Raw genomic sequence first — 116,063 nt, 5'->3', positions numbered from 1 at the left:
TGGATGAAACCACATCCTTTAAGTGACTGGGACTTTCTCAAGCAGCTTAACCTGGTGGAAAACCTTTGAAATCAGGCCTTGGGGTGAAAGCACACCAGTGTGTGCCTCCAGACAGGAGAGTAGAAGCCCAAAAGGGGGCAAAAGAGAGAGGAGGAAAAGGTGATTACGAGAAAAGATAATGAAGGAAGAAGAAAACATTGGAAAAGAATGCTATCATTAATACACTTAAGGGTTAAACATTACATCCACAAAAACTAACAGGATGCCACTTAAGAATACTTTTTTCCAAGAATTAAAACCAAGTCATAAACTTAAAAAAAAAATTATGGTAGACACTGAGAGATGAAGTTGAGGAAAATTTCCGAAGCAGAGTAACAAGATCCAGGTGGAAAAAGAGGAGACAGTTAAATGAGAGGCCTGGTCCTAGAGGCCCATTATGCAAAAAACCTAGATCCAGGAAGAGGTTCAAGTTTTGAAAAAGATGTTATGGACTGAATGTGTGTGCCCCCCAAATCTGTGTATAGACATCCTAACCCTCAAGGTGATGGTATTAGGAGGTGGGCCTTTGGTGGTGGTTGAATCCTCATGAATGGGATTAGTGCACTCATAAAAAGGACCCCAGAAAGCACTCTGTGAGAATACAGTGAGGAAGCAGCATTTGGAAACTGGAAACAGAGCCCTGGACAGATACTGAATCTGCTGGCATCTAGATCTTGGACTTAAGCTTCCAGAACTTTGAAAAATGAATGTTTGTTGTTTTAAGCCACTCATTTATGGAATTTTGGTATAGCAGCCCAAGCTGCCTAAATGGGTGGAGGACACACTGAAAATTTCAAGAACTTTTCCAAAAACGAGGAGTATGCTACTGAGTGCCCAGCCCAATGGATGAAAAAGCGCCCGAACAAATGCAGGTCATTGTGAAACTTTCCAATATGAAAACAAGAAGTCCCGACAGCTTCTAGGATGTGTCAGGAGGAGGGGAGAGCATTTCCTAGATAGGAACAAGAGCAGAATAACACTGGATTTCTCAACAACACTGAAAATTAGAAGACAGAGCATGATGCCTTCAGGGTCTAAGGGAAAATGATTTCCCAGCCCAGATTCTAGGTCCAGCCAAACTACCAATTGAATGTCATTTCAGATGCACAAACCCTCAGGTTTACCTCCCATGAATGATTTGTAAGAAACTCCTGAGGGATGTTCTCCACTAAAGCAGGGCAGTCAAGAAAAGAAGCTGGGATTCTCCAAATAGTGATGAGACGAGATCCTAAGTGAAGACAACAGCTTGCAGCTGACTTAGAGCACAACCAGACCAGACTGGAGCGGGTCAGAAGCTCTGGAAACAAATTCTTCAAGAGGATGAAATTGGTAGACAACCTATGTGTTTGAATATACTTAGAGGAAGGACATTGACGTACCTGAGAGAAGCGTTCGGAAGAGTCAGCAAAATAATCATAGTACAGATGACACAATAAGGTAAAGTTCTGACTGACACGTACATAATTATGGTGCTAGTCTATATAATAAAAGCCTAAGCGACCGTTAAGGCAGAATGACCCATTACTGATGCGCACTGATCACCAGGGGGCAGACACTCAATGTAGGAGCTGCCCCCTGGTGCTCAGCTAGCTCAGCCAGAAACCGGCTCACGGCAGCAGTGGCGGCAGCGCTAAGGAGCAGCGAGCAGTGGTAAGGAGCAAGGGGTCCCGGATTGTGAGAGGGAGGTCTGAGCCGGCAGGCGGATATACCCTGAGGCGTCCCAGACTGCAAGAGGGCGCAGGCTGGGCTGAGGGACCCCCCCCCCCTCAGTGCACGAATTTCGTGCACCAGGCCTCTAGTGTGATTATATTGAGAGAGTGAAAAATAGCGTGTGTGAGAGAGTATGTAACTTTGTGGGGGGAGAAGATGAATTTTCTAAAATAAGAAATTGAAATAATAAACAGACGACTCGCTGGAGAGAAGAACCCTGATACCCAAGGACCGAAATTAGAGACTGCACAGAGACTGTCAACATTTAGAACATGTGCATGACTCCCTTTCATGGAATAGCCTACTGTTGTAATTTTAATCAATTAAACGGACTGGTCATTTGGAAACAAGGGAGATCAGTAATGGCTATAACAACAATCAGTGAGAAGCAGTATAACAGTATAACAATACACAGTCAAACCTTGTTTCTCAAATGTCTTCCAATCTCTTTCTGGGATCTTCCAGGGTTTTGTGCCCTCAACTGGTCTTTTTACCAGATTCTCCCTTTGTGATCACCATTTTGGCTCCTGTGCCTTCCTCAGAGTTTTGCTTCCTTTCTGGCTTGCACTGTGCATTCCTCAGCAGAGGAATTTTCCCCACATTGTTTACGCCACCGCCTCCCCTCTGTTAATCTGGAGGAGGGGATAGGTTGTTCCCTCTTGGCGGGGCGATGCTGCTGCTCCCTGGGGTTTCTGTGGAACTAGCTTCCTAGTTAATCCATCTTAGTTAGATGTTTGGCTCCCTTCTCTTTTGTTAATATTAACAAGCTGCCTTCTGTAACAATTACACTCTGCATGTAACTTTTCTAAAGATTTGAAATGTTTTTGAAAGAGAAAGAGAGATGAGCAGTGGTGTAGTTGCATTACTTAGAAGTAGATAGCCTAGCTTATTTAACATGTTTAAGGTTGCCTGTGGTAACAGGAAATTAGCCTGTGGGAGGGTGGGTAGGAGGAACTGATGATGCTTTTCATCACTGACTGAATGGTGATTTGACTGTTGAACTCTGACATGTACATCTTTGATTAAAAATAAAACTAAGTTTTAAAAAATCAGTACGTGTTAAGGGATTCATGGCTTCGTCCTTGATAGTGTAAAGTTCATTTAGCATCTTGGAGACAGAGACGGACTAAAAGGAATGAAATGCAGTAATTAAGCCATTCGGGGACCCTTCACTCTTAAGCCAAAAATCTCATCATAAACAAATTTGCAGAGGATGGGTTGGGAGAGAATAATTGATGATCGCAATTTTGAATTTTATAAAGGATGCCTCCTTTTTCCATAAAAAGATCGTTATTCATTCCCAACAAGCTGCGAGGACTCTGGCTTAGATGTCAACCACATAACCTTAAGAGACTGAGATAATACTCTTCCCCTATGTATTAGAGCCAACCTTTTGTTTCTATTTGGAAACCCTGACTGCCCTGAACAAATGCCAGTTTCCCCCAGATAATCTTTAGGAATGGTAAACTAGGATCCTTGGTAAACTCAAAATACTTAGCAGTGAATTCCTTGTTGTTCTGAGTTTTGTTTTGTTTTAATATAGGAAATGTACTAGAGTTCACTTTTTTCCTTCCCCAGACAAAACCATGAACGATTTAAAATCACTGTGCCTGTGCAACAGTTGGTTTTGGCTGGTAGCATCCATTTTTTTCCATTTCTATTAATGCCCAAGCCTTTCCCCCACTGAGTGTGACTTTGTGGGGAGGGTATCCTGGTGACTGCTCCAACTGTTAAAAAGACAGTCATGCTGTCCAATTCCATAGCCACTGGCTGCAGGTGACCACTGAGTACTCGATCTGCTGCCTCCTGCATGCCCCCTACTGGGGATTGAGCCTGCAATTGGACATGTGCCCTGACCCGGAATCGAACTGTGACCTCCTGGTTCATACGTCAATGCTCAACCACTGAGCCACACCGGCCAGGCCTGTTAACTTTTTATAGTTCAAGTATTTCCATTTGAAAATTCAGCTTCCAAATTAAGGTGTGTTATAAATGTAAACTATACTCTGGATTTGGAGGAAAAAGTATAAGATAACCTTATTGGTAATTTTTTATATTGGTTACATGTTGAAATGATACTTGAATATATTAGGTTAAATAAAATACGTTGTTAGAATTCCACACATTTCTTTTTACTTTTTAAATGTGGCACTAGAAAATTGTACATCACCCATGTGGCTTGCATTATATTTCTCTCCTCTCTTCCTACTCCAGAACAGGCCAGCGTGGACCTGTAACCTGAGTTTGCGCAACTAGATGCTCAGAGCCTGAGCAGACAAGCCAAGGACAGAACGGGTGGGCAGGTCAGAGGAAGGTGAGCCCCTGAAAGGGTCGCTCTCCCTCCGTGTGTCTGGGTGAGACTCTCTAGACTCCCTTAGCTTCCAACTCCACACCCACCTAACAGAGTCCCTTTGGCTCACATTAGCCCACCTCTTCCTGGTGTTTGCAGTCAAACAACCTGATTAGGATTTGGCAGGGAGTCTCCACCCTCAACCCTCGTTTCACCAGAATCCCTGGTACATCTTATTACCGCTGACGTCACACACCGGGGCTGGGACGGGGCAGCTGGGTCCATGCCAAGCTCCCTGAGGGTTCTGATGCTCAGCCAGGGTGGAGAAGTATGGCTTTAGGTTGTCTTGGCCAGTGAGTATAAATCACCACAATGAGGAAGAGATTATGATTTATAAAAAGAGAGAAATAAAAATATTGTGGCAGGATCATAAACCCTACGTGTTCTTTGGCTGCCTTGAATTAAGTGAGGACACTTCCCAGAATCCTGTTTACTTGGGAAATTGGAAAATTCTAGCCATCACCAAGAATGGTTTTGTTTTTCTTAGGTATCCTGACTTCCCTCAGTACCTAGAGCTGATTATAGCACCAGGAAAAATTTAAAAAGTAGATGTGGATTCCCCTGGATTGTTAAATACTCATTAAAGAGCTACTCATCTACTCATTTGCTCAAACTGCTGTGCACCCATGTCCTATCTCAGCCCCAGTTTTCCTCTAGCTACTTGTACCCCATTCTGGGTCTTGCTGCCCAACCTCTGTGATCAGGGGCTGGGGTTCTGGCTTTCTGCTTTGTTCTTTTGCAGACGAATAAATCAATGTTTTTTCCTCTCACCAATTGCAAATCAGGAGTCAGGAGAACATCCATGCTCATCATTCATTCACTCATACTTTTTTATTTATATACATATATATTTTTTTTAATTTTAAATAGTAATTTTACTTTATTATTTTTTTAAATCCTCATATTTTTACTATTGATTTTTTAGAGAGAGTGGAAGAGAGAGGGAAAAGACAAACATTGATGTGAGAGAAACACATTGATTGGCTGCCTCCTGCATGCGCCCCCACCAGGGCTTCAGTGAGAAGGACCCAGCAACCAAGGTATGCACCCCTGAGCAGAATTGAACCCGGCACCACCCGGTCTGAGCTACAGAGTGATAGAAAGATGGTTGCTACTCATGCTGTGGTTGCAGGTGCCCAGGAGAGGCCGAGCTGTGAACCGAAGCCGGCTGCTGCTAGTGCTGGACCTGGGGCCACTTAGCAAGAGGTACGTGGCAGACCCAGGCCAGACACTGCTTGTTCGGGCTTTGTGGGTCTTTGAGCCAAGACAGGTCATTTTTATGGAAAAGCCACTGGAGACGGCTTTGGTAGGCCCACAGGTTGCCATTCAGTCATCCCCTATTGAGTGCCTATTGGAGATCAGGTATGGTTCCAGGGACAGAGGAGACACTCCACTATGCAAAAAAAAGTGAGCAGTCTTCTCGAAATTTCAGGATAGATCTTTTTGTTGTGTTAATCCTCACCTGAGGATATTTTTCCCATTGATTCGCAGAGTGGAAGGGAGAGAGGGAGGCTGTGAGAGATACACATCGATTGGTTGCCTGCTGCATGCACCACGACCAGGGCCGGGGATTGAACCTCCAACCCAAGTATGTGCCCTTGACTGGGAATCAAACCCATGGCCCTTTGGTGGGCAGGCTGATGCTCCAACCACTGAACAGCACCGCCAAGGTAGGGTAGATCTTTTCTGATTGGTCTGAACCCCCTTTCTCCTTGGGGGAGGGATCACCAAGTGTCAGTAAAGTGTGAAGCTGGGCCAAGGCTACCTGGCTTGATTGAAACAGGGCATTTGTTCATGAATACATTTTCTTAAAAAAAGTTTTGTAAAGTGAAATATATTTAAGACCTTCACTAATTTAATTCCCTTCAGAAGCCTGGGTAAGAAGTAACTTCCCAGCAACTGTTGTAGCTTAATTAAAAAATGAAAAAAGTGGGTTTTTTTGCAAGCGTTACACAACCTATCCATCAAAGTACATAAATGCTGCTCTCGGACAGAATATGAGCAGGATTGTGACATGTGAATAGACCACAACTGAGGGAAGAGCTGGGTGATATGACCTTGGGAAGCCATTGTGAGAAACCCTAGGTCGTTGAGGAATCAGCTCCTCCAAGCATCAGCTGAACTTCCTACTGTGTGTTCTCCGAGGTTAACATGTGAATACCTCGACTCCCTGGACAAACCCTGCCACGCCTCCCGTGACACTGTGTGGAGCCTCGTGTAACTTCCCTGTCGGACGTTACCAGGCCCCTCCTCTCTGCTGCTGACCACACACAAATCTTGGAGGGCAAAGTGCTGACAGTGAGTTCTCTCCTTCCCTCATGGGTATCATAGAGTAACTTATTTTAAAACCATTTGGTTTCAAATGCAAGGCAAACCTCGCTGCACAGTGACACCTGGCAACAGCCGGAGGAGATCCTAGAAATCTCTAGGAGGCTCCTATGTTTACTGTCAGTCACCACAACTGAGGCAAAGGGTCGCTTGGCCTTATTTCATCCTTTGGAGACCGGAATTTTCCCTTCAAACCAACCCTTACTATTGTTCATAACATTTTACCTGAATGAATTAAAGGGAGGGGTTAAGATTTTACCCACTTAGTTAAGGAGACCTTTTAAAGCAGCGGTCGCCAACCTTTTGGACCTCACGGACCACCGGTTGGTGACCGCCGTTTTAAAGTACTTCATTGTGGTTCACAAATGTCAGTTGCTTCTGTATGGCCTCAGCGATTGTCACAATAAACCTTCGACATAATGGTCCTAAAGTTTAAAAGTTAATTCCAGTGTGTTCCAGAAAGAAAAATGATGTGCAGAGAGGTCAAGGGTCAAAGGCAAATGTTTCAGAAGCCCATGTGACACACAAGGAACCAGAACGCAGGTCTTGTTGCCAGACATCAATAAATTCATGTTACAGGTAAGCTTTCTAATAAAACAGTCTTACAGCTTTTAGAAGTACTTGCATTTGAAAATTTAAAAACTTGACAGTTACTATTCCAATGGCTTTCACACTAAAAAGATAAAACAGATAAAATTAATTTGAAAGTATTACTATGAGAAAAGTAAATGTTTTTATTATTGAGTCTTCAAAATTTGGTGTGTATTTTATACTTAGTCTAAATCCTCACCCAAGGACATTTTTTCCACTAAATTTTAGGGAGGGAGAGAGAGACACATAGATTGGTTGCCTCCTGCATGTGGGATCGAACCCAAGACCTTTCAGTCCCAGGGCATTAGCCACTGAGCAACACTGATCAGAGCCTATACTTAGTCTATTTCTTAATTCAAATGTAAATTTCACTAAATTTACATTAGAAAAACCCATTCACATACCAAGTTATTCCAAGCAATCTTGAAAGTTTTCTAGTAACTGAGTTAAGAATGGATTTGAATTTAAAAAAATAAAACACTTCCTCGGTCACCCTAGCTACAGTCCAAATGCTCCAGAGTCACATGTGGCCAATGGCTGCCATACTGAACAGAGCTGATTCAAGGGCCACCAGGAAGTCTGCTCTCAATAGGATGTCATTCAGAGCAGACTGTCTTTAATCTCATCTCAAAATTAAATAACTTTCTTATACCTTAAACTATTCACTATCCCATCAACATATTATTTATAATTACACTAGAGGCCCGGCGCACGAAATTTGTGCACAGGTAGGGTCTCTAGGCCTGGCCTGCAATCAGGGCCAATCCTTCCCAGCTGCCAGCAGCAGGCCCTGCCCCCCGCTGGTCACCCTGTGTGTGTGGGGTGACCAGGGGGGCGATTGGGGCCCCGCTCGCTCACACCAACCTTGGCCTGGCACTGCCCCCAATCCCCAGTTCCCCATTGGGTGATCAGAGCCTGCCAGTTGGGTGCAGCTCCTGTGTTGAGCATCTGCCCCCTGGTGGTCAGTGCACGTCATAGCGACCGGTTGTTCTGCCATCCAGTCTATTTGCATATTTCGCTTTTATATATATAGATTTTCTCATAATATGCCATGTTTTCTAGTAAAGTTTAAACTGCATTCAGATTTTATGTATAAATGCTTTGTTGAATATGAAGCTTATAGTTATATGAACTCTAAAATGACCCATTGGTCATGCATTTTTCTCCAGTGACTCCACAGTGTTAAACCAACCCCTAAATAGGTGTTAAAAAGGAGATCCCACCATGTTTTTTATGAAGTAATGATTAAATATTCCTTGAATATTTATTTAAGTGGAGCAGTTCTTGAAAATCAAAGAGTAAAAATATATTATGCTTATGCTTTAGCTCTCCAATTTATTTCATTATCTCTTCAACATTTAGTATTTAAACACTCAATTAGTAAACAGGTATTAGACTGAATAACCATTTTAGAATTTATTTAACTTAATTAATCTTGTGTGACCCTTGAATGATTAAACCCACTGATTAAAATAGATCCTCAAATCTTTACTAAAAATGAGTAATTACTCTGTGCTCAAACTGCTACAAAAACAGAATGTGATTCAAATTCTGGAGCCCAGGCAGTTGTTAGAGGTGAGATGAGAGGGTGTCGCCTCCTTACACCTTGGCCCTCAGGCTTCTGGCTTGGTCTGCAAGCTCCAATTTTGCGATTGCTGAGAGGTGGACTTCATCTGGTCCATCTGCTAAGCGCAAAGTTCTCGTGAGGACATACCTGGAAAAACAAAAAGAACAGGGATGGCAGGAGTTATCAGAGAGGAACATGATGCTTTCACACCAGTCATCTGATTTTAAGCCAAAACTATTAATTTCGGAAGTCTGGCCAAGGCCGTGATAAGAAAAAGAGCACAGTCCGAGGACTTCTGAAATGCCATTTTAAGTTCTTCCCTTGGGACATGGTCCAGTGCAGTGGGCTTAATCTTAGTCTCGGTTTGTTGCAGGTTATTAGAATTTGCTAGCACTGAGAGATCTCTTAGGTAAGTCACAAGCATAAGTATATAATACTGTATATTTAGTTCTCTCTTAAGGTCAAAACTTGATGGGGCACTGCTCCTGTGCGAGAGGTGGTGGCAGTGGAGGTGAGTATCCATTCCTTCCTGACTCCCAGCAACCAGAATCAATGGGAGTTGGTCACTGGCAGGTACTGCTTGCAAAGTGGACCGAGACCTCCCTGTGGAGGTGGTAAGCCATCCTAAGTCTATACCTAAGCCTGGCTCTGGGCTCCCTTTGGCCTTGTTGCTTGCCCCTCCTCTTTTTCCTGGTTCAGAATGAACCCCAGTGTAAAAGTTAACATAATTGAGTGAATTGGTCATCTATGATAATAAAAGCATAATATGCAAATCAACTGAATGGCTGTCCGGATGAAGCCAGGACTGCAGCTGCGGGATCGAGGCAGCCACAAGGGCCTACTCTTGCACGAATTTCGTGCATCGGGCCTCTAGTTGTAATCATAAGAGCAACTCTTTTTTGGTACTGAGCTCTATATTAAAGTACCAACATAAGGTTAGGGAGAGGTGGGGGAAATAAGAGATCAACTGAAGGAATTGTATGCATGCATATAAGAGTAACCAACGGATGCAAAACATTGGGGGGTGAGGGCATGTATGGGAGTGGGGTGGGGGTGGGGGGCAATGGTAAGATATGTACACATATAATACCTTAATAAAAATTTGAAAAAAAAAAGTACCAACGTACCCTAGTCAGTTTGGCACTGACCTCCCATGCAGTCTGTCTAGAACTAGTACTTTATTTAGCATTCAATTATACTTTAAAGTAAGTTAGTATCTTTATTTTCTTCTTAAACAATTAGTTTCAAGGCAGCTGTAGATTTTTAACTCCTAGCCTATCAAATGCAAATGGTTATGAAATAGCACCTACTCACATGTTAGCCAGAGGGTAATCCTGGGAAACACCTGCACCTCCACACACTTGGATGGCCCGGTCAATAATTTTGCAGACGGCCCGAGGGGCGGCCACTTTAATCATTGCAATCTACAAAAGCAAGATACAAAAAGAATGTCCTTTTCTTTGACAGTACACCATGTGGCAGAATTTGATATGATCAGTGAAATAACAAGGGAACTTTCCCACAGGCATTCACCACTAAAACAGGATCTTTGATGAAAGCCAACAGAGAAGTCCGCTGTACTGCAGCTCATGCCATATTTCAGTCAATACGACCTTCTGAAAAGAGGTGTCTCTTCCAAGTCACTATTTATTTATACCTTGCCTTGTTTCAGAAAGAATTTCAGGCAGCTGATAAATTACATTCATCACCTTAGGGATCATAAAATAAGTTCGAGAGTTTTCAATAATCTGTTTCTCTTAGCAACTTCATTGGCTTTTAGAAATAAGTGATCATGTTCTTATTTCATATAAGCCAGAAATATAAGAAGGAAGGGTCAAGATGTTTTATGAAACATATACACAGTGCTGTACATTTTATATCATTTTGGCCACACTTCACCAGAACCCTAGGCCTCAGGCAGAAAGGTTAGATACTGTGCCCAAGGCCACAAAGCTAGCAGAAAGGGAGATAGTGCACACAATTCCAAGCCAGTATAAAGTCTAGGGTTCCCTACTTCCTGTTGCTGTATGTAAAGAATGCTGAAGAACCCTAGTCAGTTTGGATGAATGATTGAGCAATGGCCCACAGACTGAAGGATCCCAGGTTGGATTCTGGTCACGGACATGTACATCGGTTGCATGCTCGATCCCCAGCCTTGGTCTAGATACATGCAGAAGGCAACCAACTGATGGGTCTCTTCTCACATTGGTATTTCTTCCCCTCCTACTCTTTCTAAAAGTTAATGGAAAAATATTCTTGGATGAGGATTAACAACAAAACAAAAGAACGCTGAAGATACATTGCATCCTGAAAATCCTTCCCTAAAGCAAGTGCCATACATCTATAATCTTTAAACCAAAATCACACGGAAGCTTCTGAATGCCATCAAGGCACCACACATCCTGCAGTGCCCAGTGGGAGGGAGAATCTAGAGCAGGCTTGACAGATGGCGGTTGGTACAAAGGGCCTCACCTGCTTTCTAGCGCCAATGTTGCCCAGAGTGTCAATGGTGTGGGCGGCTTTCAGGGTCAGCAAGCGAATCTCTTCAATGGCAATTCGGCTTTCAGCAATCCAGTGAGCCACAACCTCCTGCAGGGAAGCCAAGGGCAGCAAAAGGAGGAGATAAACTGGTATCTTATGTCACATGTAATACACCCTAGTAGTTTGGTGAAAACACTAGTCTAGTCCAAGGGCTGTTCCCAAGCCTTATTCTATATATTTTTCAGAATATATACAGTTTATTCATTTGATACAACTTCTTTATTAGTTGTAGAACCATACAGATGATCTATTTTACCTTTCACGATTTTGGCAGTTGTGGCTTTTGAGGAATTAGTCTAATTCATCTAAGTTGTTAAATTTATATGCTTTGGACACGTGCCTGACTGTGTGGGGCCCAAGGCCCAGATCTAGAGTGAAGGAGATTCCACTTTAGCCTTAGCTCCGGGGCCCTCTCCAGTCCAGCTTTTCCCAGGGAGCTCTGCATTGTGTGTTATAGAGAACCGACACAGACTGGGAAAATGGTACTTCCAGGAAAAGGGCATAGATGTACTTTACCCTGTTGCTCTTGCTAAGTACAACTAAAAACCTGGGGCATTATCTATAACAAACTTAAGAGGACTCTGAAAGGCCGAGAGAAGAAGGCAGACCTGCTAGGGACTTCAGACTAAAAGAACCACTTGGTGGTGACTTCCCTGGGTTTTCTTTTTTGCCTCATGTATCTCAGATTTGGGGCTGAAGAAGCCAGTAACTTAGAAATGCCAAGTAAATGGAAGGCAATTCCATGCTCATTGATTGGAAGAATGAATATTGTTAAAGCAATGTACAGATTCAATGCAATCCCTATCAAAATACTAATGACATTTTTCACAGAACTAGAACAAATAATCCTAGAATTTATAAGAACCACAAAAGACCCCGAATAGCCAAAGAATCTTGAGAAAGAAGAATAAAGTTGGAGGTATCATGCTACCTGATATCAAACTACACTACAAGGCCATAGTAATCAAAACAGCGAGATATTGGCATAAAAACAGACATATAGATTAATGGAACAGAATAGATAGCCCAGATATAAATCCATGCCTATATGGTCAAAGGCAAGAATATACAATGGGGTAAAGGCAGTCTCTTCAATAAATGGTGTTGGGAAAACTGGACAGATACAAGAAAATGAAATTAGACCACTCTCTTAAACTATATATAAAAATAAACAAGTGGATTAAAGACAAGTGTAAGTCCTGAAACCATAAAACCCCTAGAAAAAAACACAGGTAGTAAACTCTCTGATACTGATGTTAGCAATATTTTTTGGGTATGTCCCCTGGGGACAAAGACAAAGGCAAAAATAAACAAATGGGTCTACACCAAATTGCTGAAAGCTTTTGTACAACAAAACAAAAAAAGGCAACCTACTGAATGGGAGAAGATATTTGCAAATGATACAGCCCATAAGGGGTTAGTATCCAAACCATACAAAGAACTCATACAGCTCAACATAAAAAAACAATCCAATTATAAAAGGGGCAGAGGACCTGAATAGACACTTCTCCAAAGCGGGCATACAGATGGCCAATAGACATATGAAAAGATGCCCAACATAACTAATAAAGAAATGCAAACCAAAACCAAAATGAGATATCACCTTATGCCTGTCAGAATGGTTATCAATGAATCAACAAGTGTTGGCGAGGATGTGAGAAAAGAGACTTCTTGTGCACTGTAGGTTGGATTGCAAATTGGTGCAGCCACTATGGAAAACTATGGAGGTTTTTCAAATAATTAAAAATAAAATTGCCATGACCCAGCAATCCTACTTCTGGGTATTTATCTGAAGAAATCCAAAAAACGAATTAAGATATATGCACATCTATGTTCATTTTTTAAAAATTGTATTATTTACAATAGCCAAGTTATGAAAGCAATCTAAGTGTCCATCAGTAGATGAATGGATAAAGAAGATGCAGTGCATAAATGAAATGGAATATTAGCCATAAAATAAGAATGAAATCCTACCATTTGTGACAACATGATGGACCTAGAGGGAATTATGCTAAGTGAAATAAGTCAAACAGAAAGACAATTACCATATGATTTCACTTGTATGTGGAATCTAAAAAAAACAAGCAGAATAGAAAGACTCATACAGAGAATATTTTGATGATTGCCAAATGCGAGGAAGGTTGGAGTGGGTGGAAAAGGTGAAGGGATTAAAAAATATGAATTGGTAGTTATAAAATAGTCACAGGGATGTGAAGTACAGCATAGGGAATATAGTCAATAATTATGTATGGTGTCAGATGGGTATGAGATTTATCGAAATGATAACTAAGTTATATACTGTCTAATCACTGGGTTGTACACCTGAAACTAATACAATATTGTATGCGACCAGTAATTGAAAAATATAAATGATTTAAAGTAAAAAAGAAATAACACTTTAGATATATTAGGTTAAATAGAATTATTAAAATCAATTTCATCTATTTCTTTATACTTTAAAAAATTGGCAACTAGAAAATTTCACACTGCATTTGTGACACAATGTATTTCTATTAGATGGCTCTGCCCTAGAGGCTGAAACAAGGCTCTGAATTGACAACTTCAAATGAGCCACCAGTGGTGAGTATCCTTTTTGATGGTGTGAAACGGGATCCTAACTTCACAGACAGACCCCAGAGGCACTGACTGCCTAGCTTCAGCACAAAGGAGTGTGTGCAGCTGGGTCTCTACAGACCCTGGATTTGCTGAAAAGGATTCAGTGGGTAGAAACTGAGTGCTCTACGGAATTGCCAGATTAGTTATTAAGACAGAACTTTGATATAGAACTGCTAGCTTTAGCGCCTGGGATATTTAGAAGGCAGCTGGAAGGAGTCTCCAGATTCAGGGAAAAGGAATGTTACTTTCACAAATTAGAAAAAAAAAGGCTGGCCCGGATTGTTGTTGATGATATGCTTACACATCTCTTACTTCTGCCACATCATTTTCTTCGTGTCAAATGCAAGAAGTTCCCAGGAAGTCATACTTTGGAAAAGCCCAGGCTTGTTCTACTTGGTACATTAATTTTAAAGAGCAGCAGGGAAATTTCCCTTTAGTGCAGTATTGAAACATCTCTCATGAAAGCAGCCACTGAGCAGAGTGCTTTTGTGTATTCAAGATGCTGTCCCCCAACTTTTCTGTGTCCTCCCTTCACCCTGCTCCAGGGGATGATGCAATCCTGGAAGGGGGAAGCTAGGAAGTGATAGCCGATGCCTTGAGCAGCTCTGTTGCTACTACTCCAGCAGCAGTGTGGAGTTGCATCCATGGCCCCCAAATTCACACCTTCTTAGCTCCGAACCCTTGCCCTGGCCATGTACTAAAGGGGTTCCCCATGAATGATTCCTACGTGTGTGCCACAAAGCAGGCTGTATTTTTCCAAATGAACAATGCTATGACTAGACATAGATATGCTGAAAATATTTCACAAAAAGCAAACATAGCCTACAGAGAAATTTAAAGTGAAAAATATATTGCAATATTTCATAAGATGGTCACAAATTTACAAGGAAACCAATGTCCTAAAATATATTTGTCCAACAAACACAAGTAAAATTTTATCACAAGTTTGACCTAATATGAACATGTCAGCAATTGTAAGTATTAAATATTTAACGATAATTTTGTCTTCTTAAAAGTTAGAAGGGCTTTATGGGGATGATTTGGATATCCCACTTGCCTTAAAAAGTTATTCAGCCCTAGTTGGTTTGGCTCAGTGGACAGAGCATCGGCCTGCAGACTGAAGGGTCCCAGGTTCGATTCTGGTCTAGGGCACATGCCTGGGTTGTGGCTCAATCCCCAGTGCGGAGCGTGCAGGAGGCAGCCGATCAATGATTCTCTTTCATCGTTGATGTTTCTATCTCTCCCTCTCCCTTCTTCTCTGAAATCAATAAAAATATATACTTAAAAAAAAAGGTTTTCAAGGAGTCTGAAATGATACCTTCTCTCATGATAAATGTTCTCTAATTTGGATTGTGCTTTGTAAACAGCAGACTCAGTAGTATGTCATTTATAGAGAGAATTTTAAAAAAATCATGAATATCCCACTAACTATTGGTTCCATGTCTACTTACATTTCCCAGTGACAGGGAACTCACTTCCTCCTGAAGCATCCATTCCATTTTTAAATCTATCACACTGAATTTTAGGCTGTTTTCCTCTATCTTTACACTTACCTATACTAATTCTTCCAGAAAGCCAAAAGCAAAGCAGTCCTTCCTCCTATGACAGCCCTCACATGTCAGTATACTGTACCAGATTCTCTAGAGAACGAGAATCTGAGAAAGCTGAAGGAGTGTCCACACTCTCCGTGCCGAAGTGTTGAAGCACTTTAGGAGTTTTTTAATCTTGCACAAAGAGAAATCTCTCTCAGCAGACTATATTTAAATACAGACATAAATGTACTTTGGGGGAAAGAATCACCTTGTTTTATGTAGAGGAAATCTCTCTGTGACCAAATGCTGTTTTGGTTCAAGGTTAGTGTAGAGCATTGGGCTGTAACAAATTGAAATAGTAAATAATTATCCTTACATGTGAATGCAGTTTCTTCTTAAAGGCCACCCTTTCTGTTGCCCGCTCGCACATGATCTGCAGAGCTCGCTCCGCCAAACCTACAGTTCGCATACAGTGGTGGATTCTGCCAGGCCCAAGGCGGCCTTGGGCAATTTCAAATCCCCTTCCTTCACCTGTGAGAAAGAAACACGAAGAGGAAAGTAGCTGCAGCCTATTCATTGTGTTAGTTGCACAAATCCTGAGAAAATGATGAGCTGCCCTTAAATATAAATGACATTCTGGTAGGAAAAAAGTCAGTTCTGTAATTAGGTTCATTTTACATTTACAGAACTTTGGATTTCTCTGTTTTTAAATCACCATCATTAAACACTGTGATCAAATTTAAGAACTACCTCTTGAGTACCTACTATGCATAAGCTATTTATTAGTGCCACGATGTTATAAAGGAAGATTAGCCACTAGGAGTTTAGAGTCAAGAAGAGGAGACAAAGCTGGTAGGAATACGGGATATGGAGGACAAAGGCGGTGAAGGAGGAAGAGACTGTAACCTTGGCCTGGCAGGCCTGGCTCTTGCAGAGTGGATGGGGTGAGGAGCACTAAAGCCTTCCTGGAAGAGGAGCCATTGGCGATTCTCTGAAGGTGGGGTAGGATTCCAGTAAACAAGAGGGTGGAGTCATTCCAGGCACACAGTGTTCAAGGTTATTTATGTTTCTAACTTGTCTGTAAGAGTTGAATTCAGAGTACTGAGGTTTTCTTAAACAGAGGCCTGAAGATCATGTTTTAGGAAAAAGCGTGTGGCTCTAAATTCTATAATTGTTTATGTTTTCAATTGATGTGATACAAAACCACAATCAAACACTTTAATAAAACATTATTCCATGTAAGAAAATCCACAAAGTGGAATAATATTCCCTTGTAAATGGAGTAAGAGGGAGAGTATCTAAATTAAGGCAGACTTCATATCTTTTCCATATTTAGACCTGGAAATATTTTATTTTTTATTTTTTATTTTTTTTTAAATATATTTTATTGATATTTTACAGAGAGGAAGTGAGAGAGATAGAGAGCTAGAAACATCGATGAGAGAGAGACATCGATCAGCTGCCTCCTGCACACCCCCAACCGGGGATGTGCCCGCAACCAAGGTACATGCCCTTGACCGGAATCGAACCCGGGACCCTTCAGACCACAGCCCAACGCTCTATCCGCTGAGCCAAACCGGTTTCGGCTATTTTTTTTTTTTTTAAACATATTTTATTGATATTTCACAGAGAGGAAGGGAGAGAGACAGAGAGCCAGAAACATCGATGAGAGAGAAACATCGATCAGCTGCCTCCTGCACACCCCCCACTGGGGACGTGCCCGCAACCAAGGCACATGCCCCTGACCGGAATCGAACCCGGGACCCCTCAGACCGCAGGCCGACACTCTATCCACTGAGCCAAACCGGTTTCGGCTAGACCTGGAAATATTTTAATACACAGTACAGTAGAATCATTTTTGCAAACTTTTCTCACCTAGTATTAAATTGGTGGCAGGAACTCGCACTTGATTAAAATGGATCTCAAAATGTCCTCCATGCAAATGATCTATCAAATAGAAAATAAAATTTTAAAGAGCAAAATGAGTTAACAAAAAATAGTTCCATATAATTAATCTGAAGTATAATTACTTAGACAGTAGGATTTAAAAGCCTCATACGTCACAGACATTCCTAGGTAGATCTGAGCCCTGAGCCAGCCCCTAGCATCCCATACCCTAGAAAACTCATCAAATGTTCAAATTAGAAGAGTTTTTAAAAATAAATTTGACCCAGGGCTTTTGAACTCATTCTCTGAAGTTGTAGAACTATTAAAAGGGAAGATGGGCCTGGCCAGTATGCCTAGTGGTTGAACACTGACTTATGAGGTCACGGTTCCATTCCTGGTCAGGGCACATGCCTGGTTTGTGGACTCGATCCCTAATAGGGGGCATGCAGGCTGCAGCCAATCAATGATTCTCATCTTTGGTGTTTCTGTCTCTCCCTTCCTCCCTGAAATCAATAAAAATATCTATATTTTTAAAAGGGGGAAGATGGCTCCACAGCTCCAATCAGACTATTTTATTATTGCTGCTGCTTTGATTTTTTTTTTATATATGGGCTTCCGAAGAAGAAAATTTTGCTTGGGGAAAAAAAAAAGGTTCTAATAATTCAAAGATTGAAAATGAGCAATGTAATTTAAGTTTCTTGTCATTGTAGAAACCAAGGCCCAAAGAGCCTGCTCAGAGGGCCAGAGCTGGCTCAGCACTGGAGATGAAGCAGGCTGGGCCTTTAGGAATGTTTTCCCAGTGTAGGCTTGTTCACAATGTGTCACCTCTTGAAAATGCTGCATGTCACTGAGACTGGGAACACATTCACACTTGTCTTTACAGCACTGCTCCTCCTGCCCAGTTCTGGAGATAATCTCATGCTAACCACCCACACCCTTTTCCTGTCAGAGCGAGGTTAGTAATCAATCTTCTCCACACTGTTTCTTTTGGCCTTGGGCATAGGGAGTTAGAGAAATGCTGGTGGATTTCTCATACTGAGAATTCTAACATAGGCTCGGCAATGGAGGGTATTTGCAGCCAGTCGATATTATGAACCCATTGTGGGAGTCTTTCAGGCTGTTGGTCTGCAACCTAACTTCCTATACACAACTTGCTTTGGTGAACTTATTCATCCCCATCTCACCAACGCTTAATCTGTGGGTGCATTCTATAGCTGCATCCTACAGAGGGTGATCATGTCAGATGTTCTGTGAAACTTGAGCTTTTAAAAAATAAATATTTTTATTGATTTCAGAGAGGAAAGAGAGAGAAACATCAATGATGAGAATCATTGATTGGCTGCCTCCTGCATGCCCCCCCACCAGGGATCAAGCCCCACAACCTGGGCATGTGCCCCTGACTGGAATTAAACCCAGGACCCTTCAGTCCACAGGCTGATGCTCTGTTCACTGAGCCATACCAGCTAGAGCAAAACTTGAACATTTTCATTGCACAACAACAAAGAGAAAGCCAGTGTCACCACAGAACCGGAAATTCAATAAACTTTTTCATAGCATTATCAACTGCTGTATAATCACCAGGCTACCTAATGTACTTATTTACATGTTTGTAGTTAATCTTTGTCTCCTCCCTGAAGCATGTAAGCTCTATGAGAGATCACTCTCTTGTTTTCACTAATGTACACTAAGCACTAAGAACAGTTCAGCACTCAGATACTTGCTGAGTGAATGACCTGAGCAGCAAAGAAACGACGACATGAGCCTGATGTGGGTGGCAGGTAACGAAAGTATCCTTGCTGCCCGGCCAGCATGGCTCAGTGGTTGTGTCAATCTATGAACCAGGAGGTCACGGTTCTATTCCCAGTCAGGGCACATGCCCAGGTTGCGGCTCAATCCCCAGTGTGGGCGTGCAGGAGGCAGCTGGTCAATGATTCTCTTTCATCAATGATATTTCTATCCCTCTCTCCCTCTCCTTTCCTCTCTGAAATCAATGAAAGTACATATTAAAAAAAAAAAAAAAAAAAGGTATCCTTGCTTCTTAGAAATTCCACGCAAGGACAGAAGGAAAAGTTTTGCATTCAATTCAGTCAAAACTCATTACTTACTAACAGCTCTTATAGGATGATTGATTAAGAAAGCTAAAAATAAATTTTATTGTGGATTGCCTAGATTTAATTTTTCTAGGTATATTTTACATTGGTCCATTCTCCTGGATGACAGAAGACTGGCAGTCAGAGTTGTTCCTTGAATACGCCCTTTCCCAAAAGTAAACAAAATGCACCACCTCTCTCTTTTTATTTGTTGGCATTTATATTAAGGCAGTTGTTAGGGCCAAAAGATTTCTAAGAACACATGTCCTACATTAAAATGTGATCTATTCCCTTCAGTCTAACTACACACTCCAGTCTTCCAGCATAGCCATGTTGATGGAGCACTTACCCATGTAGCCAAAAACTGACAAAGGCCTTATGACTTCTACTCCAGGTGTGTTGAGAGGAACAAGGATCATGCTGTGTTGTCTGTATCTGATAAAAAAAAAAAAAAAAAAAGATGTTAGGAGAAGTCTGTGAAGTGGAAAAATAAAACAGATGTTAGGTGGAATTACAATTGTCATTTTTGTTGCTGCCATCATATAATCACTTAAGTAATGATGTCTAAAATGCGGTGTAAAAATAATATATCCAGCAGAGTCGGATGCAGGCTGGGATCTGGAACAATAGTAAAAGTTATTTAATTGAGGCTTCTCATTGCTCAACAATGGGAATTGATATACAGTGTTAAACATTTCAAGAGTTTGATCTAATTACTTACAGACAGTTCTGAAAAATTTTATGTCTTATAATCTGACCCAAAAAGCTTTGAGAAGTAGCAACACTTTTAATACAGGAATTGCCACAGTGAAGAATGTACAGCAACACTTCCTAAAATATGTCCTAAATATATCTTTAAGCAAAAAATAGTGAAATACAAATGTGTGACATTTAATATCATAATATATTTTATGTTATGATTTATGAGCCCAAATGGTGCGTTTTAAGTAAATTATATGGATAGAGAGGAAGACTGACTTGTATTCCTACATAGATTTCAATCACAATTGTTTTATTACCTTGTAGCTGTGGTATTTTTAGTTCTTCCCATAACAATTGCAATTTTGCACTTTGGATTCCCAGCTCCTAAAACCAAGGGGAAAATAAGCAGAATACATCATAAAAAGAATTTTTTAGTCTGACATTGTATTCTAAAAGTTCTAATTCTTCCAAGTTTATCCCTGGCAAAAAAAAACACACAACAAAACAAAAAACAAAAACAAAAACAAAAAAAACCCCCACAAACAACAACAACAAAACAAATAGGAAAAATCCTCGATTTTTTTTTTTTTTTAACAAAAGAATGCTTATGTACTAAACTGTACGTCAACTCAAGAAAAATGACTTGGAAAGGCCAAGAATGGACTCCATCAATGAAAACTGTGTACAGAAGTACCCGGAAGACAAAGAAGCCACGAAACAGCTGCAAGACTGCAGCCAGCCAGGAAGGCTGTGAAATCCTGTCAGTGCATTTCCTCCTGTTTAGATCTCTTGTTTTCTGACATATGGACAAGGAAGTGTGAAAGCTCCATATTTACTCCCCAACCAGTGGCTGAGAAAACAACCTCATTTCCCCAGCAAGAGAGTTAGAGGGGGAATCTACTTGAGTGAGGGTCTCAGCACCTGTCCCAGACTCCATCCTGGGCCCTAGCCATACTGTGGAGCAGCTGAAGAGGGTCTACTGGAAGCTCTCCACATATATGAGGCTCTGATTCCACCTTCGGTAAGCCTATGTTTGTATGTATGTATGTATGTAAGGGTTAGAAATTTGAAATGTAGCTTCTCTCATTTTAATGCAAATTTTTATTTTATTACAGTTCAGAGGTCTGGGGGCAATTCCCTGAAGGAACCTATTTTTCAAAAAAGTACATTTCATTTTCACCAGTTAGTTGAAGAACCTGGTCCCACAAGGAAACTACCATTTATCTGGCTTTCTAATTAAGGCCATAAACAACTGGGTCAGATTAAGTTAAACATGACTACAAATTATCATATTCTTTTTTTCTAACTTCTTATGAAATGTGGTTTCAAGAGATTTGAAATGATATAAAGATTCAATGAGAAATATTAGGAATGATGTCAAATGGTTGAATGACATAAAATCCCAGGAGTTTATAAGTTAAAAGGATAAACTCCATAGAACATATTAAAAGACAATGCAGGGATGTAGTCAGAAAGATCCAGGCTGTGGGAAATCTGAGACAATCCAGTTTCGTAAATCACAATAAAAGAGAGAAGGAGGCCCTGGCCAGTGTATTCAGTGGTTAGAGCATTGGCCCACACACCAGAGGGTTTCGGGTTTGATTTCTGGTCAGGGGCACGTAGCTGGGTTGCAAGTTCTTTCCCCGCCTCCTGCTCAGGATGTGTGCGGGAGGCCACCTGTCGATGTTCTCTCACAATGTTTCTCTCTCTCTTGCTCTCCTCCTCCAACCCTCCCACTCTCAATGGAAAGCAACGGAAAAAGTATCCTCTGGTGAGGATTAATAAACAAATAGGAAAAATCCTTGATTGATTAAAAAAAAAAAAAAGAGGGAGAAAGGGAGCTTACAGATTAAAAATGACTTTTAAAAACACATTAACCAACAATAATTTTTAGACCCTATTTGGATCCTAATTCAAATTAAAAATATTAATGATAATTATGAAACAACTAGAGGCCCAATGCACGAAATTCGTGCCAGGGGCTCAGCCCTCGCAGTCCCAGCTGCCTCGACTGGCCCTCATAGCCCCTCACAGCCTCGGCTGCCTTGACTGGCCCTTGCAGCCTCAGCCGCCCCTCTCAGTCCTGGCTTCGTCCGGAAGGTCGTTTGGTTGTTCGGTCTAATTAGCATATTAGCTCTTTATTATATAGGATTATACAGGATTAGAAATGTGAATACTTATTGGATATGCAATGATAATGAAGTAATTTTAGGTGTGTAAATGGTACTGTGGTTACATTTTTAAAAGAGCCCTTATTGAGAAACATACTAATATATCTGAAGGAAATTATGTGATGTCTGGGATTTATTTTAAAATAATATGGGGAGAGGAAGGAATGGGAGTAGGGACAAAGCAATACTGAATATGAATTGAAAATGGTTGAGTCTCAAAACTATTCAAAGAAATATTCCTAGGAGATGTAAATGTGTGGCAGAGATAAGGAGGAGAAATACAGGTTGTATATTGAAATGTCTGGGAAACTCACACACAGTGAGCGTGAAGAGTAAAGGCGGGTGGGCTGAGGAAAGAGATGCCTTGACTCCAGATTGAGAGGGGACTGCGAAGAGGACAGAGTGAAGAAACAGTGCTAGAAGAGAAGATGATCAGGCAAGAAACACTGAGGCAAGCAGCAGATAAAAAAAATTGAGTGAAGTTAAAGAGAATAAGTCTACTTTATTATTATTTTTATTTGTTTTGAATGGGTCTACTTTAAAACCTAGCACTTGCATTTGGAATTTTGAAATTCCATACAGTTGAATCTCTGGCTCTATAGAAAAACACACACAAATGAAATAGAATGCACAACTATAGCTCTTGTAGTATTTTCAGTCTATCGAGGAGATACTAATCAGAGAAAACTAGACAATGGAAACAATCAAGGATTTGCTAGAGTTCAGAATAGAAACTGAATTGATAGCCTTTCTAAAACCAACCTATAGAGAGTCAAGATGGCAGAAATATGTTTGTCTCCCATTGTGCCTAAGATCCCATTGATATAAATATGAGTACAATGAAGGTAAAATCATAATAGAAAAGGGATACAGAAGATGAGGGATAGGATTGGTGGTGGTGGTGGTCACCAACAGATGAGAGAGTTCAATAAATGTCTGGGAAGTAGGAGGCAAGTTGACCAATGAAATGGGCATTGAAGTCTAAGAGTCTATGATACAAGGAATTGCAAAGGGGGAGGTTCTGACTGAGAAGTGAGGCCACAAAAGGGAAATTAATCCAAGACTTGCAAGTGGCCAAATGTGTTGCAGACAGGTTATCTAACAGCCTAAGAAGAAAGTAGATAGTGTGTTACAAAAAACCTGTCACTCTGAGACTTGAAAGCTAGCTTCCCATCAGCTGAGTCTAAAGTGAGGCCCAGCCCTGTTCACCAAGTTTCCTTGCAGAATTCCTCCTCAGGAAGAGCTCAGTGTTAATAACAAAGAAAACCTCCACCAGCTACTCTTCCTTTTCTCTTAAGCATGAACAGAAAGACAAGGATTTGTAGTATGTGAAGAGAGAGCATTAAAGAGAATAACTGTCCAGAATAAACCAAATGGACCTTAGATGAACAAAATAAAACAACAGGGAGAACCTAAAACAAAACAAAATGGAGCTAACTCAAACAAAAACTTCTAGTTAATGTAATCCGAGAGATCCAAATGCATTGTAGCTACAAAACCAGGAAAGGATGCTACGTGACAGGAACAACCAGAGAGCAGGAAAATAAAATCTCTTAAGAGATTGAGCTATGATTGCTAAAACAAAGTTTCATAGAAGCATTAAAGATCAAATCAGGAAAATTTCCATAAGCAAAGGAAAAAAATCAGAGACTAAAAATAGGAGGGCAAAGATAGAGATACTTAGAGCAAAAACAAAGTCCAGCACCAGAATACAAGGGGTCCAATAAAGAGAAAATAGTCCAATAAAGAGAAAACTAAAGGGAAGAATTTATCAAAGAAGCTTGTAAAACTGAAAAAAAAAAAAAGATCTCAGATTAAAAGGACCACTGACTGGCAAAGAAGAATCTTCAGATATGTGCTCTGACCCTTCAGAGCTTCAAAAATAAAGGGAAAATCCTAAATGGTTTCAAAGAGAGAAAAACAAGTCGCCTACAAAGTAATGAGGATTAGACTTGCATTAGACTAAAGACTCTAAGAGAGAGGTCTCCAGAAAAGAATGAATTAGAGGTATAGTTAAAGCAAGCATGTCAAACTCTCGGCTTATGGGCCACACGCCTCATTTATTTGGCCTGTGTTAGCCTTTGAGTTTGACATGCTTGGCTTAGAGGTTTGTGCTTATGTGTAAGGGGGAGGAGATATGATAAAAGAAAATAATGCAGTGCAAGAAAAATGACAATGAGAAAACAAAAAATACTTTTTAAATATACAAGTGAACCATGATTCAAATATAAAACCAAATGCAATATGGCATGAACTTAAGTAATATAAAATGTAAGGAAAGCTATTCTAATTGACGTCAGTGCTCCTTAGAAGGGCCAAGGTGATATTACATTGCCTCAGAGAAGGATACGCAACCTATCAGACTACTTGGACCAGCACTGAAAAATACAGGGTGTCCCAAAACATGAACACACACTTTAACAGTTGATATTGCTCAACTGATGTTCCCTTCTTTTCAGCCAAACTAAACTTTGAACAAAGAAAATTCGTCCTAAAATGCTACTGGAAGTTTGAAAATGCAGTTAAATACAAACACTGCCTTTATAATTATGGTATCAAAAAATAATGTGTATACACTTTAACAGCTGATAACTCACCTAATTTTCACTTCCTTTCAGGTTTAACTGATTTGAAATAATGGGTGAAGCCAGACTAAGCTTTGAAAAGAGAAAATTTATCCACTAGACTCTTTTATGGGGATACATAAAAGTTAAAAGTTTACTGTACAAAACTGGCAATAGTTGATGAATCAAAGGCACACAAATACCAAACAAAATGATTCTTGATAGTTGTGATTGCATTGCTTTGCATTATCAGCAGTGCCTAGAACTGTCATCAATTTGAAAACAGGTATTGACAAAAAATTATTCATTTCTGTAGATTCTTTTAAATTGTGAAAATGAACTGTATGCTAATAAACACCGATTTTATAATCATTCAAAGTGTGTATATATTTTTGGGACACCCTATCTTAACATAGTCCTATAAGGTAAGTGCTATATGTTGGTTTCAAAGTTTAGAGTCATCCTGTGGTCAACTATGACTGTGGTTGCAAGAAAGAACATAAATGCTATTTCTCCTGATGATGTAAAAGTAGCAGCTGTGGCTGATACTAGGTACAATATGGAAGGAAGAGATAAAGGTAGAGAAAGGGGTCAGTGCACTTATAGCCTCATGTTATAGTGAAGCTTGAAGAGATGCTGTCCAATGAGGATGCAGAGGAAAGATTTATAGATCATTTAACATTTAAAAAGTAACAAAAAATTTGAAACAATAATATATATATTAGGAAAGGGCAGAGAGTTATAATACAAATGAGTGAAATTATCATGATTCACATTGGAGAGACAATGGATAGTATCTAAAATGAATAAACTGGGAGAGAGAGAAAAAAAATTTTTACTTAAAATTATAGCAGATGCCGAAACCGGTTTGGCTCAGTGGATAGAGCGTCGGCCTGCGGACTGAAGGGTCCCGGGTTCGATTCCGGTCAAGGGCATGTACCTTGGTTGCGGGCACATCCCCAGTGGGAAGTGTGCAGGAGGCAGCTGATCGATGTTTCTCTCTCATTGATGTTTCTAGCTCTCTATCCCTCTCCCTTCCTCTCTGTAAAATATCAATAAAATATATTTAAAAAAAAAAATAAAAAAATAAATAAAATTATAGCAGAAACCAGAGAACTAAAACCAGAAACTTTAGAAGAGTTTTCTCTGGGGTAGGCTATTGGGGTGATGAGGGATGGGAAGCATATGCTCTTAGCTAGATTCTGATTCGATACCACTTCTAATTTAATAATAATAATAATAATGTTTAAACTCTAGCCTACCATCTTGTAAACAAATCTGTAGGTCCCAATTAGGAGAAGGAGACAGAAACTTGCTGAGCAAACTGCAGTATGTTCTTTTTTCTCTTTCCTAATCTCCTCTTAATTAGAACATCTAACATGACCCTGGAGGACCCATTTCCTACACAGGGTGGGGCATTTCCCACTTCTTCCATGTGATAATACACAACTCCAGAAATCTTTCATGCACACTCTGCCTTATTAAACACTTCAACTGATTTTTTAAAACCCACTAAAAAGAACTTCCATCCAGGAAAGGGAACAAAGGGGAAGAAGGTAGCGTGCCTAAAACTGATGACTATTCACTCACGGGCTGGGAGTGGAATAAGGAAGCACCTTAGACTGATTTTGATCTTGAAGCCCATGACTGCTCCCCAGACTTGGCAGAACATGCAATCATATGTTCACACATGTAATTTAAATCATGACTAGGAAGTAAAGGAGAAGCCTTTTAATTAACTTAGGACATTTTTAAAAAACAATATTAAGTTGGCCATTAAATACCACACTGTAATCAGATTAGGACATAACGGTATGACTTGGGGTTCATTTTCATTAGAGATCTTTTCTTTCTCAATTTCTATATTGGTAATCAAGAACATTTTGGATAAATCTTTTAAGGTTTCATGGATCTTAATCTAGATAGCCAGAAGCTAAATCCTTCAGAAGTAAAATCTTCTAACTAACTCCCTTAAACCTTAGTCGAAAGCCCCATTTTCCTAATATTCAGAATATATGTAGTTTTCTCTAATATTTCCCAATAGCATTTCTTGCCTTGCTCTTTCTATCATAAAAAATTGTTGCTATAGCTTTGTGTAAGTGCCCAATAAATTTCAGATACCTGGTAAATTTTGAAGAAACTAAAAAATAAGGTAGCCTGGGCGGTGTGGCTCAGGGGTTAAGTGTTGACTAAGGAACCAAGAGGTGATTGGTTCAATTCCCAGTCAGGGCACATGCCTGGGTTGTGGGCTTGAACCCCAGTAGCAGGTAAGTAAGAGGCAGCTGATCAATGATGTTTCTCTCCCATTAATGTTTTTATCTCTCTATCCTTCTTCCTTTCTCTCTCTCTAAAAATCAATAAAAATGCCCTAGCTGGTTTGGCTCAATGGATAGAGCCTCAGCCTGCGGACCAAAGGTCCCGGGTTCAATTCCAGTCAAGGGCACATACCTCAGTTGCAGGCTTCTCCCAGGGCCCAGGCCCTGGTCAGGGCTCCTGCAGGAGGCAACCAATTGATGTGTTTCTCTCACATTGATGTTCCTCTCTGTCTTTCCCTCTTTCTTCTCTCCTTAAAAATCAATGGAAAAATATCCTCAGGTGAGGATTAACAGCAACAACAAAAATAATTAAAAATTAATAAAAAAAAAAAAAGAATTTGTGCACCGGGCCTCTAGTCCTATATAATAAAAGGGCAATATGCAAATCTACCGAACAGCGGAACAACTGGTTGCTATGACACTCACTGACCACCAGGGGGCTGACGCTCAATGCAGGAGCTGCCCCCTAGAGGTGAGTGCACTCCCACAGGGGGAGCACCGCTCAGCCAGAAGCCAGGCTGACGGCTGGCAAGTGCAGGGGCCTGCCTCCATGGTAGTGCTAAGGCTGTCCGACTAAGGGAGTGGGCCTAAGCTGTCAGTCGGACATCCCCCAAGGGCTCCCAGACTGCGAAAGGGTGCAGGCTGGGCTGAGGGACCCCCCACAAGTGCACGAATGTTGTGCACTGGGCCTCTAGTATATATATAAAAGGTAAACAACATACTCTGGCTGGCTTGCTCAGTGGTTAGAGCATTAGCCTGTGCACTAAAGGGTCGTGAGTTTGGTCCCCACTCAAGGGAACATAGTACTTGGGAATGTGTGGGAGGCAACCTATCGATATGTCTCTCTCACATCACGTTTCTCTCTCACTCCCTCCCACTCTAAAAAAATCAATGGAAAAAATTAATCTTGGGTGAGGATTAACAACCAAAGAGGTAAATAATTCTTTATTCTCCCTAATCTAAAACAATTAAGATTAAAAAAATAAAACGTCTGAATTGGCTCTTTTTTGGGGGTCATTAAGTAAGGAAGTAAGGATGAATGCATAGGCTGTAAATTTTGAAATATTTTTATTTAACCTTGATGTTTCATAAAACAGAAAAAAAAAACCCTCACAAATATATCATCTCATCTTAGCTACAAGCAGAATTTGGCAAGTATAGCAGCTAAAATGTCCTCCTTCTAAAGAGAGTTTTGCTCTTTTATATTATTTTAGTTAATGAACAGGATACCAGATGTCAAAAATGAAATATATTAGAGGAAATCTGAGTAGACCAGAAACATTTAAATATATCTGCTGTCATACACCTTCATTAATGAAAATAGATGGCATTGGTAAAATATTTTTGTTTTGAATCCAAACTCTGGTATTTCAAGACTGTTGAAGTGCCAGAATTAAGTCAGGCTGAAAAATGACATCTCCATGATATTTGCTGATGAATTTTAATTTCTTAGACTCTTACAAGCCACATGGTTATTAAACGAAGTCATTCCCTAACACAGTAGTCGGCAAACTCATTAGTCATCAGAGCGGCAAACCGCGGCTCGCGAGCCGCATGTGGCTCGCAAGCCGCAGTTTGCCGACCACTGCCCTAACACAATGAAAGATGACAAGTGGGGAAGAAACATGACCGCTGATTATGGATGTGGTCTGTAACAATAAAGAAAGTGCCCAGCTGGTGTGGCTTAGTGGTTGAGTGTTGACCTATGAACCAGGAGGTCATGGTTCAATTCTTAGGGCACATGCCCAGATTGCAGCTTGATCCCCAATGGGGATCTATGATGTTTCTCTCTCATTGATGTTTCTATCTCTCCATCCCTCTCCCTATCTCTAAAAATCAATAAAAACATTATTTTTTTAAGAGAAAGTGATTTAAACAGTTATATAATATCAAGCACAAGTAGCCATCTGCAAAGTCTCAAAGCTATTTCTTCTACTAACATTGAATTTCTAAGGTGAAATACTTAAACTTCATTTGGTCTTAGCTTTAAAACTAATAATCCAAATTGGAATAAAAAACCATTATGAATTAAGTACCATTTTACAATGAAATTCCCACTTGTTAAAAATAATGTTTATCATACAGTTTTTTGAAAAAGCAATCTTATGTGTTCTCTAAAAGTATGTGTGATTTTTAATGCGGGAAGCACTCTGAAATTCACTTACTATACATCTAGGAAGGTTTATATCTAATACGTATTTAATAAATGTTATGTGCTGCAGCTGCTGTTGCTGCTGTAGTTACAGAATACCATAGGATCAAAATCAATTCCAAATAGAGAATTTAAAAATTTTAAAAAAATTTTAATAAGCCCTAAGAAACTAGAAGAAAAAATAATTTTTAAAGAAATCTCTGGATGGAAAACAAATTTTAAACCTTAAAAATGATAAATGAAATCAAAGAAAAGGTAAATTGGCTTATCTATATAAATTATTATACATTAAAAAACAAAACCAAAATTAAAAAGCAAATAAAAAACCCACCAATTTTTGGGAAATATTTCACACATGGCTGGCAAGGGCATGGGAGAGAGGAGTTCTAAACTGTTAGAAGTCATTTAGAAAGAAGCAAAGTGGTAGTCAAGTAAAACATTCTCTTATCAAGGTTTTAGGGAAATAGACACTTCCATACATGATTGGTGAGAATACAAAGTAATACCATCTCTATAGAGTATAATTTGGCAATATCCATCAAAATTACAGATTCATTTAGTGTTTGATTCATCAATTAGAATTCTGGGTTTAGCCTATAGATACAGCTATTCCTGAACAAAATGACTGATGCATCAGATCATTCATTGCAGTAGTATTGTTTGCATATGCAAATAATTGGGCATAAATCAGTATCCATCAGTAGGAGACTATTTAAATATACTGTGGAATGTCCACATAATGGAACCCTTCCAAAAAGAATGAGGAAGCTTTCTATGCAATTAGCTTTCTAGGATTATTCTACAGTAGAATAGAAGAATGCTATCTTTTGTGTAAAAAGAAAAAAAGGATAGTTATGGAGTCACATTCTTCAATACTTCACAGTAAGATTAGATTAAGTTCAGTTTCTCACAATATCTATAAATATGCTCTCTGTAACATCATTTGTAAAAGCAAAATATTGGAAATATTCTAAAAGTCCTATAATAGTTGAAATGGTAAGGCAAATTATGGTAATACACAAGAAATAAGATGTATAAGAAACAGTATGATAAAAATAGAACTAAACTAAGACTGAAGATGTGGATCCAAAATTCCAGATCCATTGCTAAACTTGTAGGTTGTGGACAGCAAATTACTTAAACACTGATTCACTGATTCATTCATGTATTTAATAATTATTCAGTAAACTGGTATTATGAATAAGGCACACAGCTAAATGTTGAGGATATAGCAGGATACAAGATTGCTATGGGAGAATCTATACTAATAAAAGAGTAATATGCTAATTAGACTGGGAGACCTTCCAGAGACCTTCCGGACATCCTTCTGGACAAAGCTGGGGGCTTGGCTGGCCTGCAAACCGCTCCCAAACGGCCCCTCGCCCAGGCCAGCCAGGAACCTTCACCCTGATGGGGGCATGGCCAGTCTGCAAATGACCATCAGCCTCTCGCCCAGGCTGGCCACACCCCCCAGCAGGGACCCCCCCACCCTGATGGGGGTGTGGCCGACCTGCAAACTGCCCCAGGCCCCTCGCCCAGGCCAGTCCCGCCCCCCAAGGAGACCCTCTTCAGAGCAGACCAGCCGGCCCCCACCCGTGCACCAGGCCTCTATCTATACTAATAAAAGGGTAATATGCTAATTAGACTGGGAGACCTTCCAGACAAAGTCATGGTGGTGGGGCTGAGGTAGAGGCAGTTAGGGGTGATCAGGCCAGGAATGGAGGGCAGTTGGGGGTGATGAGGCCGGCGGGGGAGACAGTTGGGGGTGAGCAGGCCAGCGGGGGGGGGGCAGTTTGGGGCGAGCAGGTCGGCATGGGGGGGCAGTTGGGGGCGAGCAGGTCGGCATGGGAGGCAGTTGGAGGCAAGCAGGCCAGCGGCGGGGGGGGGGGGGGCAGTTGGGGGCGAGAAGGCTGGTGGGGGGGCAGTTGGGGGCAAGCAGGCTGGCAGGCAGAGTGGTTGGGGCAATCAGGCAGGCAGGCACATGAGCGGTTAGGAGCCAGCGGTCCTGGATTGCGAGAGGGATGTCCGACTGCCGGTTTAGGGGCAGTCAGACATCCCCCAAGAGGTCCTAGATTGGAGAGGGTGCAGGCCGGGCTGAGGGACACCTCCCCTCCCGTGCACAAATTTCGTGCACCAGGCCACTAGTATTTTAGTAAGTACTAACAATGCATGAATAGTATTATTGGAGTAGAGACTGTATATCTGAACTAACCTAGAAGGGTTAAGAAAGACTTCCTGGATTAAGTAATGTTAAGGTCAGACCTGAATCTGAATCCTAAATAGGAGTTAGGGAACTACAGTGAAGTGGGAGGAGTAGTCTAGATAAAAGTAATAGCAAAATCAAAAGCCCACAGATCAGTATTATATACACATGTCATCTAGATGGATTAAATACATTATGCAATTGCTAAATATGGAGGCTGCAATTATAGACTAGTCATTAAAGAAGTATAGCATTGACTTCCAGTCAAGATGGTGGAGTCGGTAAACACGGTGCTTGCCTGCTCCAACAACCACATCAAAATTACAGCTAAATTATAGAACCATCACTCTTGAGAACCAACTGAAGATTAGCTGAACAAAATTCGTATAGCTAATGATATAAGAAGCCAGGTCAAGACTGGTAGGAGGGGTGGGGACACAAAATGGGCTGTCCCACACCCACGTGTGGAGGTTAAGAATGAGGAACTGTATCTTGACAGCAGAGGTCACCCCTGAGGAGCCAGGGATCTGGACCCCACAGTGGGCTGGCAAACCTGGAGCACCAGTGCCAGGAAGAGGAGTCCCACAACACCTGGCTGTGAAAATCAGCAGGGACCTGAATGGAGGTGAGACCGAGGGCTGCTTTTGACCCTCTTAAAGGGCATGAGCACAGACTTACTCATAAACACTCGCCCTAAGCTCCAGCAAAGGGACACACAGGGAGGAAATGAATTGTCTAGCTTCAGGGTGAGGGCTGGAGGGGGAGCACTCTCTAAGACTGAGGTATAGGCAGGCACTGTTGTTCCTTTGTTGAGTCTTTCCTCAGTCAATAAACTGTAATAACTATGTCTAGTGTCTGGTGGATACTAGACTTATCAGGGGGATCACCTCTAAGTTATATAAATGTCTAACCACTATGCTGTACACCTGAAACTAATATAATATTGCATGTCAACTATAATTGAAAAAAATTTTAAATGAAGTACAGCAACCAGGGCAAGTAAAATGGGGTAATAATCAGAAGGAAAAGTAGGATTATTCATTAAATAAAAATATTGACTTACAATGTGCCAGACACTATCCCAGGCACTTGGGATATATCAGTACAGAAGCAAACAAAAGTAGCTGCTCTGATGGAGTTTATATTCTAATACAGGGCAAGGGGCAATAGACAACTGATACGGTACATTAGCACATGGAAAGTGGATTGGAGTATAGGCAGGGGTGCATTTTAAATAAGTAAGGGACTGCCGCAGTGAGAAGGTGGTGACTGGACAAAGACTTGAAGTAGGTGAGGGAAGAAGCACATTCCAGCAGATAGGAGAATTATAAATAGGAGAAGCCCTAGGTAGGACATGTGCCTGGTACATTCAAAAACAGCGAGCCTTAACCGGTTTGGCTCAGTGGATAGAGCGTCAGCCTGCGGCGTGAAAGGTCCCAGGTTCGATTCCGGTCAAGGGCATGTACCTTGGTTGCGGGCATGTCCCCAGTAGGGGGTGTGCAGGAGGCAGCTGATCGATGTTTCTCTCTCATCGATGTTTCTAACTCTCTATCCCTCTCCCTTCCTCTCTGTAAAAAATCAATAAAATATAATTAAAAAAAAATTCAAAAACAGCGAGGAATTTGGCGTGACAACAAGCAGGCAAAGGGGCGAGTCCTATGAAATAAGGTCAGAGAGGCAATGAGGGATGGAGGGGTTTTGTAGGCCACTCTAAGAATTTAGTGGAAGGTTGCTCATTTATTTCCTCCTGCCCCAATATATATCAGGTGAAGAATAAGAGTTAAGAGAGGGGAAAGACCAGATAGTCTAGAGAGAGCAGGGATAGGGATGACATTAAGAGCAGTGTCCTTCAGAAGGCAGCAAGAGACTGGAGTAAGGATCGGGTTGGTAAGTAGGAGAGGTGCCTTCTTTGGGAGGAGTGTGCTAGAGCCTGCTCAGGAGAGCTCATTCTGCCAGCCTCTTAAAAATTTTGCTTTCAGTGACTTCACACTGGTGGCTTAAAATTGGCCATTGTAGAAGCATTTGCACGGAAAAATGACAAACACCACCAATCCAGGCAATCTTTTTCCTAAAGTATTGGCTTAGCTGCCTGCAAATGACTCTTCCTCAAAGACTGGTGGATAACAAGGAGAAGAATCTGGCTGTACCCTCACATATGTACTGCGGTGAGGGGAAGAAAGATAAAGGCCCCAATGACCCAGACCCTCTTCTGTGAATTGAGTTGCTTGGAGAAAAAATGACATGGGTCTGAAATAACTTCTGCAGGTGGAGACTAAGCCTAGCCTTGCATGAATATGTAACAAACAAGAGAACTGTTACGTAAAAAATGTGAGGAGAGTCAACTTGGAATAAACCACAAAGGCTAAATCTGCATACATTTCTTTCTCTAATTTTCATTTGTTTGGAATCAGAAAAATAAACAACTGACTAAGACATAGGATGTGATGCCAGTCTTTGAAGAAAAAGGTTACAAGAAGGCAAGAGTTTAAGGTCATAGGGAAAGACATACTCCGGGATCAAGGATAGAGGAACAGTGAAGCAAAGAGGAGTCTCACAGCTTAAGTAAAATAGTAATGTGGCATAAAAATACTAACTCCTAGATATGCCTAATGATTACTTCTAATTTAGTCTTCAAAAAGATAATTTTCTGAGTGAAAAATAATTTTTATTTTCTTTCCTAGACAAGATACCTTTAGAGAGCATTTCTCTGATGTTACCCACAGTGCTCCTTAGCTGCCTGGACGCTCTTGAGTGAGTTCTTTTGACTTGGCAGTCAGCTCCTAAGCCACAGGCACTTTCTGGTTGCCTTCAGCTAAGTGGAAACTTTAAAAGGTCTGTAGTTGTTGAAACAAGATGAAATTCTTTCAGGTTTGTGTCGTAGTACACTTAAGAACTTGGATTTGGTTTCACAGGATGGTTATACATAAAATAAAGATCAAGTGCTCAGGAGGTTAAATTTCAGGAAAGCCCTCTTGGATGCAAGATAAAGGCGGGGTATAAAACGAAAACAAAAGTAGCCCCAGTTAGCGAGGTCATTTGATTTCACTCCACACTACCCTCAAGACTGCTTCTCTCTTTCTGCACACTGAAACAGGTTGGTTTTCTTTTCTCATTCTGACTTGGATATGATTTTTTTTGAAAGCTCAAAAATTTTGTATATTTACTTATGTAGAGGGAGTATTGATGCATAAAAGTCTAAACATTTATGTGCAAAAAAGAGCTATTTGAAAACTTATATTTTTAAAACTTAAACACTTGAATATAGCAAGAAGAAAATATGTTATTTTAATACCATTATTGCCTATGAAATTTTATTAATGAGAAACAGGTTTTGCTATACCATTATTTTTGCTTTGTTTTACAAACACTAATTTTTTTTGTTTCTGTAATAATTACACAGAGATATCTATATATGTTTCTATGCCATTGCCAGAGGATAGTTTCTGGAAATAATGTTCATTCCTACTCCTATTTATGCACATTTTTAATAAGATTAATTCTTACTTTAAAATAACCTTCCTTAATATCTTATATTATTTGGCCACCTTGTTCCTTATCATCAGGCTCAAGATTTCTGTGATAAAAGAGAAGGAAAGAACAAAGTGCACATTGTGTTAATAATTAATGAAAACTAGGGTAATCTTCCAGATTGGAACTTTTCAAATAACAGTAAGGATAAAAGTAGTCATTTTAAGTTGTTAAAAGTAGTTCTTTTATGTGATAGCTCTCCTCAGGGGGGCCTTCTTTACTTTGCTTTACTCATCCCAAAAAGGTAGCAAGTATAAGAACATTCTTTTGAAAATGTACCATAAGTTGTCACACTTTCTGAAAGTAAGGTTTTCATTCATGATTCTGTAAGAATATTTTGGATTCTTCCAAGGACAAAACTAACCAAAGGGAGACAGAGAGGGTAAGAAAAAAGCAAAACAAAACTCAGCACTCCAATAAAAACACTGAAAGACATTATTAAATACGTTTTAAAGCTTGTGAATTCTGCGTAAGCTTATCTTACTATTGCTGGGTATTAATAGCCAAAATAGTAAAGTAACGGTGGTGAGACAGGATAATAACAGCTTTATATCTGCTGGTAAAATATGTATTTGACGGATATTTACTGAGCAACTAGTGTGTGCCAGACACTCTATAAGGTATTAATTACAATCGTAGGGAACTTAGGACATAGAGGGAAAATGTAATTGGGAAGCACATCTTTTCCACAGGATGGGGTCAGTTTTTTGAGAGATTTGTCTATATAGCGTCTGGATCAGGAAAGTCTTCTGGGGAGGTAACATCCAAGTTAAATGAGCAGGAATTGGCCCTCCAAGGGGGAAGGGCAGGAAATACTACATGAGATAAAGGAGCAGAATGAGTACATGTGCTGCAGCATGGCGTGTGCCTGTGGATGAAAACTAGTCTTGGGGATATACTCCAATGTGGCTTCCATTAAAGGATTTCAAAGAATGATAGATTCAGGCTCATAAATGTTATCTCTTCTCTTCTTTAGTAGGAGAACAAAGTATATGCTAGATAAAAAAAAAAAAAAGTTTCCTCGCAAGCAACATTAAAATGAATATCCTGTATTCTTTTTTGCCATTTAGATTGCAGCCATGGCTTTGGAGCACAATGAATCGACAGATTACTATTATGAGGAAAGTGAAATAAATGGCACTCATGACTACAGTCAGTATGAAGTGGTCTGTGTAAAAGAAGAGGTCAGAAATTTTGCAAAAGTTTTCCTGCCTGCCTTCTTCACAATAGCTTTCATCATTGGAATTGCAGGCAACTCCACAGTAGTGGCGGTTTATGCCTATTACAAGAAGCAGAGGACCAAAACAGATGTGTACATACTGAACTTGGCAGTGGCAGATTTACTCCTCCTATTCACTCTGCCTTTTTGGGCAGTTAATGCAGTTCATGGGTGGGTTTTAGGGAAAATTATGTGCAAGGTCACTTCGGCCTTGTACACAGTCAACTTTGTCTCTGGAATGCAGTTTTTGGCTTGTATCAGCCTAGACAGATGTTGGGCAGTAACTAAAGCCCCAAGTCACTCAGGAGTGGGAAAACCATGCCGGCTCATCTGTTTCTGTGTCTGGATGGCTGCCATCTTGCTGAGCATACCTCAGCTGGTTTTTTATACTGTAAACCACAAGGCTAGGTGTGTTCCCATCTTTCCATACCACCTAAAAATATCACTGAAAGCATGGATTCAAATACTGGAAATCTGCATCGGATTTGTGATACCCTTTCTTATTATGGGAGTGTGCTACTTTATCACGGCAAGGACACTCATCAAGATGCCGAACATCAAAAAATCTCGACCCCTCAAAGTTCTGCTCGCAGTGGTTATAGTTTTCATTGCCACTCAGCTGCCTTATAACATTGTCAAGTTCTGCCAAGCCATAGACATCATCTACTCCCTGATCACCAACTGCGACATGAGCAAACGCATGGATGTTGCCATCCAGATCACAGAGAGCATAGCACTCTTTCACAGCTGCCTCAACCCCGTCCTGTACGTTTTCATGGGATCCTCTTTTAAAAACTACATCATGAAAGTGGCCAAGAAATATGGGACCTGGAGAAGACAAAGACAAAATGTGGAGGAGATTCCTTTCGATTCTGAAGTCCCTACAGAGCCAACCAGTACATTCAGCATTTAAATGTAAAACTGCTCTGTGTCTTGCTTCGATACACATGAGTGATGCTTTGCCCTCAGCTAAAACATCTGCATTATTCTGAAATTCAAATCTCAAGACACCGTGGTGGGAACTTATTACAAAGAAGAGGTTGGGGTGAAGAAGGGGGGAGGGGAGAAACCAAGAAGAGGAAACACAATAATCAATGCATAAAACAAGAAAATTAAAATGAACAATATTGGAAAACAGTAATAACAGGCATAAGTAATAAAAACATTTTGCTATGTTAGGCCATCTAAAACATTAATAAAGAGGCTTATATTAAGGGGCATTTGTAATTATTTTAAATCATATAAGAATGATTTCCCTGCGTAATTTTAATACTTGATTAACTATACAACAAAATATAATCTATCCTTCTTTTCCAGTTTCTTAATTTGTAAGTGATTTCGTAATAACCATCAACAACAACAAAAAATACTTAAAAAGCATTTCTGGCCCTTTTAATACATTCTTGGTAAGTTTCTAAACACATAATTTACTTCCATATGTCACCTTTCTTTAGTAATAAACTGGTTATCCTGTTAGATTTACATGAAGCAATCCTCAGACAATCATACCTGATTATTATAATCAGTTATTTTTATAACTTTTTAAAGGGTTCATCCATTTATGTGAGTCTATTACTGAGAGTTGATAAATAATGTATTTTTCTATGTGTAAAGATTCTTATTTTTTACTTAAACACTTGTATTTTTAAGCAATGAAAATATGTACAATAAATTATTTTTAATAATGTATACTTTCTCTTTAAAAACAATTTTATATAAATTATAGTCCATGTGATATGTCTCTATTAAAATTTAATTTTGGTAGAAATTACAATGGTCAAAAATATTGTGCACTAATATAAAGGTTATTTTTCACAAACTATACAAGAAAAAGATGCTTTCTGCACTTAATATAAGCATCACCTAATTGAGATGTTATTTTAAAGTTACTTTTCTTTTTATCATCTACTTATAAATTTGAAAATGGTAAGGCAGAATTTAAAGAACTGTGATCAGAAAACCAATAACTATGTTCAAATTCTTTTAGCACAGCATTGAGCACAAAGGGTCAGTCTGAATACTCACCACTGCTCCACCATTTTTTGCCATTGACTACATAGCTGTCTCCATCTCGTTGGATGCTGCATTCAATATTTGTGGCATCACTGGATGCTACATCTGGCTCTATAAATAAGCAAAGGCTGAATTTACAGGAAGGCAGATACCACCAGTTTACCAAAGGGAGTTAGATAAGGAAATATGAACTCTCTGAGGACAGAGAGCATCTTTATCTTTTTCAGCTTCCTATCCTTCCCCCATTAACCTACAAAGAGCAGGTATTCAATACAAGTGCATTGAAAGAATGAATTAATGAAGTATTTAGGACAGTGGAGATCTGCAATCTGAATTGTGTTCTTGGCTTCCTCATTGATACAAGATTTGAGGTAAAACTCCGTTCTTTTTCCAGTCATCAAAAGTAGATTAAAAGCATTGTTCTTGCCACAACGGAAGTCTGTACTAAATATTTGCAAGCCAGATTTCCTTACCGTGCAATTTACTATCTTTTTTTTTTTTTTAGTTTATAACATTCTTTTTTTTTAAGATTTTTTTTATTAAGGTATTATATGTGTACATATCTACATATCTTACCATTGCCCCCCCCCACCTCACTCCCATACATACCCTCACCCCCCAATATTTTGCATCCATTGGTTATTCTTATATGCATGCATATAAGTCCCTTGGTTGATCTCTTATTTCCCCCACCTCTCCCTAACCTTCCCGCTGTAATTTGACAGTCTGTTTGATGCTTTACTGCCTCTGTATCTATCTTTTTGTTCATCAGTTTATAATGTTTTTTATTATCCACAAATGAGTGAGATCATGTGGTATTTTTCTTTCATTGACTGGCTTATTTCACTTAGCATAATGTTCCCCAATTCCATCCGGGTTTCTACAAATGGTAAGAATTCCTTCTTTTTTATGGCAGCATAGTATTCCATTGTGTAGATGCACCATAGTTTTCTGATCCAGTCATCTGCTGATGGGCACCTAGGCCAGGCGTCCTCAAACTACGGCCCGCGGGCCACATGCGGCCCGCCGAGGACATTTATCCGGCCCGCCGGGTGCCGATGCCTGTCCTGCTTAGCAGCCAACTCGTCCCGGGCCCGCAGTGTGCATAGGAATTTGTTCATAGTTTTTTTTTTAAACTATAGTCCGGCCCTTCAACGGTCTGAGGGACAGTGAACTGGCCCCCTGTTTAAAAAGTTTGAGGACCCCTGACTAGGCTGTTTCCAAATCTTAGCTATTGTAAATTGTGCTGCTATGAACATAGGGGTGCATATATCCTTTCTCATTGGTGTTTCTAGTTTCTTAGGATATATTCCTAGGAGTGGGATTACTGGGTCAAATGGGAGTTCCATTTTCAGTTTTTTGAGGAAACTCCATACTGTTCTCCACAGTGGCTGCACCAGTCTGCATTCCCACCAGCAGTGCACGAGGGTTCCTTTTTCTCCGCATCCTCGCCATCACTTGTCGTTTGTTGATTTGTTGATGATAGCCATTCTGACAGGTGTGAGATGGTATCGCATTGTCGTTTTGATTTGCATCTCTTGGATAATTAGTGACTTCGAGCATGTTTTCATGTGTCTCTTGGCCTTCCTTCTGTCTTCTTTCGAAAAGATTCTATTTAGGTCTGTTGCCCATTTTTTTATTGTATCATTTATCTTCTGTTTATTAAGTTGTATAAGCAGCCTGTAGATGTTGGAGATTAAACCTTTATCAGTAATAACATTTGCAAATATGTTCTCCCATACAGTGGGGTTTCTTGTTGTTTTGTTGATGGTTTCTTTTGCTGTGCAAAAGCTTTTTATTTTGATGTAGTCCCATTTGTTTATTTTCTCTTGGGCTTCCATTGCCCTGGGGCAGTATCAGTGAAGAAGTTCTTTTGGCATATGTCTGAGATTTTGCTGCCTGTGGAATCCTCTAGTATTTTTATGGTTTCCCGTCTCATGTTTAAGTCATGTATCCATTTTGAGTTTATTTTTGTGTATGGTGTAAGTTGGTGATCTAGTTTCATTTTTTTGCATGTATCTGTCCAATTTTCCCAGCACCATTTATTGAAGAGACTGTCTTGACTCCATTGTATGTTCATGCCTCCTTTGTCAAATATTAATTGTGCACAGTGGTTTGGGTCGATATCTGGATTCTCTATTCTATTCCATTGGTCTATATGTCTGTTCTTGTGCCAGTACCAGGCTGTTTTGAGAACAGTGGCTTTGTAATACAGCTTGAAATCTGGTATTGAGATCCCTCCTACTATGTTCTTCTTTCTCAGGATTGCTGTGGCTATTCGGGGTCTTTTTTTATTCCAGATGAATTTTTGGAGAGTTCTTTCTAGGTCTGTTAAATATGCCGTTGGTATTTTAATGGGGAGTGCATTGAATCTATAGACTGCTTTGGGTAGTATGGACATTTTAATGATGTTGATTCTCCCAATCCATGAACATGGTATGTTCTTCCATCTGTTTATATCTTCCTCTATCTCTTTTTTCAGTGTCCTGTAGTTTTCCGCGTATAGATCTTTTACCTCCTTAGTTAAGTTTATTCCTAGGTATCTTAATTTTTTTGGTGCAATGGTAAATGGGATTGCTGTTTTAGTTTCTCTTTCTGTAAGTTCACTATTGGTGTATAGAAATGCCATAGATTTCTTGGCGTTAATTTTGTATCCTGCTACATTGCCGAATTCATTTATTAAGTCTGTTAGTTCTTTGATGGAGTCTTTTGGGTTTTTTATGTACGATGTCATGTCATCTGCAAATAAGGACAGCTTTACTTCTTCTTTACCAATTTGGATGCCTTTTATTTCTTCTTCTTGTCTAATTGCAATGGCTAATACTTCCAGTACTATGTCAAACAGGAGTGGTGAGAGTGGGCATCCCTATCTTGTTCCTGTTCTTAGGGGAAATGGTTTTAGTGTTTGCCCATTGAGTATGATGTTAGCTGTGGGTTTATCATATATAGCTTTTATTATGTTGAGGTATGATCCTTCTATTCCCAGCTTGCTGAGAGTTTTTATCAAGAAAGGGTGTTGGATTTTGTCAAATGCTTTTTCTGCATCAATTGATATGACTATGTGATTTTTATCTCTCAATTTGTTTATGTGATGTATCACGTTAATTGATTTGCGGATATTGTACCATCCTTGCATTCCTGAGATAAATCCCACTTGGTCATGGTGTATGATCTTTCTGATGTACTGCTGAATCCGATTTGCTAGAATTTTGTTGAGGATTTTGGCATCTACGTTCATGAGGGATATTGGCCTGTAATTCTCTTTTATTGTGTTGTCTTTATCTGGTTTTGGTATTAGGGTGATGCTGGCTTCATGGAAGGAGCTTGGAAGTGTTCCTTCCTCTTGAATTTTTTTGGAATAGTCTGAGGAGGATAGGTTTTAGTTCTTCCTTAAATGTTTGGTAAAACTCTCCTGTGAAGCCGTCTGGCCCCGGGCACAATTTACTATCTTAAACAATTCCTAACTGTGCCTTGAAAATTCCATCAGGAATACTTCCACTGTCTTATTTATTTTGCGTTCTTTAAAGCCTCCTCAACACTTATTGTCTGCAGAAGGTTTTCCATGAAACTCTTACACGGCTACTTTACTGCACGGCATTTCAGAAGTTACAGGCCAGCTCTCATAGTAATCTGCACTTGGTAATACATGCTCTTTTTAATGGGTCCTTCAGATATTTCACATGTTCTGTTTCTAAAATTAGAGACTCAGTTCCTTTAGAAAGGGGGCTGTGTACTCTACTTATTTTGTAACCTCAAATTAGTGCTTTGTAGCTAACACATCATACTGCAGGTGTTCAATAAATGCCTCTTTACTGATTTAAATGGAGATCGGTTTTGCTATTATAAATGTATGCAATGTTATAGAAGACAAAAAAAATCTGGCCAAAATTATGACCAGATGAACTTTAGTTTAATTCTAAACTCAATTATTAAGTAATGTTTTTGTCCCTTCAAGAGTTCTTAATTACTGTTCCTTATGTACAAATGATACCAAACTATTTTTATTAACATGCTTCTAGCTTTATTCCACGCCCCACATGATTATAAATTGAGCTATATGACCAGCATTGGTGAAAGTTCTATTTTTTTTTCAGGTTTATGCAGTGTAAAGTATTTTGTAAGCATCAATATAAAATTACCACAAAGAGGAATATTCCATACACAAGAGCAAAAAAAATCTGAAATATCCACAAATGGTAATTTTAGAAATGCAAGTCAAAAGATTATGAAACTAGGTTTTCTCTGCTGTTTATGCTGGCTACCAGAAAACATCATCTGGTGTCCTACCTAAGGGGAGGGTAATTTTATTCTGCACATTTCTACATTTCCAAATTTAAAACTGGATATTCACATTTCTGACCACGGACAAATTTACCCGAAACACAGAGCTTCATCTCACATTCTACAGCTCATCCATAACCCCGGGGGCACTGGTTGCACAGAGAACAGTGATCTACTTTTACCTGTCATACAGAAGCAGGAGGCAATGCTCCCTTGAAGAAGAGGCTCAAGCCACTGCTGCTTCTGTTTTTCATTTCCATACAAGTGGAGCAGCTCCATGTTCCCTGTGTCTATACGGAACAAGAAAAGCATTTATTTCTAATTTTAAAATTTACTAATATGAAGTCCAAACTTTATGTGGATAATGCAGACATGCATAGTTTTAAAGCAAATGTTTACTAACAGTATTTTGAAGCATAATAGTGAATATAATCCTCAATGAAGATGTGCCATAAGTAGTTACAAGCACTTGGCATTCAGTGAATATTTATTCAACTTGTTCTGGATCACAGACACTTGTCCACTCATCTCCGCGAAGCCTGGCTCTCATGAGGTCTAACTCAATTAGGATGGCTGAAAACAATTTGCTGGCCTAACCTTTGCCTGGTACTTCTCTTGCAAATATGCTCTGCCAAAAGTGATTGCAACACTCCTGGCAAACAAGAGACGCTAGTACCTCAAACACACTGTTTGTTCCTTCCAGGCCTTCTCTCAAGTGAAATTCTACCCATCATTCCTAACTAAATCTGAGCCACTGCATTGTGAAGAATCTCTGCTTCTCCAGTCAGAAATATCTCCTTCTATCTCATAGTAATTATTGTCGCTTTACTGCTGACATTGCTCTTACTTTTGTGCACCCCATACCATCTAGAAAAGTACTAGGTCATATCTCAAAAATGCTAACCACAGAATCCCTGCTCTGGGGAGAAAATGATAGTAGATAACATCAAAGACGCTCTCCAACCCTCCGAGGGAACTGTTCAGTACATGATAACTCTATTTAGTATCACTCTCAGGTGTTAAAAAAAAAAAAAAAAAAAAGCTTCACATTTGCCATCAAGCAAAATGTTCTAGATGCCTTTCTTTGATTTTCACTCCTATCAAATTTCTAAAAATTATTTCTAAAACCTTTCCTTTGAATACTGATTTCTTATAAGGTTTTAAAGATTTTTCAACATCACCTCTTACAATGACTTTAAGGATAGTCATTAAAATGCCTATGAAATTGAGTTAAGTCTAAGATAAGTCTCTCAAAATACATTTGTCCTCTGTTTAGACACTCCTACCAAAGCCAAAGTTATATTAAAAATGAAAGATTTTTAGATTAACAAAATGAAAATTCTTTTTGAGGGAAAAATGAGTTCTGAGTTGGAATTAATGTAGCTCAGTGTTTTCTTTGCTTATTTTCAATTCAGTGTTTCTTGTTATAGTTCAAATGAGGTAAATATTGGATATAAAATCTCCAAAAATTACCATTCATTCCGAGAAGCTGGCAAAACGAAGCTATCATTTATGGGTTGGGAAAAGAGCCTACATAAATTACTTGTACAAATCCCTCCCTCAAATCAGCCCAATGCCCCCCAAGTTATCCAATAATAACTTTATAATTAAAATTGCTAGTTTCAACATTCGAATATACAATATTGTATGACTTATTGAAGGGCCAAAAAAAAGACAAATTGGAAGATGGTATATGTTTCTCATAAGCTTTTATAACTACTTGGGAAATAATTCGGGTAGCTTGAGTAGAAATTAATCTTTTACACCTAAGAAACCTCCCAAAGTATTTAACTGGCATCAATTACATACCCTTTTTAGCTGCTTTGGAAATGCTCCAAAACACAATGCCCATCCCCTTCATGAGGATATATCCCCACTGCAAAGAGAAAATGTCTGGTTTTCTACTTATGATTTGACACATCTTGTTTGCTGAGGAGAGTTGTTGGTCATACTTGGATAAAAGAAAATGTATTTCCCTGGCCAATTGAAAATTCAGCAGTTTGGTGATATCCTTTAGACAGACTCATGAAAGACTCATGAAATTTTAATACTAAAAAGAGTACATGACCATCTAGTTGAAAATTAAGTTCACAGGGAAATAGTGGCAGAGTTGCATCTGCAAAGGATGTCTTCTATAGCATTATTTTTCATATTATGACTCATTAGTGTGTTTTGAAATCATTTTAATGGAATATGGCCAGCAATGTATAAATACTAAGATAAATCAAAACAGAATAGATTAGATTAGACTCAGAGGAAAATATCTGAGTGCATTGCATGTAGTTGTTTCATGAAGCCTTTTTTCAATAATATATCAGTATCTCTCTCCCTCTCCTCCCCACCCACCTCCATCCATTCATCAATGAAGACACATACAACTACATATGCTACATATTGGGTCGTAATATAAAATACGTTTCTTATTATTGAGTAACAGTAAAAAGATTTTAAACAAAAGACTACCAGTTCTCTTTCCATAAAATTAAGCCACCTATGTAGCATGATGTAATAGCTTCATACAAATGAAATTAATCTTTAGAAACTTTGTGAATAGATTACTTTAACAATAGCTTTATTATTAGATTAAAATGTATAACAATAATTTGATAAATCAGGGTTTTGAAGAAGGAAAACCTTCAACAGAAGTCTATGAACTATCTCAATTATTTCAAAGAAATGAGAGGTCAAAAAACCGGGAGGAAACACTTTGCTAAAACACCAGACTGTTTTCTCTCAGATATCCAATCTGCCTCTTTTGGCAGGTACACCCTTCATGAACTCTTTTGGGGAGAGCTTTAGCACAAGAGCCATACAATAAGCACAAAAGGCAATACCTAGGCCTAACTTGTGTAGGAACACTATATGCCAGTGGTCGGCAAACTGCGGCTCGCGAGCCACATGCAGCTCGCGAGCCGCGGTTTGCCGCTCTGTTGACTAATGAGTTTGTCGACCACTGCTATAGGCTATCATACCATCCTCCTCCTACTATGAGTCAAATGCTAGCTCTTGACTGGTGGCATGAGAATAACTTGTTTAAAAAAATAGAGAAGGCATTCCGAGGATCTACCCTAAACCTACAGAACCACAATCTCCAGGGATGGAGGCTGTGAATCTGGATTTTTTTCTTTTTTTTAAAAAAATATATTTTATTGATTTTTTTACAGAGAGGAAGGGAGAGGGAGAGTTAGAAACATCGATGAGAGAGAAACATCAATCAGCTGCCTCTTGCACACCCCCCACTGGGGATGTGCCCACAACCAAGGTACATGCCCTTGACCAGAATCGAACCCAGGACTCTTGAGTCCTCAGGCCGATGCTCTATCCACTGAGCCAAACCGGTCAGGGCAGGATTTTTTTTCTTTAAGTTCCTTATGTGGTTCTTCTGCAAACCCAGGTTTGAAAACACCTTCTACAGATTACATTTTATATTATCTTTTTAAAGAAAAGTTGGCCTCCTTCCCTCAGCCTTTCAGTTTTCATGCCAAAGTCCTTAGCAGCATCCTTGACTCTACCATTTATACCCCATATCCAATCAGGAAATCCTCTTGGCTCTGCCTTCAAGTTATATTTAGAATCTTTCCACTCCTTACCCCTTCCACTGCTAGTACCCTAGAACAAATAATCTCTCAGTAGGATTATTTCAACAGACTCCCTGCTTCTCTCCTTCCCTCCTTTTGTTAATTCTCAAAGTAGCAGCCAAAGTGATCCTTTTAAAACCTAAGTTACATCTTGTCACTGCTCTACTCAAATCCCCAATGGCTTCCCACTTCACTGTTATAAACCCTTATCTGCTCTATCAGGCCCAACATATAAATAAGGCCCTTTCCTCTCTGATATCTTCTACTATTCTTCACCCAGCCATACTGGCTTCCTTGGCCACTCCTGGAACACACCAATCATGCTATTGCCTTAGGGCCTGTGCATATTCTGTTCTCTCTGCTAAGAAAACTCTTCCCCCAGACATCAGCATGGCTACCTCTCTCACCTTCTTACAAGTCTTTATCAAATGTCATTTTCTACGTAAGGCCTAGCCCAACTATTCTATTTTAAATTGTAATCCATATTCCTTGTCCCTCAGCATTCCAGAGCTCCCCTATTACCCTACAGAGATTTTTTTCCCCTAAAGCACTTTTTATCTTCAAACTTACTACCTAACTTATTTATTTACTATATTTATTACTTATTTTTGCATCCCTCTATTAGAATATCAGCTCCATGAGGGCAGGAATCTTTATTTTATTCCTTGATATATTTCAAGGATCTAGAACAGGGCTTGGCACATAGTATATAATAAATAATTGGTGCATAAATGGAAAGATTGTAAGGCTAACCAAAAGATGTGGAACTCTATTCATTCCAATAGCCATAGAAATGTCCAATACCCAGTCAGGAAACTGCAGTCCAATCCCTTTGGTAGCAGATTCTGTTCACTAATACTCTTAATGTCATGATGTTTAACAAAAGAGTAATCCATTGAGAACATTAGATCTATTTTTTAATATTTAAATCAAAATAACTAAAAGTAAAATTCTGGATAAATTTATAAATCAATGACTTCTTGTAGGAAAAACTTCCTTGTCATAAAATAGAGAAATTATAAACACTGCTCAAAATATCTGTGGAAGTCTGCTTTTAAATAATGTAGTAACCTGGTGCTTGGCAGTTAAAGACATCTGGAGCGAAAAAGCACTTTCCGGTTTCTTCAGCAATCAGGGCATAGTCAACCTGGCTGAGGCCACTGACAGCTGGCAGGAACAAGTTCCAGAGGCCCTCTGCTTTGGCCATTTCCTGTTGAGGAGATAGATATACCAGAGTGATCATAATTTGCCATGACCAAAAATAGGTGTTTTTAAAAAATATATTAGTATTTATGCTTTTTGAAATTTAAAAACGTTATTTCATTGTATCCTAGTGTGCAAAAAACAAGTAGTTACTAATTCATTATGAATCAATAGTTTAACTGTTAAATGACTTTTCTTCCAAGCTTCCTTGGATTTGGCTGAAAATTTAAATTTGTTTAAATTTTGAATCAAAATTTTCTTATTGAATCATAGCTATTATAAAAGCTCCCATACTTGAGTATAATTATGCCAAATAACTATTTTTTTGCATTGTGACTTTTAACATGTATTGCTCTTAGGATTTGAAAACATGAAATTAAGTCCATGTAAGATAAATGTGTTGCCTGGACTTCAGTCTCAATTTAGTGACAGGTGGCAGTGAGTAGTGTTGATGGTATTTTTTCTTTAAATATCTATGTCTTCACCATATACCATATATACAACACTATGCAACCTAATTTGTATATTACAGGTGCTATTTTTAACTTCCTTTAAAAATGTTATTGATATAATTATCCTCTACGTATATAACAGCAAGAGCAATGACAAACTAAGGTCTTAAAAAACATCTGCATGTAAATATTCCAATGTTAAAGGTTTTCTTTTTTTTTCTTACCTTGAGTTTATCAATCACTAAAGGTTTTTTCCACTGGTCTACTGAATTTTCCTTTTGGACATAAAACTCAATTACCTCCTTAAAGTAATGAAAAGAAAAAGTTAATTAGCTAAAGTTAATACAAAGTAAATAATGTCACAAACTGTTACTATCTAAAGGAAACATATTTAGGTGAAACAGCTTTTTCAGCTGCAGTTAAATCAATAATATTTCTTTCTAAAACCAGAAGCAGAAGTATAAAATATTCTAGAGCCTTGCTGCTCACAAATTATGCTCCCTCAATAGTAGATAATAGACTCCCAAGAAGTTACACCAAAGTTTGAATGTTTCATTCAGCAATATGGCACACTAAATGGTCATAGAAACCCCCTCCAGGGTAGTACAACAAGAAATATCAGATAAAATATTTAAAATAATTTTAAGGAAAAAAAATGGCGGCGGAATAGACAAACGTGTTCTGAGCCTTGTCCCGGAGCAGAAAGAAAGAACAGCTGAGGGTCGCACGAGGAGAGTTTGTTGGCAAGTTAAGAGACAGCTAAACTCCAGGAGAAGGTGGGGGACTGCTAGACAGGGTTCCCCTGACCGGGCAGCCCCCACTGCGGCTGGGTCCCCTCCCAGAGCTACGGACTCGGAGGCGGAGACTGCGCCATCTTGAAAGGGAAAGTGGATCTTATCAGAAGCTTTAAAATCCACAACTGCGCCACCCACTGAACAGCTACGAGCCCCAGAACACCGGTCCCCAATTGGCGCAAACACGCGGATTCAGAGGAGCTCTACACTCCACCACGGAAAGGTCAGATTTCGCCTGGGATAAGGTGAGGTCTCTGGTCCCGGCGGGAGAGAGGAACGCGTGTTCTGCAGGAACTGGAGGACCAGGGAAGTCTGTGCCTAGAAAAATCCGTGGCTGTTGGGGCTGGTGTGATCCGTGAATGTGGAAGGGGGTCCTCAGAGCTGCTAACAGAAGGGATCTCTAAAAAGCAACCCATTTTGATCTGACGTGCAGGGACAGCCTAAGAATTTCAAAGGTGTGCCGGCTGCTTAGACTTGCCCGCAGACCCATTGTTCGCACACTTGGGCTTTTTCCTCTTGAAATCCTTGCTTCTGATTACTAAGCCCAATACCTAGGATCACCCAGCTGGGGACACCCTGGGAGACTGCAGGGGAAAGTTGTTTTTCTGGAACCTGGGGATCGGAGCAGGGAGTGACCATCAGAGAGCCAGCTCTGAGGCAGCCCACTTCCACAAACTGGTATTGAGTGCCACAGGGAAAGAAGGATGTAAATACAGGCTAAAGAGGCCAAAGAGATCTGGAAGTCAATCCAGAAACACTGCCACCCTGGGGCTGAATCACAAATTGACTCTTGTATAATCAAAAATAAAGGAATATGAGAAATTAAGACACACCGCCTGCTTAAAAATCAGGACTGGCTTACAACACTGAGGAGTAGTGGAACGCAGGGAACTGCAATACTGTCTGGACGGAGAAACAGGCGTGCCAAACAGAACAATAGAGGAAGTGAATGACCTTCACTACTGCACATTTTATTTTTTATTTTTTTTTATTTCCTTTTTTTTGCATCTTTTACTCAAGAAACTAATTTTTTTCTTTTTTCCTCACTTGATTTTACCTTTTTAATTATTACATTTTTATTTTCAATCAGTATCATTACTATTACTATTTTACTTTTTTTTAAGTATCATTTTCTTTTCTCTTTATTTTACTTTGGGATTAGTGTTCTACATTCTAGTTTCATCTTTCCTTTAGCATTGTTTTACTCTATCTCAACTCTACCTTTATGCCATCACTCTCTTCCTAACCTTTCCCCTTTTGGTGACCTATTTATCTTACCCCTTTCCTGCTTTAGATTTTCCCTATTCTTTCTGTTTACCCCCTGATAAAATTTCACCCTACTTATATATCTAATCTACAATCCCCTGCTCCAAGTCCATACACACCTCTCTCTTCGCTGTCTTAACTATCCAAAAAATTATCTTTCTCTCTGTCCTTTTGTTGTTGTTTGCTTGAATGTTGATTATATCGAATTTTTATGCTTTTTTGTGAGATGGTTTTGCTTATTCTTTTTTTTGTTTGATTTCTTTTTGCTTTTTTTGCTTCTGTTTTCCGTTGCCTTGCTTGATATTAGTTGGTGTTGTAGTTTGTATTAATCCCCAGGTACTTGTTGCTGGCATTTGCTGGGATTAGTGGTTGTTCTATTGGAGTTTTCTCCCCATATATATAGTTTGTTCCCCTTTCTCTCTTAGTCTCTTTCTTGTCTCTCTTACTTTTTTTTTTCCTTTTCCCAATTTCATTTTGACACTCCTTTTTTTTTCTGTCTTTCTTTTTCCTCTTCTTCTTTCTCTCTTTATCCCCTAATTTGCCTTTCTCTGGTGGTCACCTTTATTGGAGGTTATTAATATCGTGAATACATTTCTGTTCAGTGCCTTGTGTGTTGTACCTGGTTGTGTTGTATTTTGTGCCTTTAAATAAACACAGGAGAGAGAGAACTACATAACCAGACATCCAGAGAAGAGAGACCATGGGTAGACAAAGAAATAGCCTGCATATGAAAGAAAAGCAGGCATCACCAGAAAAGGAAGTAAACAAAATGGAGGCAAGCAACCTTCCAGAGAAAGAATTCAGAGAAATGGTCATAAGGTGGCTGAAAAGAATGGAAGACAAATTCTACAATATGAGCAAGAACCAAGAGGAAATTAAGAACCAAGAAGAAATGAAAAATGACATCACTGCTGTAAAGAACTCAATAGAAAGCATCAAGAGTAGACTAGAAGAAGCAGAGGATCACATCAGTGAGCTAGAAGACAAGATGGGAAAAAAATACCCAAGTAGAGCAGCTTCTAGAAAAAAAATTAAAAAGCAGGAGGAGAGCCTAAGGGAACTTTGGGACAACACGAAACAAAACAACATCTGCATAATAGGGGTTCCAGAACGAAAGGAAACGGAGCAAGGAATAGAAAACCTGTTTGAAGAAATAATGACAGAAAACTTCCCTGATATAGGGAAGAAAAAACCCACACAAATCCAAGAAGCTCACAGAGTCCCAAGCAAAATGAACCCCAAAAGACTGACGCCAAGGCACATTATAATTAAATTGGCAAACACCAACGACAAAGTAAGAATCTTAAAAGCGGCAAGAGAGAGACAGAAAGTTACATACAAAGGAACCCCCATCAGAAAAGCAACTGATTTCTCAACAGAAACTCATCAGGCCAGAAAGGAATGGAATGAAATATACAAAGTCATGCAAAGGAAGGGTCTGACTCCAAGAATACTGTACCCAGCAAGGCTATCAATCAAAATTGAAGGTGAAATCAGGAGCTTCACAGACAAAAAAGGACTAAGGGAATTTATTACCACCAAACCAGCAATGCAAGAAATGCTAAAGGGTCTGCTGTAAAAAAAAAAAAAAAAATAGGAAGCGAAGAAGGAACACAGGGGTAAAGAATAAAATTGACGGCAAATAAGTACCTATCAATAATAACTTTAAATGTAAATGGATAAAATGCCCCAATCAAAAGACATAGGGTAATGGATTGGATAAGAAAACACAACCCATACATCTGCTGTCTACAAGAAACCCACCTCAGAAAAAAAGACACACACAGACTGAGGGTGAAGGGATGGAAAAAGGTTTTCCAGGCAAATGGAACTGAAAAAAAAGCTGGGGTAGCAATACTTATATCTGAAAAATTAGATCTCAAACTGAAGGACATAAAAAGAGATAAGGAAGGCCACTTCATAATACTAAAGGGAGCAATCCAACAAGAAGAAATAACTCTGGTAAACATATATGCACCCAAATACATAAAAAATCTACTGGAGGATATCAAGGGAGAGATTGACAACAATACAATCATAGTAGGAGACTTTAATACCCCACTATCACCATTGGACAAATCCTCTAAACAAAAAATCAGCAAAGAAACATCAATCCTAAATGACTCACTAGACCAGATGGAATTAATTGACATCTTCAGATCATTTCACCCCAAAGCCACAGAATATACATTCTTCTCAAGTGCACATGGGTCATTTTCAAAGATAGCCCATATGTTGGGATATAGGCAAAGTCTCTTCAAATCCAAGAAGATAGAAATCATATCAAGCATCTTCTCAGACCACAGTGGCATAAAACTGGAAATAAACTACAATAAAAACAACCCAAAGAAATCAAACACATGGAGACTAAACAGCATGCTATTAAACAATGACTGGGTTACCAGAAAGATCAAGGAAGAAATAAAAAACATCATGGCAACAAATGACAATGAAAACACAACAATCCAAAATCTATGGGACACAGTGAAAGCAGTCTTGAGAGGGAAGTTCATAGCTCTACAAGCATACTGCAAAAAACAGGAAACAATGGTAATAAATTACCTAACCAACAACTCAAAGAGTTAGAAAAAGAGCAACAAGAAAAGCCCAGTGTAAGCAGAAGGAAGGAAATAATAAAGATCAGAGCGGAGATAAACGACATAGAGACCAAAGAAACAATACAAAAGTTCAACAAAACCAAGAGCTGGTTCTTTGAAAGGATAAACAAGATTGATGAACCTCTAGCCAGGCTCACCAAGAAGCAAAGAGAGAAGACCCAAATAAACAAAATCAGAAATGAAAGAGGTGAAATAACAACAGATCCCACTGAAATACAAAGGATTGTTAAAAAATACTACGAACAACTCTATTCCAACAAACTGGACAACCTGGAGGAAATGAACATATTCCTAGAAAAATATAACCTTCCAAAACTCAATCAGGAAGAATCTAAACAGGTCAATATGCCAGTAACTATGGAAGAAATTGAAGCAGTCATCAAAAAGCTTCCAGCAAACAAAAGCCCGGGACCAGATGGCTTCACAGGAGAGTTTTACCAAACATTCAAGGAAGAACTAAAACCTATCCTCCTCAGACTATTCCAAAAAATTCAAGAGGAAGGAACACTTCCAAGCTCCTTCTATGAAGCCAGCATCACCCTAATACCAAAACCAGATAAAGACAACACAATGAAAGAGAATTACAGGCCAATATCCCTCATGAACGTAGATGCCAAAATCCTCAACAAAATTCTAGCAAATCGGATTCAGCAGTACATCAGAGAGATCATACACCATGACCAAGTAGGATTTATCCCAGGAATGCAAGGATGGTACAATATCCGCAAATCAATTAACGTGATACATCACATAAACAAATTGAGAGATAAAAATCACATAGCCATATCAATTGATGCAGAAAAAGCATTTGACAAAATCCAACACCCTTTCTTGATAAAAACTCTCAGCAAGCTGGGAATAGAAGGATCATACCTCAACATAATAAAAGCTATATATGATAAACCCACAGCTAACATCATACTCAATGGACAAACACTAAAACCATTTCCCCTAAGAATAGGAACAAGAGAGGGATGCCCACTCTCACCACTCCTGTTTGACATAGTACTGGAAGTATTAGCCATTGCAATTAGACAAGAAGAAGAAATAAAAGGCATCCAAATTGAAAAGAAGAAGTAAAAAAGTTATTTGTAGATGACATGATATTGTACATAAAAAATCCGAAAGACTCCATCTAAAAACTAACAGACTTAATAAATGAATTCGGCAATGTAGCAGGATACAAAATTAACGCCAAGAAATCTATGGCATTTCTATACACCAATAGTGAACTTACAGAAAGAGAAACTAAAACAGCAATCCCATTTACCATTGCACCAAAAAAATTAAGATACCTAGGAATAAACTTAACTAAGGAGGTAAAAGATCTATACGCGGAAAACTACAGGACACTGAAAAAAGAGATAGAGGAAGATATAAACAGATGGAAGAACATACCATGTTCATGGATTGGGAGAATCAACATCATTAAAATGTCCATACTACCCAAAGCAATCTATAGATTCAATGCACTCCCCATTAAAATACCAACGGCATATTTCACAGACCTAGAAAGAACTCTCCAAAAATTCATCTGGAATAAAAAAAGACCCCGAATAGCCACAGCAATCCTGAGAAAGAAGAATAAACTAGGAGGAATCTCAATACCAGATTTCAAGCTGTATTACAAAGCCACTGTTCTCAAAACAGCCTGGTACTGGCACAAGAACAGACATATAGACCAATGGAATAGAATAGAGAATCCAGATATCGACCCAAACCACTGTGCACAATTAATATTTGACAAAGGAGGCATGAACATACAATGGAGTCAAGACAGTCTCTTCAATAAATGGTGCTGGGAAAATTGGACAGATACATGCAAAAAAATGAAACTAGATCACCAACTTACACCATACACAAAAACAAACTCAAAATGGATACACGACTTAAACATAAGATGGGAAACCATAAAAATACTAGAGGATTCCACAGGCAGCAAAATCTCAGACATATGCCGAAAGAACTTCTTCACTGATACTGCCCCTTGGGCAATGGAAGCCCAAGAGAAAATAAACAAATGGGACTACATCAAAATAAAAAGCTTTTGCACAGCAAAAGAAACCATCAACAAAACAATAAGAAACCCCACTGTATGGGAGAACATATTTGCAAATGTTATCACTGATAAAGGTTTAATCTGCAACATCTACAGACAGCTTATACAACTTAATAAAAGGAAGATAAATGATCCAATAAAAAAATGGGCAACGGACCTAAATAGAATCTTTTCAAAAGAAGACAGAAGGAAGGCCAAGAGACACATGAAAACATGCTTGAAGTCACTAATTATCCAAGAGATGCAAATCAAAACGACAATGCGATACCATCTCACACCTGTCAGAATGGCTATCATCAACAAATCAACAAACGACAAGTGTTGGCGAGGATGCGGAGAAAAAGGAACCCTCGTGCACTGCTGGTGGGAATGGAGACTGGTGCAGCCACTGTGGAGAACAGTATGGAGTTTCCTCAAAAAACTGAAAATGGAACTCCCATTTGACCCAGTAATCCCACTCCTGGGAATATATCCTAAGAAACTAGAAACACCAATCAGAAAGAATATATGCACCCCTATGTTCATAGCAGCACAATTTACAATAGCTAAGATTTGGAAACAGCCTAGGTGCCCGTCAGCAGATGACTATATCAGAAAACTATGGTACATCTATACAATGGAATACTATGCTGCCATAAAAAAAGAAGGAATTATTACCATTTGTAGGAACCTGGATGGAATTAGAGAACATTATGCTAAGTGAAATAAGCCAGTCAATGAAAGAAAAATACCACATGATCTCACTCATTTGTGGATAATAAAAAACTTTATAAACTGATGAACAAAAAGATAGATACAGAGGCAGTAAAGCATCAAACAGACTGTCAAATTACAGCGGGAAGGTTAGGGAGAGGTGGGGGAAATAAGAAATCAACCGAAGAACTTATATGCATGCATATAAGAATAACCAATGGATGCAAAACATTGGGGGGTGAGGGCATGTATCGGAGTGGGGGGGGCAATGGTAAGATATGTACACATATAATACCTTAATAAAAAAATGTTGACTTGAAAAAAAATAAATAATTTTTTTTTTTAAAGAAAAAATAATAATTTAAAAAATAGATTTAGTAATGTACAGCTGTGCTGGAAGGAAATTAAGAAAACACCTCAGAGGCCAGGAATAAAGCCTGACTCTTTGAGAGTGAGCACTAGAGCCACGTTTGTCTGGGGGATGTAGGCTGATCCACGTTAGTCTGGGCCGTATTAGTTTTATTTTTGTTAATCCTTACCTGGGGATATTTTTTCCATTGATTTTTAGAGAGAGAGAAAGGGAGGGGGAGAGACAGAGTGAGAGAAACATCAATGTGAGAGAGACACATTAATTGGTTGTGTCTGGACCAGGGCTGGGGATCGAGTCTGCAACCAAGGTACATGCTCTTGACCAGAATCCAACCCAATACCCTTCAGTCTGTGGGCTGACACTCTATCCACTGAGCAAAACTGCCTAGGGCTGAGCCTTAGTTTTTAGTGAGCCATATAGTCAGAGGTCAGGAGAAAAAGCCAAATGCCCCAACAGGGAAAGAGGGCAGATCAGAGATCATCTCTTCCTGTCACCAAAGCAAGGGTACCTAATGGGCAAAACCTAAGTGGAAAAAAAAACAACACCCACCCCTCAGACGTAAATCATGGGGAATAAGCCATATATAAGATGGAATTGAAAAAATAAACATTTCTAGTCCGAAGCCTGTCTTCACCCAAGTTTGGGATCTGAATTCAGAGACCTGTGGGGCCCTAAAATCTCAAGCTGAAAATGAGGTTTACAGTGTTCCTGGTGACTGTGCTTGCAAGAAGCTGGCAGAATCAAAAGCAAATCCTCTCTGGAGGAATGCTTTAAACAAAGCCTTAAATAATCCCAGCAGATAAAATTCCATCTCAAAGAACGTGAGTTTAAAATGAAAAATTACTAAACACTCAAGGAAATCAGCCACTATTAGCAAGAATTATCAAAAACAATAGTTCAATAAAACAGAAACACACTCCCCAAAGACTACAGATAAAAGAATGATCTGATATAGGATATAAAATATTTGTGTCTAATAGATTTCAAGAATAAAGGAAGGAATTAAAAATATGACAAAGGATTCTCAAAATAGGTCAGACAAATTTGGAAAAGAACTGAATGCATCTTGAGGAAAAGCAAAACCATAGTCCTTAAACTTGGAAACTCATGGCAGTGGTTCTCAAACTTTGGTGGGTTTCAGAATCACTTGGGGAACATGGTAAAAATACAAGGGCATAGGCCTATCTTACTTCAATGAGCCTGGGGCTTCTATACTCTTTACTATTTTTCCAGGCAATTGTAACAATCCAGATTTTGAAAGCCACTGCTCTATGGATTGCTGGAAAGTAAAATTAGATACAGCTGAAAAGCAAATCAAAAGAGAGACCTCAGGAAATTCCTCCTTTTTTGAATGAAGCATAGAAATTCAGTAGAAGGAAAATATGAGTGGTTAAGGGATATGATGAACACAGAAGTCTCACATAAGTCTAATTGTAGTACTAGATGAAGAGAATGAGGAGAGATGAAATGTTGGAAAAAATTATATCTAAGAAGTTTTCAGAACTGATAAGATACCAATCCTCAAATTCAGAAAGCACAATGAAGCCAGAGCACCATTAAGCTGCAGAACATCAAAGTTAAAGAAAGGCTCTTAAAGGAGGACAATTACAGATAATTAAACAACTGAGACTGAGAGCTAACTTCCAGAGCAACAAATGAGGATAGATATCAGTGGGATATCATCATTAATTGCTGAGAGAAAATAACTGGCAATCTAGAATTCTATATCCAATAAAATGGTCTTTCAAGGATTAGGGCAAAATAAAGGCATTAGAAAGAAAAAAACACAGAGATAGAGACAGAGAGGTATAGATAGAGAGAGAAGAGATGAATATAAAACAGTACTTCCCTCTCCTGGGGAAAAAAAAAAAGGAGGAAAAAGGAAGGTAAAAGCTTATTAGAAGATTCTCATTAAAGGAAATTCATCCTAGAAGAAGCATCTGAGTTGCAAGAAGGAATAAATAGTAAATGAAGTGATAATTACATGGGTAATAGACACATAAAGCAGTAACAGTAATCTCTAGTTTGTGCAACTAAAAGAATCAAGATGAACTAAAATCTTGGACTATAATGTCATTCTTCAATATTTTTCTATCACAGCATCTCTGTACCTATTTTCTTTTCTACACTTGGGCTAGTAGAATTACTTCCCTGGATTAATGTCTATGAACAGTGTCAAAAGTCAATATTACAAAATTATTTTCTAAAATTTTCCCACCAACTTATAATCATACTAGTAGCCCTACATATGAATCCATGCACCAGTAGCTCTCTGTGGGGCCTGGACACTTTGCGCCCGCTGCCCAGAGGCTCTCTGCAGCCCAGAGGCCCATCTGCAGCCGGGTGCGAAACGCTTGCCTCGTCGCTGGGGCAACAAAGCAAGTGTTCTGCCAAGCCGCTCATGCTGCCCGCTCTCAGCAGCCGCCCCCCCCCCCCCCCCAGGACTGGGGGACTCCGGCAGGGCTGAGAGAACTGGGCGCCACCATCTTGTGGCTTTGGGCATCGCCATCTTTGTGATAGAGCGACAGTTAATTTGCATATTACCCTTTTATTAGATAGGATAATGTTCCTTTAATTGAAATATGGTTAATCTAGAACAGTGATTTTCAACTGGTGTGCTGCAAGAATTTTTAAAACATGCAATACCTGACTATTTAGTCAGGGGCACTGACCTCTTTTCCCTTAGATTGTCAAATAAAGAAATGACAACACCTGCGCAAGGATGACATGCAAATTCACGAAGTGTTCCATATTAAAAAAATAAAAAAATAAAAAAAATGACAACAGCCAATACAACAACAGCCATCTGATGTGAATGAATAAAAAATTATACATTTTTTTGGTCAGATAGGCAAGAAATATATGTTTTTGTGTATGCAGAATATTATTAATTAGTTTATGTGTGCCATGAGGTGAAAAAGGCTGAAAGTCACTGGTCTAGAGTACTGCTATATTTAGTGAAAACATCAAGAAGACACAGGATGGCTCTTTCAAAGGCACCAGAATGAATAGCTCTTGCTATTTCTGTCAGGAAGTCAGTTAAATTTCCTGTTTAGGGTTATTATTTCCATCCCTCATATTGCTATAGAAATAGCCAATGCTATTGTGCTTGATAAGAAATATATTATGTAGTACATTTACAAATTCCTTTCCTCTGACTACCTCTTTATGATACTACAGTTCTGAGAAATTATGCCAGTGTTGATAATTATTTAAAAACTTATATTGGGGGGGGCAATGGTAAGATATGTACACATATAATACCTTAATAAAAATTTGAAAAAAAAAAAAAAAAAAAAACTTATATTATTTAATACTTCCTGTTCTAAAGTCTATCCATTTAGAGATTTGCAAAGTCTATTTGTAAGAGGCAGAATTAAAATAAAATACCTTGTTACAAAGAAGCTTGCTTTAGTTCTTCAAGTATGAAAAAGAGTTTAGTGGTGAAAAAAGAAAGAAAACATGCCTGATGCCTGATCATTGAACATATGAGTTGACTATTTTAGAATTTCCTCATATTTAAGTAGTATTTTCTTTAAAACACTGTATCCCATTCTGTGAGCAAGGTTAATCTCATGCCAGATCTTTACTAAAAATATAATTATTCATATAATTCAAGCAATAACACTAACTGCCGTATAAACACATATTGACTGAACATTTTTGTTGAAAGAATTTTGGCCTTTTTCAGTTTCCTATTTGATTTTGCTAGTCTGGCTCTAGATCAGAATCATAGAAGATTAAAATGGGAATTTACTGTACATCTAGTCATACCTATTCACATTGTAAATTAAGAACTTGAGCTCTAAGAGACTTTGTTCTACCCACACATGTGCCCCACCCCATCTACCTTACATATTTTCATAATAACTTTTTTCTTCACAGCATTTATCATCTCTTATTTAATCTCTTTCTTTTATACTGAAGTATAAGCCCTATCTGTCTTGTTCTCTCTTTTATTTTCAATAGCTCTCTAGATGCCTAACCCATTATTAGATTCCTGATAATTAGCTGTTAACTGAATGAATGAATGTATCATGTTACTTCTTCACCCTCAGTGAACTGACTGAAATTTAACACCTTAAAGTAGTAGCATGTGATAAGTATTTGTGAAAGCTTGAAATTACATGCAAATTTTTCTGGATATGCCCATCTCATTCCCTCTACAGTTCTCAAAGGGGTTCACTTAAAAAAAGAAAAAAAAAAAAAAAAGCTCTAAATCACTGCCTTGGGCAAAGGTTCCCAAGGTAGTGTTTTACTGTAATATACTAAGAATGTCAACTTTACAAAAAGAGTTAATTCCTTTTAGCTTATTTTTTATTCCACAGATTGATTTGTAGCATTCCTTTGGCATATTTTAGAAGCTTGGAATTTTTCAGGATCAGACCTGTACCAGGTCAGTGGTAAGGCTAGGAGGAGTATCTAATTAAGGACTGACTGCAAAGATATGATGCCATGGTACTCTTAGCAGAGATAACAGAAGTAATTCCATAGTCCTTGAGCACAAATACATTCTGTTCACACAATACTTACCTTTTCAGCTGGAAGGATGTACTGTTTCATGAAATGCTTCACCCTAGTAAGAATTTCCTGGCCTCTCCTAGTCTGTACAAACAACTCTCGGGTGGTATCAATCTGGGATAGTGTAGTGCTGAAGGTTCTTTGTAAAAAAAAAAAAAAAAAAAAAAAAAGTTACAAAGATATCCCAAATTATTACATTACCTGATCACCCCTAATGTGAAGTCTTCCATAGTTCCCCCAAAATAGCACTCAGAAGTAGTTATTATATATATATATATATATATATATATATAAATATATATAATCCTCACTAGAGGATATGTTTTTATTGATGAGAGAGAGAGAGAGAGAGAGAGAGAGAGAGAGAGAGAGAGAGAGAGAGAGAGAAACAGTGAAACATTGCTTGGTTGCCTCCTATATGAGTCTGGACCAGGGGTTGAACCTAAAACCTAGGTATGTGCCCTGACTGAGAGTCTAACCTGAAACATTTTGGTGTTCGGGACAATGCTCCAACCAATTGAACCACCCTGCCAGGGCAGGAGTTGCCATATTTTGGAATGTTTTAAGTCTTTCATGTTATGGGGTGAATGCAGAACCACTTTATTGTACACATCAAGCTTTATGCTTAAACATTTTTGGGCAAAACATAAACCTGGCATGACCTCAATCAATAATAGAGGGGGGTAGAAACCAAAGAAATTAAACACAAATTTAATAATTCCTCTTAGTATATGCCTCACAAATAACTGTTGGTTGTCATAACAAACAAGACCTTTAAGGATGTTTATGAAGTGCAACGCAGTTGGTTGTTATGTTGTGGAAATCACAAATATCCACCCATGAAGTGAACTGTAAAAACAGAATTATCCTAACTTTGTGCCTTAAATACTCAAGTACATTGTGGCTTGGGCAGAATTTCCAGGGACAGCATCATCAACGAATTCAATAAGTGCCATATATCACACCACTTAGATGGGAGTGTGGTTGGCAAAGTGTATTAAATGCCTCAAAAAGTGCTCCACTGATGGAGACATGGGTTTCAAAGACCCTTACAAAATGTCTGAATACAACTTCATGGCAAGTGATGCTGGGAGAGAGCAGTATTTCTAAATTTAACAAATCACCTTATATAATTTATAATTTTAGATAGGTATATGTAAGTAACAAATATTAGAAGGAAACATTTGAGAGTTTTATATCTATTCTTAAAAGTTTATATACTCAAGTTGTCAAAAATACTTTTAATCATAAATATGGGTATTTTCTTTATATTTGAAGTCAACTTATTTTCAGCAGATAACACATTTACTAGTACCAAGCAAACTATTGTGATTGGAAGCAGTAATCCTGGTGTAAGAAATAAAAACAATCCCTGTCCTGATAAAGTTTATAACCTTCACATACCTAATAAAGGTTTTAATTTGGGTTAGCCAGGGAAATCTATTTTGCTTACCTTTTTGAGAGTTGCAATCCAGTTTCTGCCAGAGGTTGCACAATTTTGGCAAACTGAAAGCTATTCTCAGATGCGCTATTCCCCAGAAGATATCTACTATATATTCCCTAAAAGTAAATTAACACAGAGCAATTAAAATCACTGAAAAGTACTATTCAGCTATCCAGTTTTGGCAGTTTCCCAGCTATGTGAGTCACTAAACTCACAAGGTACCAAGATATAAATGAGATTATCATTTCTATTAATTTACATAAAGGAATACTTATTACTCGTCCCCCCCCCGCAAATTAAAGAGCCATACTTGTATCATGTGGATAATACAATCTTATCCTAATAGACTGAAACTGGGAATCAAACCAAACTTGAAAATGAGCTCAGCAGTTACCAAAGATACCAAATTGGCAAGTTATATGACCTCTAAAAATCAGTGCTTTCCCTTCATAGTGGGGGAAAATCTAAAGAAACCAAAACAAAATGAAAACTATAAAACTGAAAAGAATGCAATGAGATGACCTCTAAGAATATTTTATCTAATGTTTTGGACCCCTATTTTAGATGAAATTACCTCCTTTGAACAGTGTTAGCTGAATGCTAACCAGTTTTTTCTTTCTTAATTCTCCATGTTCTGTGCTCCCAACATAATACTCTCCTCTCCCCACCAAAACACAATTAACTGAATTTCATTACTTTATTTTTTTATATAATTCTTATATTTAAAAAATTGACTTAGGAGGGGAAGGGAGAGGGAGAGAGAGACAGAGACATCAATGATAAGAAAAAATCATCGATTGGCTGCTTCCTGCATGTCCCATACTGGGGACTGAGCCCAGAAACCTGGGCATGTGCCCTGACCAGAGGAATCTAACCGTGACCTCCTGGTTCATAGGTCAACACTCAACCACTGAGCCACGCTGGCCAGGCAGTATATAATTCTTTATGTAATAAAACACTAACAGTTTTTCCATTATTTCCAACTTCGTATTTATAGTTATAATGAAACTAGAGGCCCGGTGCATGAAATTCGTGAATGCGTGCGGTCCATAGGCCTGGCTGGCGATTGAAGCGCAGGAAGGGCAGGTCTCAGCTGACCTCTGGGCCCTAAACAGCACCTGGCCCCCCAGACCCCCTCATGCCCCCCTCCACCTGAGTCATGGCGCCCAAGTCCCCACACAGAGATGCAGTGAGCATGGCCAGACACCATGGGCCGGGGTGCAGTGTGGGCCTCTGGGCCAACCAAGCGTCACTGACGCCTGCCATGTTCCGTGCCTCCCCCTGGTGGTCAGCGCACAACATATTGAGAGGCCAAACTCCCAGTCTCCCAGTTGAACTACTGTCCGAGGGGACAATCTGAATATTAGGCTTTTATTATATAGGATTATGACAACCTCTAAGGCTATTACTAGAGGGTGGAACAAATGCAGGCTTTTAGTTGTGAGTACAAGAAACACGTATATCCTTGTATTATTATTTATTAACTAGAGGCCCGGTGCACAAAATTCGTGCATGGGGGTGTATGGGGTTCCTCAGCCTGGCCTGCATCCTCTCACAATCTGGAACCCATCAGGGGATGTCCAGCAGTCGAACATCCCTCTCGCAATCCGGGACTGCTGGCTCCTAACTGCTCACCTGCCTGCCTGCCTGCCTGCCTGATTGCCTCTAACCGCTCTCCTGCCTGCCTGATCACACCTAACTACTCTGCCTGCCTGCCTGATCACTCCTAACCACTGTGCCTGCCTGCCTAATCACCCCTAACTGCCTCTGCCTGCCTGCCTGATAGCCCTAACTGCCTCTGCCTGCCTTCCTGGTTGCCCCTAACCACTCTGCCTGCCTGCCTGATTGCCCCTAACTGCTCACCTGCCTGCCTGATTGCCCCTAACCACTTACCTGCCTGACTGATTGCCCCTAACCACTCTGCCTGCCTGCCTGCCTGATCACCCCTAATCACTCATCTGCCTGCCTGATTGCCCCTAACCTCTCACCTGCCTGCCTGATCGCCCCTAACCACTTGCCTGCCTCCCTGATCACCCCTAACCACTCTGCCTGCCTGGCTGATCACCCCTAACCACTCTGCAATCCTGCCTGATAGCCCCTAACTGCCTCTGCCTGCCTACCTGATAGCCCCTAACTGCCTCTGCCTGTCTGCCTGATAGCCCCTAACTGCTCACCTGCCTGCCTGCCTGATCGCCCCTAACCCCTCTTTCTGCCTGCCTGATCGCCCCTAACCACTTGCCTGCCTCCCTGATCGCCCCTAACCACTCTGCCTGCCTGCTTGATCGCCCCTAACTGCTCACCTGCATGCCTGATTGCCCCTAACTGCTTCTGCCTTGGCCCCTGCCATGGTGGCTTTGTCTGGAAGGACGTCCGGAAGGTCGTTCGGCTGTCTGGTCTAATTAGCTATTACACTTTTATTATTATAGATTGTATTATTTTCCATATGAACTGTAAATCTACTTTTGCCCCATCCTGTATATAATTTATGACATATTAATATCAATCATAACTCATGTCAAACTTTTATTTGAAATGAAAATCCATTTTAAATTCAAAGCCTATCTGGTATCTGATTTATGGAAACTGACAGATATAGAAACAGCATAAACTCTGTTTTAAGAAACCCATCCATCTTGATTAACTAATATGATTAGTATGATTATAATATACAGGATGAGATGTAACACACCTATTTCCTAGAAGACAATTTCAGTTGGTTGTGGATGGCATGAACTCTGAAGAACAGAGAGATATAACCATACTTGTCCTTAATCCTTCTTTTCCCATTTTTTCTTGTTTCTAAAATCTCATTTACCTTTTCTTTCTCCAGTTCCTAGCCCATTGCCACTGATGAAGTATTTCAATTTCTTAAATAAACCTCCAAGATTCAAAGTACATGGAAACTGAATTATGATAATAAAGACTGCATTTCTTTAGATCAAGCTATAATCTTAAAAAACTGAATTTATGCTCAATTAATCACATAAACATGACATTATTAGAAAAATGGAAAAACTTACTCATCTATTCACTCAAAAACGTATATTAAGAGGCTCCTATATGATAGGTACTAGTACTATGCCAGACTTTGGAAAGTTCAAAGTTAATTCTTTCCTCATCATCACCCCTGGTTTATAGTCTGAAGCAGATATCATTAAAATAGTTTAGCCCTGTCTTACATTGGATATTCAGGAAATAGCCAATTCTCACAAACTTTTCTCTTTTTGTCATTATGTCTCTCTCACTTCCTCCATCTTGTAAGTTTATTATACCAAAAAAGTGATAACACATTCTGTTACTCAACTTTTTTCCTTGTCAAATTGCTATTCTATTAATTCTGGAGTTATATTATACTAATGTTTGGTATTTGTCATTATGAAAAGCCAAATGGTCTAAGCATAAAAAGTATAAAACCTTTGAAGACCAGAAAATACTGTCAATAGTACACTAATAAATAATGGTGAAACATGTTAAAAACAATTAATTACCTGTGCTATTCCAGCCATTTTAAAACATTCAAGAGCAAGAAAGAAATTCCAGTTAGGAAGAATAGAATTAATTCCCCTGCAGCAGCAATATATTGAAATTAGTTCTTCCATTGATGGTATCCCTATAAAAACAGCACGCATTGTAAACTTTAATAAAAATCTCATGGTGAATATTTCAAAATGTAGTAATATTGCATATGTTTATAAAATAACCATAAGTCCATGTAAAGCATGTTCAAAATACTGATTTCCAAAAGAATACTATATACAAAGGATTACACATTGTCATAAATTACTAAAAATAGAATGCTATAGTCAGAAAAATCAATAAAGAATAAAATGACTTGGAAACATTTCAAAAACAAATAAAATCTATCTAAAATTGTAATATAATCCTATTTTTAAGTTATGAGGAATAATAAAGATAATTTTATATTAATAGCAATTTAAGTATCATTATGTTTTCATACCTATGTTTTCTTGAAAATAAGAGCCTTGATTTACTATTGGAACTGTCCTGGGCCAAAAGTAGAACAAGGAGAGATGAGCTAAATCTGACAAAGGATGACCAATGGTTGACAGCTCCCAGTCCAGTACAGCTATAACTCGAGACTGTAATGAAAAAGAAAACGATTTGGACATATTCAACTGAAAACAACTAAAATAAGAAAATAGGTGGGGGACTCTTTCCCCCTCCCCACGTAGGAGTCTGTACTTGTTCTTCAATGAATTTCCACCTTTGCTATACAAAAAAAAAAAAAAAAAAGTGAAACAGAATACATTCAAAATTATATTTTCCATCAAAAGCAAAGCTGAGACTATAGTTCATAGTCTTTACCCACAGTTGTGCATCTCATTTATCAACTAATTAGCCTTGCAAGCATGTCAAACTTGTGGCCCACCAGCCACGAGTTTGACATGCTCAGAGCCAAGTCCTCTGATTCCACTACTGGCCATTGGTTCTCCAGCATTTTATTTTACACAGCCTTAGTATCTCTCCTAATAAGTGGAGGCAAAAACAGTTGAAACTTCCCAATTGGGAATAACTGTCGTAAAGAAAAAATTCTAATAATTACTTATAAATGCCATATGTAATTAAGAGTTTGTCTGGTGATGAATCTTACTACATAACAAATATTAGAATCTTATGGCAATAGTAATTTTTAAAATAGGTTATTTCGTGGTATAAATACAAAAATATAATTGTTATAAAAGATGCTGTTTGTTTTATGAATGAATACAAAATCTACCATTATATAGCAACATATAGCAAAATAACAGTCATGTAATTTGGAATCAATAAAACAGAAAATTTTCTTCATTCTACTTTGGAACAATATGTTTCAAGGGAATATATATTTTTATGTTAAGAACACAGGACATTTAGCTGTAAATGCAGGGAGAAAAGCATTTTGCAAAATAACATGTATCGTATTATTATTTTTTTTTGAGAGAGAGAGAGAAGAAGGAAGGGAGGGAGGGGAGAGAGAGACATCAATTTGTTTTTCCATTCATTTATGCATTCATTGATTACTTCTTTTTTAAAATATATTTTTATTAATTTCAGAGAGGAAGGGAGAAAGAGAGAGATAGAAACATCACTGATGAGAGAGAATCATTGACTGGCTGCTTCCTGCATGCCTCATACTGGGGATCGAGGCCACAACCTAGGCATGTGCCTTGACTGGGAATCAAACCATGACACCCTGGTTCATAGGTCAGCACTCAACCACTGAGCCATGCCAGCTGGGTTCATTGGTTATTTTTTGTATGTGCCCTGACTGAAGATGGAACCTGCAATCTTTATGGTCAGGACGTTGGTCTAACCAACTGAGCTACCCAGCCAGGACTGTATAGTATTTTTGTTTAAATAAAAAAGGTTATAAATGAATACTCAAAGTTGAAAGAATATACACCAAACTAATAGCTATGACTGTCATTACTTCAAGGGATTGAGGAGGGAGGGATGGGGTATAGGAAAGGGAACCTCCATTGGAGTATTCTCTACAGAGAAGTGACATGATAGGAATTGCATTTTTTTAAATTCTCACCTGAGGACATTCTTCCATTGATTCTGAGAGGGAGTGGGAGAGAGAGGGAAAGACAGAGAGAAACATTGAAGAGAGAGAAACACATCAATTGGTTGCCTCCTGCACACGCCCTGACCAGGGCCTGGGCCAGGGAGGAGCCTGCCACCAAGGTACATGTCCTTGACCGGAATTGTACCTGGGACACTTCAGTAGGCAGCCGACGCTCTATCCACTGAGTCAAACTGGCTAGGGCAAGATAATAGAAACTGGGAGTAAGGTTATTACATAAAATTAAATGCCTTAAGTCAAATATAATTGTTAGTGTAGGCAGTAATATTTGCTCTGAGTTTTCCTTTTTAAAAAAAAATATATTCCATTGATTTTTTACAGAGAGGAAGGGAGAGGGAGAGAGAGTCAAAAACATCGATGAGCCGAAACCGGTTTGGCTCAGTGGATAGAGCGTCGGCCTGCGGACTCAAGGGTCCCGGGTTCGATTCCGGTCAAGGGCATGTACCTTGGTTGCGGGCACATCCCCAGTGGGAGGTGTGCAGGAGGCAGCTGATCGATGTTTCTCTCTCATCGATGTTTCTAGCTCTCTATCCCTCTCCCTTCCTCTCTGTAAAATATATTTAAAAAAAAAAAAAAAAACATCGATGAAAGAGAAACATCAATCAGCTGCCTCCTGCACATCCTCCACCGGGGATGTGCCTGCAACCAAGTAAATGCCCCCAACTGGAATCGAACCCGGGACTCCTGAGTCCACTGGCCGACGCTCTATCCACTGAGCCAAACTGGCCAGGGCTGCTCTGAGTTTTCTATGCATAAAATAAAGTGTGAAGTATGATCAGCCACAATGTTTATAGTGTATGTAGATTAAAAACAAACCAGCTGCTCAAGGGTCACAATTTTTCTTGACAATGAACCTTAAGAAAAATGTCACCTATTAATTTCATGAAAGAGAAATTACACAGAGGGCTGAAATGAACTTCAAGAGAACGTCAAGGTGCATATAATCCCCAGAAAGTGACTAAAAAGACAAAATGAGTCAAGTACAAGGCAACACCATATGCTGAGAGTGGGAATCTGGATAAGATAAGCAATTTGATGGCTTGAGAAAGAATGGAAAAGATGTAAAAAAGCCATTTTTAAAAATCACAGCTTTTACTAAGAGGCGAATTGACAGATTAGATGAAACTATATAGCAGTTAATCTGTCTTGCTGACTATGACTATTCTGAAGCAAAAATAGAATGACTCAAGCTCAGCGTTGCAGGTTGTGTCAAGTCAAGAGGTGAGAGGATTCTGGAATAACAACTTATCTAAGGACAGGAAACTATAATTCTTGTATCACTTGTACACATCCACAGTCAATAAATAATAATTCAATTGATAATAAAGAAGGCAATTTTTTAAATGGTTGATCATGCCATATATGGGCCAGGCAGGATAAGAAATCAAATGAAGTCATAAGGGGTTCATGGATTCTAGAGTAAGAACAATCAATTTTCAGTATCAGGAGACGTATAAAGAAGTAAGAGAAGTAGAGTGAAGAGGGCTAGATCACTGAAGCTAACCAGTTCCGGTGGAGATGAGAAGCAGCACAATGTAGAAGGAATTACACAGCGCTGGAAGTCTACAGGCCTGAGTTCAGAACCTGACTTTACTGCTAAAGAGCATTTACCAAGGAGTATTTGAAAAATAATCTGTCACATAAAAAGGTTGAAAAAACCCAATCCCCGTGTCTTCTCTAGGAATAAAATTAAAATTTATAATTATGCTTTTCTCCAACTACACTGACATTTTAGAGACAATGGGGAAAATTAAAAAGAAAAAGCCATTAAAATATGTTTTGTTTTTCATACCAAATCATTTTTTTTCTTCAGAAGTTAATTAATATAAATAGATTGCAAGGCAGATGACTTCCAAAAAACCAGTGTATGTATAATTATTTTAAATACATCTGACTACTAATCAATGAATGCAGATGAAGTATATATGGTTTATCTGTTTCTAATGAAGAATATTTGTCTTTCAGCACATAAAACTCCAAAATCTTACACACTTCTCTGCCAGATGAGTAAGATTTATATTTAGAAAATTAATAGTATTTCCAGGAAAACTGAATTTCTTTTAAACATTTCAGTGAGTGAGTTGCACTGCTAAAATACACGCTTAAACATGTTTCAAATACTTTACAGATAAATAAGTGGAAAATAACTAGGGATTGGAAAATTGAGTAACATGCTTTTGTTTGCTATAAACTTTAGTAAACCTTTACTGGCTAAACACACAAATTCCTGGAAGGTTTATCACTTAAAATTGGTTTTGCTTTCTTTCATAATTGCTAGGTTTTTTTATGATAAAAATAAAACGTGATGTTTTGAAAAAGAAAAAAAGAACAATAAAACCTCAAAACTTAAACATTACAGAAATGTATAACTTTCAAGTTTCCTATAATTTCATCCCTTACAACCATTGTTTACATTTTAATAAATATTATGGAATATTTACTTTTACCTTAATATTTTTTCTGAAGAATAGTATTAGAAAAGATGAAAAAAACAGAACCCTGAAATCTCCCCCCACCTCCCAATTTATAAGGCACACACACAATGTGAATTTCCTAGCTTTGATAATATACTATAGTTGTGTGAAATCATTTGGGAATCTGGATGATGGGAACATCGAACCCTTCTATACTATTTTTACAATTTCTTCTGAGTCTATATTTCAAAATAAAAAGTTAAAATAAAAATTGAGGAACAGAGGAATTAAGTAATTTGCTTTAGGGTCACACTATTACAGAATAAAAATTAAGCATAAATATATGATATGGAAATAGTAACTTAGCGATTAACTAAAATCAATTCCTTCAATATGGATTCATTCAGAAACATGTAGCCACGTGCTACATAAATGAATAAGATACAGTTGCTGCTTTAAAGGAGCCCTCAGTTTAGTAGGTCTTCACTTATTGAGGACCTACCATATAGACTCTACAGGCAAAGGTTAAAAAAAAAATTAAATCCTTACACTCAAGGGAAAAATAAAAAGCTTTCAATCATCCTATATAATAAAGAGCTAATATGCTAATTAGAACAGCAGAACGACTATCTGGATGACCTTCCGGACGACTGTCCAGAAGACATTCCAGACGAAGCCGGGGCTGCGAGGGCCGAGGCAGCCGGGGCTGCAAGGGCCAAGCCCCTTTTGTGCATCGGGCCTCTAGTATTCCCATAAATATATACTGGTGAACACATACACATATTCAACTCCAATTTGTGGAGTGCCTTCATATAAAAGAAACAGTCTAATTTTCTATTTATTTGTGAAATTTTTAAAATGAAGTGGGAAAGAGAAACTATTGACTAAAGTCTAAAGTTTTATAACTCTTAGTGCCAGTCCACAGTGGGTACTTTTCCCTCTTTGACTACTCTTATAATTCATACTGGAGGCCCAGTGCACAGATTCATGCATGGGTCGGGTCCCTCGGCCTGGCTGGTGATCGGGGCCATCAGGGCCATCTCGCCCAGTCCCGATTGGGGCCTATCCCAGGGGGAGGGACCACGGGAGGTTGGCTGTGGGAGCGCACTGACCACTAGGGGGAAGCTCCTGCATTGAGTGTCTGCTCCCTAGTGGTCAGTGCACGTCATAGCGACCAGTCATCGACCAGTTATAATGGTCACTTAGGGTTTTATATATATAGTGTGATATACTTTAGTACTTGGATAATATTGTTCTCAGTCATTACCTGAGTACATTTTATCTCCATTGGTATTTTGAGCTTATTAAGAGCTATATTTCCTTCCCAAAACCATGTGTCAGAGCACATAATTGGTAATGAATAAATGCTAGTTGACTTGTACTCTGCCAACCACATGTTACTTTATTAAAAAATTAGCTGTAATATTTGTAAAAAGCAGAAATTGATTAAATTTGATTTAATCAGTAATTATTGGATTACTAAATACAAAGTACAAGACATCTTACTAGCTACTAAATAATCCTAAATCATTAAAAGATAATGATATAGCTAACAAATCACTAGTGCAGCTAAATAGCTGAAAGCTATGCCACTAAAGAAAGTTCTTTAAAAAAAAAAAATCTCTCCCCAACTACTGAATATTCTGCTTGTCCAAAAGATGATGATAGTTTGTCAACTTTAATCCTATAAGAAATTATTTTTTTAAAATTTAATTTAATAAGTCTTTATTGTTCAGATTATTACAATTGTTTCTCCTTTTTCCCCCCACAGCTCCCCTCCACCCGGTTCCCACCCCACCCTCTGCCCTTACCTCCTCCCACTGTCCTCATCCATAGGTGTACGATTTTTGTCCAGTCTCTTCCTGCACCCCCCCACCCCTTTCCCCCTGAGAATTATCAATCCATTCCCATTCTATGCCCCTGATTCTATTATATTCACCAGTTTATTCTGTTCCTCAGATTTTTAATTCATCGATTTTTTAGATTCACTTGTTGATAGATATGTATTTGTTGTTCATAGTTTTTATCTTTACCTTTTTCCTCTTCTTCCTCTTCTTAAAGAATACCTTTCAGCATTTCATATAATACTGGTTTGGTGGTGATGAACTCCTTTGGCTTTTTCTTATCTGTGAAGCTCTTTATCTGACCGTCAATTCTGAATGATAGCTTTGCTGGGTAGAGTAATCTTGATTATAGGTTCTTGCTATTCATCACTTTGAATATTTCTTGCCACTCCCATCTGGCCTGCATAGTTTCTGTTGAGAAATCAGCTGACAATCATATGGGTGCTCCCTTGTAGGTAACTAACCATTTTTCTCTTGTTGCTTTTTATATTCTCTGTCTTTTGCTCTTGGCATTTTAATTATGATGTGTCTTGGTGTGGTCCTCTTTGGATTCCTTTTGTTTGGGGTTCTCTGTGCTTCCTGGACTTGTAAGTCTATTTCTTTCACCAGGTGGGGGAAGTTTTCTGTCATTATTTCTTCAAATAGGTTTTCAGTATCTTGCTCTCTCTCTTCTTCTGGCACCCCCATAATTCTGATGTTGGTATGCTTGAAGTTGTCCCAGAGGCTTCTTATACTATGTTCAAATTTTTGGATTCTTTTTTCTTTTTGCTTTCCCGGTTGAGTGTTTTTTACTTCTTTGTATTTCAAATCTTTGACTTGATTCTTGCGTTCCTCTAGTCTGCTGTTGGGTCTCTGTATAATATTTCTTATTTTAGTCAGTGTATGTTTAATTTCTAGTTGGTCCTTTTTCATATCCTCAAGGGTCTCACTAATTTTATCGGTCTTTTCTAGGAAATTCTTGAAAAGCCTTATAACCGTGGTTTTGAACTCTATATCCAGTCGTTTGTTTTCCTCCATTTCTTTCATTTGTGATCTGTTTCTTTTCCTCCGCATTTTCGCCGCTTCCCTGAGTTGGTAGGGTGGCTTTGTGTGCTAGGTGTCCTATATGGCCCCGTGGGTCGGCCTCCCCGTTACCTGAGGTGGACACTCTTGGTGCTCCCCTTTGTGGACTGTGTGTACAGCCTTGTTGTAGTTAAGCCTTGATTGTTGTTGGTGTCACTGGGAGGAATTGACCTCCAGGCCAACTGGCTGCGAGGACCCGCTGTGTCTATAATGGAAGAACTGCTGTGCTGGAGACACGCTTATGGGGCAGGTCTTGTTTCAGTGGGGTTTTGGTGCTCACTGAGTCTGCCTCTTGACTGTGTCACTTATGGATGTGAGTAGTTGAAATCTGGTGTCGTCTCACACTGACCACTAGATATACTAGCTTCTGGATCTCCAATGGGGTGCAGGTCAGCTACTGTCTGAGGCCACCCAGCAGGAGCTACAGCAAGAACTACAGTTTTCTCCTCTTTGCTTGGGGTTTGGAAGTTTTGGAGCTGTCTGACCAGAGCTGCAGTTTGTTAGGTTAAGCTGCGATAGGGCAGGCCATTTATATGCAAAAGCCGCTGTGTGGAGCTTGGGTGGGTTTGTAGATTGTGCGGGGCGGGGTCTCAGGGAGTCACTAGGGTAGGGCGTGGCAAACAGCGATGGCTGCCAGTCAGCCGTCTCTGCCTTTCCACGTTTCCAAGTCCCCGCATCCCACGCCCCAGCGCAGTAAACGATTGCTGGGCGCACCTCTGCAAGAAAGTCACCCTCACTTTCCGACCCGATGGCAGACAGTCCAGCTTCTCCCTGTAGGGGTTTGGGTCCCCAAAGCATCTCCCCAGAAACTGGAGTTTGGAGTAATCGGGCGCCTGTCTCCCTCCGGGTTGAAAAAAGCAGTGCACCCAGTCGCCCACCGCCAGCCCGATTCACGCGCCTTCGTACCTCAGCTTTTCAGTGCTTGTGCACGTCTCAATGCTCTTTTCTCTTTCCTTCTAGTTGTAGAACTTCCACTCAGCCAGCTTTCCCATGGTTCTGGGTGATAGACGTTTTGTCTTTTAGTTGTAGTTTTGAAATTGTTGTGCGAGGCAGCAGTTTAGGTGTTTACCTATGCCGCCATCTTGGTTTCTCCTGCACTGTGTTTTTTTTCAGAAATTATTTTCTAATATGAGTTTAAATATAATGAAGGAATAACTTTTTGGTACTAACTTAGTAAGTCATTACTTTCAGTATATTATGCTAATCCTAAAATTTAAACATCTTAGAAGACAACACATAATTCATGAGATCTCAGTCTGAATTTTTCTTTCTTTGCTTAAGTAGTGAATAGAACAGAACTATAGTTATAGAACACATAGAGGACTCAGATTTATTATAAAAGGCTCCTAAAATATTAATGAATCAAATGATATAGGTAAAATACAGGTCAGATCTTGCTATGTTTTAAGTCAGTGGTCGGCAAACTCATTAGTCAACAGAGCCAAATATCAACAGTACAAGTATTGAAATTTCTTTTGAGAGCCGAAAACCGACTTCTGCGCATGGGCCACGAAGTTTCAATCGCACTGTATGTGCGCGCCCGCACGTGGTATTTTGTGGAAGAGCCACACTCAAGGGGCCAAAGAGCTGCATGTGGCTCGCGAGCTGCAGTTTGCCGACCACTGTTTTAAGTTATAAACTTTTATAATTTTTCCAGGTTATAAGTTAACATTTTTAATTCTCCTACTCTATATTTAACAAAGTTAGAAATCAGAATTCATCAGTGCCATTAACAAAAGGTTACACACACAGACGTATAATTACATATACACAATTTTAATATCCAAATTGACTTTTCTAGGAAAAGAATTTGTCTTGCTGGTCAATGTGCTCACATGTGTTTATACTGTATTTGAACCTTCAAATGATATAGTACTACTTTGAATTATGACAGCAATGCAATTTATAATGCACTGCTGTCATAATTCAGGGAACTGTAAATCCTTCACATTAATGTCAGAATACTAACAGACAAGTGTCTTGCCTAAAATATAGGTAATGAGAGAGAACTGAAGTAGTTTTCTTATTCCCACCATACGCCTCCAATCCTAGGCTTTATTGTCGGTGCCCAGTGGAGGAGGTTTTAATTTTTTATTTGTTTTTACTCTTTATAAAGATTACACTGTGTACATTGCACAGAGCAAGTTTATATTAATCTCATGCAATTCTTTCCAGGTTTCAAAAGAGGCTTTTGGAATTCTGTCCTCTCTGAGCTTATAATAACAAATTTAAAATTCTTCATGAAATAGTAAAATGAAATTAAAATGAACCAGAAGAAAGAACTGTAAACATGGATAAGCTAAATATTTTTAGATGGAAAATGTCTTTGAAGAAAAGAGAACATATATGTAAATTCACACATCCTATTTAAACAGGATTAGATCCACCTTAAAAGTAGGCAACTACCTACATCAGAAAATCTTCAGGACTCATTTCTAAAAGTTTGAGTGGTGAAGATAGTCCTGAAAGTAGGGGAAAATGGAGATGGATTGGGCTCCCTCAGTACTCTGGGAGGAACATCTACTTAGTACTTGTGTCCCGTATCAAACCATCAAACCTACTTAATTTTTGTAAATGTGACTTATAGTACCTCTTTAGGATGGAAAATTATGTTATCTAGCCTGAAATCTCCATGAATCAAATTTTCTTCATTGTCATTATCTGGCAAGTTTTTCATTAGCCAGTCAGAGAGCTGGTTCATGGCAGGGATGTCCTGGTGAGCTGCTGCTTGATATTGCTTTGTCCAGGTTGATACCTAAAGGTACATAAATAAGAAAAATGATAGTGCTAAAGGTGAAGTGTAAAATCCAGCAATTCTAAAATTAAAACAAAATTCAATTATATCGAAGTTGGTTTTATTTTTAAATGCTCAAGAGAAATGCCTGTGATGCTCATATCAGCCTAAAAACGTAAACATTTAAATCTTTCTTCCATCTACTTACATCACAGGTTGAGAACGTAAAGACTTTTTATTGTTCTTAGACTCGAGTGTAAAGACTTTTTATTGTTCTTAGACTCGAATGTAAACCAATCTACCTATTCTCAAAGTTCCATTTTACTTACATCACAGGTTGAGAACGGCTAGCAGGGTCGCCTAAGACCATCGGAAAACACAGATATTTACATTACGATTCATAACAGTAGCAAAATTACAGTTATGAAGTAGCAATGAAAATAATTTTATGGTTGGGGGTCACTACAACATGAGGAACTGTATTAAAGGGTTGCGGCATTAGAAAGGTTGAGAACCACTGACTTACATAGATTTTTTTTTTATCACATATACAAACAAAATACTGGCCTAGGAATCAAGAGATGTTGGTTCTTCTTTTTATTAAGCAACTATTTTGAGGAAGAAAAAAAGAATGCACACACACGTGCCCGTGCACACACACACACACACACACACACACACACACACACAAATAAGCATAGAAAAATAAATTGTGGAAGGGTCACAAGAAGCAATCCCTGAAAAAGGAAATATGGGGCTAGAAGAAGGGAGTTTTTTACTTTTCATTTAAATATTCTTCCTTTTTACCCATAGAATCTTCTAAATGTATTACAGGTATGAGAAATGTAAAGACTTTTTATTGTTCTTAGACTCGAATGTAAACCAATCAACCTATTCTCAAAGTCCTCCATCAACTGATACCATATTATTACCTGCTTATAACTGTCTCTCCATTCCTCAAGGTTATCTCTGTTCAGTTTAGTGCAGTAAAGATCTTTCTTTGGAATCATATGAACCTGGGTTTAAATTATATCTAAGCCACTTATTTGTGTTTCGAGACCTGAAAATCTGTACCCCCATCTGCAGAATGGGAGTAATAATACCTATGTCTTATGGCTGTTACAAAAATGAAAATGACCTGGCATATAGTGAGTACTCTCCAAACCTTAGTTCTCACCTCTAGCTGGTTTGGCTCAGGGGATAGAACATCGGCTTGCAGACTGAAGGATCCCAGGTTTGATTCCAGTCAAGGGCACATGCCTGGGTTGCAGGCTTGATCCCCAGTAGGGAATGTGCAGGAAACAGCCGATCAATAATTTTCTCTCATCATTGATGTTTCTATCTCTCTCTCCCTCTCCCTTTTATCTAAATCAATAAAAAAAATATTAAAAAAACAAACAAAACTTTAGTTCTCTTCTCTCCCCTCAACTCCCTCAAAAAGACATGTATACAAAGGAAAACAGCTCCATACATATCTGGTCTTGCTGTTCCTTTGATTTGAAATGCTCACCATCTCTCTTCCCTATCACTCTAGATTTTTATCATTCATTTAAGTAAAATTCATGTATAGGTTTCTTAAAATGACCATAGCTCCACTGGGAAAAGAACTTATTTCTATTTTCTTAATATTTAACACAGTATTTAACATATAATTAAACACAGTCATGCTTAATAAATATGTTAACCTAATTTAAAAGGGAAAAATTGTATAAAATATGTTGGCAAATTAAATGAAAAATCTGAAACAGTTTTAAATTTATATTCATGTACATTCTGTCCCTTTCAAAAGTTTGATAAACAAAATCTGATCCTAGAATATAAAGTTATTTTATGTTTAAAACAAGTCAAACTGAAGGCTAATATTAAATACTAGAGGCCCGGTGCACAAAATTCGTGCATGGGGGGGGGGGGAAGGTAGGGGTGTGTGTCCCTCAGCCCAGCCTGCACCCTCTCCAATCTGGGACATCCCTCTCACAATCCAGGACTACTGGCTCCCAACCGCTCGCCTGCCTGCCTGATTGCCCCTAGCTGCTTCTGCCTGCCAGCCAGATCACCCCCTAACCACTCCCCTGCCAGCCAGATCACCCCCTAACCACTCCCCTGCCAGCCTGATTGATGCCTAACTGCTCTCCTGCTGGCCCCATTGCCCCTAACTGCCCTCTCCTGCCAGCCTAGTCACCCCAAACTGTCCTCCCCTGAAGGCCTGGTCCCCCCCCCCAGTTGCTCTCCCCTGCAGGTCTGGTTGCCCCCAACTGCCCTCCCCTGCTGGCCTGATTGCCCATAACTGCCCTCCCTGCTGGCCATCTTGTGTCCACTTTTGGAGTGACAGTCAATTTGCATATTACTCTTTCATTAGACAGGATTAGAGCTGCCCTGGCTGGGTTGCTCAATTGGTTAGAGCCTCGTCCCATACTCTAAAAGGTGGCAATTTGATTCCTGGTCAGAGCATATACCCAGGCTGCAGGCTCAATACCTGGTCAGGGTGTGTGTGGGAGGCAACTGATCATGTTTCTTACATAGTTCTCTCTCTCTCTTTTTCTACCCCCCTCTTCCTTTCTCTAAAATCAATTTTTAAATAAAGTATTTTAAATGTTAGAGCCAAGGTTCAGAAAAGTATAAAGTAATACGTTTTTATTTTGACTAATAATGTATATTATTTCTAAGAATTTGAGGAAAAGAGCTCTGTATGTGGATTCCTTACCTGTCTTTTGCAGTATCCAGCACTTATACCATATCCTTCCAGCTGCAATGAGTTTATATTCAAAGAATGTAACTGAGCCAAGGTTTCTATCATGGCTACATATATGGCTGAGCGCTCTGCTGGGCTAACTCCAGGAATTGTAATATCACGAAAAATTCGACCCTATGAAAGCAATTACAATAGATAATTTAAAACACATAAATCTTTTCATACTAACTCTTTGTAGTTTCACCATCTCCTACTGCCGACAAAACAAAAGGATGACAGTTTTGCAGCCAAAACCAATTATTTGTAGAATATGCTAGAAAAATGTTCATTTGTGAAACATGTCTAATATAAGAGTATATAAGCCAAAGGTAAAATGCAAAGATATGCCAAGGTGAACTTAAAGGACAAAAATGACTTTCAAGTTATATTTTACAAAAAGAAAAAGCTTTTAAAAAATTTAAATGTATCATCCTAATGGACTGATTTATAATTTGGAGTTTTTCCCCCACTACTTTCTGGACAATTTTGGTATTACCATTACATATAGCTCTTTACTGACACCTAGAGGAAAATATATGCTCAAATTAAAAGTCTGCAAAGCAAACTAATGACCTAAAATGATTAATAAACTATCATTTATTAACATCTAATTTCTTAATTGAAAATAAAAGCACAACAAAGTAAGATTGCGTTAGTTTACCTGCACATGTTCCATCACGTAAAATTCTGTTCCAATGACAGAAGCATCGCTGCAGTACAATAGAGGCTTGGGAACGGGGAATCCAATTGAAAACAAAGCTTTCTGGACTTTAAATTCTCTATCAATCTAAATAGGAAATTAGATTATTACAAATCAGAAACACAGAAATTTAATAACTACTTGTGAGCTAACATTAAGGCTAGAATTACATTTTTAAATGACCTAGAGGATAATAGTTTCCTTATTATTTTCCTTAAATGTAGTTTTGTGCAGCACTAAATTAGGCCAGCACTAAAACATGATAAATTATGCTAAATAGGATAGGCATATTCATGGAGCCAAATCCTGGTTCTGGATATATGAAGACAACAGATCCTGATAACAATTATTTCACAGGTATTATCATAAACATCTTTGTTCTCAGCAGTTCCCTGATCACTGGCTCACTCTGTCTCTCTCATGTCTCCCCAGGGGACTCAGGCAAGTCTCTATTCTAATGCTCTTGGCACAGTCAGCTCCAGGATCCTGGGGGGCCAGTGGGTACTAGGAGAAGGAAAAATCAACTGCTCCTTCTGGAGCTCAATGGAGGTGCTTGTGTCCAAGGCAGGGCATAGGGATCCTTCCTGGTAATTGAGGCTGCTGTACAGCTCAAGATAACTATTGGGAAAGGAGGCAACAAGGAGCAAGCTGGTACTGAAGCAGGAGCCCAAATAAGATAGTGAGAAGAGTGGGCCTCCTCAATCATAACAGGTGTATGGGCTTATCACTCAGGACCTGAGGACAGTTTACAGAGAACTGTGATGCCGACTCATCTGCGAGCAAAGTCCCCTTGCCCGGTGGTGCTCCTGATCCCTCCTCAGGAGAAGAAACCATGCAGCTCACTTTGACAGCATGGATAAAGCAGCTGCTGCTGAATAACTAGAGCAGGGAAGTGACTAAACCTATGACCAAGGTGAGAGAAGCCAGCAGTGCCAATGGCTGTAGAAAAAAAAGTGTTTATAACCACCTTGGTTATGAGAAATGGGGGTGGGGTGGGATGGTGGTGGGTTAGGGAGTCACAAAGTGGATTACAGTATGGGAGCATTGCTATTTTTCAATGCAGATCTGGGAAAAATAAAGGGACTTGAAACAGAGTAATCCAGATCCTTGAGCTGAGAGCATTATGTTGTGTTCAATGTCTTCCGGTAGGATGTTATAAAAAAGAGAGTCAAGTAGAGCTGTTTATTGGGGCATAAATATCTGGATAGGTCATGTTAAGTTTCATAAAAGTTACCCAACTTTTCCTGGCTGGGTGGTTCAGTTGGTTAGAGCATCATCCTGTATACCAAAAGGTTACAGGTTCTATTCTGGTCAGGGCACATAACCAGATTGTGGGTTTGAACCCTGGTAAGGGTGTGTGTGGGAAGAAACCAATCAATGTCTCCCTCTCTCACATCAATGTCTCCCTCCCTCCTTCCCTCCATCCCTCCCTCCTTTCTTTCCTCCCTTCTTGTCCCCCCCTCCTTCCCTTTATATCCCTTCCTTTCTCTCTAAAAATAAAAAACATATCCTCAGGTAAGGATAAAAAAAAAAAGTTACCCAACTTTTTTTTTATCTTAAGCATCCAAGTTACTTCATGTGTCTGGGAATATGATATGGGACCAAGAAAGTCAGAATCAGCATTTTCCATTACTATGCTATTAAGCCCACCCCTAAAGACCTGGGAAGTCACCTGGGCCTGGGAAGCACCTGTTATACATGATTATAATAACACTGTAATTATAAATATTAATGTTTTCCAGGACTTTGATTTCTTTCTTCTCCTGTTTTCTTCTCTAAAAATTTATGTTTTCTGAAAATAGAATGCCTCAATTAAAAAAATTCTTTATAATTCTCACTAAGTCTAGTATTTAGAGAATACTATAAAATGATATTCAAATATTTCTTTTTTATCACCAAAAGCTCAGAGGATTGTTATAGCAAATATTTTAGAATAAGTCAGTGAATAGCTATTATTACAAGACTAGAGGCCCGGTGCACAAATTTGTGCACTGGTGGGGTCCCTCAGTCTGGCCTGTAGGATCGGGCTGAAACTGCCTCTCTGACATCCCCCGAGGGGTCCCAGATTGCAAGAGAGCACAGGTCAGGCCAAGGGACCACACCGGTGCATGACTGGGGCCAGGGAGGGACATGGGAGATTGGCCAGCGGGGAAGGGACAGAGGGAGGGCTCCAGGGCGTGTCCAGCCCATCTTGCTCAGTCCAGATCGGCTAGACCCAGCAGCAATCTAACCTACTGGTTGGAGCGTCTGCCCCCTGGTGGTCAATGCATGTCACAGCGACTGGTCGACTGGTCAACTGTCTGTCCCCTGGTGGTCAGTGCACGTCATAGTGAGTGGTTGAGCAGCCTTAGCATATCTACACTAATAAAAGAGTAAGATGCAAATTGACCTTACCTTTGTGATGCCCACCAGCCAATCAGGAGTGAGTATGCAAATTAACCCAACAAAGATGGTGGGTTAATTTGCATATGCAGGCACCAAGCGGCTGGGGGCGGGTCGGGACACTTGTGTTGTCGCCATGGCAACGACGCAGGTGTTCTGCACTGCCCCAGCCACTCTGGACCTCTGGGCAACGTGGGAAGGAGGAAAGGCAGCTCCAGCCGGAGCGAAGGCAGTGCCGGCAGCCAGGGGAAGGAAGGCCCATGCTTGCACAAATTTTCGTGCATCAGGCCTCTAGTCCTATATAATAAAAGGCTAATATGCAAATAGACCGAACAGCAGAACAATGGAACAACTGGTCACTATGACGTGCGCTAACCACCGGGGTCGCGCACAGAACATGGCTGGTGTCGGCAGCAGGCTGGTGTCATCAACAGGTGTGAGTGGTGGCTGCTGGCTCTGATTGCCCCTCAGGGCTTCTCCACCTCCCCCTGCTCCTGAGGGGCGATTGGGGCCGGCAGCCACCTCTCACACCCACTGCCGGTGACGTCCCCGCTCAGACCCGCTGCCGGTGCTGGTGCTGCCACTCACACCCACTGCTGGCGCCAGCCCTGCTCGCACCCGCAGCCAGAGCTGGAGCCACTGCTCACACCCGCTGACGGTGCCGGTCCCGCTCGCCCCCACTGCTGGCGCTGAACCCAATCGCTCTGCACTGTCAGCGCATGGGAGTGATGGCGGCGGGAGCAGGGCTGCCGCAGACAGGGTACCGGGGGCCCACAGCAGGAGGGGCTGGGCAGAGGCATGGAGGATGGGCTGAGACCACCGCAGCCTCGTGGCCCACAGTTCCTTTCAAGGTGCACGAATTCATGCACTGGGCCCCTAGTCATTATCATATTATGCTTTGATTGGTTGAATGGCCAACTGGACAACTGACACTTAGCATATTAGGCTTTTATTATATAGGATATAATGTGCTTTTAAAAACAATTTAAATATAAAATCAAGGTACAAAGTATCTATAAATGAGTGGCACTGAAAATATTCACTGGATGACTATATTTCTAGCCAACTGTACAAAAAGGAATGAAATCCACATGAGGACTGGATGTTGTCCAATATTAATAGCCTATAGACTTAATTTCAGCTACAAATCAATCCTTTTTCAAAACAAAAATGGGAAATACAATTCAAGCGAAATTTTCATCTAAGAAATAAAATGAATTTTCTATTATTTAATAATCATGAGATGACTTTTAAAAGCAATTTAAATTGTTTTTGTGTGTATAAAATGCATTTATTTTTCAACAAAGAATGTATTATTGTACTTGTATTATAATGTATCATTACCACACCTTATGTGCTTTAGGAAGAAGTGAACCAGGTGGTTTTTTTCTGAGTACATATCCTTGAAAGCCCTTCTGGAGATAAAAAGTTGGATTGGACTGTCCTGATCTAGACAAGAGAAAAGAAATGGTCAATTACAAAGATTTATTTTCCTTCTTCCGCTAATCCTACTGAAATGTCGTAAGAAACACAAAATGAAAATACATCCATTTCAATGTTGGAAAGCCAAGAGTGGTGCTGCCAGAAGCTCAGAACATGAGTTTGGGATGATAAAATGCAGATGGCAAGACAGTGGCAGCTAGAGAAACTGTAACTCACATAGACAGAAGAGAGGACTTTACTCACTGTCTGTAAATCATGAGTTTCATCAGAAGTACCCCTAGACAATGCTCACATCTAAGTAAAGAAAGGCTGGGAGAAGAACAACTGGAGGTGATCAGTCAGAAATTCAATTAAAGGATGCTGGAATAGCTGGGTTAGTGACCCCTCATCTGCCATTAGAAAGATAAACCCATATGCATCTCCAAGGTTAGTACCCAAGTACAGCCCTCTACAATGGGAATTCTGATAAGCAAGATACTAGAGTGGATATCTGGATTAGGGAAGTGCAACAGTGCTCCAGTAACTCACAGACACCAGGGCACTGGCTTTCCACACTAGGTAATAGAAATTCTCACATATGCTAAGGAAATACACTCCAGCTACCATATCAAAACTATCCAATCTATACCTTCATTTACTATATCAGCAGTTGAGAATTACCCAACTTCTAAAGAACCCAACAGCATGAAAGAGGCCTTAAAATAAACAAGCAGAAGAATCAATCCCTAATGTAACAGCTAATAAAGGAAAGTGAAATAAAATTATTCCTTTCAAGTTTCTACCTAGGCCTCCAGCCTCCATCTGCAAAGAACAAGAGGTCAGATTGGGCACAGCAGCATCTTTCTCCTACAAACCAGACCCATCCTTCCCAACAATCATATCAAGGAGCACTGATCTTGGCATCATCTAATCTTGGATGGGTGCCTTTTAGCATAAGAAAGTGGGGATCATTACCAATGGTCAGGAAATGGGACCACCTCAAGCTATGTTGTTTATCTTGACATGAGACAATTTATACATGATGATCCAAAGAGTCAAGTTGCAATGAAACTTATCAAAATATTTTTTAATGCCAAGCATCTGATGGAATGTGTTTTTGATGATGCAGTCATTTCTGAAGCACTGGCCTTTCATGATGGTAAATGACCCTGGTGAAATATATACGAAAACTAAAAGTTTCCCATGTAAGTTACCATATGAATTACAATATGACCCAGCAATTCCGCTCCAAGGTAAAAACGTTTGGGCAAAAATAGGTGTACAGTTGTTCATATCTACACTAATAAAAGAGAAACATGCAAATTGACCATACCTCTGCTACGCCCACAAGCCAGCCCACCAGCCAATCAGGAGTGAGTATGCAATTTAACCCAACAAAGATGGCGGCAGCCACGAAGCTGGAGCAAGCAGGAGGCTTGGATTGCCCCCGGTGATGGAGGAAGCCAAGCTTCCCACCCGCCCTAGCTGGCCCTGGCATCCGCTCAAGGCTACAAAGTTTCAATTATAGAAGATAAATAAATCCCAGATACCTGCTTCCAGCAGGTCCTGGCCTCCAATCAAGGAGGCGCTGAAAAAAAAAAAAATAAAGAAAAAAAGGAGGGGCTGGGAGCCATTAGCCCCTCACCCAAGCTGGCCAGGCACCCCAGTGGGACCCTCCCCACTGAAGGAGCTGTGGCCATCCTGCAAACAGCCATCAGCCCCTCACCCAGGCTGGTCAGGCACCCCAGCGGGGACCCCCACCATGAAGGGGGTGTGGCCAGCCTGCAAACAGCCCTCAGCCCCTCACTGAGGCTGGTCACACCCCCATGAGGTGAGGGTCCCCACTGGGGGGCTTGGTCAGCCTGCAAACAGCCATTAGCCCCTCAGGCTGGCCAGGCAGCCCAGCAAGTACCCCTACCCTGAAGGGGTGTGGCCAGCTTGAAAACAGCCCTCAGCCCCTCACCCAGGCTGGCCATGCCCCCCCCCCCCCCAGTGAGGACGCTCAGCCCATGGGGGCATGGCTGGGCTGCAAACCACCACAGGCCCCTCGCCCAGGCTGCCCCATGCCCCAAGGGAACCCCCACTCTGATCCGGGACATCCTTCAGGGCAAACCAGCTAGCCCCCACCTGTGCACCAGGCCTCTATCTACACTAATAAAAGGGTAATATGCTAACTAGACTGGGAGACCTTCCAGGAGACCTTTTGGACGTTCTTCTGGACAAAGCCATGGTGGCAAAGCCAAGGTAGAGGCAGTTAGAGGCCAAGAGGGGAGGGCAGTGGTGGGTGATCAGGCCAGGATGGAATGGCAGTTGTGGGTGATCAGGCTGGTGGGGGGTGGGGTCGTTGGGGGTAAGCAGACCAGCAGGGGGGCCAGTTGGGGGTGAGCAGGACGTCAGTGGGGGTCAGTTGGAGGTGATCAGGACAGCGGGGGGGGGGCAGTTTGGAGTGAGCAGGCCAGCAGGGGGGCAGTTGGGGGAGAGCAGGCCAGTGGGGAGGGAAGGTGGGGGTGAGCAGGCCAGCAGAGGGGGCAGTTGGAGATGAGCAGGCCAGCAGGGGGGGCAGTTGGGGGGCGAGCACACTGGCACAGGGGGCAGTTGGGGGTGATCAGACTGGTAGGGGGGCACTTGGGGGTGAGCAGGCTGGTGGCGGGGGGCAGTTGGGGGCGAGCAGGCTGCCATGCAGAGTGGTTAGGGGCAATCAGGCAGGCAGGCAGGCAGGTGAGCGGTTAGGAGCCAGCAGTCCCGGATTGTGAGAGGGATGTCCAACTGCCAGTTTAGGCCCAAGCCCTGTAAACCTGCAGTAGGACATCCTTCGAGGGGTCCCAGATTGGAGAGGATGCAGGCCAGGTTGAGGGACAACCCCCCCTCACCCCCCACCGTGCACAAATTTCATGCACCGGGCCACTAGTAGACTATATAATGCAAGAATAAATAATAATACAAGAATAAACTTGCCCTAGCTGGTTTGGCTCAGTGGATAGAGCATCGGCCTACTGACAGAAGGGTCCCTGGTTCAATTCCAGTCAAGGGCATATACCTCCATTGCAGGCTCCTCCTGGCTGGGTCCTGGTCAGGGTTCATGTAGGAGGCAACCAATCAATGTGTTTCTCTCACATCGATGTTTCTGTCTTTCCCTCTCTCTTCCACTCTCTCTAAAAAAATCAATGGAAGAATATCCTCAGGTGAGGATTAAAAAAATAAACTCTGTGTTTTGTGTACTTGACACTGTAAATCTACATTTTCCCCACACAAAAAGTTGTACAATGATATTCATAGCAGCACTATTCACAACAGCCAAAAAGTGGAAACAACTGAAATGTCCATCAACAAATGAACGGATAAACAAAATGTGATCTAGCCACACAATGGAATATTACTCAGCCATAAAAGGAATGAAGTTCTGATACATTCTATATGAATGGACTTTGAAAACATTATGTTAAGTGAAAAAAAAAAAACCACCACTCACAAAAGGCCACATATTATATAATACAAATTTTATGAAATATCCAGAATATGTAAATCCATAGTGACAGAAACTAGATTAGTGGCCCTAGTGGATGGGGAATGGAAGGTAAGGGTTTTTGGGGAGATGGAAATGTTCTGGAATATACGTATAGTGGTGATGGTCACACAACTTTGTGAATGTGCTAATATAAGCCACTAAATTATACATTTAAATATACGTATTTTTGAATTTTATGTAACAAATTTTATCTCAAAAAACCACATACAAAAAACACAACTGAAAGCCACCAAACTAGAACCTTTTCCTCTAACTAGGTTCTAACAAAGACAGAGAGAGAGAGAGAGAGAGAGAGAGAGAGAGAGAGAGAGAGAGGCAGGCAGGGAAGCCCACTTGGGGAAATCATCATTAATACTGTGAACACAGAACCAGCTAAATTTAACCACTCCATGCATCAGGCCTCCATATAGTCTGGAACCCACTGATGATATCAATATAAGAATCATCAATGAGCCAATGGTCGTAACTATTGTTTAGGATTTGAACGAGACATTTGGTGCTAAAAGAAATGTGTTAATCTGTAACCAAAGAGGTGGCACTTTTTATTTGTCCAACCTTAAATGACAAAATGAAATCTTTGCATTTAAGTGTATAGTTAGGAACACTCACTTGTTTGAATAAGACTGACTACACAGTCAATCTCAAAAGGCCCTAACAGGCCACCTCCAGCACTGGCTCGTTTAGAAGCATGTGGAGACTGGAAATACAGTACACTAGCAGGGCAGGTGTAGATGAGTTTCTGATTTATTCTATGACCTTCTGTCCCTTTGGTGATAGCTCAGGTTCCAAGAAATAAGACCACAATGGATGAGTATGGGTGCCAGCCTGGGTTAGAAGCCTCACGCTCCACATGAGCCATTATCTCTAGCAGCAGTCCTCTGGGAACACTTTGCAGGGTCCTAGCAAGGAGCATGACCAGTAGTGAGACCTCATTGCACTTAGGAAAACCCAAAGCATCCCACCAGATACTTGTAGTTCATTCATAGGCCTTCCAGTTCAGATGCAGTGGATCACTTAGATATTATTTTTTACTATAAGTAATGTTGCCTGGAAACACAGCTGGCATGCCTTCTTTACCAAGTTTCCAGAATAAAAGAGCTAGAAAGCTAACTTAATTTGTCTGCAGAGAAGAAGAAAAGGTTTTTAACCGCTTCCTCACATCATGGTAGATAAGTCTCAGACCTATGACATCATCTTAATGAGCAGCATCTCCATACTTCAGAAACTTAGAAAATCCTACAAGACTGTTTTCAATAGCAAGAAATTGAAAAAGCATTAATCGTGATAAGGGTGTTACTTATGTTTGCAGCTGTGTAGGCAGCCATCTTGTCCCAGAGAATTGAAAATATTCAGGATTTGCTGCTCTTTGATATGACACCTTTTCCTTTGGTATTAAACCACTGGTGAAGTAATGACTATTCTGATCAAGTGTAATACAATAGTTCATGCCAGGATGAACTGGATCTTCACCATCTGTTCTGACAATTATGTGCTCATTCAGGCTTATGAAATTGAATGAGCACTGATGAAGGATAACAACCAGTGGCAAATTTGAACTCACAGGCAACCCTCCTGCATCCTATAGGTTGCACAAATTGAAGTAACTTTTGATATTGATGCCAATAGTATCTCAAATGTGTTTGCTGTAGCTAGAGATCAAGAAAAGAGAAGATTAAAAGACTGATGTCATAGTGTTTGAACATGGAAAACATTGAGTAAATGGTCCAAGAGACTTAAATGTACAAAGCAGGAGATGAGAAGCACAGAGGCAAAATATCCCCTAAGGCTCTAGCCAGTGTTGTTCAGTGGTTAGGGGATTGGCCCACGCACCTCAGCTTTAATTTCTTACCAAGGGCAGGTACCTAGGTTTTGGGTTCACTCCTCACCCTCCCCCACAACCCCTGGTCTCTTTTACATCGATGTCTCTCTGTCTCTGTCTCTCTCTCTGTCTCTCTCTCTCTCTCTCTCTCTCTCTCTCTCTCTCTCTCTCTGTTTTTCTATCTTTCTCTCTCACCCCCCTCCTTTTCTCCCTCCTTTCTACTTTCTCTCTGAAAAACAATGGAAAAAATATTTGCAGTATAAGTTACATCTGAGAGTTGTCATATCTCCAAAGGAAGAATGATGAGAATTTCATATGCCTGAACCCAACAGTCATTGGTTAAGGGCCATCTTAGGCATTGCAACATTTGGGGCAAAGGAGCTTCCAGTAGGCCAAGGGCAATACAAAACAAAACAAACAAAAAAAGCCACAGGGGCTGGCTATTGGAAGCAAAAGCCACTAAACCAGGATGTACATGGAAATAATAAAAAGGGATCCAAAAGAATCTGGGCAGAGTATCAATAATACCTACTAAAATAAATATTCTTGCTTCTAATTCATGGTCATGAACTTCAAAGTGAACCCTGTGTGCCAACCATAATATATTTCTTTTTTTAAAATATATTTTATTGATTTTTTACGGAAAGGAAGGGAGAGGGATAGAGAGTTAGAAACATCAATGAGAGAGAAACATTGATCAGCTGCCTTCTGCAAACCCCCCACTGGGGATGTGCCTGCAACCAAGGTACATGCCCTTGACCGGAATTGAACCTAGGACCCTTCAGTCCACAGGCTGACGCTCTATCCACCAAGCCAAACCAGCTAGGACCCATAATATATTTCTTTAGCCTACTTATTCCCCTATGCTCTTGGATAACTATTTCACAAATTCTCCTCTTCAAACCTCCAACACCTTTTCCTCCATCTTCACTCTCAGCTGACTCTAGCTTCCTATTTCACTGAGAGAATAGGAGCAATTAGATGAGAACTTCTACATGCTTACACTACCATATCTATTGCACACAAGCATCTGTGCCCATATACTGTGTCTTCCCTGCAGAGTCTGTAGAATGTTCACATTCCTATCTAAGGAGACTCCCATCTCTTGTGAATTAGATCCCAGCCCACTCTTGCCTACTCAACTTTATCCCAGCCTCTCTCCTGCACAATTTCCCCCTCTCAATCACTGGCATCCGGGTTTGGTGACTTTTGCTTCCAATAGCCCCTGTGGCTTTTTTTTTTTTTGTACTGCCCTCTCTCTCCTGGATTACTGGCATCCAGCATATGCAAACATGCTATTTTTTTTTAAAGACTTCTCTTGATTCCATTTCTCCCTCTACTTAAAACATTTTCATTCCCTTTTGTGGAAAAACTTGAGTTTACACTTCCTGCTCCAGTTCCTCTCCTATTTTCTCTTAAACCCATTTCAATCAAGCTTTCATTCAGATCTTTCCACCAAAACTACTTTTTTCAAGGCCACTAATACTGTTATGGTATCAAACCATGATTTCCCCCTACTTCTACAGCCATTCCTTCTTTTACTCCATTGCAGCCTCCTCCTTGATTCTACATCTTCCTAACATTGAGGTGCATAGGACTGTTTCTAGACCTCTTTCTTTATGCAGACTCATTGTCTAGGCAAGCTCTACGCTTTCATGGCTTTAAATATCATCTCTATGTCAATGACTCCTAAATGCACATGTCTAGTCCAGACCTCTGCCCTGAACCTCAAACTTATAACTGTTTACTGCACAGATCCACTTGGATGTGTAAAGGCATCTTGAAACTTAACATTCCAAAATGGAGATCTGACATTTCCCCTCAAATCTACTTCTCTATAGTCACCTCTATTTTATTTTGTGGTAACTCCATCCTTCCAGTTACCAAGACAAAATGGAATACTAGTTGTCTCTTTTTCTTTCATCTCCCACATTTGATCAGTCAGTAAATCCTTCCAAATAAACCCAGACTATGACCACTTTGCACCTATTCTACACTACCATCCTGGTCTATGCCACTAATATTTCTCTACTGGACCATTGCAGTATAGTCCAAACTGGTCTCCTTGACTTTGTCCCTGTCAATCAAACACAACAGGCAAAGAGACTTTGCTTAAAAAGACAACTCAGTCCTTCCTCTGCCCCCTAAACCCTAATCTCTCCCCATTTCAACTCAAAGTAAAGGCCAAAGTCCTTATAATGGCCAACAGGCCACTGTTATCTTTGTTTCCACAACTCTGGTCACATTGCCTTGTATCCCTTCAACACACTGGGAACACTCCCCCTTAAGAACCTTTGCACTTGCTGTCCCCCCTCTACCTGGAATGTTCTCCCCCCAGATAATTGCATGGCTCATATCCTCATCTCCTTCAAGTCTTTGCTGAATGCCACCTTCTCAGTGAGGCCTTCCTGTCCCCCTCCCCCAAACATTTCCTATTCTCCTTTATTTCTCTCCATAGTATATATCACATTCTCCTACACTGTAATATTTAGAAAGTGACTTTATTGTTTGTATTCTTGAAATAGAAGGGGAATTCCAAGAAGGCAAGATTTTTTGTTTGTTATATTCCCAATGATTGGAGCGGTGCCATGCACATATTAGACACCTAGCTGCAAAACACAGCTTTGGTTGTATCAAGCTATCAAATGCTTTCAATATTTAATTATAAATACTTTGTATTTCCAATATGATTTATTTTTGTAAATTCTAAAAATCAAATTTGCATAGATAAAAAAGAATAGTTACAAAATTTGTAAAGTGTAAAGAATAACACAGCAAACACCAGTGTTCTCAGTACTCAGTTTAAGAAAATTACCTTATCTCTGAAGCCCTGTGTGCCCCTCCCCTCAGAGTAAGTACTGTCCTGATTATTAAATTTATCTTTCCTATGCCCTTAAACAATATACTGCTTATTTGTCCGTTTTTTAAGATTCTGTGTTGTTGTATATATCTGCAGCTGAATCATTTTCACTGTATAGTATTCCATCATTTAACTATACAATTTATTCATCCAGTTTGCTACTGATTAACATTGTGTCATTTCCTTTATTTCTGCTATTACAAACAGTGCAATGAACATTTTTGTAGATTACCTCTAGGAATAGAATTGCTGTGTCTTGGGGCATGTCTATTTTCCCATCTTAATCTTTAAAAGATCATATCAAATTGTTTTCAAAAGTAGTTAATTCACATTCCCACCAACTGTGGATTCCCTGTTGGCCCATATCCCAGCCACTTGTTTGAAATTGTTAGATTTTTTAAAAAGGCAATATGGAGGTGTGAAATGGTATCTCATCGTTTCAATTTGCCTTTCACTGAATACTACAGTGCAATGATCTTGAGCATCTTCCAGTCTGTTAGCCATTTTTCTGTTGGGCTATTAAGAGTTCTTTATACATTCTGTTTAGTAAACTTTTAACCATTATATGTATACTAGAGGCCCGGTGCACAAAATTCGTGCACTGGGGTGGGGGGGTTCCTCAGCCCAGCCTGCCCCCTCTCACAGTCCAGGAGCCCTCAGGGGATGTCCTACTGATGGCTTAGGCCCGCTTCCCATGGGGAGCAGGCCTAAGCCGCAGTCTGGCCTCCCTCTGTGGGAGGTGACCGGGCTGATCAGGGGAAGGCATCACCCCATCACCCTGCTGCTGCTGCCACTGCCGGCCGCCGCAGCCATCAAAGTGTTTTCATCAACATGGACTCCAGTCCCTTTACCACGAAAAAATGACAACTTTCTTTAGGCATTTTCAAGATGTGTCTTTCATAGGATATGACATTTCTTTCTTTTTTTAATCCTCACCTGAGGATATGTTTCCATCGATTTTTAGAGAGCATGGAAGAGAGAGCAAAAGACAGAGAGAAACATCAATGTGAGAGGGACACTTCAATTGGTTGCCTCCTGCATGAGCCCTGACCTGGGCCCCTGCCAGGGAGGGAGCCTGCAACCTAGGTACATGCCCTTGATCAGAATCAAACCCGGACCCTGAGGTCGGCAGGCCAAGGCTCTATCCACTGACCAAACTGGCTAGGGCAGGATATGACATTTCTTAGCCCCTCCAGCAGTGGACCTTCGTTTTTTCCTCCAGGAGTGAGGTGAAAAAACCCTAGATCACCTTCTTGGATTCTTATTACCCAAGTTACCAAGAACACTGCAAGTGGCGGCGTACAGGGAGCTTAGCCAATGAGCAGTCAGAAAAGGTGTTTCCTCTGCAGCTTACGCGCAGAGGCCCCCCTGTGTGTGTCCGCTGGGGTGGGGGCGTGCTCCGAACCATGCTGTGGCCACTGGGAGCAGGCCCCCACCCCTGTGTGTCTGCTGGGGTGGGGGCGTGCTCCAAGTCACGCTGGTCGTGACTATTAAGGCTTGTAGCCAGTCATGACTGTAAAGGCGTCCCGGATAAATTTGCATATTACCTCTTTATATATATAGATGTTGCAAACATTTTTTTTTATTTCACTTTCTTTAAGGAATCTTTTGCTAAAAACTTATCATTTTCTTTATGGTTGTGCTTTTGTCTTTTTAAAGAATTTATTCTCTACTCCAAAGTCAACAATCATCTCCTATGTCTTCCGAATGGTTTTAGTTTTACCTTTGACGTGAATTCACCTGGAACTTTGTGAGGTAATAAAAAGGTCTAATTTCAATATTTTCATACATATAACAATTATACCTATGTAATTTATTGAAAAGTCCTCTCTACACACACTGTTTCTTTTTTTTAATTTAAATTGTTTATTGTTTGAAGTATTATATATGTCTCCTTTTTCCCTCATTGACCTCTCCCCAGCCACTCCCACCCCCCCAGCACTTGCCCTCACCTCCCCTACTTCTGTGTCCATTGGTTATGCTTAAATGCATGCATACAAGACATTGGTTGATCTCTTATCCCTCTTCCCTACCCTCCCCTGCCTTCCCTCTGAGGTTTGATGGTCTATTCGATGTTCCTATGTCTCTGGATCTATTTTTGTTCATCAGTTTATGTTGTTCATTATATTCCACAAATGAGTGAGATCATATGATGTTTATCTTTCTCTGACTGGCTTATTTCGCTTAGCATAATGCTCTCCAGGTCCATTTGTCCTGCTGCAAATGTAAGAGTTGTTTCTTTTTTACAGCAGCATAGTATTCCATTGTATACATACTGATTCTTGATGCCAGCATTGCCATATATCAAAATTCTATAAATATGTGGGTCGTTTTGGTGGACTTTCTGATTTTATTGGTCTATTTCTGTGCTAATACCAATGCCTTCTTAATTCAAATTTCCTACTTTTCATCTTCAGTGTTTTTGCTATTCTTAGCCCTTTGCTCTTGCACATAAAATTCAGGAGTAATTTCTCAAATTAGAGAAAAAATTAAGATTTTTTTTATTGCCATTGTATTGAATCTACATACATAAGTTGGAAAAAAAATTTACTATTCAATTTTTCTTTTCATAAACATTGTCATCTCTGTTTATTTCTTTTTAAAAGTCTAATAAAGTTTTATAAAGGTCTTGCACAGATTTTATTAGATTAATATCTAGGCAATTTATACTTTTGATGCTCTGATTAATTATACCTTTTTTAAGATTACATTTTATCGGCTTGTTTGTTGATTTTTCCATACTGAACTTTGATAAACTCTCTATTGTCTGTAGATTATTGGCTTTTTAAATCCATGAATCAATTCGTTTCTCAACATGTATTTGATAGCTGTCTTTCTTCAGTTGATTTATAAACTTTTGGCATTTATATTCTGAATTTTGTTTTTTTAAGATTGACATTTCAGAATTTTTGCAACTTCCTTTGTGGCCCAACATGTCTTCAATTTTCATAAACTTTTTCATGTGTCCTGGAAAGAAATCTGTATTTTCTGTGGGATAGTTCTATCCATATTCTATGTAGGCATACCTCGGAGATATTGCAGATTTGGTTCCAGACCAGTGCAATAAAAGTGAGTTTTAACCTTTTTGCGGGTGGAAGGTTTTTGTCTTCAATTTGTAAAAAACACAACACCTGTGAAGTGAAATAACGCTAAGTGCAATAGAACAAGGTATGCCTGTACTATTTACGCCATAACTTATTTCATTTATCAAGCACAATCCTGGTTACTTTAACATTCAACCTAATTCAGAATTAGGTATTTTTCAATTAGATAATTCTCCAACAATTCTAGGAGATACATATTACTGTATCCATTTTGCCAAAGGAGGACTCAATGCTCAAAAGGGTTAAATCACTGTCCAGATTTCCACAGCAAGTGGCCCAGTTGAAATTTGAACTTTGATTTGTGTTAGTTTGTTACAACACAAAACGTCTAGGCTAGAAACCTCAGCTATTTTTTTTATTCCACCTTCTTCTTCATCCTCCATTGTCTATTGGGACCAGGTGTCTTATACCTGAATTATAGCTCAAAACTTTTTATCCATGTCCTTTGCCACTATTTTTTTTTACTCTAATCAGGAATATAGATGGTAGTGATAAATGCCACTGGTATATAGTTCTGTTGCAATGTTTAAGTCCTTTCACCTACTGTACTTCATTTAATTATTAGGATTAATCAGAACAGTACGGTATTTATTACAGATTAGGAAAGTAGCTCTCAGAGAGTTTATGTAACACTAGAGCACCTGGAAGACCTTCCAGTCTAATTAGCATATTATGCTTTTGTTATTTTAGATATTTAAATTCCCAGTCAGTAACTGGCAGATCTAATTTTCTTAAAGCCAGAACTTTTTTTTTCTACCTCTCTGTTTATCAAAATACTATTTTTAGAGTAAAGTATTTCTTAAAACAATTTCTATTATAAAACATCAGACTAGGGCCAGATTCAAGGTGGAAAACAGTACTGTCAGGATTGTCTTTCAGTTCAATTCCCTCACTTCAAAGAGAACCAAAGCCCAAAGTGGTGGTGTGGTTTGCCAAGTGGAAGATCTGCCATTAGAATTCGAATCTCCCAGCTGGGGCCATTAAACCTCCGAGAATATGGCCAATTATAAAGGAATAACACTTGTTTCTCGGTGCGGGGGAGGGAAGGGAGGAAGTTAATGGTTATAGAACAAAAGTTGAGCGAAGGCCTCTGTATACCCCACAGAGCTTCCAAGCCTCAGTGAATCCCCGAGACACATAATTGGATCCTTGAACAGAGATTCCTTCTCATAGTTGGAATCGTGACTAGGCTCTCTTCCATTATTGGCCGCGAATTGGAAATTCCCCGAATGCAATGCCAGCTCCCGCCTGCAGAGTGTGTACTTATAGGAGAAGAAACTGGGGTGGCGGAGCATTGGGAACCCACCCAGGGCCAAAGGGAGAAAAGCACGAAGCACAGATTTGTTTCGACTGGAGGAGAAGGAGGAGGCTAGTGGCGATACCTGTACTGGGCAATGGTCAGCTTGGCCTCGGGCTCGGCCCCAAAGCCGGGCAAGTGCTGGCTGAGGTAGGCCTCCAAGGGCCTGCAGTCGAACTTGTGCCGCGGCAGCACTTCGGCGGCTCCTGGCTCGCGGGAGTCTCGGCTCTCCATGACGGCCGCCAGGAAACCCACAGACACTTTCGGTGCCGAGAGATAACTTTATAGCCAAGTGGGCGTGGCCTGGGACGAGGCCCGCCTTCGCCCGGTCCGGCTCCAGCCAATCACACACGAGTTAGGCACAGTTGCTGAGCAACACTGGCCCGCTGAATCCTGGTGATTTCGGCGGTGCTTGGGAAATGTCCGGAGAACCTCTCTTGTGTTTGGATATTAAATGAGCAGTCAGCCTCAGAATTGGAGACCTCAATTTTAAAGCCAGCAAAGCCGCGTCTGTCGCTACCGGCAAATAAGAACGCAGAGGCCTCTGCCACCTCTAAACCTGTTGCGGAAGACCTATAGGGTCCGCTTCAGAAAAGGGTCCGTTTGGACCTCGAGCCCAGGAATCAAAGTTCCTGGTGTTTCTCTGAGCCGTCCACTCGAAATGGCAATATCGCCGGCCGCCCGCTCTGGACGCTTAGGACCTTGGTCCTGCTGAGGCCTGGTCTCTTAGGATCCGGCAAAGGAGACAAGTTAAAAGGGGTGGGTGGGTTTTGTGTGTGTATGTGGGTGTGTGTTTTCTGAGAAGGAGCGGTGACTGCAACCGGAAGTGGTACCGCGGGACGCCCGCGGGAGTGGCGGAGACGTGTCTTTCCGTGAGGCGCTGGGAGCACTTCCCCAGGGTTCTGGGCTAGGGGGCCGCTTGGTGCCCCCTTAGATACTCCTTACGGGCCAGCAACCCTGTCAGCGTGGGGCGGCGGCGGCGGCGACGGCTGGGGCAGGGAGCGTTGGCTGCCGGAGTCCCAGCCATGGCCGAGTCTGTGGAGCGGCTGCAGCAGCGGGTTGAGGAGCTGGAGCGGGAACTGGCCCAAGAAAGAAGTCGGCGGGCCCTGGGGGGCGGCGACGGAGGAGGCGGCCGCGCCCGCATCGAGAAGATGAGCCCGGAGGTGGTGGACTCCAACCCCTACAGGTGACCGCGGGTCGGAGGCGGGCGTGAGGGGCGAGGTCGACTTCTCCGAGTGGCCAGGAGTGGGGCGCTCCCCCGGTCCTGCTCACGCGGCCTCCCACCTCCCTCCCCTTGTTCCAAACAGACAAGGCAAGACCTTAGTACTGGTCAAAGATGTTATTTCTCTTAAAACAAACTAACAAACAAAAAAAACACAAGTGAATCAGCCATATGGTACCGCTCCCGTGCCTGCCCAGGACACGTGTCCAGTTTCCTGCCGCCCCTGGCTCTATTAGTCGGTCCCATAAAACCCACAGGAACAACTTGCAGAAGGTGACATCAGTATAAAATCCGCTAAACGTAAACTTCGAGTCTCATAAAGGCTTCTCCATTGGGGCCGTGGTGGGCAGAGCTTGTTTAGCTCTGAAGCTATTGGATTTTACGAGATCTGCCTCCTCTTTCCTTCTCGCGTCCTAAGAAGGTTTGTTAATTCCGAAAGCCGAATACCGCGCCGTGGTTAGGGAAGGACTGGAGCGTCAGCCTCATTGGATTCCCATCCCCACTCTTAGTAGCTGCGTAACCTTGGGCGAGGGGAGAATAGTGATATCTGTCTCTGTCAGAGTTGTGAGTACTGTGTATTGGAAACCTCAGTATACGTACAATTCTTAGACTAGCTTGTACATGCATGCGAAGCTTTGTACAAGACTTTATTGTTCAGGACCCACACTGACATTACCTGAGCTTTCACTAGTACTTTTCATGCATGCGTTGTCACCCAAGCATTTTCCGCCTCACCACAACCCTAGGAGATGGCTACTGTTATTTTACCTCCTTTTTATAGGTGAGAACATGGAGGCGTGGAGAGCTGCTGTGACTTGCCTTGGGGTCATGTAACTAGTGGTACATAAAAAGGCCAGGCCTGCTCAAAGTTCACATGGAACTGTCTCCCCATTAAAAAGAAATAAGCCACTAAGTAGTGTGGCTAAAAAATTGGATAGTTTTTAAAGTAGGTGAAAAGTTTTAAAGTAGGTGAAACAGGAAAGGTGTTATTGTTGCTCTTTTTCTTTAAGGAGGGTGCATGTATTTTAATTGTGTTGCCAAACAGGAAGAGTTTATGATCAACATTTTTAAGAGTTTGAGTAAGCATGAACGGACATCTCTAACCAGAACGAGTGGAAACTATTCCATTCGGCATCCTTAAACATTTTCTAATTTTACAAATGAAAGAATGAAAAGCAAAGAGATGTAGATGATATATTTAGATTCATTTTTCAGACATTGTTTTAACATGAGACGACCCGTTGACATTGTAATAATCACACTTTCAGAACTCAAATCTAAACATTTAGTATTTTCTTATTTCTTAGTCTTTATTTAAACTGCTGTGTAAGAAATGGCAGTTGTCACCCAAAGCTCTTCACTAGTACATGGGTGTTTGATAAACGTCAGCCTTAATTTTTTGAATTGTTTGTTTAGCAAATACTGTATTTAGTGAACACCGTTTCATCTCCAGCCTCCTGGATGATATTATCTACCATTTATTGAATATCTCTTATGCATAGACACTGGGAATACAAAGTAGACATGGTCGTTTCCCTCCAGAGATTACCAGGTGAGTGTGAGATATATAGAAAGGTAAACATAGGATTGCAATATGAATAGTAGGAATTATAAAGTTCAGGGTTATCAAAAAAATATAGGAGGGGGGTTTGTAAGTGCTCAGCTTCATTTTAATTGCATTAAGTGATACAAAAGAAATATAAAAGGAAGCCTCGGACCCTCAAAGACCTTTGGCTTTAATTTGAGAAACTCAGTGGTTGTGAAATGATCAAATAACACAAGTAACTAAAATTATGTGTTTTAGAATATAATTATAAGCATATGGAGAAAATTGAAAGGGGAGCAGAGGCTTTAAAGTTAGAAAACCTGGTTTCAAATGCTAGTTTAAAAACTCAGCTCTGGCCCTAACCAGTTTGGCTCAGTGGATAGAGCGTCAGCCTGCGGACTGAAGGGTCCGAGGTTCGATTCTGGTCAAGGGCATGTACCTTGGTTGCGGGCACATCCCCAGTGGGGAGTGTGCAGGAGGCAGCTGATCGATGTTTCTCTCTCATTGATGTTTCTAACTCTCTATCCCTATCCCTTTCTCTCCGTAAAAAATCAATAAAATAAAAAAAATCAGTAAAAAAAGTAAAATAAAAACTCAGCTCTGAATACTTATTTGCCATTTAGCCAATCTTGGCCAAGTCAACCTGAATCTTTTTTCTCATTTGTAAAAGGGGATTGCAATACATTTTTCTAGGGTTATTTATGAAGATTAAAGACAGCATCAAGGTAAAGATGGCAGATTGATCACAGGCATTTATTATTCTTGTCTACCCAATCCCACCAAGATGACAGTAAAGGAATTTTATAAAAGAATAATCCCCATTGAAAAAACAGAGGGTTTCTATTAATAATGAGGATGGTTAGGTTCCTGTACTTGAAGATTATAGTAACAAAGTTTTAGAAATAGAAGAGTGATGGATGACTGATAACTGATTTAATGGATCTAAAGAAGTTGATTCTCAAGCTTGTAATCCAGTTTACACCACAGAATTCCCCAAAGGCTCAGGATTGGGCACAGGTACTTCTAGAAAGATTTAAGGTAGGGCTAGAAAAGATATGATTGAAAATCTGTTGAAGAAACAGAGCCCAGGTTTCCTACTTCACTTTTTGTAGCTGAGCTAATGCTAATGCCTCTTCCCTACCAAAAGAGAAGACTAGAGATTTACTCATTGGAGGGAATAAAATGGAGGATTTCTATTAATTGAAACAGGTCTTTATTTACATACTGAGTGCAATGACTCCCAGCCTTGCTCTTCTACTTAACACCCCCAAACGAACAGCCATAAACACCTTTCAGGCTAGAAAATGAAAGAATTTTCTCCAGAGAAGTTGATAGAACCAAGAAGAAAGACTGAAAGACAGTAATATTGTGGATTTCAGCTAAATAGCTCAACCAGATCACCTTATGGTGAAGCCCAAAGTCAAACAAGCATTGCCCACATCTTTATTAATGTCTGATTCTTAAATATGAGCAGAACAAGGATGAGAGAAGTTCCTAACATAAAACACACACACACAAAAACAACAACAAAAAAAAACCCACAACAAGACAAAATAACACATCCCCAACATTATCATTATCCCTAGATGAGGGATGGTGTGTTGTAAATGAAACAGAACAAGGTGCTAACAAACAAAAAAACACCAGATTATTAAAAAGAATTCTTGAAAATGGAGAATAGTAAAAACGAAAATTTCAATAGAAAGATTGGAAAATAAAGTTGAAAAAAAAATACAGCTAATAGAGTAGGAAACTAAAATGATGGAAAATAGAAGAAAGGAAATAAGAGTAGAGGACCAGTCCAAGTGGTCCAACTTGCAAATAATAGGAATTCCAGAAAGATAATCCAGGAAAAACAAACCAAAAAGGAAATCATCAAATTCAAGGAAATTTCCCAGAACTGAAAAACAATTTGATAGTGTCCACTAAGTACTCAGCACAATGGATGAAAATAGATTCACACTAGGGCACATCATAAAATTCCAGAAGCTAGAAGACACTGAAGTCGTATCTTAGAAATGTTGAGGGAAAATTATTTCCAATTTAAAAAATCTTGATGCATGGGCTGGAAGTGTATTCAGGCATTAGTGTTCTTAAAGCTGCCCCATTGATTTAGTTTCATCTGGTAAAACTGAACTGATGAAAAGATTTCTCCTCTTTTAAAAGATTAGTAATGATTGACTTTAGGAGTCTATTTTCTGTGATGTATGTTTACCTATGTCACTAAGATTGTGTAACCTTTAAAACATTTTTTTTCCTTTGTTTTAAGCCGCCTGATGGCATTGAAACGAATGGGAATTGTAAGCGACTATGAGGTATGATAAACCTTTCCAAATTTTTGAACATGATTTCAATAAATTAAAATAATTTTTGAGAAAGACTTATTAACTAAGACATACATAATTTTGAATTTTACAGAAAATTCGTACCTTTGCTGTAGCAATAGTAGGTGTTGGTGGAGTTGGTAGTGTGACTGCTGAAATGCTGACAAGATGTGGCATTGGTAAGGTAAAAACATTTCTCTTTGCCTATCATGTAGAAAACTACTCACTTCTGGAGTAAATCAGGTACAAATTATAATCTCCCTCCCCCCCCCCCCCAGCCCATTACTGATGGTTTATTGATTTGTGGTGTATTTATTCAGATTTTTCTTTCTACCCAAGGGGGTTAAGACATAACCCCACCAAATTGAAAGCTGATATTATTGCTGATTAAAAACAAGGACTACCTAATTGTGTTCAGGAACATTTTTGTTTGGCGTAATATATAAACAATTTGGACTTAAGTGTTTGAAATTGAACTGGAGAATGCTCCAGATGTTTTTTAATTCATATATATATACATATATATATATATATATATATATATATATATATGTTTATTTTTTTCTAAAATTGGTTTAGATTGTGGATGAGAAGGAGAAGTGACCTTATACTAGGTATCAGTCTACCAATCTTAGGCTTATAAATCTTGAGTCCATGATGTTAAATATATAGTGGTTGAATACATGAGCTTTCCACAAATGTATACCCTTTAATTTATCATTTAAAGCATGCACTTTCCCATAAAGTTTATCAATATTTTTTAATATGTTGGTTTATTCCATGCACCAGATTTTTAAAGGAAAGTGATTTCAAAGTTGGCACTCATTTATCAATATAGAAAAGACAACATCAAAATACTAAAAATGTTTATTAACATTTCAAAGTCTGTATAGAGGCTTACAAAAGCCAGCCAATAGTTGCTTATAGTTGACTGACCAAGGATAGTACAGATCATGAAGATCCATGATTTTCAGGTTTGAGTGTGCATTAGAAGCTCTTGGAAGGCTTATTAAACCACAGATTGCCAGACCCTACCTTAGTGGTTTTGATCCTGTAGGTTTCAGGTGGATCTAAGAATTTTAATTTTTAACAAGTTCCCAAGTGATTCTGATGTTATTCCAGGAATGGCACTTTAAGAATCTCTGGATCTTTGCTACTCAAAGGCAGGTCCCTGAAGTAGTAGCATCAACATCATCTGGGAGCTTGTTAGAAATAAAGACTCCCAGGCCCACCCCAGACATGAATCAGAATTTTAACAAGATTGCCAGATGATTCATATGCATACTAAAGTTGGGGAAGTGCTTCCGTATTTCTAACTAGCTTTAGGTAATGCTGATATTGCTAGCCTAGGCCATATTATGAGTAGCAAGGATCTAGAACAGTGATTATCAGACACTGCTGTAATTAGAATTACCTGAGAAGTTTAAAAAAATTCTGATGTCCACACTGCACCCCATGAAAAGTTAATCAGAATCTCTGGGAATGGGACCCAGACATCTGTATTTTTTAAAAACTTCCTAAGTGATTCCAGTGTGCCCTCAAGGTTGTATGTTAAGGATCTACACATAGGTAAATTTCAGAACTCTTTCTCCAATGTGTAAAACAGATAAAAAAAAAGAAGCTAATTCATGAAGTAGGGAAGTGGAAGATTGAAGACTCAGAGACCAAGTCTTATTCCTGAAAGTTTTCAGAATCCCCAGCACACCCTGGATTACCAGATCCGTATCAGCTGCTTTATTTTATAGATGAGGATACAGCCCTAAAATGTGAAAGTGACTTATTATTCATGATTGGAGCTAATTAGTGGCAGAGTCACACTTCTTGTCCCCAAATTTAGGATTTCCTGCAACTTATTCATAAACCAGCTATAAGGCCGAAACTCAGACTTAATGCTTGGCCTAATCTAGTAAATATTGTTGAAGGAGCTTAAATAAATCATATTTTGGAGACTCCAGGGTTAAAATTATCATAGGGGTCATAAGTGATATCTTTTCTAGCAAGATTTTAAGGGTTACTTACATGCTGTTTTTATGGGCCAGGTTAGTGTTTCTGTAGTGAGAAGAAGAAAATACCATTTTTGTTGTTACTGTTAAGTTTAGGATGCTGAGAACTGTATTACAAAGTCACAGAATTTTAGACCAAGGAAGGGAACTTGGAAATCCTTGGGTCCAACCTGTTCTGATAAGAAATGGGATCTTTTGGTCATTTTAAAGTGTGTGTGTGTGTGTGTGACATTTCTAAATATATAGCAGGAAACAATAATTAAGTGGTTGGTTAGTAATTCTATTTGGAATAATGCTTTAGCCATGGCATGGTTGTATATGTAGTGTCAGATTCACAAAAGGAGTCATGCTTTACTATAGTTTTAAGTTATGGCATTCATATTTTTCTTGTTGAAAAATTTTATTTATTTAATGGGTTCTTGGCTTTTAGCAAAAATAGGAATGAAATGAAATGAACATTAATTTCTTTTTTTAAATATATTTTATTGCTATTTCACAGAGAGGAAGGGAGAGGGATAGAGAGCTAGAAACATCGATGAGAGAGAAACATCGATCAGCTGCCTCCTGCACACCTCCCACCGAGGATGTGCCCGCAACCAAGGTACATGCCCTTGACCGGAATCGAACCCGGGACCTTTCAGTCCACAGGCCGATGCTCTATCCACTGAGCCAAACCAGTTTCGGCTGAACATTAATTTCTTAGCAAATAATTTAGAGAGTCAGGACAGCATTGTGGTTAGGGTACAGATGCTGCATTGAGCATGTTTGAATTCAAATCCCTTTCTGTTGCAGATTAGCTGAGTGGTTTTTGAGCAAGTGTCCTAGTTCTTTCTAAAATGAGGATAATAGTATCTACATGCTTACCTCATATGGGCATTGAATGAGTTAATATATGGCACCTAGAGTTTCAGAGTTTATTGTTACTGCCAAACTGTTAAACCCATCAAATGTAAAACCCACCAGTTCATTCTTTCTTATGTTTTTCATCAGAATATCACTATTTTCATTTTAGTTACTACTCTTTGACTATGACAAGGTGGAACTGGCCAATATGAATAGACTTTTCTTCCAACCTCATCAAGCAGGATTAAGTAAAGTTCAAGCAGCAGAACATACTTTGAGGTAAGTGGAATAGCAATTAAAGACTCTATTTAGTGAAATCTTTGTGTATTTGGTATGAGTTAATCTAATGCATAAATGGACCTGAATTTTTCTCTACAGGAATGCAGGTTTCACTTCTGCAAAGAATTCTCTTACCTCTTGGATCTGGGTTGGCAACCTTTTTCTTTATAGAACTAGATAGTAAATACTTTAGGCTTTGAGGGCCGTATGGTTTCTGTCAAAACTGCTCAACTATGCACTTACAGTGTAATAGCATCTTTAGGCAATATAAAAATGAATGAGCATGGATCTGCTCCAATAAAACTTTATGGCTCTGAAATTAAAATTTTATATATTTTTTACATGTCATGAAATGATTGTTCTTTTGACTTTCTTTTTTGCACCCATTTAAAAATGTAAAAGCCATTATTAGCTTGCAGACCTTACAAAAATAGGTGGCAGGTCAATTTTGATGGAAAGGCCATAAGTGGCCGACCCTTGCTCTAGGAATTTTCTTTGTGAGCCCAAACATACTGCACTGAATTGAATAAGGAACAAAGGAGCTCTTTTGTCAGGCTGAAATGTAGCTAACAAAGGGGATGAGACTTAATTTCCAGTTCACAGGCTGTGGGAACATTTTTGTAAGCTTTCTGATTATCTACACATTATAAACCTAGTCCTTGAATGTAGTCCTTGATGTGGGACAAAAGAGGTAGAAGAGGACAGGATTTTCTTTGGAAAGCTTAAATTCCATTTCTCTGATCTCTGTTAAATGATCTTTAGTACTTTTTCTTGCTTTCTCTTACTATTCCTACTATAATCATTCCTTTTTCCCCTCTTAGGAACATTAATCCTGATGTTCTTTTTGAAGTACACAACTATAATATAACCACAGTAGAAAACTTTCAACATTTCATGGATAGAATAAGGTAAAATTTTATTTATGAATATTTTGCACATGTCCAGCTCAGTTAAACAAGTTTTATAGAAAATGTGCTGATGATTAATTCTATGCATTGGTAGAATAAAACATAGTTTTGTTTTTAGAAGAGTTAATTTTTGTGTAATTTTTACATACTGGGAGCTCAGTAAAAAGTATATATTGTCCAAAATACAATGGTAACAACAAAAGAAAAACTAACCAAAAACCCCTATTGTTATAATAGTATAACAAGGAATCCTCAATTGTACATTTTGTGTTCTAGAATATATTTCTGTCTGAAAGTGGTTTTCTGCAGAGAATCTTGTGACACCACTAAAATAATGAATTGTATTCAATTAACTCATTACATTTGAATAAAAGTCTGAAAGCTAATAGGTAAATGGTAACTTTTGTAAACAGACTTTATACTTGCATCCTTGTAGATCTTGTGTAAAAAGTACTATACTATCATTGATGTTATATTCCTAATAACTACTCAATACTCTATATATACTGGATCTTTAATATTAAATACTTAGTATATTATAATTATACTTATTTACTGAAATAGTAAATGTGTGACTGAACAAATAAAGTCTAATTAGAATGTATTTTGTGCCCTGATTTTTTTCAAATAACATTTATTTCCTTTGCCTAGTAATGGTGGATTAGAAGATGGAAAACCTGTTGACCTAGTTCTTAGCTGTGTGGATAATTTTGAAGCTCGAATGACAATAAATACAGTGAGTATTCCTACTGTGTAAAATGTTACCCTCATGGATTTATCTATTCTTTATCTTCTATCAGTATATATTTCCCACCCTAAAAATAGTTCTGCATCTAAACCCTTTTATAATGTGTTTTACTTATTTTTAATGTTCCCTTAGCCTACTTTTGAAATGTTTTCTAATGGCTGTGGGACCTGCTTAGCCTTGCTATTGTGGCATAGGTTTCAATATCCTACTCTCTGATGCCAATAGAGGAAACTATAAAATAGCAGATAGTTGTGATGTACAATTTTTAAAATAAATGAATATCTTATAATACTCTTGGTCAGCTTTGGTTTTAACTTTTGTTACTTTACTTTTCAGTAAAGATATAAATATATATAAATTGCCTTTATACATGGTTTCTGAAAAATAAAACTGAATTCTTTTCTTTGTGTTTTCAGCTTTTCAAATGAAGTTTTGCATTTTTGTTGCTGAAATAATTTTAGAAAAATGAAGTTTTACATTAATGTAGTAAGAAATCCAATAGACTTAATTTAATTAGATATTTATTGACTACTTACCTGTCAGTTTATTTTATTTTTATTTATTTACTAGAGGCCCGGTGCACGAAATTCGTGCACGGGGTGGCGGGGAGGGGGGTGTCCCTCAGCCCAGCCTGCACCCTCTCCAGTCTGGGGCCCCTTGAGGGATGTCCGACTGCCCCAGTGGGATCAGGTCTAAACAGGCAGTCGGACATCCCCCTCACAATCCAGGACTGCTGGCTCCGAACTGCTCGCTTGCCTGCCTTCCTGATTGCCCCTAACCGTTTCTGCCTGCCAGCCTGATCACCCCCTAACCACTCCCCTGCCAGCCTGATTGATATCTAACTGCTCCCCTTTCAGCCTCTTTGCCCCCAACTTCCCTCCTCTGCCCTGGTCACCCCTAACTGCCCTCCCCTGCAGGCTTGATCGCCCACAACTGCCCTCCCTTGCAGGCCTGGTCTTCTAAAGTTTGAAACTTTGTAGCTTGGAGTGGAGCCAAGCTTTCTGCTCGCCTGTGGTGGCAGCCATTTCTGTTGGGATTTATGTATCTTCTATAATTGAAACTTTGTAGCCTTAAGCGGAGGCCAAAGCGGGCCAGGGCTGCAGAAACTTGGCTTTCTCCATCGCTGGGGAAACCCAAGCCTCCCTCCTGCTCTCTCTGTGGCCACAGCCATCTTGGTTGGGTTAATTTGCATACTCACTCCTGATTGGCTTGTGGGCGTGGCAGAGTGATTTTTTTTTGCATATTACTCTTTTATTAGATAGGATTATTTTTAAAAATTTTAATTCTTTATTGTTGAAAGTATTACATATGTTTCCTTTCCCCCCCCCTCATTGACCTCTCCCCAGACCTGTGAGTTTATTTTAAACAGAGTGTGACAATTGCTAAGGAATTCCATTATTTACAACTTTATTTTTTTATTCTGAAAATTAACTTTAAAAAATCCATGGTAATCCATTTAGTTAAATGCCACTTTTTCATGAAAAGAAATTATGGTAACTTACAGCTTGCTCTTTTATGTTCTTTATTTTTGTCTACTTCTACCAAGGCTTGTAATGAACTTGGACAAACATGGATGGAGTCTGGGGTCAGTGAAAATGCAGTTTCAGGGCACATACAGCTTATAATTCCTGGAGAATCTGCTTGTTTTGCGGTATGTATAATTAATTTTGGGTTATTTTTCACTAAATACAAGAGTTCCTAGGGGCATTGAATATGTATTACAGTTCAAAGAAAAACAGACTTTGAATATGATTAACTGCTACTTGGAACACATACTTTTTCCCTTTCATTGAAATATATTTTCTTTTATTCTTTTTCATGTAGTGTGCCCCGCCACTTGTAGTTGCTGCAAATATTGATGAAAAGACACTGAAACGAGAGGGTGTTTGTGCAGCCAGTCTTCCCACCACTATGGGCGTGGTTGCTGGGATCTTGGTACAAAATGTGTTAAAGTGAGTGAAGGTTAATTTTTCTGAATAGTCTTATTTGTTTTGATTAAAAAAAAAGATACTTCATGAAGTACTTTAAATATAGGAACTACTGCCCTAACCGGTTTGGCTCAGTGGATAGAGCGTCGGCCTGCGGACTGAAGGGTCCCAGGTTCGATTCCGGTCAAGGGCATGTACCTTGGTTGCGGGCACGTCCCCAGTGGGGGGTGTGCAGGAGGCAGCTGATGGATGTTTCTCTCTCGTCGATGTTTCTGGCTCTCTATCCCTCTCCTTTCCTCTCTGTAAAAAATCAATAAAAATATATTTAAAAAAAAAATATAGGAACTTCCAGCAAAGTATTTAATTTAGTTTTTAAAATTTAGTTTTAGGTATACGTATATTTTTATTTTATATACTATGTATAATATCATATACTTTTTATTTGTGTGTAATATACCTTACTAGCCATAACTTAAATGGACAGGTATTGCATGTTTTAAAAATTCTTGCAGCCCTGGTAGCGTGGCTCAGTTGGTTGGGTGTTGTCCTGTGCACCAAGAGGTCACCGATTCCATTCCTGGTCAGGGCACATACCCTATTGCAGGCTTGATGGCATGCAGGAGGCAGCCAATGAATGCTTCTCTCTCATCAATGTTTTTTTTCTTCTTTTCCCCCTCTCTCCCTTCCTCTTTCTCTCTAAAGTCATAAAAACGTATTTAAAAAAAAATTATCACAACACACCAGTTGAAAATCATTGACTTAGACTATAACTAAAAAGGACAAAGGTTTCTTTACAGCTAAAATTAATGTCAAAGAGTTTTTTAATCAATTCACACTTAATTAAAAGTACAACTCCTTTAGGTGTTCCCTTTCTCAGGCCATTTTTTGTTGCAATTCTAATAAGCTTAGTTATATTTCCTAAACCTCCAATATAAGAACAAACTGCAACACGCTATAGGGAGGCACTCTGATACCAGAAGTGTCCACCACCAGCAAAGATATTGTAAAAAACATACATAAGAACTAGTAAGGCAGATGTCTAGAGCTATTTCATAGCTTGTGCAAACTATCTAAACATTTCATAGAATAATATGAAAAGGGGGAAATCATGGCTATAAATTACTCTCTTACGTGTCATATTTATAGTATAAGCCTTCTATTGATGGACATTTAGGCTGCTTACCGATTTTAAGTTATTAATAATGCTGCAAACAATAGCTTTTCATATATCTTTGTATACTAGATTTTTGTACAGTTGTAATTTTTAGGAGTGGAGTTTCTGGGCTTATGCAAAATTTTTTTCACATATTACTAAATTTTTCTTTCAACGGGATTGTACATTTCCATCACAGTGTAGGAGTACCTAGTCCACCCACATCTTTGATATAATTTGATATTGTAAAACTCTTTAATCTTGGTGAATCTAATAGGTGAAGAATGGGTATCTCTTTCAACTTTGTTATTTGTGATAATTTGAGCACTTGTACTTTTGTGTGAATTATTTGCTCATATTCTCTGCTCAAATTTTTTTTTGTTTTTCCTTGATGTATATTAAGAACATACATTTACACCCTGGTTGAGTAGCTCAGTTGGTTAGTGTGATATCCTGATACACCAAGGTTTCAGGTTCGATCCCCTGTCAGGGCACATATAAGAAACAACCAATGAATGCATAAATATGTGGAACAACAAATTGATGTTTCTTTTTCTCCTCCTCTCTTCCTTTCTCTAAAAATCAGTCAATAAATAAAATTTAAAAAACAAGAATCAACCAATGAAACAAAGATTGATGTTTCTCTTTCTCTAAAAACATTAAAAAAGAACATAAATTTGCAAATATTTTTCCTTTTGTTGTTTATCTTATATACATGATTTTCTAAAAAGAATCAGATTTGACCAGCAGGGAGCACAGAAAGCTTTGTGGCATACTGGAAATGTTCTATAATTTTGATCTGGTAGTGATTACATGGGTGAATACATTTGTAAAAATGTATTGAACTATGCATTTAAGATTGTAAACTTTATAGTAAGTTTTATATAAAATATTTTAAATTGGTTAGATTTAGTATCATATCTCAGGAATTTTTAATATATCATTCTTCTACATTTTAATCTCTCTAAAATCAGCATGCTTTTTAAAGTTGTTGACATAATCATAGTTTAATTGGCAGCATTTTATCCTTATTAGAGGTTCAAAAAAGAGTTCTGTGGCTGATGAAAGAGGTTTCTTTCCTGCTTTCATTCAACAAATATCTTTTATGAGCCAGGCCCTGTAAACAAGAGAATAAATTTGTCTTCTTTGTGCCTTGATACAGAATGGGGGAAAAAGGGGAACATATGTGATACTTTCAACAATGAAGATTTAATTTTTTAAAAATCTGATTTTAAAAATACTTTTATCCTTTTATTTAAGTCTACTTTGATTTGTTTTTCTAGGTTTCTGTTAAAATTTGGTACTGTTAGTTTTTACCTCGGATACAATGCAATGCAGGATTTTTTTCCTACTATGTCCATGAAGCCAAATCCTCAGTGCGATGACAGAAATTGCAGGAAACAGCAGGAAGAATATAAGGTATATGCCAGTCTGTCAGAATGTGTGAGAGAACATGTTGCATAGCATAATAGCTTAAAAAAAGAAAAAAAATTATTTAGATTTGGAATTGAAGATAATTGGATTCTGGGTCCTTAAACTTTTAATTTATTCACCATGCCTCCAAATGAAAATTGTGTTCAAAGTCCTTTTTTGCTTTTGGTAGGATAAAAAGCCTGCCTGAATTATTGATTAATGCTTGGGAGAACTGAGAATGAATAAAAATACATTGATACTGTTTGATTTCTACAGAAAAAGGTAGCAGCACTGCCCAAAAAGGAGGTTGTTCAAGAAGAGGAAGAGATAATACATGAAGACAATGAGTGGGGTAGGAATCTTTTCATAAATGGAAATGGCAGCATACGACATATCTCTTATGGGAGGGAATCTCATTATAATTAATGTTATACAAGTTTTGAGTTGTTATTGCTTAAGTTCCTCAAAAACTGTAATAAGGTCAAATTTAACTCTACAGGTATTGAGTTGGTATCTGAAGTTTCAGAAGAGGAACTGAAAAATTCTTCAGGTCCAGTTCCTGACTTACCTGAAGGAATTACAGTGGCCTATACAGTTCCCCAAAAGGTACATCTAAAATATGATTTACCATAAGTAAATAACATGAAAAAAAGTGTTTATCTTTCATCTTCATCCTTTATAATGCCAATACAGCACTTCCTGTATTACATATTTTACTATAGGCATTAAGATGTCTGAAAGAGATATATTCAGTGCTAATATGGACATATGCACAGCACAATTTAACTGTTTGAAAACAAATATAAAATAGTTTTGTTCACTTATTAATGGATCAAGTCAAATAGATTTTGATTAAATGAAAATATCATATTTCTAAATTGGTAGTTTTAGCCACAATACCATTTAAAAGTACCACTTTAGTAGATATCGCAGGAATATTGAAATTACTGCCTTGTAAATCAAAAGACTGGTGTGGAAAGTAAAGAACTTTGTCTCTCCTAAAAATTAGAAGGCATATGTACTAAAGAAAGTTGACTTTGTAAACTTGTAGAAGATGGTTAAAGCTTACTGATTATATATTTCTAAGCATCAAGAATTTTATGTGGTTATTTTTTCACTATGTTTCCCTCATTTGTTGATAGCAAGAAGATTCTGTTCCTGATGTAACAGTGGAAGATTCTGGTGAAAGCTTGGAAGATCTCATGGCCAAGATGAAGAATATGTAGATAATGGACTGAACTATATTTTATTTTCTGTGTTTAAACCTATTCCTTTGCAATTAAAAAAAAGTCATTTTAAAACTGACAAAACTTAGGGAACATCAATTGATGTGTATTCTTTGCTAAATTGTTATACTTTTTGAAAATACTATTACTGTTGCTTGTTGTTACCTCACCCTCAACTAAATCAATAATTCTCCTAAAACTCATGTTTCATTCTAGTAAGAAAATTTCAAAGGATTATTTTAAGCAGTTATAAGTTTTATTGAAAACTTAGCCATTGAAATGTTTTGGCGCTGTACACATTCCTTTTCTTTCCAGCAATCCTTTGTGGTTTGGGCCATGGGCAATAAAGCAGTATGTGGTCCTGAAATATAGGGAAAAGGGCAAGAGGTACAACCTGTTGATTTGAGCTAGCAGCCCATGTACTCATTGTTTTGGAATTGTTCTCTACAAGAGAACTGCCCACTACTACTAACTTGGCCAGCAATGAATTTAAAATAGTTAACCTATAAAATAATATCATTCTCTCAAATGTTTCCTGATTACAAATTGAAATGTAGTCAATGGAAAAGTTGTAAACTTGTGGATTATATATTCAAAATCGGGCAACTAAAAGGAGGTTTATTCCATGGGTAGACAGATAAAGGTACTTAGAGGAAGTCCAAATTATATTTCTGCACTGACCAAGGAAATCATTGCATCTGTGGACATATACCTGGAATCACTGTACTTTATTGAGGAGTAATGGATAAATTTAGGGTAAGATCATCTAGATTATACCCATGATATGGGTTACTTTATAAATACTTTATTTCACTTAAATTTGATTCCGCAGGTAATTAAATATTGGAAAGGGTTTGTCCTGAATAGGGCATTAAAGAGGCCGTAAGTGCCTCTGAAATGACTGATATATTTATTTACTGGAAGAGTATCATTTTCCTAGATCATGACCTCTAATTCATAAATTGATAAAACTGTTTTTTCCTAGAGTTGTATACAAATAAAGAAGGCTTAGAGAGCCTTGGTTGAAATAAAATTCCAATGGTTTGGAGACCAATAAAAAAAAACTTGCATGTGTAACCATTATTTGAGTGAGTGCCCATATCACTCATGTTCCCAATGTCATGAGGAGGAAGTCAGAAGCCAAGGTAAGATTTGTAGGCAGTTATTGCTAATCTCCTATTTTGATGATTTTTTTTTTTTTTATTTTTGCTTTGAAGATAGGAATGTCTAAATTGTATTTGTAGGCTGACAGTTAGTAAAAATTAAAAAGTGCATTCCCGCCGAAACCGGTTTGGCTCAGTGGATAGAGCGTCGGCCTGCGGACTGAAAGGTCCCGGGTTCGATTCCGGTCAAGGGCATGTACCTTGGTTGCGGGCACATCCTCAGTGGGAGGTGTGCAGGAGGCAGCTGATCGATGTTTCTCTCTCATCGATGTTTCTAGCTCTCTATCCCTCTCCCTTCCTCTCTGTGAAATATCAATAAAATATATTAAAAAAAAAAAAAAGTGCATTCCCCACTTGTAAAATAAAGTTCTAAAAACTTATTTCAGAAAGCCCCACAGATCAAAAATATGTTCAATATATTAGTTTTGAGATTTTAGGACTATATTGTGATTCTTATGTTTAAAGTAATGTCAGGAAGGTAGAGCGATAGTTTTTCTAGCCTTGAAACTTAAGTTGCCTTGCTAGGTCATTTGTTATATTTTAAAAATTTAGTGTATTCCTCTATAAAATAACTTTTCTAGTTACTAGAGATGTTTGAATTTCAAAAGAAAAATCCAGTCTTCCTAAATCCCATTCCTTTTTTAACCTCTGGTATACTAATTTGGTAATGCTTTACTTATAATTTAAAGTCTTACTAGTTAGAACTCACCACTTTTTAAAGACCCTTTTTCTGCTCTTAACTTGGCACTGCACAGTCCTGATGTCTTATATCACCAAATCATGTCTAAGTTGTCTAACTTTTTGGTATTATATCTTCCATTAAAAATTGTTATTGGATTGCCTAGCCGGTTTGGCTCAGTGGATAGTGTCTGCCTATGAACTGAAGGGTCCTGGGTTCGATTCTGGCCAGGGGCACATGCCTGGGTTGCAGGCTTGATCCCCAGTGTGAGGCGTGCAAGAGGCAGCCGATAAATGAGTTTCTCACATCATTGATGTTTCTATCTTTCTCTCCCTCTCCCTTTCTCTCTGAAATTAAAAAAAAAAAAACATATTAAAAAAAGAGTTACTGGATTATTTTACCAGAAAAAAAAATCTGGTAACGGGTATCTTTTGCAACCTAGAGTGCTCTCTTGACAGTCTGATTGCCATGAAAACTTGTATATGTAGGCAGCTGATTATTAATCCTTACTGAATTTCACACTACTAAATAAACTCACGGTGCTTGACAAGATTAACACTATTGTTTCTAATATGAAAGAGAAACAAAACACACTCCCAAATTTGCCTTGGCACAAAGGCTCTAAATTCTAGTAAAACAAACCATATGTTCAATTTTAATCCCTTCCCTCATTGTTAATAAATTGTGGTACTACTCAAATGTTTTATACAGTTAAGAAAATATGTACTATGGGTTTCTTCATATAAAAATAGTCCTTGAATACCTACAAACACCCTGACCAACACAGGTAACCATTTAAGAGTATCTTTTTTAAATTTAATTTTATTGTTTAAAGTATTACAATAATTTACATATGTCTCCTTTTTTCCACCATTGACCCAGCCTCCTTTACCCCCCAGCACATGCCCTCACCACCCCCCTCCAGTGTCTTATGTCCATTGGTTATGCTTATATGCATGCATACAAGTCCTTTGGTTTATCTCATTTATGAGTATTTATTAACGAAGCTTTGACCCCTCCCAAATTGCATTTTTTAATCTTTATTGTTCAGATTATTACAGTTCTTCCTCTTTTTTCCCCCCATAGCTCCCCTCCAACCAGTTCCCACCCTTACCTCCCCCCCGCCACTGTCTTCATCCATAGGTGTATGATTTTTGTCCAGTCTCTTTCCGCATCGCCACACCCCTTTCCCCCCGAGGATTGTCAGTCCACTCCCTTTCTATGCCCCTGATTCTATTCACCAGATTATTCTGTTCATCAGATTTTTTATTCACTTGATTTTTAGATTCACTTGTTGATACCGTGTTTCCCCGAAAATAAAACATCCTCTGAAAATAAGACCTACTTACAGGTTTCCTTCTGAGTGAAATATAAGGCATCCCCCGAAAATAAGGCCCAAGGCTCTGTCTCAGAATGAAAATTAATTTACCGTAAACTGGTCGCTAGGGCCGCCCAAACTGGCGGCTAGCAACCAGTGACCTTACGCGGAGTCCTGACGTCACTGCTGTGTGGAGGCTGAGCGGAGGTCGGAGTGAGCCGTGAGTGCGGGGCTGGAGAGAGGAGACTTTCGCAGATGCCTGTAGAAGAACAGGAGGATTAGAGTGGACGGGCCGCGGAAGGTGGTGAGTGCTGGTCTGTCTCTGGTGACACTACCTGATGCTCGCAGCCGCCTTCATGATGACTGAAGGTTCTCAGTCAGTGGCAGACCCTGCTCCAGCCCAGATCCAGGCCCCAGCAAGCCCAGTGACAGTCCCCAGGCAGGCCCCAGGGGGTAAATGTCTGATAAAGGGGTAGGGGGGATATCTGGTGAAGGTGTTCAGTGGCACAGGGGTGGGGGGAGGGGGATCACTTAAAATGACACAGGAGGATCAGAGGGGGCAATCAAAATGATACAGGAGGATCAAAAGGGGTTACTAAAATGGTAATCCCCCCTCTGATTCTCCTGTGCCATTTTGATTTCCCCCTCTGATCCCCCCTGTGTCATTTTGAGTGATCCCCCTCCCCCCACCTTGATACCCCAATTCCTTTTTTTTTTACCCCTAGAAATGAGCGCAAAAAGAAAAAGCTACTCTGTGGAGTACAAGAAAGGAATCGTGGAAGACTCTTGGGGCCAAAATCTTACTGCTTTCTGCAAAGAGAAGATGTTGAGTATCCGGTTGGTCCGAAAATGGCAAGCAGAGTATGGTAACTTCGTTGAACAAGTGGACAAGGGAAATTCTAAAAAGCGCAAGTGTGGATCAGGTTGGCAACCATTATTTTCCGAGCTGGAAGACCTGATCTGTGAATGGGTTGTTGACAGGAGAGCAAAGGCTTTGGTTGTGAATAGGGCTCAGATTCAAGAATTTGCCCTTGCAATGGCACCACAGTTTGACATATCCTCCGAAGACTTCAAAGCATCACAACACTGGCTGGATAATTTCCTTCAGTGAAGTGAACTGTCTTTAAGAAGATCTACAACATTGTTTAGGTTGAAAGATACTCAAGTTATTAAGCGAGCACTTGCATTCAAGTCCTTTATTGATGATGCTGACTTCTCTAAATACAATCTTTCCAACATGATTGCTATGGATGAAACTGCAGTGTTTATGGGCCAATCATCTCAAACAACAATTGAATAGCGGGGTGCCTCCTTAGCGTACATTCCCTCCACTGCTTACGAAAGTGCACGTGTTTCCTGTATTTTGGCAATTCGTCTGGATGGCACTAAAATCCCACCTTTAATCATTTCTAAGGGCAAGAAGGAAAAGATTGAACGTGTTTTGGGCGTTTTTATTCTTGAAACTGAAAAAGCCTGGGCCACACAAGCAGTTATAAGGAAGTGGGTCTATTTAATGCTGCCGCTTGTTATGCGAGGGAGCCAAAGAGGTCTGCTAGTCTGGGATGCAGCCAGCACTCACCGCGCTAAAGACATGAAGACATTTCTTCACGAAAGAAAAATAGATCAGGTAATGATTCCCGCAGGAATGACGGCCTATCTCCAGACTCTTGATATTGCAATAAACAAGCCATTCAAAGACAATTTGCCCATGAAAATTAATGACTACATTGAAAATAGAATGGAGAGAAATCAGCGTGGAAACTTTGTGAAACCTAAACTGCAAGAAGTTGTGACTTGGGTGAAGAATTCATGGGAGAAAATCACTGACAGTTGCATTGCAAATGCACTGCGAGCAGGCTACCTTGACAAGAAGTACTCATTTAAAGACAGTGCTATTGCTAAACATGAGAGATTTGGTCCACTGATTCTGAAAGAAATGGAGTCACAAGAAATTCACCAGGAAATTCAGGAATTGGATTGTTATGATGATGTTCCAGAATATGATGACATGATTGTCATTGAATAAATGAGTAAATTCTTGATACTGTAGGATTCACAGTTTGTCTGGTTTGTGTTGACAACTACCGTACTACCGTACCGTATACAGGTAATAAATTTCCTTTATTTTCATTTAACAATAAATGTGTACCGTATTCTTCTTCATGGAAAAATAAGACATCCCCTGAAAATAAGACATAGCGTGTCTTTGGGGGCAAAAATTAATATAAGACACTGTCTTATTTTCGGGGAAACAGGGTAGATATGTATTTGTTGTTCATAATTTTTTATCATTTTTTATTGATTAAGGTATTACATGTGTACATATCTTCCCATTGCTCTCACCCCCACCCCACTCCCAAACATTCCCTCACCCCCCAGTGTCTTGTGTCCATTGGTTACGCTTATATGCATGCATACAAGTCCTTCGGTTGAT

At 39.4% G+C, this 116,063-nt stretch overlaps 3 protein-coding genes across 3 annotated transcripts; 2 read left to right on the top strand and 1 right to left on the bottom strand.

Moving 5' to 3' along the window:
- Positions 1 to 6,956: 6,956 nt before the first annotated feature.
- ACAD11 (acyl-CoA dehydrogenase family member 11) lies at positions 6,957 to 95,473 on the bottom strand. Its single transcript, XM_080673731.1, has 20 exons — positions 94,962 to 95,473; positions 82,198 to 82,297; positions 78,428 to 78,553; positions 77,740 to 77,901; positions 74,895 to 75,059; positions 65,356 to 65,497; positions 64,886 to 65,007; positions 61,407 to 61,513; positions 59,966 to 60,092; positions 47,857 to 47,934; positions 47,049 to 47,187; positions 42,582 to 42,689; positions 38,131 to 38,229; positions 20,271 to 20,337; positions 19,601 to 19,686; positions 17,150 to 17,221; positions 15,651 to 15,805; positions 11,058 to 11,174; positions 9,900 to 10,009; positions 6,957 to 8,732 (listed from the first exon to the last, which is right to left on the bottom strand). The coding sequence occupies exons 1-20, from the start codon at positions 95,108 to 95,110 to the stop codon at positions 8,618 to 8,620; spliced, it is 2,346 nt and encodes a 781-aa protein (XP_080529857.1). The 5' UTR covers positions 95,111 to 95,473; the 3' UTR covers positions 6,957 to 8,617.
- On the top strand, positions 34,341 to 37,793 carry ACKR4 (atypical chemokine receptor 4). The gene is made up of 2 exons (XM_080672349.1): positions 34,341 to 34,452; positions 35,957 to 37,793. The coding sequence occupies exon 2, from the start codon at positions 35,966 to 35,968 to the stop codon at positions 37,016 to 37,018; it is 1,053 nt and encodes a 350-aa protein (XP_080528475.1). The 5' UTR covers positions 34,341 to 34,452; positions 35,957 to 35,965; the 3' UTR covers positions 37,019 to 37,793.
- Positions 95,435 to 112,666, top strand: UBA5 (ubiquitin like modifier activating enzyme 5). The gene is made up of 12 exons (XM_080673732.1): positions 95,435 to 96,062; positions 99,914 to 99,959; positions 100,063 to 100,152; positions 102,984 to 103,093; positions 103,915 to 104,001; positions 104,653 to 104,737; positions 106,296 to 106,400; positions 106,574 to 106,701; positions 109,114 to 109,249; positions 109,520 to 109,595; positions 109,743 to 109,849; positions 110,386 to 112,666. Exons 1-12 carry the CDS (start codon positions 95,902 to 95,904, stop codon positions 110,467 to 110,469), a joined length of 1,215 nt encoding a protein of 404 aa, XP_080529858.1. The 5' UTR covers positions 95,435 to 95,901; the 3' UTR covers positions 110,470 to 112,666.
- Positions 112,667 to 116,063: the final 3,397 nt, after the last annotated feature.

The sequence above is a fragment of the Plecotus auritus genome (genome assembly GCF_963455305.1).
Source record: "Plecotus auritus genome assembly, chromosome: 6".
NCBI lineage: Eukaryota > Metazoa > Chordata > Mammalia > Chiroptera > Vespertilionidae > Plecotus > Plecotus auritus.
This window is presented reverse-complemented; position numbering and strand designations above follow the sequence as displayed.

Coding starts and splice junctions, on each gene's coding strand:
- ACKR4 (XM_080672349.1), top strand. CDS start 35,966: ATGGCTTTGGAGCACAATGAATCGACAGATTACTATTATGAGGAAAGT.
- ACAD11 (XM_080673731.1), bottom strand. CDS start 95,110: ATGGAGAGCCGAGACTCCCGCGAGCCAGGAGCCGCCGAAGTGCTGCCG. Junction 17,222..19,600: donor GTCAGTTTTTGGCTACATGG/GTAAGTGCTCCA, acceptor TCTATTTGATAG/ATCATTTGCATGGAGGACAT. Junction 11,175..15,650: donor AGAAGAAACTGCATTCACAT/GTAAGGATAATT, acceptor GCTTCCCTGCAG/GAGGTTGTGGCTCACTGGAT.
- UBA5 (XM_080673732.1), top strand. CDS start 95,902: ATGGCCGAGTCTGTGGAGCGGCTGCAGCAGCGGGTTGAGGAGCTGGAG. Junction 106,401..106,573: donor GAGAATCTGCTTGTTTTGCG/GTATGTATAATT, acceptor TTTTTCATGTAG/TGTGCCCCGCCACTTGTAGT. Junction 109,850..110,385: donor CCTATACAGTTCCCCAAAAG/GTACATCTAAAA, acceptor ATTTGTTGATAG/CAAGAAGATTCTGTTCCTGA.